General features: G+C 28.8%; 12 protein-coding genes across 25 annotated transcripts in view; 4 read left to right on the top strand and 8 right to left on the bottom strand.

Annotated features, from left to right (window-relative positions):
- Nucleotides 1–8,687: 8,687 nt before the first annotated feature.
- On the bottom strand, nucleotides 8,688–11,572 carry LOC149056386 (uncharacterized). Its single transcript, XM_089227139.1, has 2 exons — nucleotides 8,928–11,572; nucleotides 8,688–8,853 (listed from the first exon to the last, which is right to left on the bottom strand). The coding sequence occupies exons 1-2, from the start codon at nucleotides 9,198–9,200 to the stop codon at nucleotides 8,743–8,745; spliced, it is 384 nt and encodes a 127-aa protein (XP_089083265.1). The 5' UTR covers nucleotides 9,201–11,572; the 3' UTR covers nucleotides 8,688–8,742.
- A 17,178-nt stretch (nucleotides 11,573–28,750) lies between these two features.
- Nucleotides 28,751–31,252, bottom strand: LOC149056385 (uncharacterized). Its single transcript, XM_089227317.1, has one exon. It carries the CDS (start codon nucleotides 29,873–29,875, stop codon nucleotides 28,751–28,753), a length of 1,125 nt encoding a protein of 374 aa, XP_089083443.1. The 5' UTR covers nucleotides 29,876–31,252.
- Nucleotides 31,253–46,151: 14,899 nt separating this feature from the next.
- mask (multiple ankyrin repeats single KH domain) lies at nucleotides 46,152–67,625 on the bottom strand. Of its 7 annotated transcripts, none has more exons than XM_089225155.1 (33): nucleotides 66,910–67,625; nucleotides 63,963–64,140; nucleotides 63,698–63,860; nucleotides 63,492–63,636; nucleotides 62,300–62,447; nucleotides 62,075–62,226; nucleotides 61,865–61,993; nucleotides 61,516–61,801; nucleotides 59,719–60,020; nucleotides 59,121–59,654; nucleotides 58,911–59,036; nucleotides 58,555–58,684; nucleotides 58,182–58,456; nucleotides 57,686–58,067; nucleotides 57,519–57,625; nucleotides 57,356–57,455; nucleotides 56,652–56,939; nucleotides 56,235–56,566; nucleotides 55,967–56,168; nucleotides 55,748–55,902; nucleotides 55,501–55,676; nucleotides 55,177–55,435; nucleotides 54,821–55,112; nucleotides 54,393–54,730; nucleotides 54,032–54,333; nucleotides 53,677–53,946; nucleotides 53,477–53,603; nucleotides 53,309–53,414; nucleotides 53,170–53,247; nucleotides 50,397–50,809; nucleotides 49,358–50,323; nucleotides 47,027–47,287; nucleotides 46,152–46,540 (listed from the first exon to the last, which is right to left on the bottom strand). In XM_089225155.1, exons 1-32 carry the CDS (start codon nucleotides 67,135–67,137, stop codon nucleotides 47,036–47,038), a joined length of 7,941 nt encoding a protein of 2,646 aa, XP_089081281.1. In that variant the 5' UTR covers nucleotides 67,138–67,625; the 3' UTR covers nucleotides 46,152–46,540; nucleotides 47,027–47,035. The 7 variants fall into 7 exon arrangements, with proteins under 7 accessions (XP_089081281.1, XP_015377766.1, XP_015377731.1 ...); XM_015522280.2 differs by having other exon boundaries at nucleotides 53,677–53,949; nucleotides 56,766–56,939; nucleotides 66,910–67,623; XM_015522245.2 differs by having other exon boundaries at nucleotides 53,677–53,949; nucleotides 57,519–57,613; nucleotides 66,910–67,623.
- Nucleotides 67,626–69,627: 2,002 nt separating this feature from the next.
- LOC107171735 (transmembrane protein 135-like) lies at nucleotides 69,628–74,200 on the bottom strand. 3 transcript variants are annotated; one of them, XM_015521994.2, is made up of 9 exons: nucleotides 73,882–74,200; nucleotides 73,584–73,815; nucleotides 73,377–73,507; nucleotides 72,932–73,058; nucleotides 72,641–72,795; nucleotides 70,502–70,712; nucleotides 70,269–70,436; nucleotides 70,059–70,199; nucleotides 69,628–69,983 (listed from the first exon to the last, which is right to left on the bottom strand). In XM_015521994.2, the coding sequence occupies exons 2-9, from the start codon at nucleotides 73,731–73,733 to the stop codon at nucleotides 69,702–69,704; spliced, it is 1,365 nt and encodes a 454-aa protein (XP_015377480.1). In that variant the 5' UTR covers nucleotides 73,734–73,815; nucleotides 73,882–74,200; the 3' UTR covers nucleotides 69,628–69,701. The 3 variants fall into 3 exon arrangements, with proteins under 3 accessions (XP_015377480.1, XP_015377493.1, XP_015377486.1); XM_015522007.2 differs by having other exon boundaries at nucleotides 73,911–74,200; XM_015522000.2 differs by having other exon boundaries at nucleotides 73,584–73,881; nucleotides 73,960–74,199.
- Nucleotides 74,201–75,914: 1,714 nt separating this feature from the next.
- Nucleotides 75,915–77,667, bottom strand: LOC107172242 (stress-associated endoplasmic reticulum protein 2). Its single transcript, XM_015522533.2, has 3 exons — nucleotides 77,254–77,667; nucleotides 77,068–77,140; nucleotides 75,915–76,150 (listed from the first exon to the last, which is right to left on the bottom strand). The coding sequence occupies exons 1-3, from the start codon at nucleotides 77,335–77,337 to the stop codon at nucleotides 76,113–76,115; spliced, it is 195 nt and encodes a 64-aa protein (XP_015378019.1). The 5' UTR covers nucleotides 77,338–77,667; the 3' UTR covers nucleotides 75,915–76,112.
- A 161-nt stretch (nucleotides 77,668–77,828) lies between these two features.
- Nucleotides 77,829–79,861, top strand: LOC107172253 (MTOR-associated protein MEAK7). The gene has a single exon (XM_015522544.2). The coding sequence runs from the start codon at nucleotides 78,380–78,382 to the stop codon at nucleotides 79,604–79,606; it is 1,227 nt and encodes a 408-aa protein (XP_015378030.1). The 5' UTR covers nucleotides 77,829–78,379; the 3' UTR covers nucleotides 79,607–79,861.
- Nucleotides 79,862–81,800: 1,939 nt separating this feature from the next.
- LOC107171878 (uncharacterized) lies at nucleotides 81,801–82,908 on the bottom strand. Its single transcript, XM_015522138.2, has 3 exons — nucleotides 82,410–82,908; nucleotides 82,181–82,325; nucleotides 81,801–82,110 (listed from the first exon to the last, which is right to left on the bottom strand). Exons 1-3 carry the CDS (start codon nucleotides 82,469–82,471, stop codon nucleotides 81,988–81,990), a joined length of 330 nt encoding a protein of 109 aa, XP_015377624.1. The 5' UTR covers nucleotides 82,472–82,908; the 3' UTR covers nucleotides 81,801–81,987.
- A 1,608-nt stretch (nucleotides 82,909–84,516) lies between these two features.
- Nucleotides 84,517–88,716, top strand: sloth1 (sloth 1). The gene is made up of 2 exons (XM_015522160.2): nucleotides 84,517–84,819; nucleotides 84,909–88,716. The coding sequence occupies exons 1-2, from the start codon at nucleotides 84,752–84,754 to the stop codon at nucleotides 85,051–85,053; spliced, it is 213 nt and encodes a 70-aa protein (XP_015377646.1). The 5' UTR covers nucleotides 84,517–84,751; the 3' UTR covers nucleotides 85,054–88,716.
- Nucleotides 87,309–102,707, bottom strand: bsk (mitogen-activated protein kinase dJNK). Of its 3 annotated transcripts, none has more exons than XM_015522387.2 (8): nucleotides 102,461–102,707; nucleotides 92,282–92,546; nucleotides 89,646–89,775; nucleotides 89,386–89,583; nucleotides 89,180–89,314; nucleotides 88,952–89,081; nucleotides 88,709–88,867; nucleotides 87,309–88,538 (listed from the first exon to the last, which is right to left on the bottom strand). In XM_015522387.2, the coding sequence occupies exons 2-8, from the start codon at nucleotides 92,422–92,424 to the stop codon at nucleotides 88,267–88,269; spliced, it is 1,167 nt and encodes a 388-aa protein (XP_015377873.1). In that variant the 5' UTR covers nucleotides 92,425–92,546; nucleotides 102,461–102,707; the 3' UTR covers nucleotides 87,309–88,266. The 3 variants fall into 3 exon arrangements, with proteins under 3 accessions (XP_015377873.1, XP_015377866.1, XP_015377859.1); XM_015522380.2 differs by lacking the exon at nucleotides 102,461–102,707 and adding an exon at nucleotides 89,834–90,063 and having other exon boundaries at nucleotides 92,282–92,422; XM_015522373.2 differs by lacking the exon at nucleotides 102,461–102,707 and adding an exon at nucleotides 89,834–90,026 and having other exon boundaries at nucleotides 92,282–92,422.
- A 4,923-nt stretch (nucleotides 102,708–107,630) lies between these two features.
- BicC (protein bicaudal C) lies at nucleotides 107,631–126,805 on the bottom strand. Of its 2 annotated transcripts, XM_089225489.1 has the most exons (15): nucleotides 126,525–126,805; nucleotides 124,497–124,540; nucleotides 124,343–124,412; nucleotides 113,674–113,753; nucleotides 113,382–113,594; nucleotides 112,766–113,011; nucleotides 111,904–112,122; nucleotides 111,669–111,837; nucleotides 111,107–111,469; nucleotides 109,923–109,991; nucleotides 109,727–109,816; nucleotides 109,557–109,666; nucleotides 109,306–109,489; nucleotides 109,111–109,230; nucleotides 107,633–108,332 (listed from the first exon to the last, which is right to left on the bottom strand). In XM_089225489.1, the coding sequence occupies exons 1-15, from the start codon at nucleotides 126,763–126,765 to the stop codon at nucleotides 108,226–108,228; spliced, it is 2,325 nt and encodes a 774-aa protein (XP_089081615.1). In that variant the 5' UTR covers nucleotides 126,766–126,805; the 3' UTR covers nucleotides 107,633–108,225. The 2 variants fall into 2 exon arrangements, with proteins under 2 accessions (XP_089081616.1, XP_089081615.1); XM_089225490.1 differs by lacking the exon at nucleotides 109,923–109,991 and having other exon boundaries at nucleotides 107,631–108,332.
- On the top strand, nucleotides 114,951–118,440 carry LOC149056384 (uncharacterized). The gene is made up of 3 exons (XM_089225491.1): nucleotides 114,951–115,431; nucleotides 115,500–115,698; nucleotides 117,742–118,440. Exons 1-3 carry the CDS (start codon nucleotides 115,292–115,294, stop codon nucleotides 118,378–118,380), a joined length of 978 nt encoding a protein of 325 aa, XP_089081617.1. The 5' UTR covers nucleotides 114,951–115,291; the 3' UTR covers nucleotides 118,381–118,440.
- An 11,057-nt stretch (nucleotides 126,806–137,862) lies between the features above and the next one.
- Pten (phosphatase and tensin-like protein) overlaps nucleotides 137,863–144,179 on the top strand; it is a 6,719-nt gene continuing 402 nt past the window's right edge. The window contains exons 1-10 of one of the 3 annotated variants that reach the window (XM_015522523.2): nucleotides 137,863–138,079; nucleotides 138,173–138,367; nucleotides 139,402–139,534; nucleotides 139,595–139,769; nucleotides 140,071–140,178; nucleotides 141,170–141,314; nucleotides 141,397–141,581; nucleotides 142,170–142,333; nucleotides 142,552–142,790; nucleotides 143,246–144,179. The exon at nucleotides 143,246–144,179 is cut by the window's right edge and continues 402 nt beyond it. In XM_015522523.2, coding sequence (XP_015378009.1) covers nucleotides 138,217–138,367; nucleotides 139,402–139,534; nucleotides 139,595–139,769; nucleotides 140,071–140,178; nucleotides 141,170–141,314; nucleotides 141,397–141,581; nucleotides 142,170–142,333; nucleotides 142,552–142,790; nucleotides 143,246–143,265 — 1,320 coding nt within the window. In that variant the 5' untranslated portion in view covers nucleotides 137,863–138,079; nucleotides 138,173–138,216 and the 3' untranslated portion in view covers nucleotides 143,266–144,179. Of the gene's footprint in view, nucleotides 138,080–138,172; nucleotides 138,368–139,401; nucleotides 139,535–139,594; nucleotides 139,770–140,070; nucleotides 140,179–141,169; nucleotides 141,315–141,396; nucleotides 141,582–142,169; nucleotides 142,334–142,551; nucleotides 142,791–143,115 lie in introns of all 3 variants that reach the window. The other 2 variants (XM_015522518.2, XM_089225488.1) reach the window with 2 other exon arrangements.

Raw genomic sequence — 144,179 nt, 5'->3', positions numbered from 1 at the left:
ATGTGGGTGTGGTGTTTGGCCTCAGCCACAAACGTGTTTTGAGGTCAAGCATCAGCGCGAATGTCACTATACAGCAGCGTTTCTTAAACTTTTTTATCCGTGGAACCCTTTTTGATGTCCACTTTTATCGTGGAATCATAAGCGTGTCTACGGTGGCAGCCTAGCGCCTATAGGGTGCCTGGGCTGCTCCTGCAATATCGAAAGGCGCCGGTCGGTACACCAATGTTTTTTTTTTTTTTTTTTTTTAATAACAAAATCAAGTCCTCGGCTTCTAAGGCCATTGGACGAATCCAATGTATTACATCTAGTGGTTTACAATTTTTATCTAGAAAAAAAAATGTCATGCATTGTTTATTTTGTTCTTATAATATTATATTGCATTGTCAATATTTATTGATACAGAACAAATGTGTAAACAAAATAATAATAAAATACCAATTGTAAGAAATAGAAAAATTTCAAAAAAGAGAGATGATTTGCAGTGTTCTACATCACAACATATGTATCTTACAAAGAGTGAATAAATGAAAGTATCTGTTGTTTTTCCATTATTATAGATGTGTTATTATCTGGAACCGATGATAGATTTAAACAAGAAACATCTCATTTAATAACTGTGATTGGACAGTTAATTAATTTAGAGTTGAATTGCAACTCTTCTTGACTTCTTGTGTATAAATACTAAACAATTTGCTAAATATTCAAACAAAATCTTTTTGTGGATATTAAGCTTTTTAAAAAATATTGAGGACACACCCAAAGGAACATCATCAGATTATGTATATAATAAGTGGCTTGATTGGTTAGCAATAGAAGGGAGATCCGATACTTTCAAGACATTTTATAACTGTGAACTGTCTAACATATTTGTGGTTATACCTGTGACCAGTTGTGGATGTGAAAGAAGTTTTACAAAAATGTCAACAGTCAAAACCAAATTAAGAATCACAATGACACAATAAACTCTATATATACCCTATGGGGTATTAGGGCATTTTTCGGTTCATTTAGGTGGCGCCGGTCATTAGTTAGGCTGCCACTGCGGATGAAGTCTAGTCACGCCTATGCGTGGAATCCCTACTTCTTTTTAGGTTTTTAGTTTTTTTTAGGATTATTTGCAAATAAATTATAATATTAAGTTGAAGTATATATTATTGAATATATAGAGTTAGCTGATAGATTATTCCATATGGCTTATACATTATTATTTAATATACAAGTATTATTTTCCATAATGGATATTTTAAAGTAATTTTCTTGAACATTTAAAAAAAATTACTTAAGCTTCGCGGAACCCCAAGGTTCCGCGGAATACAGTTTAAAAAACGCTGCTATAATACTGCAGAGTTTTGATGGTAAAAAGATTTATCTATAAGTATATAGTTTATTTTTTAAAATTCAATATGCTAATGGTAATTAATTTGGAACGTAATAAACTATAATACATTTTTTTAAATATGATTTTTGAGAATTTGCTAATATATGAGTATATTTTTTAAATTATTTACTTATCATATAATATTAATAATTTTTGTCTTACGTTTAATTAGCATAATTTTTTTTTTTTTTTTGGATCTTTCTGAAACACCGCGCGTGTATAGTTCCCGAGATTTAGTATAAAATCTTCATTCCGCATGTACACGTGTTCTACCCGATCGCACCCTCACCTACGATTAAAAACCTATACTGATATAATCTTTACTATAATAATGATTAATGACCATAGATAATAATGATAATTAAAAAACAAAATGAAGGTACACGATTTCGGCATATTAATATTTATTGGCATAATATTGTAAATAAAGCTAACAACACAAACTCTATAGTTAGGAGTATGTGGATGGTTTTTGCCACGCCCTTTTTTCAACCTATGTGACTCCTGTAGCTGCCAGCTGCCGCTCTTATAAATATCTGCAGATGTATTTTTACATACAATTGTCTTATAACAATTAAATCAAACTAATGCAAAGCAATGAAAGGTGCTAGAGTTCTATAGAACCTCCCTTGGCCTGTGCAGTTCATCTGTTTTTTTTTTTTTTTTTGGTAATAGAAAACATACTATTTATTATCATTTTTATATTTAATAAATGTGTGAAATAATAATAATAATCAACAATAGTCATATCATAGCAACCAAGCAACTCCTATAAAATAATTCTAGATCACACTCCTGAAGACGATTTACGATTATGCATAATATTATAATATAAAGCTGTAGGTAACGTGATAAGATACACCGTGGTTGTCTACACCATTTACTTTACAAAATATCATAAATATATACGTGTTATAATGTCGTTATTATAATCATAATAATTTCGTAAACACGAACACTTGTTCCACGGCGCAGGAGGTACATTTACCTAATATAGTAATATCTATACTTCGCACCATTAAGTTATCGTGTCGTTTGAATTTTCACGCAGTTTACAGTTGTTATATAATTATGCTTAATATATATGATATATTGATATATATATATATATATATATATATATATATTATACAGGGTGATTCATCAAGCATGCTCATCCCTCTTTTATAAACATCGCAATTCTTGTGACTTTAAGTCACTACTTAAGGAATTTCCTGGGGAAAATTCCTGGTTTTCAAATAAAAATTTCTTATTTTACAACAAATTATTTAGAGGTAATTTTTTGTAGCTAACGTGTCAACATCAACATTTGAACGAGTAGTTTTTAAAGATTGTTTGGAAAACACCGCGCGTTGCAATGATTTGAAAGTTTTAATCATTAATATTGATCTATAAATGTTTATAAATTAGAATTTATAAAAATGAACCGGCGAGTACTTACTTATTATAAATACTCTAGATACAAAGTTACGTATTATATTTCCTATTCTTGTACAACTTTATTTAAACATTATTAACCGTTTAAATTTTGAATTTGGTACCTATATCAAAATTTAAAAAAACATAAAACCATTAAATAATTCACAATAAAAAAGGTTTGCATTTTTTTTTTTTTAAATGCCCTAGAGCTTTATTATTTAAACGACCCAAAAGTCTTTATAAATATGTTTGACAGTTATACATACTATTTTACACACTAGATATAAATTACATATGTTTGCATTTGAAAAACAAAAGTTTATGTAACTATATAACCAACATGAGACTGCATATATTATAAGCAAGTACCACGTATGACAAATAACAACAAATATTTTGGTCTCATATAAAAAAAATATAATATGTAAACAGTATTTCGAAATTCAGAAAATCATTGTCTGAATAAATTTATTTTTAAATGAAAAATGGGGGTAAACAGGGTTGGCATCCTGTATCTATAAATACATTATACAATCGCCACCCTGATAAACATAATATCCTAAGGTTATTTTTTATTATTATATCGTTCAATGCTTATAAACGCCGAAAGGTGAGTCAGAATGTCAGATAATGTACAGAGAAGAGGGAGCAAAAACCAAGTAATTGTTCCACCGTTTTAAATAACTATATAGGTATGTTTACTGTACAAATTATATAACATATATATACAGTCATTCTTGTCAGTAACTTTTTATAATTATTATTTACACACAACACGGTACCTACTACCAGTACTACCTACATACTTTTTTTAATTTATATTGGTCGGTGTGTAACTACGTGTAGAAAAAATTAGATTGTACCTACGCTACGCTATTTTGTAGCCGAGTATTACCTATACTTATATATACATTATATATTAATACTCAATTATACACGGTATTAACAAGCGTAAGTAAATTTAAATGATCATAAAAACCAAAAAAATGCATCATAAATTCATAACGATATGAATATAATATGATATTCCTTCAATTATGATACATATACGCAATACACCTATTATATGGATATACAATGTAGCTAAATGTGCATTTCAAAAAATTCTGTTTCAAAATTGTCTCAATAAAATTGCTTTTACGATTTTGTCTAATTTATAATATTTTTATACTGAAAAAAAATACCAAGGAAAAAAGAACAATTTTTAAAAATTTGAAATATATTATAATAATCGATTATGAAAATTAAAATATTACGGGGTATCAATAGAATGGAAAATGTACCTACAACAAAATACCGGATGATTCACCAAGTATATGTTCACCACCTTTTTTTTTTAATAACTTCATTATTAAAAAGCTAATTTTTGGAATCTTTAAATATTATATTATATATTACGGCCTAACGGCCTAAAAGTGCGATTAAAATTTACATAAAATTAAAGAATACAATAAATGATGTCAACAGTTATTAAAATTAACAGTCTATATAAAACTTAAAGAATAAAACATTTCAAAGACATAATAATAATTAACAAAACAAATAAAAAATATAATTTAATTATAGCTAAATAAAGTAAAAGGGTGTAAAGTAAGGGTGCTCATTAGCCTGCAGACGCATCCTCCGATCAATTGGATTATTCTTGATGAAAAAGAATGACAAACGGATACCGTGACCTAGAGAAACGAGCAGGAACTCTTAAGTTAACTCGGGATATTAAATATACTCAAAAACCAAATTTTCAAATTCTTAAATTTTTTTGTACCACTTAAGGAGTGTGGCGATACAAACTTTTGTTTTTCAAATAACCCCTCCTTTTTTATTCTAAATTATTTAAGGGATAATTATTTTGAGAATTTTGATGTATTGAAATCAAAATTCTAATGAATAGTTTTTGAGCTATTTAACTTTCCATACTTTTAATATTACTATATTTTAGTGTTTAAAATAATTTGATATCAATAATCATTTTTGTGATAATCAATTTATATATTTTTAAAAAATTTTCTTTTTTGGTTGTTCTTATTTTCCGAAGTCTTTTTTACCGATTACCGAATAAATAATATGCAATGTCCATTTTAACAAAAAAACTTTTTTAACACTTCCATGGCTCCATGGCTCCATCCACCGAATTAATAAAACACTTTTGTCCACTGAATTATATAAATATATTATATGTTATAAATCGTAATTCATAAAATTTCCTAAAAAATTATTTAAAAACTAGATGTTGATCCACCAGTTTTCTTCGTTTATTGTCTACAAGAATGATTTAGCATTGAATTAAAATTTAACTACTCGTCTGTGGCCAACAAAGCACTCTCAAAATAGTCAAAATTAATTTTGAAGGTATAAAGTAAGTTCTCCATTAAAAAAAAAAAAACTATTTCGTAATTATATTATACAACAGCATCACACAAATATTAAACATACACAATAAATAAGGTGTAGCTGGTGTAGGTTATATGTCAATAATTGTGCCAATTTTTCTAGACTAGGTACCTGATAGCTATTAGGTGCCTGACAGACTATAAGTATCTATCTTTTCCGTGAATGAATTTATCAAAAATTAAATTGGCGTCAGGAAAATATTATAATGAAAATATTTATTGAACAGAATTAAATTTTCAAACTAATTTGAAAAAAAAATTATTTTGAAATATAATATGTTAATAATTTCAAGTGTATATAAGTTCTAAATTGTCTTAGACTCATAGTTAAATAGATAAAATTAAAAAGTGAAAATTAACGTTGAAAAAAATTAATTTAAAATCTTAAATATTACTTGAAAAGAATATACATTCATAATATTCATATCCCTAATTAATTGTTAAATTGTTACAATACCTATTATCTTCAGTTTTGTTATTTATACTTATTATTTTGTATGTTATTTACTTTTTGAATCACTATTTTTTATTATTTTTCATATGATATAAATATATAAGCTTAGATATGTATCAAAACTTAAAAAAGTATCGTTAATTTTTCACCTTTTACATTAAATTTACCTACAACTGCATTATAACATTGCTGTTATTTCGGACGCAATTTATGCATAACATTCTTTTTTAACCTGCCATTTCTGGTGCAATTTACCTACTTATACACTAGGTTATATAACATACTACTATACTAGCATACTACTTAGTGTGCCTACTTTAATGTGTATCATATGCCATGTGTATAATAATATAACAAATAACAATAACCGACAATACCTATGATGAAAAGTTATGAAGTTTACATATTGCATACGGTATGCCATTGATATACCATTTTGAAAAATTTAACTTTTACTGAGAATCATCTTTAAGTTTTTCAATGATTTGACAATAATCCAAGTAATATTTAATTTATATTTCTACGTATTTTGGAAATATAATCTAAAAGTTCCTACTTGTTTACTTAGTTAAGTAAATATACTATTATGGTTAGCCATAAATATGTTATAAAATATATAAAACTACATTAAAATGAATTATTCCGATTACAGTGTTATTGTGTTACTTATTGACTTATTGTGCATGTACAGTGTACGTTGCATAATAAATGTATTATGTATTTTATTGATTATTTTTAAAATTATTACTACGACAAGGCAGGTATTTTATAATATTATACAAGCAAGCCAGAAGGAATATCCCATCACACATTGCCACCGCATATTTGTTCCCATCAATTATTTTTTCTTTAATGTCTGAATCTAGCAAATATAATTTATTTGATAGATGGTTGCATTTTTTCATATGTTTTAGTCCCTACCACCTATCTATATCATAAGTTATTTTTGTTAGTTAAAAAAATTGTTAGTTAATCTTTTTTAAAATATATAGCCAATAGCTATTAGCCATATAGGATAAATTTAATTTATTGTATTAGTATTATTGTTAACGTTATAATAATGTATTTAATATTATACGAATTCCTAAATAACAAAGTCGTTTAAACGTTTACTGGTATGTATATAAATATTCATATTTCGTATGAAAATTAATTATTTAATTTTTAACTATTTACAAAGATAAAGTCTAATTTATTTTTAATAATACAAAATAATAATAATAATTTAGCTATTATATCTCTATATATGAAAGAAAAATAATTTTTTCAATTTTAACCAAAATAATTTATTTAATTAAAAACAACATCCATATTACGAGTTAGATGAAAACTAGAATATTAAGTAAAGGTACTACCTTAAGGTTACATTTCTACATTAATTAATAAATATAACAGTATCACTTACTTGATACAAATTCGTATGGAATTAGCTTTTGACTTTTTTTTTATTTTCATTAAAAAATATTTTGAATATAATAATAATAAAAATAATACATTTTGCAACAAAAAGTATAAAATTATAGAGAAAAATATGAATAATCATAAACAGATGGTTGTAAAACTTATGAATGTCCGCCAGTTAAATATAATTTATTGATTTATGAGTACATATATAATATATATTGTCATATTAATATGTTGTTGGATGGTACATCGTACATTGCCTAATAGCCATATAGGCTATTATATAGACTAGTATGTATAAGGCACATAATTATTATAAAATATTGAATTATATGGTACATTGCATATTAGTTGTTCATATACGTAACTACGTAAGATATAATGAAAATGTAAAATACTAAAATGTACTAATCACTGTATGTTACTTAACATTATTATAAATTTCCTACGTATTTTAAATATTATATAATTAAATATACCTATAGATGCAATTTAAGTTAAAAATAAATATATATAGGTATATAGATATATAAATAATAAATGTATTAATTTTGGCTACTTACGTCAGATCTAAATAACAAAAACCAATGAAGCTAAAATAGTTTAAGTTGACAACGTTTCAATTTTTATTCTATTTTTTTTTTTTTTACATATTAATTTTACACTTCACTAGCTACAGGAGGTCAACGGTCTGGTACAAATGTACAATATTAGAATTGATGATGACGGTTGGTTGGTATTAGTTAATACATATACATGTTATATTTTATAATATAAGTATATAACTAAAGCATTTACATTATAATATAATAGATACAATAAATGTTAATACAGTAAATTACTCGAATAATCATTAGTAATAATTCTGAATGTGACGACAGTTTCATCTGATATATTCTCATATATTCAAACTTTATAGGCATATATATATAATGTATTATGAATCTTTGAACATGCTCAATACCTTTTAATATTGTAGAAGTTTTCAAGCCCATGTTATATGTTATCTTTGTCTTATATACATATCAGTATAATATCCAACATGGCTAAGTTGCTAACAATCTAACATAATAATTTTGCATTCACCTATTCCAACTTTGAGTTGTTATAAGATTTGACATATTATATAGAGTTAACTTATTGCCAAACTTAAATACGTACAAATACCAGCTAGTTTTCTAGTTCCTAGTATTTTTACAATATTTGAATATTTAATCAAATTACGAGTGTTTATAGATTTGAATATTTAACACATTTATAACTTGCGTTTAAAATTAAAATATCGTATAAACCCAAAAAGTGAACATAGATAATGTTTTTATCTTTAAAACCCGTCATTAGTGACGCTAATTTTTTGACATCGTTAGTGACGTGCGTAACTGTTGTGTTGCTTTATTGATAATCATTTATTCTTTATATGATTCTAACAAATGATATAACACAAAATACTGAAATTTTGAAATTTTTAGGTACTGAAATATCCCATCAACTTGTAAACAATTTGTAAATTTGTTTAAAAAAAAAAACATAATATTAATACATGTTTTGAAAAAAAATAAATTAAATTGTTATCAACTTGTTAAACATTTTTATTGTGTAATTCTAAATCTATACTTATAACAAAAAAATATAATACCACCATTATAACTTGTAAGAAACTTAAAAACAAAGTTATTTTTTAAAATATTTTCGTTCAATTATTCAGAAAAAGAGTTGTCCATATTACGTTCTTCTTGTGCGTGCGCATGCTTCACAAATATGAATTGTGCGCTCTTACAAATAAAACTTGAGTATGATGTACATCTAATCTAAAAAAAGTGAGCAACACATTGTTTACTATAAAAACTTATAAAAAATAAATAAATAACTACAATAAATTTACCTTTGTAAACCGAGTTTTCCTCGATTGACAAAAGTGGCATTTTGTACGAGTAGTGTCAGTAGCATCATTGTTCTTTTCAACGTTTGGTTTAAATTCAACAAATTTCATAATATTTTGTCTATGGGAAAACGATAACCCTGGAATGTTTAGACGGTTTATCATATGATTTTTGGTGAGTTCTTTTCCTAATGTTTTGAGAAACAGTCTAGAAGAAATTAATTGATTTGTATTTTCACGAAAAATAATCTGTCCATTTATTCCTGCAATATTCATAAGGGCGAAAAAAATTTTCAAGGACCACCTGCAGTTTATCCTTGAAACAGAATACTCTCCTTTTAGTTCATCTACGACATCAACGCCCCCTTTTGTTGAGTTGTAGTATGTTATAACTTCGGGTTTTTTTTCTGCACCTGAACTTTCATCAATCAACTTGATTGAATCAAGCCATTGTCATGCATTGTCGATATCATGATTACATTTTTGTTTTTTTGTGGTGCATATGATAATAAGAGTATATTTCTTCCATAACCAAATATAGTTGAATTTAAACTTTGTTTTTTGGTATCTAAAAACATTGCGGAATTTCACGTTTATTTTTTCTTTTAGTACCTACGATTGTCAATTTATGGTTTTCAAGTAAATCAGTGGATAATGGTATCGAATTATACCAATTGACCATTGTTATATTGCGCCTAGTTTTTGATATGGGTGCAATCATTCGTTTTACTATGCTAGCTGAACTATTGTAACATTTGTATGGTCCATCCGGTTGAGTGCCCACGTATACTTCCATGTTTGATGTATAAAATGACTTAGAGTCAACTAAAGCTTGTATTTTTATTCCGTACTTGTTGAGTTTGATTGGTATGTATTGGCGAAATCTAACATCGACCTCTGAATCTTTCCAGCATCTCGTCAATTGTGCAGTTTTCTCCAACAGTGTAACATTCTAGACACCGTTTCACAAATCCATCAAATATTACACGAATTAGTGCTAATTTATCTATTGATTTTCTGTCATTTCGTGTTTCTATGTCGTAAAATCGTAATGCTCGAAGTAGAATATAAAATCGTTGTTCAGACATAACAGATCGAAAATATTCTGGTGCAAACCCATCATTACACCATAAATCTTTTAGATTTAGATGGTTACTGCGTAAAAATCCAGCAAGATATATAAAAGACCAAAAAGCGCGTCGATTTCGTCTTTGTCAGTATCTGGTATGATATTTTCTACGTATTTTATGTAAATATTTGTTTGTATATACTACTATTATTTTCATTTATTACGGAACCGGGAAAAAACAACTTCCAACAGTCTATCACACTAACAGCATGTTTCGCTATTGGATTTACACATGAACGCTGAGTAATATTATATTATGAGTTAGTTTTTTGGTATTCTTGGCCAGTCGATTTTTTAGCCATTTAGTTTTGTTGTCTTTGCACAAATAAAAATCAGTTTCAGATGTAGCAACATTATTATCATCAGTATCGTATGGATCATCAACATTTTCTAAATCACTCACAACTTCGTGGTCACTACTTCCTAGTATGGTCCAGATGTTCAATAAAGTCAGAGTCGGCGACGGAATCATCACTATCACTCAAAAAATTATATCGTCGTCAAATTCTTGTAACCAAGCATTTACTTCGTTTTTATTAGCCATTTGTACGACCGAAATCGAAATAACTCGGATAAATGAATAATAATTCAAAATAATAATGTATAACTTCCATCACATGACAAAAATAAAAATAAGTACGGAGAAAAATAAATACACTAACCGTGACGTGCGAGCCCGACGCTAACAAATACTGTCGACATTGGAGTCATTGGACTATTCAATAACGAAAATCGCTTAAAATAATAGCCCAATTACCGGGTTCTACCGATTGTAAATCCAAAATTTAGGATGCCCAACAATTACTGTGTACTTATACCTTTTTTGAAAAAAATTTCATTGCATGTGACCAGATCCCCGCAATCACCCATAATTATAGTTGTACACTTTGGCAGTGGCATACTGGAAATTGTTATTTTATTATTTATTTTTTGGACTGTGTATACTGTCCAAAATGTTATTCATAGAACATAAAATATCCTTATTTTTGGTAGGCGGATCTTAAATTTTATTCTCGCTTAAATTTTAAAAATTGTTCAGCACGCCACTCTACACACCATATATTTATCATGTGTTCGTGTCATCGAAATACTATAAACTGCAGTCAATAACAATAACACAAGTACAGTAAAGTACCTATTGGATATTATATGGCTATGATTTGACACGATAACATTGTTGTTCGTATTAAATTATACAACAAAATATAATACGTCGTATTATTATTATAATTTCGGAACAATAACGATATTATTATATTTTCGCGAGAGGATATACGACGTGGCCGTTTCGTACACGACGACATTCGAACGACGTCATCGCGGACGACGGTGCCTGCGAGTTATAACTGATAATAATATTAAAATGAATCACTGTTATTATCAACGTTAATTCCCGCGTCCGGGTATTCGAGTTGTCCCGTCGCGACGAAAAATGTGTTTCCCGTGCGTAATAGCCGGCTGGTCCCGACGTCATTCGACGCGACACGGCCGAATGCGTCGGTCGTTTGAGTACAGTGATCTTGGTTTGGTGGGAGGATTGGAGGTGGTTTGTCGTTGCGTGGAGAAAGGGGGGGGGACGCCAGCGCTTAAGTTCGCTTTTTAGTCCACGGAGTCCGCCTCACGTAGTCGCTCACTGCTTTGCGCATGGTTCTGGCGCGGTGCAGGTTGCAATCGTTTCGTACTCCGTCGAGAGCGCTCGTTCACACTCCACGCGCAAGCGACACACGCTGCACGCTGCACACGCCGCGCAATCAGTATCCGCGTAGTGGGCGCGACGATCGTTCGTCGATTATGATATAAAATATTGTCAAATTACACGGACGTCGTTGCACTATCGCGTGGTCGGCGACATCACCGCTATTGATAGGGTGCGCCAAAAAAGAGTCGGACGACGACGACTGTAACCCACGCAGACAACCCTTGCGGTGTCGGCACCCCGCCGTCGGATGTGCGACCGGAAGTAGTGCCGACCGTCGTAGCAGTGCCAGTCGTCCTCCGACGACGCTCGGACTGTTGCAGGCGCAGTCTTCCAAAAGCCGATTGCAGCCCGACGCCAGTCATCTGCACCACAACCACCACCGCCGACATCAGTTGCAGCGACCGTCGCCACTGGTGTGTCGCCGCCGTTTGATGCCCAGACCCGTGTTCCCTGTCGTCCGGCTACCGTACGACCAACCGGAAAGAGTGACGCGCGTCTTGGACGCGGTCAGACGCGAGCTCAGAGCGTCTCCACGACGGCAATCGGCCGCGGCCACCATCGTCGCCGGAAACGAGGAGAAAACGGGTTGCGACCGACCGGTGCAGCCGCCGGACATCGTCGCGATGACCGCTCGGGTACAACAACAGCTCGCCGCACGGGAACCCGAAAAAACAACCGACCCGGACACGGATGCCGGAACTGCGGCCGTCGAACAGGTGACGGTTGGCGTACGGGACTGCACGTTGACGCCCAAAGCGAGGCCCGAAATCATGGTGACCAATAACCTGCAGGACAATGACGACAGGCAGTGGCCGGCCCAGTCAGCGGCCGGCGGCGGCCCGTACTTGCTTGTACCACCCGTTAACATCACCGCCGAGATAAGCAGACCGCCGCTGACGTCGTTCCAACATCAGTACCATCATACCACCACATCGTAAACATCGCGGCACCTCTCTCAAAGGTGTCTTTGAGTATTCGCTATTTTATAACATTCATTACGTGCATATTGATTGATTGGTATTTGGTATTACCTGCAGCTAAATGCAATATTACGTTAAAGTATTAATAGTATTACCTACTATAGCAAAATCATATTTCTCTTCTATGGAAAATTACATTTTTTTATTACAATTGTCTGGCCGGGTCTCATAAATAATTACGTAGGTATATATGAACAAATTTGTCAATTATATATTAATTGATAATTGAAAATCACCTTTATTGTGTTTACGATTTACAAAATAATTTCGTTTTGAAATACATAATTTTTGGAAAACAATTATTATATTATATTTATAATATATATCTTCATCCGGGTTTATTCACCACGCTTGTTTAGTAAATATGATTTTGCACTTGTTATTTAATTTCAAACAAAAAGTAACATAAAAACATCAATATTCAATGTACACCATATAATTATATTGTAGTTACTATAAGAGTTGTGAACGAGTATGAATATGTCCAACATATACCCCTTGCTCAAATACACCCACGCTCTCTTATTTATATCTAAATATATTAAATATTATAACGTAAGTTATAACAAATCATGCTGATAAGTGTTAGATACTTATATATCGTATTTCCATTATTATTGTTATTGTTGTTTTTGTTATTATTATTATTACTTTAATATTGTTGTCTTAAATTTGTATATAAAATGCACTATAATAAATATAAACTGTGTAATTTACTAATGTATAATATATTATATAGCCTATATATGTGAGTGTACACTGTACATACTAATATAATATATTTTAAAACCAGTTATATTTTTAATTTTTTTAAACTGTTCATACCTAATATAAATATATATATATATAATATAGCGGCATAGCCATGAGGTCATTAGGGTGTTGGAAATTCTTTTCTTTTTTTCTCTCTTTCTGTGGTCTATAAAAGTTACTACAAATATAATTAAGTATAATATGATGTGTATATAGAGTCTATACTATAGACGTATACATGAGCCGAAACTTAAAATAAAACTTCGACACCATTATGACAGTATGTTTAACTTATTTATGGAAGACCCTAGTTATATACACCACTTATAGAGTATGTATAATGTATCTCAACAAAAACACTACGTCAACTCCGTGTAAAAAAACGCCAAGTAAAAAAAAAAAAATATATAAATGCAATAAAATGTGTGATATAAGGTGGAATCTAAGTAAATAGTTTAATGAATAAAATGTATGTATAAATAATTAATTCAAATTTAATAAAAATTGGTTATTTATATTAATTTATAATATGAATTATTTTAACTCAAATTGATCCAATTTTGGTTTACTTAGCCGGAAACAATTTATTTATTGTAATGGTGCTTTCATTATTTATTACATAAACTATTAGTACTTGGCTATACATTTTTTAGACTGAATCTTCCGGCCAAGTAAACCAAAATTGGATCAATTTGAGTTAAAATAATTCATATTATAAATTAATATAAATAACCAATTTTTATTAAATTTGAATTAATTATTTATACATACATTTTATTCATTAAACTATTTACTTAGATTCCACCTTATATCACACATTTTATTGCATTTATATATTTTTTTTTTTTTACTTGGCGTTTTTTTACACGGAGTTGACGTAGTGTTTTTGTTGAGATATCATTAGTTTTTATTAGGGTCAAGATATTTTTTATTTTTTTTTCCATTATTATGATGTAATGTCTTATTTATAATTTTTTTAAGATGTTTAAACATATCGTTCTGTACAAAACTACATTTTGTTTCCTATACTTCAGCACCCATTTTAATACTCTATCTGCAGTACACCTACCTTGAACCAGAGGCATTTTTAATTTACCAATTGATCTATTGGTACATTTTTCAATATTTAATAAAATGGAAATAACTGTTTGGATTTTGGATTCTTTCTTTTTAGTGGTACTTCATGTACCGTGTTAATACTGCACTGTTTAATAGTAGTACTATTATAACTTTCAACTACGATTTTAGATTGAGTAGACTCCTGATATTTTTTTTCCTCATATCTCGCGCCTTTTGGAGTTAAGTTACCATTTTTAATGTAGACACAATTCGACACAAATATGAAGACAGTCACAATAAAGTATTATAAATTATAATAAAGACTGTTATAATAATAATTATTATTATAACGACTATATATTATTTAACAATAAAATGCTCAATGGAAAATGATAGATAGTCGATACGGTTAGGTTTGGTGATACCACGTGCATTGAATAATAATATTATGGACACGAGACAATAACGCCGACAACAAGCTCGTACGCAGGACGCGAGAGTGCGAGACGAAAGAACGAAATTTCAAATTACGAAAACAGAATGCACCGATACCGATAACTGATAAGCGATTGTGGACCATGTTCGCGTGTTAGTATGTTGTATGTGTCTAGCGGTGGGGGGAAGCAATAGTAGTGGGAGACACACGCCGCCGTCGCAAGAATCCTCTCACTCGTCCCGTCAACATGACGCGTTTAATACGGCAGCCGGCGGCGAAAGTAATATAAAATGATCACTTAAATATCCACAGTTTTTTGATCATAACTAAAATACTATTCAACTGATTCTATTTAAAATTATAAAAGCACGTAGCCTATGATTTTCTCGATCGATTGATATCTCATTCTAACTATTTGGTTCATTTATTAGACCTACAGCCTTTAATAAAGAATACCAAAATATTAACACGTATTAAATGGGAATGTTTAGGTTTCTGTATATATACACGGTCGAGTGCTTCGCCTTCCTTTTTTTTTTACTTAGCTCGCGACACTACCGTGTCGCTGGATATTATAATAAGTATTATACCTCTAATTTTCTCAAGCAATTTGAGATTTTGAGCTGAACAATGAATGTATCGATTTTACAATGATGATGTGTGTGTTTTTTAGTGTGTAACGATAAGTAATTGAAATAGTGTTTCCATTTTCAACTTCAGTAGCTTATCAGTTTACTCTATACAGTACCTCCCCCCCCCCCCGGAGTTTTGTGAAGTTTCAAATTATGTATATTTGAAATTAATTTGGTGGTAAGACGTGAGAACAAAGTTTTAATTTAAGTGTATTTAAATAGTTCAAAAATATGTTGGTATATACTCGTATCGGTTTAGAATGCCTTTAGATATATTAAATTTTATTGATTAGATTGGCGACGACGTCACAACGATGAATTAATGTTGGCTAAGATAGAATCAGGATCCTAATTGCGGAAGTTTATCATTTTCTCTTTCTTGACCTCTGGGTATAATATATGCGTGGCATTCGGTGAAAATAGGTATATTTAAAGTTGTTACGAACGCTAAAGGAAGTGCATATATATAGGAGCATCCTTTTTTGCCATATTAAGAAACAGCGCTGCATGAGTGTGATATTTTTGTGTTGCCAATTTTGATTCAGCTTTATGATTATTAACTTAAACTTTCTGGAAAACTTGAAGAGAAAATACCAATGGTTAAAACTTTATTTTATTTTATGAAATTTAGTGGAATGAGAGTATGAGTCATGAGATGAAACAATGGTCACTTAACTGTGCATTGTGCATAACGCATATTATTAGTGTTACTTCGAGCGTGATGATATTTGACAAAGGAACATTTCGTCGCGTTCGTATATTAAATTATTTTAGTGATGGGAAATTATGAATTGTTTAATTTGAAGTTATTATTCAGGAAGAACAAATTATGAGGCATTTTATATTCAATGTTTAAACTTGAATAAAACTTGTCTCGTGACTTTGATGAATATTGTCAACATTTAAAATTCAATACATTTTTATAAGTATAAAAAATAATTGGGCTCAATGTCTTTTCGACTATCAATCGAATATTTCAAATGTATATGATTAATATATTGAGAATACTTATGTAATTATAGTGATCATTTCAACTATCTATACAGTTGGATATTAGTTTTTGAATTACAATAAAATAACAAAATCCATTCTAACTTCCAAGTATAGTGATCTGATTTTTTAAATTATTTTACCGGTATATAGAACCGTAGAAGTTTACAATTGTTTCTGCAAATGCTTCTCTCTCTGTATGGTTGTAGACGTGTTGTTAGTGCCACGTTAAGCTATGTTGTCACCAGTGGCGTACGCATGATTTTCAATGAGGGGGGGGGGGTGCTTGAAAATAAATAATTACCGACTGTCAACACCCGTTAAATTCATAACCGATGTATTATGTGTACTATTATGTTGGATATTGTTATATATTGTATGTATTGAACTTTCTTTAAGGGGGTCGCAGCAGACGAATTTTTCAAGCGTTTTAGACCAATAAGCGGTAGTAAATTACACATACTTTGGAATGTCCGATTTTAATTTTTTATACATGTATGAACTCTTTGACAAAATATCTAGGTTATTTAGGAAGTCGATTTTCAATTTTCAATTTTAAAAGACCTTAAAATAACGATTTTTTTTTCAAAAATTCCATGAAATAATTACGTTACATTTGTATTTATTTTTGGCACATCTAATTTTAAATCGAAAAAGTGATTCCTAAAGAGCATAGTCTAGAAGTTTATAAATTCAACCATTTTTTCAAAATTACAATCGGCCTTCAGGAAGTATGTTTAATTTACTACCGCTTTTAGTAGTTTTTATAGCATTGCAAACATGAATATTATATTTCACTTTTCGTAAAGTAATGACATGTTCCTGCGCGTGCGAGAGTTTATTTCTGCGGCGGCTCGCGGCTGCCGACCGGCCGTCATAGATTCTCGGAAGTCGGAAACAATTAGCCGATAAAGATTATTGGATAGGTATAGAACATTACTAATGGGCGACAATAATAATTATATTTTTCCAAATTTAATACAACCCACATATATTTAAATTTCAAGGAAATACAAAGTATAATAACACTATCAATATTTCCGTTATGTAAATTACGATCTAGATTATGTTAGAAACCTTGTAATTTCAAATAATAATAAAGTTTTTAAAAAATATTTTATAAGAACATTTTTAAATAAGTGCATGTTAAATTTTATTAATTTTTTATTGTATTTATTTTAATAATTTGTGATGTATAAACTATAAATTAAATTATAATTTACCTAACGAAAATATTTATATTTAAAAAATTTTTAAAAAATCAGCCTTTTGACTTAAATAAGTGTTTTAACCATATAAATTTTTCTGAAAATCAAATTTACATATTGGCTATATTGAATATTTCGAGAAAAAAAATGTATCAATTTTTAAGTTTTTTATTTTTTTATATGGTTTTAGAATTAATTGATTTAGTAAATGAACGTGAGTTTCCTTTTCCTATCGGGGATGGTTTTTAACACTACTTTTTTAAATAATTGTATTTGTATAAAAATGTTAAGCAATGTAATAGTTAATAACTATGAAATAACAAAGTTCTCTTGTGTAGTATAATGTAATTGTACATTTTTGCGAATTGCAGCGAAAGCCGAGTAGTTAGTAGGTAATATAATAGTAAAAGACACGGTTTAAGATATACTATATATATAATATATACTAATATATAATAATAATAATATAATACTAATATATAATATATACGATATATCTTAAACCGTGGTAAAAGATAACGCGCGCAATTGAACATGATATATTGCCATTTTAATTAGGTATACGTAGTTCTGGGAATTCGTAATACTGTCGACGACCGAATGTCCGTGGCACGCGATAATGGATTACACACACTAATGTTCATTTACTACTCACACATAGACATAGCCAAAATGTTCATGTTATGTGAATTGCCTAAATATTACTCCTTAAAACATGATACGCTGGAGCCCCCTTAACAATAAACGATGAGGGCCGGAGTGGAAGTAATGCGAAAGAACTCCCCACCTCGGTCCTCGATACCATGAAAATAAAAGGTTTAACAGGAGTTAACCTGGTTAACTCAGGCATCGGAAAAACGATGCTTGGTCGCTTGGATAGGCGGATAGTGTTGCTAACATCAGTTCAATTGTTATCATAGATTATAGATTTATATGGACTGTGGCATGGCTAAAGATAGTATCTTTAATCATGACTACTGACTATGGAATGTATAAAAATATTACCTATGAACCTTAGGAGTTTAGCTAGTTTAGGCTTATATTATATTGTTCCAATAACAGTTGAAAAATAAAAGAAATACATAGGTAGTCACAACCTTATTTTTATAAGCATTCAAAGTTTGAATTTTGACAAAATACGTAAAAATCACGAAAATTCGTAAATTATTTTAAGCTAGAAATGTATAAAACATTTTCTTTTCAGATCTAAGATTTTAAAATTTAATACAAGATTTCTTATAAGTTTGTCAACCTTTATCACAAAATAAATATCCACCAGAAAGTCAAATTAAGTTTTTATGAGGGTTTGAAATTTAAATTTCTACAACACTGGATTTTCTTATTTTGGTGTAACTCTAATACAAATGACCGCACTTGACATTTTAATTGAATGTTTATATAGGCATTTCCTATATTTGATAAGATTTTCAAAATATTTTGATTAGTTTTGAGCTGTTTACTGACATTTTAAGTTTACAACTTTTTTAATTTTTTTTTTCTATTAATTAATGTCAATAAAATTTCATCAGTTGCATCAAAAAGCTTGAAAATGTAATACAAGGCTTCCAACATATTTTGACAATAGTAGTTGAAAAATATTAAAAATACAGGCACGATTTTTTTTTTTTATAAGCATTTAAAGTTCAAATTTTTACTAAATACGTGAAAATTACGACAATGTTCAAATCATCTTAGATAGAAATTCATAAAAATGTTTCTTTTTAAATCTATGATTTGAAAATTTAACTCAAGATTCCTTATAAGTTTGTCTATCTTAAAAAAAAAAAATGTCTACCGGAAAGTCAAATATTTTAATAAGTATTAAATAGTAATAATAATCTATAATATATTCTAGTCCCTATATAGACTGCAGATAAACCGTCTCCGGTCAGAATCGTTTTACGTATACAATGACGTATTGTCATTGGATTTAAATTTAATTCCATCCATTACAGTAATCCACTTGTAACCTATACTGTACAGCAGAGCGATATCCACTTTTTCGCTTATTTAACCATTAAAATGGTTAACCGCTAACGAGGTCCAGCCACTCAGCGTCTAGGACAAAATCCCGCCAGCAATATTCCGACGGACGAAATCCCGCCGCCTAAATCGCGTTCGGACAAAATATCCCGTCGGACGGCATCCCGATCGAACGAAATACCGCAAAAAGATCATTAAATCGTTGGTGGTTTCTCTCTACCGTATAGGAAACCTCTATACACTAGTCACTAATAAATTATTACCTTTAGCACTTTTTACAAATTCCATATTAAAACTTAAAACTTATGACGAGAGACACCGAGACACGTGCGACGTGAAATGCGTGTGTGTTTGTACTGTATACTAGTATACTGATATATTAATTTGATGTTACGAATGTCATATCTATCTATATATATAAAACGTGAATCCCTATATATATCGCTCTAAGCAACCCATGGAAGAATTACGTTTTTCTTCCATGGGTTTCTTAAGACCGGCCAATCGCGTTACTTCCTCGCGGCGGCGGCCGAGCTATCACGATTTTTCAGTTATCGTATCACTCATCAGTCACAGAAATCGTGTTTTAGATTTTTCGAAACGTTTTACGCTCATTTTTTCGACTTTTTACTCGATTTTTCTGCTTTTACGCCCTTTTCCGTCGCCTTTTTTTACGTTTAATTCAAGTGCGTTTCTTTTAAAATCGGTTTTCACTCGAAAACGCGGCCGACTTTCGTTTTTATCGTTTTTTTTTTTCGATCTTTTTCGTCTTTAAGACCACCGACTGCTCTTTTTTCGCGTAGTATACTTATTTTCGAACCCGTAGACGTGCGGTACCTACCTATTGTACTGATAATAATAAATATTATACTGTTTTTGATTGATTCAATAAATATTGTTTTAAATACGTTTAATTCTGTCTTTTGTCCGTTCGAAATCCTTATTTTAAGCTCATGTCGACGGTGTTTGAGTGTTCCTACTTTTTTTAAATTATTACAAAAACGGCTACTCGGTTAGTAGCCAAATATTTAACACAGCACATAAAAGGTGCGACTACATGTGATATAATAATATGTAATATTTATTTACACTTTTGTTCGTCGACGGCTCAAAGAACGTAATCATATGATGCTACGTATAAGGTGTTTAATATTAATTGCTGTCGATAGGTGTTATGAGTAGTCTACGACGGTGGTTAATCGACAACCGTAGTATCTGTGTATATGTAATCTCTTTAGGGTTTTTATGTTTAAATTGGTTAAATAACTACTCGGTTATACCATGAAAAGAATATTTTGGTGGTAATGTTAATAATTTAGTAAAAGTGAGTATGTACTGCTACGGATGCATTATTAAATATCATTACTTATAGGCAATGTAGTTTTTATTCATTTGTGGTAATTAAATAGTTACTAAATTACACCAGTAGTAGAATATTTTTTGGTAATAATATGGACAGTTTTATTTATCAACGGCTGTATGAATGTCATTCATGGGACGGATAAAACATTAAATATTATTGTTGATAAATAATTTAGGTTCTATGAGTAGTCTATACATTTGTGATAATCAAATACCTACCCAAATTTACCAGAAAAAGCATATTTTGGTAATTATATTAACGCTTTGGTTCATCGCCGGCTCTATTATTGTCAGTGTGTTATTAAATATTACTGTTTATAGGTAAGTTAGCTACTGTGAAAAGCCTATTGTTTTTAAATATTTGATAGATTTAAATAACACTTTAGTTCATTGACGGTGTTAGTTATGAAATGGATACAGTATTAAATTATGCTATTGTTGGGCAAGGTAGATTCTATAAGTAGGTAATCTATATTGGTTAGGTAAATTATTTAACCAAGCCCACAAATGTACACCAATGTAATATAATAGTATAGTCACAAAACAGTTCGTTGACAACATTAAATGTTATTTGTATTAAATAGTATAATACACAGGTACATGCATATAATGTTAAACTTCCTTAATTTGACAAATTGTGTAAAAATCGTTAGAATTAGAATAAATTAATAAGCAAATTTAGTTAAACCAACTTCAATAGTTTGATTTTAATAAAATTACTCAAACATAGACTATCAAAATAAATTATTAAATATGTGATAGATCTAAATAACACTTTAGTTCATTGACGGTGTTAGTTATGAAAGTCTACATGTACTGAAATGGATACAGTATTAAATTATGCTATTTATGGGCAAGGTAGATTCTATAAGTAGGTAATCTATATTGGTTATGTTAATTATTTAACCAAGCCCACAAATGTACACCAATGTAATATAATAGTATAGTCACAAAACAGTTTATTGACAAAATGAAATGTTATTTTTATTAAATAGTATACATACATGCATATTATGTTAAACTCCCTTATTTTGATAAATTGTGTAAAAATCATTAGAATTAGAATAAATTAATAAGCAAATTTAGTTAAACGGACTTCAATAGTTTGATTTTAATAAAATTATTCAAACATAGACTATCAAAATAAATAAAAAATAATATATTGATATTACACTACATTTAGAAGTAACGACTAATTGTAAATTATTTAACATTTACCTAGAACTTAATTATTTAGCCGTGTATATGTATTTTTAAAATATACACAATGATTTTGTATATATTACAATATGTTTTGATTTTATTTTATACCTAACAAAAAAGAAATTGCTGTGTATTCACATGACTTCTTGATTAATTTTGTTAGTTACAATATGCAATAAAATAATGGTAGGTTAACTAAATGTTATGACTAAACAGTGAATAGAAACATAACTTAGTACAATATATGAACAGAATCATAGATGGATATACTATACCGAAATAGTATAAACACATCGATTAAAAACAAACATACCTACTATATTATAAGGTTAACTGACACATAATTAACACGTTTGAACGTTTTTAGTATTAATCGCCGCTAAATAAAAACGGTTTAAATGCTAAAGTTTTTCCACATTGCAGTATCTCGGTAGGATGTCTCAGTAGGTTAGGCGTTAGGCATTAGATGTTAGGGTATAGGGTTCGATCCCGGCGGCGGAGAATAATAAATTTGACAGATTTTTCTCCGACTTCTTAAGGAAAGAAGAAGTTCTAATGATAACAAAATTAATTGATTTAATTTGTTTGATCTTTTTTTTGTATTTTTTTTAATTTACCGATGTCCTAATGTTTTTTTCGTTTTTTTTTTTTTTTTTCATAATTTTCCAATGTTCTAATGATCATAATTTGTCACTCGAATTACTGTTGCATATTATACTTACAATAAATACTTGAATACTAGGTAGTCCGTGTTTTTAGTCTGTTATATTTAATAACTACGCGTGATCTATTTATTGATATCAATGATATCGATAAAAGTGTTTTTGAAAATACTGTGGTCTCTGGATATCGCTTAGTACCGTTAATCACTTCGCATCTTATATCTACGCGTACATCGTATTATTTATTAATTAATTAATAATAATAAAATTGTTAGTTGTAGGACTAGCTAAGTTATTGCGGTGGCTCATTTAAATAACATAGCCACCTGAGATCTTTTGCATTTTTTTCGAATTTTATTTAATTATTTTTTGTTATATTATTACTTAGTTCTTTTTTTAGTGAAGGTTGCTCCACCATCACTGAAAACCAATTAGAGCTATATGCCTAAATGTATTTGGATTTGGACAACGACGATAAATGATAATTGATGTGTACCTAACCATTTACGATCCGTCTTCCATAATAAACCGTTTTCAAGAAAAAAAAAACCATTTAATTAAGCTATGTGTGTGTATACTGTATAGTATACAAAATAGTATATAGTAGTATATTGACACGGTGCGTCAAACTTTTGACGTACCATGTACGGAAATAATTTCATAATACATAGTTTTGTACAATTAAGAAATGTTTATTGAAATTTACAATAAATAAAATAATAAATAAGTAACATGATATATCCGGGCCGCAGGGCTAGCTTAAAGAAGCGGACCACAGCGGGCGGTATCAGGCCTGTAGAGGCGCGATATACTTTTACAGATTGGAAATCTGTTTACAAATAAAAAGTATATGATATTGAATGGGTAATATTGAATTATACACGGACTTTAATAAGTCGTGATTCAATATCAACCGGTAGTGAAACCTATGTAGGTGCACTATAATTGTTGATGGCTCTGAAAAGAGCCTTTTTAAGTGAGCCGACTATGAACAAACCCGCGTATGAAGCCGCTGGAATTTGTTCATAGAAGACTTATTGGCGTTGGCCAATCCGCAATTGCGCTGGATAATTGTAGCCTTGGGGCGAGTGCCTTCGCTGTCGACTGCCGCACGTAGAACGTAGAATCGTCGGTTGTCACCTCGTTTTGACGAGTAACTTCGCTGCCGTAAGTAGAATCGTCGGTGGCCGCTTCGTTTTGTCGAGTGTCTTCACTGCCGTCGGTATGATCGTCGATTGCCGCCTCGTTTTGACGAGTAGCTTCGCTGCCGCAGGTAGAATCGTCTGTGGCCGCCTCGTTTTGTCGAGTGTCTTCGCTGCCGTCGGTATGATCGTCGATTGCCGCCTCGTTTTGACGAGTGTCTTCGCTGCCGTCGGTAAGATCGTCGATTGCCGCCCCGTTTTGACGAGTGTCTTCGCTGCCGTTGGTAAGGTGTTGACGATAGTATTGTTGGCGGAAGAATGAATGTTGCTCTACTACTGTGATCGGTATATATACTATTTCCCGTACCGACTCGTAAACCACCGGTGTGCCGCCGTGCGTAACTGTGTTTGCCGTCGGTACGGTTTGCCTCGCTATTTGGTCAATTTTGGAGTTTTAATTATTATGATGGTATATTTTATTTCGTCACGATCTCCTCTTTCTATAGCCATATTTGTTGGGAATGTACAACGCCTAGAAGGGTTTCAAATTCGCCCCTCAATCTTTGTGGCATTGTATTTTGTAAATTCTGTTTTGTGATTGGTGGTCCTGAAAAGGACCGTTTTATATGTTGGTAATATACTAGGCTCCGTTACAACTCCCCCCCCAGATTTGTCACCGGGGAATTGGAATGAACTGATGACAAATTTGTTGAACCGTGGATTATACGCCTACGGATTGAAGCCTTGTATAACGCCCGTCGAATCGCATTTCTTGATAAATTCCAGAGAGGAGTATCCTCATCCGGAGATGATATTATTTTTTGGTGCTGGATTATATCGTTGAAGGTTGTTAGTAATGTGATCCATTGCTTGTGATATGCTAATATTCTTCTCAAATGGGATATATTTGTGCAACGTTTTTTCAGTTACAAATCTCCAATCCCAAGGTTGGTTCCAGTGCGTTTCAGCAATGTTTCTGGCCTGATTTACATTGCTTACCCATTTACTTATGTAGTCTGTCTTCTGTCTGTCTGCTTCCTTCTTATTTACAGTTAAACTTGATGTTTGAATTTTAGTCGCCGTTATTAATGCTAATCCATTAAAATTTTCTTTGTTTTCTTTTAATTGTTTTAACAGTTGTTTTCTTTTTTCTGCTGCTTCTTGTTTAGCCTTTTCACGTTCTGCATTTATTGGTGCCATTTTTGAAACTGATGAGTATAACTTTGTCGACCGTTCTTATATATTTAATTGTATGTTAAATGCTTTCCGCTGATTTGTCAAAGCTGTCATACCTCTCATTGGCTTCTTATGATAAGTTTTTTTGTATTTAATCGATGTTTTGTTTGTCCATACCGTAGTATGGGCGAACTTCAGATACGTTGACAAGTTCTTCCCGCTCTGAGTCAATATTTCTTACGGCTAGTGTATTCTGACTTACTATTCTGGTTACAATGAATGGTCCATCGAATATGTGGAATAATTTTTTTATCTCTTTGTTTTGTGCATTAGATAAGTCGTGATTTTTTATCAAAACATGTTGTCCTATCTCATATTTAACATTTTTTTTATTTTTTTGTTTTGATTCGAGTTTTTCTGCCTTTTTTTTTAATTCTGGACGCTACCATTTGTACTATTTCTTCTTTTTTTTTATCTTTATTCTCTTGTTCGGGAAAGTTTATTATTTCTTCTAATGGTTGTTTCGGTATTTCTCCCTTAATTATTTCCCATGGAGTCATTTCTGTTACTTCCGATCGTACTTTATTCATCCACTCTTCTATTTTCTCTAAGTAATTCGGCCATTTTGTGTGTTGGTCATAACAATAAGTTCTTAGCAACCTACCTATCTCTCGGTTATACCTTTCCACCGGGTTCGATTGTGGGTGATACTTGGTAGAATGTTTTATTATAATATTTAACTCATGGAGTTTCGTTTTCCATAATTTTCCCGTAAATTGGGTACCGTTGTCTGTAAGTATTGACTGAGGTTTACCCGTTTTGGGTATATAGTCAAATTCAAGTCTGTTTATTATCGCTTTTGCGGACGCCCTTTTTAGTGCATATAATCTTATGAACTTTGAAAATGTGTCTAATATCGCTAGAATGTAATGAGTTCCTCCTCGGCCAGTCGGGAGTGGTCCCATTAAATCAATTGATACAGTTTCAAATGGTGCCTTTGGTTTGTGAGATTTTGTTGGTCCGCTTGATTGGTAATTAATGGGTTTACTTCTTTGGCAGCTGTCGCAATTCCTTACAATTAAGGCTGCAATTTTGTGCATATTTTTGAATATGCATATTCCTTTTAATGCATGGTACGTTTTGTACCTTCCTGGATGACCCATAATTTCATGTGTTTCTTGTGTTAATCTGTTTGCTATTTGTCCTGGTATAACTACTCGCCAATTATTTTCAGTTTTGCCTTTTACAAATACTATGTTTTCATTTAGTTTCATATATTCGTTTTTTGCATTAATTATTCTTTTTAGTTTTATGTCAGACTGTTGCAACTTGGCTAAATTTTCAATCAATTTCCTTAACTCCACGCTGTATTCTGCTTTTTTGATTTTATTAATTGATATGCTTACTTCTTCTCGTTCTTCGGTAATCCTTGGATAACGAGTAAGTGTGTCTGCCACTATGTTGTCTTTTCCCGGGATGTACTGTATTTCCAGATCATATTCTTGCAGAGCTAGCGTCCATCTGGTCAGTCTTCCGTTAGTTAGTCTGCAACTCTTCATAAACGTAAGCGCATGATGATCTGTTTGTATAATAGTTTTATGGCCTACAATGTACTGTCGAAATTTGTTACAACAATATACCAAAGCTAACGCTTCAATTTCGGTTGTTGTATATCTTGTTTCAGGTGATTTTAGTGTTCTGCTTGCGTAACCTAATGTTGCCCTTTCATTGTTATCTAGTATTTGGTATAATTCTCCGCCTATGGCTACATTTGACGCATCTGTATTTATATATAATGGTTTTGAGAAATCAGGAAACATTATTATCACGTCATTCAAAAATGCCTTTTTTGATTCTTCAAACGCTCGTTGGTGTTTTTCTTCCCATTTCCACTTCACGTTATTTCTTGTCAATTCAATTAATGGCTCGATTATGTGTGCGAACTTATTTACATATTTTCTGTAAAAATTTAAAAATCCTAAATAACTTTGTATTTCTTTCTTTTTGCTTGGTGTTTTAAAATCTTGAATCGTTTTTATTTTGTCAGTGTCCATTTTTATTCCTTCCGTTGAAATTATGTGCCCTAAGAATGATACTTGTTTTCTGAAGAATTGACATTTGTCAATGTTGATGGTAACATTGTATTTTTCAAATCTTTCGAGAACCATTTTTATGTGTTCGTAGTGACTACTCTCGTTTTCCGATGTAATTAATATGTCATCTACATAAATTGTTACAAAGGATTGTAATAACGGGCCTAATACAATGTCCATGCTTTTTTGAAACTCTGACCCACTTATATTGAGTCCAAATGGCAAACGTTTGAATGAATAATTTCTGCCATTTATGAGAAATGAACATGGATCCATGCTTTTTTCTGCAAGCTTTACTTGCCAATATCCGCTTCGGAGGTCCAACGTGCTAATGCATTTTATTTTTTCAAATTTCGAGAATATTGTTTCTATTGTCATAGGACATTCTCGGTCTGGAATAATTTGTTCATTAATTTTTCGGGCGTCCAAGCATAATCGTACGTCACCATTTTTTTTAAAAACTGGCACAATTGGTACCGAATATGGTGATCTTGATTGTTTGATGATGCCCATATCCAACATTCGTTTAACTTCTTTTTCGACTGCTTCACGTTTCGTGATCGGAATAGGATATGGTCTTTGATTAACTGGTTTGTCGTCTTTTAATCTTATTACACATTCATACCCTTTTATTTCACCAGGGATATTCCGAAATACACTATGATATTGTTGTACTAATTTATCTAATTTATCTTGAATGTGGTCAGGTAGTGTATTGAATTGTATTTGGTTTAATGGTTCCGTGATTGGCTGTGTGCATATTGCTCGTAAATGCATGGGTTGCTTTGTTTCTTTTTTCGAAAATGGTATATCATACATATTGTTGTTTATTTTTATTGTCAACTGTCTTTTTTCATAATCGATTAATGATTTATTTGTTTCCAGAAAATCACTGCCTATAATACCTTTTTCATTCAAATTGTTTATTACAATGAATGGTGTCTGTATTTGTTCATTTCCTATTTCTATTGGTAACAAAATTTGCTTAGTTACTTTTGTTGGTTTGTTGCCCATCGCATTATGTATACTAAGTCCAGTTAATGGTATTACTGGTATCTTTGAGTCATCTTGTATTATATCATTGTAGTATTCCTCCGATATTGCACATATTTCGGCTCCTGAATCGATTAACATGTCATACTCTCGATTGTTTATAGATGTTTTTATGTATGGACAACCCAATTGTTGTGTTTTGGTAAATGCCACGTCAAAGTCTTCATCTCTTGTTAAATCTTCTGATTTTAATAAATTTAATGACTTGTCTGGTGGGTGCTTTTTCTTCATTGTTGTCTTTGTAATGTCTTTTAGATCAAGGGTGTTTATGACTGAGGTTGATCCATTTCCACAGTCCCCTGTTCCCAGTTTTTTGTCCTATCAATATCTTCAATCGTCTCCTCCCTGTCGCTAATTATGTGGTCAGCATCGAGTTCTGGTTGATCCATGGTTAATTGTCTGATGTTGGGATTACGGTTACCTCCATAGTGCTGTACCGATCTCTGCGTGTATGGTTTGTGTACATCTGAAGTATGTTTATAATTTTGGTTGTTTGTCGGGTATGTTGTTCTATTGTATGTGTTGTTTTGCCTGGTATTTATCTGTTTAGTTGGGTTTTCATTATATTTAACTGGTTCCTCTTCTTGATTTATGTTATTTTCCAACTCACCTAATTTTTCCCAAATTGGTAAAAATTTTTTTTCCTTTGTCGTTTGTATGTACGCCTGAATGGCTATTGGAAAATGTTTCGTGATCAAATTAATTGCTTGTTCTTCATTCATTTTGGGTGAATCAAGGTGTTTCAACTCCGCCATCCAATGGTGAAAATGTTCTTGGAAGTCCTTTTTAATCGGTTTTTTTCCCGCTTCCGTGCATTTTATAAAGATATCCCATTGATGGTTTTCGGAAAAGAAATGCTTGAGGAACAATTCATTGAACGTTACTTCGTCTAGTGATGCGTCTTTGATCATTGTGTACCATTTTGCTGCTTTTCCACGAAGGTTATTTTCTATGACTATCATTTTTTCTTTTCTGATGGTGATTTGTTTGTGTTTTAAGTATGTATGTATTTCCTTCAGAAATTGTTTTGGATGTTCCGTCTTGCTCTCTCCACTAAAAGTTGGGGCTATAATATCCACCGTTGACTTATTGCTGGTGTTCATAAATACGCCATCATTTTTTGTAGTCTGCAGTGTGGTTACATTGGTCTGTAGATTCTGGATATCTTTTTCCTGTCGTGCTGTTGTTACTAATATTTTGGTATCCGTATCATTAATAAGTTGTCTTAATGCATCATACTGATTTTCCATAGTCTCTAGTTTTTTCTGCAGTTGTTGCACAGTATCTTCCAGTATTTCTATCTTCTCCTCTAATTTTTGCGTCTTTTCTAATATTTGTGTGTCTCCTCCAGACGTGCCCTGGTTACGTTTCTGTCTTTGGTTTGGACTCATTATGATGAATATTAACTATTTGTTGTATTCCTAATTTTACTGAGTGTTACCGGGTATATGTTTCCACCGTACCGATTAGTAAACTTGCTTCTTGAATAGTCGTTCTGGCAATTTATGGGTATATGTTTCAGCCGTACCGACTAGTAAACTTGCTTCTTGAATAGTCGTTCTGATTGGTGAAGATTTCGAGTCACGGGTTGGGCGCCAGCTGACACGGTGCGTCAAACTTTTGACGTACCATGTACGGAAATAATTTCATAATACATAGTTTTGTACAATTAAGAAATGTTTATTGAAATTTACAATAAATAAAATAATAAATAAGTAACATGATATATCCGGGCCGCAGGGCTAGCTTAAAGAAGCGGACCACAGCGGGCGGTATCAGGCCTGTAGAGGCGCGATATACTTTTACAGATTGGAAATCTGTTTACAAATAAAAAGTATATGATATTGAATGGGTAATATTGAATTATACACGGACTTTAATAAGTCGTGATTCAATATCAACCGGTAGTGAAACCTATGTAGGTGCACTATAATTGTTGATGGCTCTGAAAAGAGCCTTTTTAAGTGAGCCGACTATGAACAAACCCGCGTATGAAGCCGCTGGAATTTGTTCATAGAAGACTTATTGGCGTTGGCCAATCCGCAATTGCGCTGGATAATTGTAGCCTTGGGGCGAGTGCCTTCGCTGTCGACTGCCGCACGTAGAACGTAGAATCGTCGGTTGTCACCTCGTTTTGACGAGTAACTTCGCTGCCGTAAGTAGAATCGTCGGTGGCCGCTTCGTTTTGTCGAGTGTCTTCACTGCCGTCGGTATGATCGTCGATTGCCGCCTCGTTTTGACGAGTAGCTTCGCTGCCGCAGGTAGAATCGTCTGTGGCCGCCTCGTTTTGTCGAGTGTCTTCGCTGCCGTCGGTATGATCGTCGATTGCCGCCTCGTTTTGACGAGTGTCTTCGCTGCCGTCGGTAAGATCGTCGATTGCCGCCCCGTTTTGACGAGTGTCTTCGCTGCCGTTGGTAAGGTGTTGACGATAGTATTGTTGGCGGAAGAATGAATGTTGCTCTACTACTGTGATCGGTATATATACTATTTCCCGTACCGACTCGTAAACCACCGGTGTGCCGCCGTGCGTAACTGTGTTTGCCGTCGGTACGGTTTGCCTCGCTATTTGGTCAATTTTGGAGTTTTAATTATTATGATGGTATATTTTATTTCGTCACGATCTCCTCTTTCTATAGCCATATTTGTTGGGAATGTACAACGCCTAGAAGGGTTTCAAATTCGCCCCTCAATCTTTGTGGCATTGTATTTTGTAAATTCTGTTTTGTGATTGGTGGTCCTGAAAAGGACCGTTTTATATGTTGGTAATATACTAGGCTCCGTTACAATATAATATAAAATAAGCCATTGGTTACACTAAATAAATTCCAATTCCTTAAAACATACAATATGTTGTCTTCAGTATTATTCAATAACCTATAGGCTACACAACTTCCAGCAGTAATTTGTTCAAACTTATGATGACATATATAATTGTAATATAAGTAGGTTCGATTATATAGGTATATAAAAAAAATTTACTATATAGGAACACCTTGAAGAAAAACACATATATAAAAGGAATATCTTTTATATTACTCATTTCATCAATGCAAATGTAACAGAAACACAATAAAATAGATCATCATTGTATTAATACTTATTACTAATTTGTGACTAAACCATAGGTACTCTGTTAATCATGAGAATTTCTACACGGCATGCACACCATTTTATTTGTGATATTCATTAATTTCTTAATTCACTTAATACTTTATTATTATTCATCGTGAATTTCTATTGCGAATTGCGTGTTATTTATAAAATTGACTGTCTATATGATCAAATGCTATTGGTTTATCAGATTAAATACGTTTATATGCGTTTTGTTATTCATATATTTTTCGTGAACAAAATAGATATATATCTACTACCAAAGTAGCGCAGTTTTATTTATTGCCGTGGAACAGAGGGTCTGCAATCCACCGCAGGTGGATTGCCTACCTGATAAGCTGCTGCACATATGTTAATCGATATTCACTTGGGGAGATTAACTTGCTAGACACCAAAACATGGATTTCAAATTGAAGATTTTTTACATACGAAAAAGCATCGGACATGCGACGAGAGGCCGTATAATTCAATGGCTGGTATATAATATATATATATGTGTGTGTGTGTATGGTTTACGTTACTTCTCTGTGTATGATAAAATTTGCTTAGGGTTTATCATGGCGAATACAATCATGTGTGCTCTAAAATGTTTATAATAATATATTATGCGTGTACAGAATAGGTTTATACTACCAAAGTAGCCGAATTTCATGTATTGCCGCGGAACAGAGGGTCTGCAATCCACCGCAGGTGGATTGCCTACCTGACAAGCTGCTGCACATATGTTAATCGATATTCACTTGAGGAGATTAACTTGCTAGACACTGAAACATTGATTTCAAATTGACGATTTTTTACATACGAAAAAGCATCGGACATGCGACGGGGGGCCGTATTATTCAATGGCCGATTTGCATAGGCCATAGGTGATGTGAGAATATATCTAGACACTCAAACTCGAAATTCAAACATTCCCGCCTTCGTAACGAGTTCGCCAAGCATTATCAGAAATCCTTATCACCTCCTCAAATTTTTGTTTTTAAACAGGAACAATTTTTATATGTAAAACTACGACGACATTGTCGTCACTAGCCTCCACCGCCCACTTCAGCGAGTCTCACCTATCCCCCGAGTTTCAGGACAGCGAGTTTCCGACAGCAGCTAGTCTTATAATATAAAACGTGAATCCCTATATATATCGCTCTAAGCAACCCATGGAAGAATTACGTTTTTCTTCCATGGGTTTCTTAAGACCGGCCAATCGCGTTACTTCCTCGCGGCGGCGGCCGAGCTATCACGATTTTTCGGTTATCGTATCACTCATCAGTCACAGACATCGTGTTTTAGATTTTTCGAAACGTTTTACGCTTATTTTTTTTCGACTTTTTACTCGATTTTTCTGCTTTTACGCCCTTTTCCGTCGCCTTTTTTTTACGTTTAATTCAAGCGCGTTTCTTTTAAAATCGAAAACGCGGCCGACTTTCGTTTTTATCGTTTTTTTTTTTCGTCTTTAAGACCGCCGACTGCTCTTTTTTTCGCGTAGTATACTCATTTTCGAACCCGTAGACGTGCGGTACCTACCTATTGTACTGATAATAATAAATATTATACTGTTTTTGTTTGATTCAATAAATATTGTTTTAAATACGTTTAATTCTGTCTTTTGTCTGTTCGAAATCCTTATTTTAAGCTCATGTCGACGGTGTTTGAGTGTTCCTACTTTTTATAAATTATTACAAAAACGGCTACTCGGTTAGTAGCCAAATATTTAACACAGCACATAAAAGGTGCGACTACATGTGATATAATAATATGTAATATTTATTTACACTTTTGTTCGTCGACGGCTCAAAGAACGTAATCATATGATGCTACGGATAAGGTGTTTAATATTAATTGCTGTCGATAGGTGTAATGAGTAGTATACGACGGTGGTTAATCGACAACCGTAGTATCTGTGTATATGTAATCTCTTTAGGGTTTTTATGATTAAATTGATTAAATAACTACTCGGTTATACCATGAAAAGAATATTTTGGTGGTAATGTTAATAATTTAGTAAAAGTGAGTATGTACTGCTACGGATGCATTATTAAATATCATTACTTATAGGCAATGTAGTTTTTATTCATTTGTGGTAATTAAATAGTTACTAAATTACACCAGTAGTAATAATATGGACAGTTTTATTTATTAACGGCTGTATGAATGTCATTCATGGGACGGATAAAACATTAAATATTATTGTTGATAAATAATTTAGGTTCTATGAGTAGTCTATACATTTGTGATAATCAAATACCTACCCAAATTTACCAGAAAAAGCATATTTTGGTAATTATATTAACGCTTTGGTTCATCGCCGGCTCTATTATTGTCAGTGTGTTATTAAATATTACTGTTTATAGGTAAGTTAGCTACTGTGAAAAGCCTATTGTTTTTAAATATTTGATAGATTTAAATAACACTTTAGTTCATTGACGGTGTTAGTTATGAAAGTCTATATGTACTGAAATGGATACGGTATTAAATTATGCTATTGTTGGGCAAGGTAGATTCTATAAGTAGGTAATCTATATTGGTTAGGTTAGTTATTTAACCAAGCCCACAAATGTACACCAATGTAATATAATAGTATAGTCACAAAACAGTTCGTTGACAACATTAAATGTTATTTGTATTAAATAGTATAATACACAGGTACATGCATATAATGTTAAACTTCCTTAATTTGACAAATTGTGTAAAAATCGTTGGAATTGGAATAAATTAATAAGCAAATTTAGTTAAACCAACTTCAATAGTTTGATTTTAATAAAATTACTCAAACATAGACTATCAAAATAAATTATTAAATATGTGATAGATCTAAATAACACTTTAGTTCATTGACGGTGTTAGTTATGAAAGTCTATATGTACTGAAATGCATACAGTATTAAATTATGCTAATGATGGGCAAGGTAGATTCTATAAGTAGGTAATCTATATTGGTTAGGTTAATTATTTAACCAAGCCTACAAATGTACATCAATGTAATATAATAGTATAGTCACAAAACAGTTTGTTGACAAAATGAAATGTTATTTTTATTAAATAGTATACATACATGCATATTATGTTAAACTCCCTTATTTTGATAAATTGTGTAAAAATCATTAGAATTAGAATAAATTAATAAGCAAATTTAGTTAAACGGACTTCAATAGTTTGATTTTAATAAAATTATTTAAACATAGACTATCAAAATAAATAAAAAATAATATATTGATATTACACTACATTTAGAAGTAACGACTAATTGTAAATTATTTAAAATTTACCTAGAACTTAATTATTTAGCCGTGTATATGTATTTTTAAAATATACACAATGATTTTGTATATTTTACAATATGTTTTGATTTTATTTTATACCTAACAAAAAAGAAATTGCTGTGTATTCACATGACTTCTTGATTAATTTTGTTACTTACAATATGCAATAAAATAATGGTAGGTTAACTAAATGTTATGACTAAACAGTGAATAGAAACATAACTTAGTACAATATGAACAGAATCATAGATGGATATACTATACCGAAATAGTATAAACACATCGATTAAAAACAAACATACCTACTATATTATAAGGTTAACTGACACATAATTCACACGTTTAAACGTTTTTAGTATTAATCGCCGCTAAATTAAAACGGTTTAAATGCTAAAGTTTTTCCACAATCCAGTATCTCGGTAGGATGTCCCAGTAGATTAGGCGTTAGGCATTAGATGTTAGGGTATAGGGTTCGATCCCGGCGGCGTAGAATAATAAATTTGACAGATTTTTCTCCGACCGCTTAAGGAAAGAAAGGAGTTCTAATGATAACAATTAATTGATTTAATTTGTTTGATCTTTTTTTTGTATTTTTTTTAATTTACCGATGTCCTAATGTTTTTTTCGTTTTTTTTTTCATAATTTTCCAATGTTCTAATGATCATAATTTGTCACTCGAATTACTGTTGCATATTATACCTACAACAAATACTTGAATACTAGGTAGTCCGTGTTTTTAGTCTGTTATATTTAATAACTAATAAACTATTTAATAACGCGTGATCTATTTATTGATATCAATGATATCGATAAAAGTGTTTTTGAAAATACTGTGGTCTCTGGATATCGCTTAGTACCGTTAATCATTTCGCATCTTATATCTACGCGTACATCGTATTATTTATTAATTAATTAATAATAATAAAATTGTTAGTTGTAGGACTAGCTAAGTTATTGCGGTGGCTCATTTAAATAACATAGCCACCTGAGAACTTTTGCATTTTTTTCGAATTTTATTTAATTATTTTTTGTTATATTATTACTTAGTTCTTTTTTTAGTGAAGGTTGCTCCACCATCACTGAAAACCAATTAGAGCTATATGCCTAAATGTATTTGGATATCCCACAACGACGTTAAATGATAATTGATGGGTACCTAACCATTTACGATCCGTCTTCCATAATAAACCGTTTTCAAGAAAAAAAAAACCATTTAATTAAGCTATGTGTGTGTATACTGTATAGTATACAAAATAGTATATAGTAGTATATAATATAAAATAAGCCATTGGTTACACTAAATAAATTCCAATTCCTTAAAACATACAATATGTTGTCTTCAGTATTATTCAATAACCTATAGGCTACACAACTACCAGCAGTAATTTGTTCGAACTTATGATGACGTATATAATTTTAATATAAGTTAGGTTCGATTATATAGGTATATAAAAAAAATTTACTATATAGGAACACCTTGAAGAAAAACACATATATAAAAGGAATATCTTTTATATTACTCATTTCATCAATGCAAATGTAACAGAAACACATTAAAATAAATCATCATTGTATTAATACTTATTACTAATTTGTGACTAAACCATAGGTACTCTGTTAATCATAAGAATTTCTACACGGCATGCACACCATTTTATTTGGGATATTCATTAATTTCTTACTTCACTTAATACTTTATTATTATTCATCGTGAATTTCTATTGCGAATTGCGTGTTATTTATAAAATTGACTGTCTATATGATCAAATGCTATTGGTTTATCAGATTAAATACGTTTATATGCGTTTTGTTATTCATATATTTTTCGTGAACAAAATAGATATATATCTACTACCAAAGTAGCGCAGTTTTATTTATTGCCGTGGAACAGAGGGTCTGCAATCCACCGCAGGTGGATTGCCTACCTGATAAGCTGCTGCACATATGTTAATCGATATTCACTTGGGGAGATTAACTTGCTAGACACCAAAACATGGATTTCAAATTGAAGATTTTTTACATACGAAAAAGCATCGGACATGCGACGAGAGGCCGTATAATTCAATGGCTGGTATATAATATATATATATGTGTGTGTGTGTATGGTTTACGTTACTTCTCTGTGTATGATAAAATTTGCTTAGGGTTTATCATGGCGAATACAATCATGTGTGCTCTAAAATGTTTATAATAATATATTATGCGTGTACAGAATAGGTTTATACTACCAAAGTAGCCGAATTTCATGTATTGCCGCGGAACAGAGGGTCTACCTGACAAGCTGCTGCATATATGTTAATCGATATTCACTTGAGGAGATTAACTTGCTAGACACTGAAACATTGATTTCAAATTGACGATTATTTACATACGAAAAAGCATCGGACATGCGACGGGAGGCCGTATTATTCAATGGCCGATTTGCATAGGCCATAGGTGATGTGAGAATATATCTAGACACTCAAACTCGAAATTCAAACATTCCCGCCTTCGTAACGCGTTCGCCAAGCATTATCAGAAATCCTTATCACCTCCTCAAATTTTTGTTTTTAAACAGGAACAATTTTTATATGTAAAACTACGACGACATTGTCGTCACTAGCCTCCACCGCCCACTTCAGCGAGTCTCACCTATCCCCCGAGTTTCAGGACAGCGAGTTTCCGACAGCAGCTAGTACTAATATAATATCGTAAATTCGGAGATAAAGTACGATTATAATAGATCGTTCACGCGCGTCAGTTAATTGCGTATATTATATATATGTAAGCGGAAATATGTATAATAATTAATATTGGTATTTTATAAAATGTCTAGGAATTCTATATAACACCAACTACAGCTGGCAATCTATAAAATTTTTTAAATTACCGAAGCATTATATGAAATGCCAAACAATGTATAGGTAATATATTAAATCCATATTATCAGTACCTATTGATATTTGACAATGTACCTTCACCTAATATAAATCCATTAGTAATCTGTAATATCGATAAATTTAATGAAGTAGAATTCCGACTGCTGACAGATAACGCGATGACTTTGTCACCGTAGTTAACAAAAAAAAAAGAGCCACGTGACTATTGGTTACTTAAAAAATATGATGTTTTGGTCGTTAATAATAATAGTAAACTAATTTATCCTGTTAAAAATAATAACAATATTTTACATTATACAACAGAAAGTGATGTTTTTGATGTGTTACATGATGCTCACCAATAGCATTGAGTATAGATTATATATATTATATAGTATTTATACTCAATACCAATAGTTAGGACATGGAGGACGAGACAGAATGTTGTATGAGCTCAATAGTAAGTTGAGTTAAGTAACAGATGTAAGTGTTTAAAAAATAAAATTCATTGCAATTCAAAATATCATCCTAATTTACGGTGTTGCAATAAATAAATTTAACCAATTTTTATTAACTTAAACATATGAACTACCTATATATATATACATATATATTTTTTTTTGTTATAATAGAATCCTATTATTAACATTTATTTTGTCTTTTATCTTAACGAAGTTTAAAATAAATTTAAAAAAGTATATTGTATTTATTCCTAATAAGTACCTACGTTCTACATAGATTTTTGTATTTTATAGAATAATATAATAGTAATAATAATTAATAACTGCATGTTAGTACACTACCCATACAATTTACAAATTATCTTTTTTATTTTTCATTTTTATGCGTTATATTCTGTAATATTAAATTGATACCTACTTTGTAATAAATATTTTTTTGTAAGCTAATAAAATTAATAATTGTCTTTATTATTTAGAAGGAAATTTATTTTTTTGGATTATTTCACTATTCTACAGATTAGGTACCAATTTGTTGTTTGTCATTTTATGAAATGCCTAGTTATTATACAGAATATTTAGGAAATGTGTGTAAAAAAAAATGTATTATACACTTTTTTAAAAACCACCCGGTATTATATAGAATTCCTAGGCATTTTATATATTAAATATATTATACACATTGCCGCTAACATAAATATCTATATGGCTATCATAGGCGTGCACATGGGGTATGCCGGGTCCCCGGTATGGCATCCCCTGCAGTCTACTCAGATAGCTTGTTTTATGTTTTTACTTTTAATAGTGAAAACTATCAATATTATCATAATTTTTATCAGAAACGTATCAGAGAGTTTTGTAGTTATGTATTTCATTTTTTTAGAAAAAATTCTGATTTATGTTTTTTTTTAAGAGAGTTAAAAATTGAGTTATTTTGGATTATATTGGCATCTCCTGCGAATAAAGTCTGCGCACGCCTATGATTGCTATACCTACCGTATACGGATTTCCTAATTATCGTTCAAGCGATAAGCGATAACGCATTACCAGTTCCACATATATATATTATAATATACTTTTATAAATAACAATAATAACCAATACAGATCAGCAGTAGACAACTTTTGAAATAGTTTAACGAATTACGTTATAATTAATTTACGTACAATACGTTTTTTGTGGGATTTTACCCTGCGGGATTTTGTCCAGACTTGATTTTGGTGGCGGTATTTCGTCCGGCGGGATTTTGTCCGAATACCAGCCATCACTCATAACTCATTCCCTAAAATAATTTGTATAAATAATATTTATGTAGTTTAATGTTTATTTAGATATTCTTTGTGATTTTGGTTAGTCTTTACAATTTTAACTTATGAAATAAAATTGTGATTGTATATTTTCGGTATAATATGCTTTGATAATTAAAATATAATAAGTTGTATGAGGAAGCTTGTAATACATTTATTTAATATTTGTATTAAACGGTTTTCCGCGTGCGAATAAGAACAACTTACAATAATAATCAAGAAACAAAATGTATCCATAACAAATGTATCTTATCCATTCATTGTGTTTAAATTTAATTTCTACTACTCCATTAATCGTAACTGTAGCTTCCGGGGCGGCATTTTCTACACGAAACAGTTATTACAAAATATAATATCTAATATATGTGGGTATGTTGCGAGGTTGCGAGGTTCTTCTGTACAAAAAAAATAATATTCTAAGTAGTTGTTTTTAAATAATATCACTATCTATACTCATACTCAATGTGACAATGTCTCACAGGGATGGATACAGGGGGACCTAGGGGACAGACATATTATTTCTCAAATTGTTTTTATAATTATACATAATATAATATAAATATATATATATGTATAGGTTAGGTATATATATATCTGATAATATAAGAATATAACTAATATATAATATATTAAACAAGGCGGATATATATATACAATACACACCACAAATTAAAATATTTTAATTTGTGATGCACATTCATATTACACTTTGATTTGTACGTATCATCACAGAATAGTTACTTAGTACTTATTACCTTAGGTTATGATAGCGGATAGGCCATTTTTATCCTACCGGAAAATTTTAAAAAGGGGCCCCACATGAATAAGAATTTAATAATACATGATATTAAAGGGCCCCATTGCCGAAATACGAAGGGGGGCCCACTGGGAAATTCCCGGTTGCCCGGTAGGCCTATCTGCCCATGTCTTAGGTACTTTTTTGTGTTTACTATGTGATTCATTGTTTCATAGGGAAGTTTATAGTTATAAGTTTATAGTTTCATAGGGTAAGTAAACATTGACCAAATAATTGATAGATTTGGAAAAAGCAACAATGTAAAAAAACGTTTAGATTTTATTATTTAATATATAACATTTATAAATTAATAAATAATCATTAATTTATTTATTACATTGATTACCTAATACCTACCTACTATTATAACAACATATTTAAATTATAAAATATAAAGTACCTATAAAAAAATCGTAGGCCCCCAGATTTTCTCTCCGGATCCGTGCCCGATGTCTCAATGATAATATTAAAATTAAGATGATAATCTGGAAGTATCATTATTTGTAAGCAAACTATACTGCAGTCTACAACTTAAATTGCCAGATCTAATGCTGGCCGCTGGGTAAAAGGCTGAGTGGTTCTATCCCGGGCTAAACAGTTTTTGCAATGTTCCGCACTTTTGTAAGACGGAGACCACACATGCAGGTATCACGTCCTCATAATAATTTAAATGTCTCTACGACTATATTACGGCATACGCGTAATACGTCATCACTCATCGTTGATTGCATCTAGAAGCCAGTTATACTTAACATTATAATAATATTATATACTTTGGCCTTTATTATATAAACGTATTATACTGCAGCTCGAACCTTGAAACATTTGTTTTGTTATGTAAATTATATTTTACACGATAATCATCATTGCGTGTGGTGAAAAGTAACGTATGTAAGTAGTAAAGTAGGTACTTATTGTTTGTAATTATTTTCATTTATTTGTTCGTAAAGCAATGAAATATTTTGCAGGTGACTGTTGAGTTACATTATAATATGTGCTAATGTGCTACCAACAGTGGCGTATTTATGGGGGGGGGGGGAGTTCCACCCCCCCCCCAAAAAAAAAAAAGAATTATTGAATGCATCTGGAGACCTTAAATTTTAAATATTTAAATATTATAATAATAATTATATTTATAAATTATTGTATTATGATATGACACCCCCCCCCCCCCCAATCAAAAATTGTAAATACGCCACTGGCTACCAATAATGTCAACGAATTAATAATTAATATACGCATCGACTCAGTGGCGTAACCAGGAATTGTGTATGGGGGGGGGGGGGGGGTCTAAGTCTCACAAAAAAATACAAATACAATATTTTTTTTTTATTTACACTATTAACTATTTACAATTATATGCATAGGTATACATTTATTTATTTATTTATTATTTATTTATTGTTGTATTCAATTATTGTTATGGCAGAAAATGTATATGTAATCTTGATAAAATTCTGAGGTCGACACAGTCAATGCCTCAATGGGGAGGGCTATAGCCCTCTTAACCCCCCCTGGCTACGCCACTGCGCATCGTCACTAATGCATTACACCTTATAAATACCGCAATACTGCAGTGGCGTCATTTAAGGAGGGGTAGGGTGGGCATTTGTCCTTCCCTTATCATTAACGGGCCGCTGTCCGGCCGGATATGGGCCGCGAGTTCGCTAAAATTAAAATTAAAAATTATTTCATTCACTAGTAGATTTAAATCAAGCTGTTGACACGTTTGGTGCTATGAAGACTAGAAGATAGGTACCTAGTTAATGATTAGTATCTATAATCACTAATAAGTAACACTTTAAGAGAACACTACACCCGCATATGTTGTCTCCGTCTTACAAGTGCGTAACATGGCAAATTTTATGCTCAGCAGAACACGTTTAGCTCAGTTAGTTCAAAATTTAGAGTAAATTGACTTCTTACAAAAATTAAAGGTAACATTATTATCGAGGGCTTTTCGTAGGCTTTTTATTATAATTTAATTTAAAAGTGAGTTATGTGTATTTTAAAATTGTAAATTGTTTGTATATCTTAAAATACACATAACTCATTTTAAAATTAAAATACAATAAAAAGCCTACGAGAAGCCCTCGATAATAATGTTACCTTTAATTTGTGTAAGAGCTGATCAAAACTTTTGTCCTTCTTTAAAAAATTGAAATGATGTCACTACATACTGTCCTAGTTACATAATTTTGTTTATCTTCGTAATTTCTACGAATTCTTTTACAAATTTGGCAAAAATATGGACATTATGGGTAAAACTAAATTGAACTACGTGATTAAGTTTGTCTCCTTTCAGAAATAAATATTGATAGATAATTTCAAATGTAACAAAAAAATCTAATAATGTTTATGCTAATGATATGCTACCATGTGTCCAGTAGTTACAACAACAGCTGAGCGGTAATTTCATAAATTAAAATTAATAAAAATTACCTAATAACTTAATTGAATCAACGAGGAAAATAACAGATTTATATTATATTTATTTAATATCAATTTAACGTGAAACTGTAGACAAAATAATCGATACATTTTGAAATCAAGGAAAATTAATTTTTTAAATAGGTTTTTTTATGTGTAAACTGAGTTAAAATCTAACATATTTATTACAATGACATACTCGACAATTATATGTATATATTATGTACCGCAGATGGTTGTATTCACTTGTCTACCTTTTTTTATAAATATAGATAAAACAAATTTCTTTGGGTCGAAAACCTTAGAAATTTAATTTAAGGCTCCTCATAACTCATAAGTTGTTAATCGTTATAATAGCAGTTGAAAATATTAAAGATATATAGGCACGGCTTTTTTTTCATAAGAATTTTTTTTTTATTTTATTTTTTATTGAAGATAAAATTGTATTTACAATCTATTCATACAGTGTATAATAAGTAAGTGTGGTGACTTAAAAAGAAAAAGAAAAAAAATAACATTAATTACAGAAAAGGAAGGCTCCCAGCAGTGCCACCTGACAAGAAATCATTTTCATAAGTATTTAAAGTTTAAATCTTGACAAATTTCATAAAAATCTCGATATCGGGAAAAATATGTTGTATTTAAAATGTATAAAATGTTCCATTTTTATAGCTCAAGATTGAAAATTTTAACAATGTTTCTCATAAGTATTTTATACTTTACAACTTTGAGAAATAACGATGAACAATGAATTTGGCTTTTTTACATAATAATATAGGTAAAAAAAAATGTTTTTAAAGTTCTTTAAATGAAGTATAAATTAGTTTACTGCGTATAATGATAATATTAAAAAACTGAATGTTAAGGTATATGGGGTTGGAAGAGACAAAGCCCCCACGACCTGACGTTTATCTAAAAAATTAATCCATCCTTCGCGCTAGGTATATAGAACAAAATCAAAACTAAGCCATTGAAACTGACACAATGAGATGAACCATAGTTTATTGGACAACCACAGATCTATGAAATAAAAGAAAAGAAAAATTAAAACATCTTTGCAAGGAATATAAGTAGGGTAAACCAAACTTTTTAATTGACAGTACTATTTTTTTTAGAATCTACTGATTATCATTTTACATTTCAACTTATATTTCATTGTATAGTATTATATTGCAATGGCGCATTTGAGTAGTTTTAATTTTATTTTCAGAAAAAACTGTACAATATTACAATCTATATTATATTATATAACATAATGAGTAGATGTGCGTTAAGAGAGACAAACATGAATTACATAATTTGGAGAAAGAAGCCACCCACTGATGACACTTTCAACTAATATAATATCATGAATTCATGTTATATTGTTATTTGCGGGCATTCCGCAGCCAGCATTTACCGACTGGAATTGAACATAATATATAATAAAATAATGACTGCCCCCCAACTGGCATAAAACAATTTTTGTCAAATGGTTAGTGGATAAACGCATGTTTTTTAGCGCATACTTGACGTCTCCCCCATCTCCAGGTTTTTCCTTAGTATGCTTTCATTTCAGTGGCGTAATTACGGATGGGGGATTTGGGTGTCGTATCCCCCCCCCCATGACCTTTAATTTTAAGACTGATTAACTACATTCACCTATGTACTTCTTTATCTAATAATATTTTTTTTTTTTTTTTTTTTATATACATGTATATATTGAAATCAAATACCTCGGCGAATTAATATTATTATAAATAGCCTATATTTTATACTTAATAGAAATAATACAAAAAAAAACAAATCCTTTATGCTAGTTGTACATAAATACTTCGTACCTAGTTCGTTTTAAATGCAGCCACGCAAGTTTATAAGTATCACTATTGTAATAATATGTTTTGTGTAAGTTTTGAGTTTGTTTATGCATTAGTGGTACAAAAATAAACCACCGAGCAGTAAAGTATTATTTTATCGTGGATCGACGACGATCGAAAGACTATTGTCATATCTGTCCCATCTTATCCTATCCTAATATTTTTCCGTAGTCCTATTGAACTAAAAATAACTTATCGATTTGTACACTTAATCGAAATTTATTCCACATGTCTCATGTGTACATAAAAATATATTGCTCTGAATTTTGAAAGGTGCTTATAATAAATACTTTTTAATTTTTTTTATGGGGGGGGGGGGGGTATAGATAAAATATTTTATCCCCCCCCCCCATAAACATGGCCAAATTACGCCACTGACTCATTTTAAAATCTGGAAAGTGAATATATAACTACATCCCTGCATAGTATGGTTTGATACATATGGAGGAGCATTTATTAATTTTCTTAAGGTCATATTTTGAAAAGCTTGTATTTTATGTAGATTGGACTTGATAGCATTTTCCCATTGCTGAGGAGTGGAGTCTGAATATCCATATATTCCGCATGGGTTTTAATATGGTTTTGTACATGAGGATTTTAATATTAATGGTGCCAATGGTGGTGACTTTGTTAGGAACAATAGGTACTAATTAAATGTTTAATCACACGTAGTCGATTATTTAGGGGTAGCCTTTTTTCACGTATGTGTTTAGCACAAGTTAAGGGTCGATCAAGTGTTAGACCAAGGTATTTTACCGTGGGTGAGAGTAAAACTAAGAAGTAACTTTAATTGTTTATGAGTACAAAATCTATTGTTTAAATGGTTACGTATTAATAAAACTAAATAAACATTAATTTACCTCCACTGAGTATCATAACTTAAATTATATTTTTCTGTGTCTCTAAAATGCATTTGGAAGTTTCTTTTAAAAATGTACTAAAAATATAATTGTAAACAATTTTGTTTAAAGTGCCACAGTTTCAGTATTTATCAAATAGTTTCCGATAATACACACGTTGGCAGATTTACTCAAAACAATTTATCATTGTTGCGGATATTTTGGATTGTCTTAAATATTCTATAATAATAAATGGTAAGAAAAAAATGTTTAATTAAATCGATTTTGAAACGCAGTAAACAAAAAACATTTTAATTTAACATTACTTTTTAGCATAATTATTTCTAGTCAAATCCTAGAAGGATAATAATTATAAGAAGAGGAAAAACAACAAATATTTTAAGGTATAACCGGAGTAAGAAAAGTGAGGGATGACGCCCCAATCTGTTATTCGAACCCACCGTTGTAGACATTGGTTCTCAAATTGTATTGTCACATTGGCTGTTACGTGTCGTGGTGGCCTTGGCATTGGAATGATTTTAATAACCCTTTAAAAAAAATTCTGCTTGGCGTATGTCGCCCAATTGGCGGGTAGTTATTATTTTTTGCTCCCGACTACAAAAGTCAAATATTACATTATGTATTCCAATATTATTTTTTAAATATATTAATAATTATAAATGTAATTTTTTTTTTTTAAGCTATTTAAAATAACAAATTGTTAAAATATAAATTTGAACAATTAAAAACACATAATTCGATAGTATATAAATAATTATATTTTTTCATCCGTACATTTCATATGAATGCAATATTTTTATAATAATATAACAATTTCTTTAACAGAATAGATATTAAAGAAACCCTAAGCCGTAGTAGTAAAAGTGTAATAACATATCGCTAAAAAAAGTTTTAAAAAAAGACGAAGTACTTGTAATATATATTTTGAATGTAAAAAATAACGTGAAAAAAGACATTTTTGTTCCAAAAATGAAACCATACAAAATAATGCATTATAATTTGTTATTTTTAATAATTGTTTGCATTCTTCTTTACTTTAAGACCAGAGACCATATTCAGATTTTAAATTAGAGAAACAAAAATATGTCTGTGTTCCAGCTATTTAGGCAGTATGATTTTGAATCCTGTAAAAAAAAAAAATAAAACAATTTTAATACAATCAATACGACAATACTCTAATAGATTTTAACCAGATTTTTGAGGGAAAAAGAAAATTAGCTGGTGTAACTTTATGTATTAAGAATAAATGCATTTTGTAGATTAAATATTCATTGTTAATTATTACTTAAACAATGAGCATTAATTATGTACTACAAAGGATAACAGCTAAGTTTGAAAACCAAAGAACATAAGTTCTAAGCATAATTATCGTATCATGATAGTTGATAGTTTAGACAATAGACATTACAATATTGTTTATGCTTTTATGTTGACTTAATAAACTATTAAATTCTAAAAAGTTTTTATTAAAATTACCAACAGTAATTAGTCTAATACTCCAATCTATGAAAGCTTAATCAATCTTAACAATACACACCTTAGTCGTTATTAATAGCAGTACAAATTTAAAACAAATTTCACTTGAATACATAAAAGTAATAATTACTTACGCCGTGTAATTAAAAAATGAACGGAAATGGTGTGTTCATAGGAGCTTGCTGCTGAGACTGTTGTTGGGCTTGCTGTTGTTGACTTCTAGATTGGTCCCATTCTAATTTTGGATCAAAAGCCATTTGGCCAGGACCATGATGATTTGATGCTAAAAGGTGATGGGACTGTTGTTCCAAGTGACCATTCGCCGCAAACAATGGCATTGTTTGCATCATGGCAGTATGGTGATTCATATTAGCACTCGTTAGATGTTCAGTGGACTAAGGAAATGTATACAGTTATAGTATAGTTTATGTTAAGAGGACGCCACACCCACATATGTTGTCTCTATCCTACAAATGTACAAAATAGCAAAAACTGTTTTGTGTGAAATAGAACTACTCAAGCTATAATAGTAGTAAGACTTCAAAATTATATACAATAAAGCCGAGAACACTATCTGTGAAATAACTTTTATTTTTTTGATATTGAAAATGTTCTTATTGTTACAAAATTCATTATTTTTGTGTTTTTCAAAATTGAATAACTTTTTTTCCATAGATATTTCAAAACTTAAAACGATATTTCACAGCCAAAGTTCTTCTACTTATTTGGTGAACATTTGTTTTTTTAGTTATTACTGTAGTATTCTCTATTTTTCCCACACTAAACAGTTTTTGTCATGTTTTACATTTGTAAGACAGAGACAACTCATGTGGGTATATTAATAGCTATTACCACAAAAATCAAGCAGTGACCTTGTTGATAGTGACATGATGCAAGGGGTAAAAATAATTGTATTAATTTTTAAAATAAGCTTTATGTTCATAGATAAATTATAAAATAACTGTGCATGTGTGGACAAAAATGGGGTGAAACATAAAAGAAAAAATTAATTTTTTATTTTCCAATAAAATTTAACATAAAAATTACTAATATTATTAATCAATTTTCATGATACAAGTGTAGCAAGTGTTGTTTATAGCATTATGTCATCAAGGTGTTGTTTATTTTCAACAATTGGTCGTAATTGAATGGTTTAAATTTTTACAGTTATCTCTTTAATGTTTTCAAGCGCACAAATGCAATATATACATTAGGCCAATTTGAAACTCGGCATGATAATATATACTACTTTTCCAATGTCATCACCAACTATGGTAAAGAATAGACTTCAATATTAGAGCATTTAACAATTTTTTTTAGATACAAACCTTACAAAAAATATTTTGGAAACAAAAATTGTTTATCCACTATCCAGTCCAATAATTTATTTATGTGAAAAATTAAAAATAGTATATAATATTTATCATTTTTCAAGATTATTAAATTATTAAAAAATGAATAAGGTCTGATAAATTACATCCAATCATAATAATAACTATTATATGTTCTGTAACCAATGAAAGCCATATAAATATACATTTCATAATTTAATTTATTATTCATGTAAAGAAAATATTTGTATAATAAAGACAAATCGAAATTACAGTCTTATTGAGGTTTTATTAAATCATGGAAAGTTATGAAATATTCCGTAGTGCCTATTTATCATTAATGTTGTCATAATACAAATAGGAGAGAACGTAACACCCTCATGTGTTGTCTCAGTCTTATGAATGCATAACATAGCAAATTTTACACTCAGCAGATCACATCTAGCTACATTAAAAATTACAGTGAATTGACTTCTAATAAAATTTAAAGGTAAGAGTATTATTTAGACGACTTTATGAGGTTTTATATAACATATTTTAATTTTGAAGTTGTAAATATTTTAAAATTGTAAATGTTTAGAACATCTTAGAATACTTATAACTTATTTAACAATTAAAATATAGTAAAAAATGAAGTCATCTAAATAATACTCTTACCTTTAACTTGATTAGAAGTCAATTCACTGTAATTTTTAATGTAGCTAGATGTGATCTGCTGAGCATAAAATTTGCCAGGTTATGTACTTGTAAGATGGAGATAACACATGCAGGAATCATGTCCTCATAATAAGTAATTAGTCATAATTAATTAATGATAGCACATAGAAATTGCAAGTTTGATGTATGCACCCCTTAGATATTAAAAAATCTAAGTTTTAAGTTTCAAGAAGATTGGTTTATAAGTTAAAGAGAATATCACAATAATAAATTAAATCATATTGTACCCAATTAATATGGGTATTGGCAATTATATGTATGTATACATTTACCAACATAAGGCATATATTTTTTAAATTATTTAAATATTTATTAAATATTTCTAGTCACTGCTCAGTTTTTGTAGCTTCAACTGAAGTTAAAATACATAATGAACAATGTTTTGTACTTATTTATTTCTGAGTTATTTGTATTTACCTGGTAGGTATCAAATAAATTATGTTCATCCATCATAGGTCTTGGTCCAAGAGGAAAATTAACAGGTGGTGGAGGAGGGGTACGGAAAAGGTCGTGATGAGCCCAATGCATTTTCATGTCTGACCAATTTGCATGTTGTTGCGGATGAGGATTTTCTCCAATTAGATTTTGTTTCCATGCTCGTTCTGTACCAATTGGTTTAGGAGGAGCTTTTCGTTCATCAAGATTAGGTGACATATTTGGTGGACTAGCAGTTGCTTCCATTCCTGCAAACATTTCTGCATTGCCATTAACTGGATGTAAAGCAGGTCGTCCAAATGGAGGAGGAGGTTGATTAATAAAATGAGTCCAACGATTAGGATTGTTGGGTGCAACTCTTAAGTTTGGTAATTGTTGATGAAACTTTTGTTGAAATGGCATTACATTGGGTACCATAGGTGGTTGAAGGAAATTTTGTGGTACTTGATTATTGTAGACTTGTTGAGGTTGAACCATGTTTTGATTAGATTTAATAGTAGCAAAGTCTGGTGCTCGTGGGTTTAATCTTGAACGTTCAACATTTATTTGTGCTGATTGATGAGTTTGATCAGAGATGTATGGATGTTGGGATTGTGAATGGTAAGGTTCTGGTTGAGGTTGTTGAACAGCAGGTTGGATGCCTGTATTATTGTTGTATTGTGTCACAGGAGAACTCATAGGAGGTGTTGTGGTACGACTACCGTTTGTGCTTCCAGTATTTCCTCCTCCAGTTTTGGTAGATATTGGAGATGATAGGCCAGCTCCTCGATAACCCGGTGCTTTAGATGCATCAGCCATAGGTGTTTCAGTTTCCAAATATTTTTTAGGTTGACCAATTGTTCCGATTGATGGAGTAACAGCTGGAATATGATTACCTCCAGTAAAAGTAACACTTGGTTTTTGTCCTCCACACTCCCCATCTCTACCCCACATTGTTTGAACAGATATCTAAAATATGTAATAATGCAAATTAATACTTACATTCATAACAAAAAAGTGTGTCATATATGAATAAATATACCTTAGAAAATGAATCAAATAATGAATACTCTGAAGCGTCCACGACTTGAGGTTTAATTTGTGGTTGAGGTGGTAATGGAGCTTTGCTCACCATCGGTGACACAATAGCAACTGGATGGTGAGTAACAGATGTTGATTCTTGTTGTGGTTTAGGTTGAGCGAGAGGTAATGCATTGGTAGATTTGGTCACAACAGTCATTGCAGGAGTTGATACATTTTCTGTTGTAATAGGTGTTACAGAAACAGTAACCGTAGCAGTAGTTGATGGAGTTACAGAAACAGATTGAACAACTTTAGAAGGAACTGGAGGTTGAGGTTGTTGTGAAGGTTTAGATACTGAATCTGAAGAAGATATTATGGCATTTGTATAGGACATTGTTGGTTTGACAGTGCTTGTGGTTATCTTCTTTTCGCCTATAAGAAAATAATATTCTATATTTAAAGAAATTTAATTTACAGATATATAATGCATTTTTTCTTAAAACATTCAAATCTATAGCTAGTTCAAAATTAAATGATAAATTAAAAATCATGAAAAACACAAAATTAGATTCAATCTTTTTTTAACTTTCATGTTATTTAATCATGAAAACATAATTTAAAAAAAAAAATGAATAAAAATCCAGTGACAGGGGCTAAGGAAAACCTGATGAATATATTAGATGATAAGGGAAAAAATAACGCTAAAAGAATAATACCATCTACTATTACAGTGACTTTGTAGGGGCATTAAAAATCTAACTTATATTTTATTTATCGTTTATTTTAATGTTTACAAGTACTTAACAACACATAGAAAATATTAGAAAATACAATTAAAAAAAAGCGGGTAAGTGGATGTTGCTCTGATGTACATTAGGTGGTGGGGTGGATCTCTGACTAGGGTAGGTTAGATTTGAATGCAATGATAAGTATCATTGTATATGAAAATGATTCTGAACAGAGATGATTTGTCAGTCTAGGATATATTATATTTAAATATTGTCATATATTTTGAAACAAATATTTTATTTTTCAATTGAATTTTGAACTACAAAATAATTTGCAAATATTCATGGTTTTGACAAATTTTTGTCAATATTTGAAATTCAAATGATAATACAAATTTAAATTGAATTTCCGGTGGACATTTTTTTTTGTGATAAAGATTGACAAATTTGTAAGGAATCTTGTATTAAATTTTCAAATATTAGATATAAAAGGAAAATTTTTTATGAATTTCTAGCATACAATTATTTGCGAATTTTTTTTGTGATTTTTACATATTATGTCAAAATTCAAACTTTGAATGCTTTTAAAAAAAGGTATGCAAATATATTTCTTTTATTTTGCAACTGCTATTGTAAAAATATGTTAGGAGTCTTGTATTAAATTTTCAAATCTTAGAATTAAAAAGAAAAGTTTTTATGAATTTCTATCTAAGATAATTTGAACACTGCCGTAATTTTTACATATTTAGTCAAAATTTGAACTTTAAATGCTTATAAAAAAAATTGTGACTATGTATTCCTTTTATTTTTCAATTGCTATTGTAAAAATATATTATGAGCCTTGTATTAAATTTTTAAATCTTAGATATAAAAGGAACATTTTTTATGAATTTCTAGCATAAAATAATTTACAAATTTTCGTGATTTTTACATAAAATGTTGTCAAAATTCAAACTTTGAATGCTTAAAAAAAAAATTGTGACTATGTATTCCTTTTATTTTGCAACTGCTATTGTAAAAATATTTTAGGAGCTTGTATTAAATTTTCAAATATTAGAATTAAAACGAAAACTTTTATGAATTTCTATCTAAGATAATTTGAACATTGCCGTAATTTTTACGTATTTAGTCAAAATTTGAACTTTAAATGCTTATAAAAAAAAATTGTGCCTATGTATTTTTAATATTTTTACAATGTGTTAGAAGTCTTGTATTAAATTTTCAAGCTTTTGTACCGAACACATACAATTTTATCAATATTTATAGAAAAAAAAAACTAAAAAAGTTGAAAAATTAAAATGTCAGTTAACAGCTCAAAACAAATCTAAATATTTTGAAAATTTTATCAAATAAAGAAAATGCCTTTTTTAACATTCAGTGAAAATTTCAAGTATCTGTGGTCATTTGTTTTAGAGCTACACCAAAATAAAGAAATTGCTAAAAGTGAAATTCCAATATTGTAAAAATTTAAATTTCAAATGCTCATAAAAATTTAATTTGAATTTCCGGTGGACTTTTTATTTGTGATAAAGATTGAAAAACTTTTAAGGAATCTTGAATTAAATTTTCAAATCTTAGATTTAAAAAGAAAATTTTAAAAGTTTTTCTCGATTATTTAGAAAAGTATTAAGGAAAAAATGTCAAAGTCAGCTATCTCGTATTTTTATATATCTGTGGTTTTAACATAACAATGCTTCACTACAATGGTAATTTTGATGTTTATCAAGTAGAATCATACTATTGAAATTTGATTAATACAAAGGGGAGTTTCATTAATTCAAATTTAATTTAATTAATGGACAATCAATATAATAACTATTCTTTATGAGAATTAAAGAGATATTAAATTATTAAATAACCTCTTGTAACAAAATTATTCAGAACTAATGGATTTTAGAATTGTTAAGGATAGGTATTAGGTAAACTAAAATATATGATGGTATATACATTATATGTTTAACTATTAAATTTTAGTAAGGAGATTTCCGTCTAATAGGGGCTCTGCCTATAAGGACATGTTTCAATGTACTAGCTTTCATTTATTAATACGTAAATGTATATTACCTGCAGCTACAGCAGCAACAGTAGGTCGAGGACCATTGACAGTGATGGTAGGCTTAATGGTCATAGAAGCAACAATCGCTAAAAAGAATCAAAATTTGAGCTTATTAATTTGTTTCTATTATTCACTATTCAAACTTACATGGTGCAGATGTGAGTTTAGAAGTAGTTACAACTGATATTGGTTGACTAACGACAAGTTTTAGTGGTAATGCGGCAGCTGCTGCTGTTTTGGCTTTAGCGTTATTCTTAAAACAAAATAAAATAATTCTAAATAACTATTTTGATGTAATTATATAAACTTAATTACCACTGATTTATCCCAAGCACTAGTAACTTTAGGATTTTTTGCAATAACACTCATAATATTAACTTCTGGATCTTTTATTAGCATAGCAATTAAATCATGAGCTTGTTTTGTAACATCTGTCGATCCCCTATACAAAATATTTAAAATTAATGTTAAATATAAAATTTATTGACATTTAATATTAAGATTGTTTTACTAACTTTATAGTAATTATTCTTTCTCCCTGTCCTTTACTTTGATTATCCACCTCAATTAATGCTCCAGTTGAAGCTCTTATGGCATTTATATTACTTCCACCACGTCCAATTACACGACTAATTGCATTTAATGGCACAGACACTTTTTTACTCCTGTAAGGCGATGCAAGGTACCGAGTTCGAACCACTTCTTTCCATCCTTCTTCACGTCCACGGGTTTGCTTCACAGGACTAACGTTAGAAGTTTTTGCACCAACATGAATATATTCTTCACTTCTAGAAAATAATACAACAAATTATTAAGGCTAATATATATATATATATATATATACAGAATTAAATTTGTTGAATATCATACGGATGTTTTTTATGCTTAACAAGAAAGTTTTCACTTCCTGTAGCTTCAAAATCTTCTCGAGCAGCTGGATTCTGTGTTGATTCAAAAACCATATTATTGACTACTTTGTTGTTTCCTTTGTAATTATTTAATTTTACAGATTCTTTACGAGTGGTATTAGTGACATTGTTATTTGACTGTTGAACTTTAGTTTTTAGTTGTGCATTTTTAGTAACTGCTTGAGGTATAATTTCAGTTTTGGTGGGAGGTACTGCAGTAGTAGCAATTTTACTTTGAGTTGAACTGACTTGATTTTTCTTTTCCTAAACATAAAATCATCATTAAATTGTTGTAATTTTTTTCAATATTCTTAAATACCAACCTTATTTGATTTAGTTTGAGAAGAATTTACTTTAGCTGTGTTTGTTTGAGTAGCAGCTGAATTTGTAGTTAATTTAGAATTTGTTGTGGATGTAGTGGGTTTGACTTCTACACAAACTTCTTTACTTTTTTTCTTTTTTTCTTTTTTATTGGAAGATGCGATTTGAGTTTGGGCTAATCGAGCTGCAGCATTTTTAGCATCTGTACTACTACAACTCCCTTGGCTGTTGGCATCAATACCACTATCACCCTCTTCAACATCTCCTGACATCACACTGCTTAGCACAGTAACTTTTCCTTTCTTTTTTAAATCAACTTTTTTTTTCATTTCAACCAATACTATAAAAATACAAATTTCAAAATATATAATCTGCTACAAATTCAATAATTATGAATTATGAATTTACTATTTATTGTTATTTATAATACCTGTAACAGGTACTTCTTCTTCTTCATCTTCTTCTTCCTCTTCTTCATCAATTTCTTGTTCATCATTTTTTTCTTCTGTTTCTTCTTCCAATTTTTTACCACTTTTGGCTTGTTTCTTCTTTTTCTTTTTCATTTTTCGACGAGCAGCAGAAGCTTTTTTTAATTCTTCTTTAGTCTTTTCCATATCAAGTTCTTCAAGCAATATAGAAGCATTTTTATTGGCTCTAGCTGCTTGCTGGTCTTTAGATATCCGAATAGCAATCATGCAGTCATGACATTTATCAATAGACTCCTAAAAATAATATTGAGATAATAAAATTTTAAATATCATAAAAAAATAATTAAAAATTACATACTTTATCACTCAATGTAGTAAGAAATCGTGTCATTTCTTGATCACTTGGGAACTGTGATACATGGTTAACCATCCATCTTACTACTTTAACATGGCCTTTGCGAAATGCAGCCATTAAACAGGTAACTTTTCTATTATCTTGGGAATCTATGTTGGCACCAACTTTATAGAGTAATTCAATTACACCTAAATGACCACCATTGGCAGCCAACCACAAAGGGGAATTTCCTTTTTTATTTTTTACCTCCACATGTGCATTTCTATAACAATTCAAATTAAATATAAAAATTTACTTGTTTAGTTGAAAGTTAATATTGTTACATACTTCTCTAGTAGTAGTTCAACAAATCGTACATGACCCTTATCTGCTGCTATTGTGAGAGCAGTATCACGAGAAGATGGCACTGGATTAGCATTTACATCAGCTCCTTTATCAATTAACACTCTACCAACTTCAACATAGCCACCACTAGCTGCTTCCATCAAAGGTGTTAATCCAGTCTGAACAGAAAATATTTTTGTTAATTAAATTAACAAAAAAGATAAAAAATTAAATAAATAGCCATATTTACTTTAGCTCTATGTTCTACGTTGGCTTTTCGATCTAATAACAAAGAGACTACTTCGTGCCTGCCTTGAAAACACGCTAATGTGAGTGCAGTATTACGGTTTGTTTCAATTTGAGCATTTATATCACTGCCCATGTCTAATAGTAACTTGACAGCAGCTAAAAAAAGTTTGATATTTAATATATATAAGCAATATATTTGTAGAATATTATATGTACTAACCTGTATGTCCATTCATAGCAGCTAACATTAAAGGAGAAATTCCCAACTTGGAACCAGTTCGAGAATTTATTTCTGCTCCATTACTCAATAATAATTTAATTATGTTAACATAACCACCAGAAGCTGCTAAACTCAAAGGGGTATAATCTGAAACATTCCTATGCTCTTTGTTTGCTCCTCTTTGAAGCAATAAATCACAAACCTAAAATGAGTTAAATTTTAGTTGAATAAATCTTAAAATATCATTTAAATAAGTATTTTTTTTTACCTCATAACGGCCACCAGAACAAGCTAAAGAGAGTGGTGTATCTTTTGTTCGTTCAGACTGTGCTTCCATATTAGCTACATTACTCAGGAGAATTTCAACAATTTTATCAAAACCTCCCGTAGCAGCTAATATCAATGGTGTAAATCCTTTCTTATCCCTATGTTCTATGTTCGCACCTCGGACTAATAAAAGTTTAACTAATTCTTCATGCCCACCAGCACAAGCAACTGTTAAAGCTGTATCGTGGTTGCTCTCTGTTTGTGAATCCACATTGATGCCATATGATATGTCAGCATCACTGCCATATGATTCTCCAGTAGTAGTGGAGAATTCTGTAAATATAAAATTTAATAATTAGTTTAATCTATAAATTATGTTATCAAATAATTGCAACAATATTCTCAGTTATTCTCTTACTGGAGCTAGCGACATCCGATTGGGCAACAGAATTTGATGCTGGGGTGTTATTTGATCCAGGTTGGGGGGCTGAACTTGGTGGCTGGGGCCGAACTTGATAGCGCGCCTTTTTACCTTTATTTGTAGTAGTCGTCGTAGCAGTAGTTGTTGAAGTAGTTGTCGCAGAACGCTTATTCGATGTCACTGACTCTGATGGTGTTTGAGTAGCGGCAGCCACTTGAGTAGGAACACAGTTGATCAACGTAGGTATTGTTGTAGTAGTAGGTTGTTGCTGAGATGCTGATTCATCTACAATTATTTTTAAGTTTTAGTATTTGTGTTTATACTACATTTCAGAATAACAAATTTTATTTATTATTAATTTTCTTAAAATTTTTTACAGAAGTATTTCAATAAATTAAAACTCGAGTTATATTTTACTTGAAACTTTAGTCAATTTTATTTTATTGAATGTAAGTAAATATTGTTTTAAAAATATTTAATACCATGATTTACTCTAATTAAATGTATATAAAAGTAGTAAAAGACCAAAAGTCTAACTTATAATAAAAGTACAGATTTAAATAATCTCATAAACTAATCTTAATACAACAAAACAAATCAAACAACCTTTAAATGATTATTATTCTATATTCATTTATTTTTCTAAAAACTGTTAAAATTATAGATGTGAAAACTAATTAAAAAATATGAATAACTCTCACCTAAACTAAGCTGGGACACTGCACCAGCAAAATTAGCTATATCCATTGATGATAAATTTTTAATTCTAAAATCAATTGATGTTTGATTTTGAACATAGTTCTGAAACAAAAATATATAAATATTGAGATAAAATCAAATAATATTAAATTTAAAATACTTTACTTTGAACGATTGAGAAGAAAAAGTACTGCTTAATCCAGAATCTGAAGAATTGATATTGCAACGATGGTTCTGAATTTCTTTTTGAAGTCGTTCATCTATATTTGGTACTTTAAAGTTTAAATTATGAATGATAAAGTGTATAATATGAGGTATTTATTATTACTTACAATTTGATATATCTTCAAGCGTGAGAGGGGAATCCCTAACTAAATTTTCTAGAAGTTCTGCATCAATACAATTTAATGCTTTAAAGTCAATTCGTGTATTAAGATCACCAGGTAATGGCAACAAACCAGTTGTACCATGAGGTAAACTGTCATGTAAAGCTCCAGACAGTGGCAGTAAATTCTTCACCATATTATCTGGAATTTGTAGGTCTTTACGTACTTTTAATAGGTGTTCACTCATCAGAGAACTAATCATTAATTCTTTAAGGTTGGCATGCCCACCATCATTAGCTTCTCGTTTAGCAGTTTGCTCTTCACAAAATTTAATCATACGAGCTGCTAATTCTTTATCACAGCCATCACCTGAATGCCTTTCAATAAACTAAAATGTTCAAATTAAATACATGGTTAATATAAAATATAAGGAGTTACTACATGGTTAATTTAATTTAAATAGCAAAACATTAATTTAATCAAATAAATCAAAAATTCATACTTCAGCTTTAAATTGTGGTTTCATTGCTGCAACTCCCGCCATAACACCTCTAGCGTAATTGGCATCTAATGTTGCTTGAGTTGCTTCATTAACACCTGTCATTCCTGCGAGTGGCTGGGCAGGTTTCTTTTTAAATTTGGCTTTAATTTTAGGTCTATCACTAATGGCAGTTGTTTGAACTACATCAGAACTAGCAGACACAGGTTGGCTAGGATTATTTTTTGATGCATCTCCTGCTTTATTTGAACCTATGGATGTGTTACTTGCTGACGATTCTGTATTAAAATATTTTTAATTTAAAAATAATTTAGATTATTGTAAATAGATTTTGAAAAATATGTAATATCACAACAGTTTTAAAATTGTTAATTACCAGAATTTGAACCATTAGATGAAGTACTAGAATCTAAAACACCAGGTGATGATGCGGATAACGGAGGAGGTGTTGTCATCAATGTTACCATTGAAAGACTTCCATTTTCTTTTAGCTCTTGTTCGACTCTCTGTAAAAATATATAAATAGGTTATATGAATTAATCAAAATATAATAGTGTAATAATATTCCTCTGATTATATTTTGAAATATTTTTCAATAAATGCTTAAAAAAGGCTAATCTATATATTCTTCTTATTATATTAAATTTTTACATACAATTTTAATTTATCAAGCGTTTAATTTTCTCTCAACAACTACTACTGAAATAAAAATGATTTTTTCTATATTCTTACTTTAAGATCTTCAGCTATTTGTTGCCTTTTATATAATTGTTGCTCAATTGCAGCTGTATTAATAAGTGGTTTGGAAGTAGGAGCATTAGCTTTGACATTATTTTCTTTAGGTAATTGAATTTTAAACTAAAGATTTTCAAAAAATAGTTATTTTTGATAGTTTAAACTGTAAATAGAAATAAATCCTATTAATAAGCTAGAAAAATTTACCTGAACATCACTAAATGAACTATTGGGTGTATTAAGTTGTGCTTTTCTTATCATAGCTTTTTGTATGCAAGAATTTGCATTATGTTTGGCATTAGGTCCATAACTTTCTACTATTCTACCAGCGATTGCATGAGCTTTAGACATAACCTGCACTTCAGATAATGCAGATTCATCTACAACTGGTACATCTTCGGCAGGAGTGGTTGGTACAGGTGATACAGGAGGTGTTAACATAACTGAATGTGGATAATCTAATAACAATTTAACAACATTGGTATGGCCACCCTTAGCGGCTTCTATAACCATGGTTGAGTTGTCTTTTAGTTTATGGAAAGGATCAGCTGAATGAGCGAGCAAAAGTTCAACAACTGAAAGGTGACCTCCGGCACAAGCAAGTGACAAAGGTGTATGGTCATTATTGGCAGTGACTTTATTTATATCAGCAGCTTTAGATATTAGGAATTGAACAGTACATAAGTGACCAGCTCTGCATGCTTTCATTAAAGGCGTACGACCACCTTCAGATTCGTGTTCCTGATAAAAATTATAATAATATAAATATGATTAAAATTATGGGTAAATATTAAAAAATACTCACAAGATTAGCACCAAACTGAAGTAACAAATCAGCAACATCTGTATGACCATTTTCACATGCATAGGTCAGTGCTGTATCAGCTGATGTAGTTTGAGCATGAACATCTGCACCACATTCTAAAAGGTATCGAACCAAGTCTATATGTCCTTCTTGAGCTGCTTCCATAAGGGGTGTTGATGCACCAAGCTCCAAAATTGCACCATTTTTTATAAGGAAATCTGCAACATCTAAAAATCCTCCACAACATGCCAAGGTCAAAGCAGTCTCTTGAGTCTCTTCAGTCTGTGCATTAATATTTGCTCCTACATAACAAACTCTCAATTAATAATTTTTTAAACAAGAACAATGTAATGTATTATAAGTTAGTCTTAGAAACTATATATAATTACAAACTAATTTAAAACTTGGTAACATTGTATGATAAAATTTGTTTAAATAAAACTTCTAAGGTGCTCCCTCTCTCTCAGTAATACAAACTCCATAAGACTACAAAACAACAGGTCTTAAAAAATTATTTATGTTAAGAGGACGCTACTACCACAGGTGCTGTATCTGTCTAACAAACGTACAATGTTTCAAAAATTGTTTGTGTGGTAAACTTCACGGTGTATTTATATTGCACAATTACCAAAATTCCACATTGCAAAGGAAAGAACTTTGTCTGTGACGTAGCCTTTTTATTTTACAATAAAATTCTTCCTTGTGTATTGTGAAATTTTGGTGATTTTGCAATAAATACAGAAGGAGTAAAGTTGTTGTGCCAAAACAGTTTTTGCTATATTGTATGTTTATAGGCTGGATACAACACATGTGGCTGTACCACCCAATTAACCGATAAACAAATTTGTTATCAGTTTTTGGGTAATTTGAATATACTAAATCATAATATACTAATACATACATACTAGTATTCATAGGCATTCGTGTTATTATCAAATTTAGGTTTCCCTAACAATATATATTTGAAAATCGTTTATTGTTGTGTGCAATATCGGAAAAAACTTTTAGTTAATAATATCTCTATGAATATAATTGATAAAATAATGTCTAGTTAGTAGTAAACAAATTGTATTTGAAAATTATCATACAACATTACATCACTTTGGTATAAATTGCTTGGGATGTAATTAAAATGTAAATAAAAGACGATCATCAATATATTTTGTCTATTGATACAAACATTTCTGAAAAAAACGTTGTTTGTCATTGAACAAATATATACAAGTACATTTATACTAAATTCATTTTACTTAAAATGTTGTAACAACAAAATTTTTTTACGTTGCTTTCCATTACAAACTTGTTTGAGATTTTAACTGTACACATAGATTACTAACAGAATGAATATTTAACCAATCAACAGAACAATTTAATATTACAACAATGTGATTCCCAAAATGTATTCAAGTATCTTAAACCAAAAAATTGTGAGTACCAAGGATACTAAAAAACCAAAACAATACATTTAAGTTAAGGGCATACATTGGGGTATTGAGGACAGAAAAAACAGTTTGTAGTATCCAATTAACAACAGAGTACTGATACAGTCTTGTGTTAATATTTTACCTATATCAATCTTAAATCATAGAATATCTTAGCCAAGTTATGAAAAATTGCATTTTATCAAAAAGGACATATGTATATAAATGTAATATATATATTTGTTGATTGTTACTTTCTGCAGTTATTTATTATTATTGATATTTTTCATCACTATATATTGGTTAATTAATTTATAAAGAAAATATTTAAGGTTATTAATTATATCAACTAGAATTCAAAAATGTGTACTACTACCTTTACTCAACAATACAGACACCATATCTTCATGACCTTCTCGAGCAGCTTCCATGAGAGGAGTATAGCCTTCATCATTAACTTCTTCAATATTGGCCCCACGGTCGATCAACAATAATGCAAGCTCCACATGACCACCACATGCAGCTAAAGTGAGTGGTGACTCAAAACTATCAGTTGGCATATTAACTTGAGCACCAGAATCTAATAGAAGTCTTGCAACCTCTACATGACCATCCATTGATGCCTCCATCAAAGCAGTATGCATTTCATCTGTCTTATGTTCCTACAACAAATAAATAAATAAATAAATATACAATCATGTATCATGAAAATGATTTGAAATTACTTGATCAGCTCCAGCAGCTAACAGAAAACGGACCATTTCTAAATGGCCTTTATAACATGCTAATGTTAAAGCACTTTCTTTAAATTCATTGGAATGAGTATTTATACCAGCTCCATGTTCGAGTAGAATCTATTTGATGACATTTTAGTAGATAATTATAATAAAAATATTTAATCATGTAATAATTAATATTTTAGAAGGAACTCATACTTTAGCCACTGGAACATGCCCAGCACTTGCTGCTTCCATGAGAGGTGTATGACCATTTTCATTATGATCTTCAACATTAGCTCCATAATTTAAAAGTTCTTTTACAGTATCAACATGGCCTCCAGCACATGCATACATTAATGGTGTATTCCCTGTAAAATAAACATATTTAAAATTAATACAATAACAGCATATAAATACTTGATTAGAATCTATAATACTAACCTGTGGATGATAAAGCGTTCACAACAGCTCCATGAGCAAGTAATAGCCTAACAATCTCTACAAATCCAGAAGACGCTGCTTCCATAAGTGGTGTACAATCTCCTTTAATACCCCGATCTTCAACATTGGCTTGCATTGCTAATAAGACCTAAAATATTATCACAATTTTTCACTTGGTCAGCATCTATATTATATGAAAGTATATAATACTAGCTGATCACCGTTCACATTGTTGCCCGTTAAAAATATGATTTATATATGATTCAAAATTTGTGTTTAATTCATTGTTTAATAGCTGGCTAGTCATGTTTAATACTTCCCACGGATTTAACTTATCTCCATTAAAGTTTTTTAACACAGTCATATAAAATACATAACTAAAATTAAATTCAATCATAATATTTTCTTGCATTTTTAGCTTTGTAAAGGTGATACAATTTTTTTAATTGGTACCTTAATACAAATTGCTAATTTCTTATTCATAATTACTAATTTGTATAACCAATAGTAACTTTATAAATTATAATAAACAAAAATATATTTACATTTATAATTATATAATTATATCAATTATTTCTATAAAAATATTAAAGGCCACTTATCAAGATAAAATATAGCCTATGAGACAGTTTACCTTTCTTTTAAACTCTTTTGCTTAAATATTTAAAAAGATTTTAAATCAGTAAAGTAGTTCCGAACAAGAAACCGAACAAATAGACAGTTAATCTTCTTTGTAACTCTTTTGACTTTTGTAGGGGTGGAATTTAAAAAAATCCTTTATTAGAGGTTTTTTACATCATAAAATTGAAACTAATGACTTACGTTCATACTCATAGCTTCAGTGGTTTTGGCTAGGTGATATTTTTCATTTTTAGCCTATTTAACCTATGTATGTTTCATTATTATTATTTTGAAAAGTATATCTTAATTATCTTTGTTATATTCTGATAATTGTTGAGCTATCATAGTTACAGAAGTTAATAATAATAAAAAAAAACATGTAAGAGCTGAATTTAAAAAAATATATATAGCCTATAACACTCACAAATAATGTAGCTTTCTGTTCATAAAAGAATTTAAAAAATTGGTTCAGTAGATCCAGAGCTTACCCCCTACAGCCTCATAAACTTTACCTCTTTAATAAAGAGTCTTTATTATAGTAATAAGAATAGAATTAAAATAAAACACTAACCTGGGCTAATTCGTAATAACCTGCTGAGCAGGCAAGGGACAACAAACTTTCTCCCTCTTCAGAAGTCTCGTGAACTGATCGACCTTCTGTTAACAGTTTACGAACAGCTCCAACGTCACCATCATGACATGCTTCGACCAGGGTCCTGAAATTTGATTTGATAATTTTTCGGCTTGTACTAACTGTGGCCATAATATCCAACATACTTATTATCATTTTTGGTTTCTGCTCTCATCCGTGTCAAAGCTGCTGCCGCCTCGTCTAAAGCACAAGAAACACTATTGGTTAATTTTCGCAGCACTTCAGGGTCTGTGGTGGACTCAATTGGAACGCCCAGTTTAGTCAGACCTAAACCGCATACGTTTGCACCTGTTAGTTCATTCAAAATAAATCATAGTTTTTTTGTTTTTTTGTTTTTTGTTTTTTAAGGAGAAGCCTAATATTCCCTTAATTTTTTTAAAAATTACTTACTTGGCCTAAGCATAGATCCTGCTGCTTGAAGAAGTGCTTCTAATTGGCGATGGGTGTCAGGATCTCCTTCTATACTTTGTTCGGTATCTGTATCATCTGCTGCTATTAGAAAGGTTGAATTTAAATGGTTATTAGGATCTCGACAAATTTTTTCTTGATTTATACCAAACCTACCAACCTATAACACAAATTAAAAGTTGATATAAATGAATTGCATAAATATTTTAAAACAGAGTTAATATTTATAAATTAGAATAAATCCAAGTAAAAAATTAATCTTAATAGAAGGATTAAAAAATATAGCATGTATATTTATTATAACACCTAATTAAATAAAAATTACCAATTAAAACATTAATATTGAAGCAATTAATTATTAATATTATTTACTTATTGTATAAATTAGTTAAGTAGGTATACTGAACCAGTTTAATCTTATGTTGTCATGTTGATTGTTTAACGTGCAATATTATTATTTTATCTTCGATTTTTTTAATAATAAAAAAATAAATAGGTACCTAACTGAATTGATGAGAAAATAAAAATTCACATTAAATTAATTATAAAATATGGAAATATATAATTTATTTACCTACTAGTACGTGATTATTGAATGGTAACAAATTATTTAATTCCACATCTATCTTTAACACAATCTTAAATAGGAAATTTAGGAACAAAAAAAAAATAAAATAACATAAAGGAACATTACCTAAATATTTATATTATAACAATATTTAAAAACTCATAACTTAAAATTTAAAGTTTTAATCAAGGTAGAAAAAACAGTAAGATTTTAAATTTCGCCAATAGAACTCTGGTACCTAACTAATTTACAATAAAAATAATTGATAAAGGTTTGTACCTATGTTTGATATTAAATTAAATTGAATTAAATAATAATTATTATTAATGAATTAAAAATTAGTCAATTCATGTATCTACTCAGTTATTTATTTATTTTTTTTTTTTGGTTAATCCAACGTTATCTTATTTTTTTTTAATCAAACTTGTGATGAATATAGTTTAATTAATGTAGGTATATTTTAAATTATTAACCTACTTATTTGGACGAAAAAATATGAATGATAAATATTAGTCACAAATTAGAATCTAGATATGTACATTTATTATATTTTAAGACTTATCATTTGATAAATTACAAACATGACACTAAACTTTATTGTCATGTAAAATAATTTGATAAATGTCAGTATTGCTTCAAAATTGTTCCACAATATTTATGTAGGGATATGTTTCAAGACTTTATCAATATGACTATACCAAGTCAAGTGACATATAAAGAATTAATGCCTATTAATACCGTTTGAACTTAAATAATAATTCTAATGACATAAACTGATAAGAACAAAATATAATTTAAGTTATCTTTAAATGATAAATATTGATTTAGAGTAAATCAAACAACTAGTGCTAACAAAATCAGAACAGGAGAATTAGAAATATAAATTAATTGTATATATATTATATAAGATTGACAAGTAGAGACTAGAGAATGAAATAATGTCAGGTACTAGATCCAAACTGTGGGGGGAGGGGTACATTACAAAAAATTATTTTTTTTGAGTCAAATTTAGAATGAGAAAAAATTAACGCCCATTAAGTCTTTGGCATATTATACACTACAATAGGATTTGTATTAGACCCTTGTATCAAAATATCATAATTATTAATTACCATACAATAAACTGCAAAATGTTAAGTTGACATTTGTAGTCGAAAAGATTTGTAAAAACCTATCACGGTTCAATAAAACACACACACACTATGAGGATCAAAATGATATGGCGACAACTACACGACGTCGGTTTCGGAACACTCGTCGATTGTGCAGAAAACCACCGACAAAAACATGTCAGTCGCGCAATAATTCTCTGACAGAGACACGCAAACAAGCCCACACGACTGCACTAGAACGTGGTGACGTACAAGCGGAATCGCAAAGAACAATACGGCGCGGGAGTGGAAGCGGTGTCAGTGGTGGCGGTGGCGGTGGCAGTGGTGAGCGGCGGCGGCAGCGGTATGCGCCGCGTACATTATAAAATCTCGATGCGATTGACCCCGGGCTGGAGGAAAACAAAATAATGAGAATACTAATAGTGGGCAAAAAAAACAACACCGGCCACCGATAGAGGAGTACTCCATACAAGTCATAATAATATCATCACAATCGTAGTTATTAGTTACTAGTTATTATCATTATCATTGATGTACGTACACAGTCAATAGCATAATACGTACAACGCCATTGTTATCGGTTGGAGAGACCGGGGAGTATAGGGAAAACTGAAAACAGACCGGGCTAAACAGCAATAATAACAATAGTAGGCATATTGTGGCGGATAGAATATGCGTTACCATCATTATTATAGATTTAGACGCATAGTCATGTTTCAATTGACGAGAGGAAATAATTTTGAAATAAGGTAGTCTAGTTGACTCGTAGTACGTCGTACAATACATATATAATTTTTTTTTAGGTTAGGTTGTCATGCACACACTTCTCCCCTCCCCCTTCAATAGGCCAAGACTGGGCGGAAACCAGTTGTGACAAAGGGTGCCCCACGGCAGCGGAATGTTGGGGGGGATCGAATTTTCATGAAAACCCCCGAAAGGTCACGGTGACGTCACTTCGCACTAAAAACCGAAATTATAGTTGTGTTACTCACGGAACCGTCGAAGAGGAGAGCGGCGGGGATGACGAAACCGATCGAGAAAAATTAAAACTCAAAAATATACTACATGTCTATCGCGATTCTAATACTACACGTTTTATTCGTTCCCGTACGTCGGAGGCAAAAGAACTTAATTTACAATTTTATCATTATCACTACAGTATGAGATATTACATTAAATTTATACTAAAAAGTAAAAATAATGTGTATGTATACGATTCGCGCTGTATATTATTATAATATATGCGTACTTCTGATAATTCTCCTTCGGAACCGGACGACCCGGACAAGTACATTTGATGATCAGGTTCGTCGTACTCGTCGTCTTGGTATTCCGACTCGGAGACGGACTGCAATCTTTTGTCGATGCAATTGTTGTCCGAGGGCTGGACGGGCGTCGGGGGCGTGAACGAGGGGCCGGCTGACGACGGTGCAGCCGTGGCGTTTCCGCCGCTCGATGTCGTGGGTATTTGTTCCATGACGACGACGTTTATCCGGCTCCCTTTGGTGGAAGGCCGACGGTCGCCTTTTTTCTTTAATTTACCGATTTTTGCGCGGGCGGTCTCAGGCACGGCACACGATACCGTAGACGACGCACACTAACCAACTACTAGTTACTACTCTATCAATTACGACGACACGACTGCGAAGCGGTGCACCAGTGCACCACGACTCGCGCGGCGATGACCCGTGCGCGACCGCGATATCAATGATCCATCACGCGCAACACAGTCGTGGTGGTATCACGGGTTGTCCGATAGTGAACAAAATGTGATATTATTTTTACGGCAACTGGGCCGGGGCCGAATATTATAACGTCGGCGGCACGAGATTCTTGCGGAATGAACGGTGTGGCCGGACGAGCGTGCGTACAGTCGTTTTGTCGAGGGGTTTACTGGCGATTATTTCGTATCGGCGTTTTTTCACGACGAATTATCAAAAACGAGTGCGGGATTGCGGAAAAATAGTTCGCCATGTCTACGACAGCGCCCCCCTCCTCGACCAGAAATTTACTACTACTGCTGTTTCTCCTGTTACTATTATAGTGTTACTACTATATTACTACTACTATTACTACTATTACTACTAAATACTACTACTACTACTATTACTATACTACAACTACTAATACTACTAGTTACTACTTCCACTGTATCGAAATACGTCGTTTTTTGTGCACGTTTGTAGCTCTATCTATATGACAATAAAATTATCACCGTCGTTATGGAAGGAACATAATGGTAGGAATTATTCTGTTATTATTAATTAATTAATTTGTTGTTAATATTATTATTATTCTGTTTCTGTCCCTGCATTTCAGCTACTACACTACTACATACTTAAAATATGCTTGTCCATCATTCACTTATCCCAATTGTTTTTCCTCCAAGAGTCTAGACATTTGATTCTTAGAATTCAGAATTCGCTCGTCTTCATTGATTTGATTTTGATTCATTCATTAACAGTTACTGACTTACTGTGTTTCGTTTCGTTCTCATTCCACTTTTCCGAACCAAATGTGTGAATTAATTTTTCAAGTCTAGTGTATCATAAATTAGCCCGTATTACGTTTAGTCAAATCGTGGCCCGTATGATATTATTAAAATTCCATCATAACTTAATTTTTATTAATAATATTATTCATTACTAATTTTATACCACCCATTAATTTTTGATGATTCATTATCATTTATATATCACAGTGGCAAAAACTCAAACTACTTAAATTGTAGGACTGACGATTGACGACTTCCTCATTAATGTTTAAGCCGCAATAACGCCATTAACACAATCAGTTTTACTGAATATGCTGTACATTCTTAATATGGTCAGTACAGATCAGTGTCAATAACCTATTCTTTCATAATTTTACTACAGTATTATTTTATACAATTGAATATCAAATTATCAATACAGAAGAAATGTAATTTCTCATTATCCACTTCATTACAACAATAATATTATTATCGGTGAGCAGACTAACAACTTGATATCTGATTATGTTTCCATACTATGAGGTCAATAATTACACAAAGACAGTGGCTTAATTAGGAACTTGGTTTGGGTGGTAAGGGTATTATATGTTTTAGCAATATCTGTAAGCTTCATACAGTACCAATTATAAGAGGTCAGCAGTAAAATACAAATTTTGGGGAGGATCCCCCTTAATTACACCCCTGCTCTAGGATTGTTAATATGTTTACCTCAATATGTTCAAGAATAAGGAGCACTATTTATAATATTGTTTGTGTGATGGCAACTTTATGTACATTGCATTTAGTTTTTTTTTTTTTTTTTTATCAATTATCCCGCGGCAACTTAGGCCATTGGGAAGGGGGTGGTACTGTAGGTTTATGGAGCGGTAAGGTGTGTTACACGTGGGTGAGTTTTGGCAGAATTTTTATTGGGGCACCCGTAGGATTCTGCCATGCCCCGGAGTGGGGGATGGTGGCACTTGTTCTACGGACACCGTGACTTGCCCGGAGAAAAATGTCGAGGATCCACAGCCACAGCCGACGCGTTAGACCGCTCGGCTACCTCGTCCCCCCCATTTAGTTTTGTTACATTACTATAACTTACATACAAATTATAAACATTAAAACATTAATACTCTATAATAAATGTAGACAAATTATAATTTACAAGGCACTTGGGTCACATAGAAATGGAAAAAAATTCAAAAAATAAGTATGATTAAAGTATGGAACAATAATCAGTTACATTTTGGATTTCATATTTACTATGTTTATTGAACATGATTTAATATTTTTATAGGTGATCATTACTGACCAAAAATATGTAATCAATGAACATTAAAACTATGTTCAAACACAATACTGCTTATTTATAAAGATCCTATTTAAATTAATAAAAAAACTGGCTTAATAAATTGCAAATATACAAAAATAAATATTTAAAAAACAAAATTATTTCCCATAAAAAAGTATAACAAACAACATTAACAACACTTTAAAAATCTACCATACTATATTATGTACACCATTAACCGTACATATTACGTCCTCAATTAAATAACAAATGTTTAAAATTTAAAAACTTGTAATGGAACTGGCTTATATTTTTTTAATACTCTTTCAAGAGATTCGCTTGATTTGAGACCAAACGTATCTAAACAATGTCGATCAATTAATCCAATAGATCCTCCAGATACAGACTGTAGGAATTTCCAATATGATGGTCTAAGGTTATGTGGTTCAAGTATAGCAGCATGAAATAAAATAGCAGTAGAAAAACAATGAAAGAATATATTTGCTTGTGGTAAATCAGGAAACAGCCCGTCGCTAGAACCTTTAATATACATTATCTGAAAACAAAATATAGTTGAGTAATTAAGACAATCTATACTGTATTTAATTATAATAATTTGATAATACAGTACCTGTAATGTTTTCAACATAACATATAAAGCAATAGTGTTATTACGATACAAACAAAATGTAAGACTTGCCAATGATCCAGCAGGAATACAAATATATTTTGAATCTTTACCTAGTAATCTTCTCATTACACATGATACAATCTAAAATATAATAAAACAAATTTAAAAATAACATACTATTAATATCAATCTTATTACAAATATAGCTACTCTATAAATGGAAGAAAATCCTCCAAGAAATGCTCCTAAACTAAATGTATCTGGGGATATCATTAGTTTTAATATATAACTCGGTTTCCGTAAAATTCTATTGGCTTGTAACAAGGACTTCAAACTTAATTGTAGAGTATAGCCAACTAAAAATAATCTTGTTCCTGACTAAAATTTAAAAAAAATGTGTATAGTTAACCATTAATAATTTTAAGTATAAATGTTTTACTCACACTAAGAATGTAATGTAAACAACCATAAGCATGTGGACATACATCACTGGTCCATATTGTTTTTAATTCACTGTCTATAGTACAGTAAGCTTGACGTATATCGGTAATTGCTTGTCGAATAGTATCTTGATTTGATTTCCCCAACTGAGGAGATTGAGGAGATAACAATGGTTTAGTATAACCATTTTCTTCAGAAGGACCAACAACAAACCTTTAAGATAAATGCAATTAATTATGTACCTATTATATATTATTCCGAATAAAATAATATTGCCAATCACTCAAATAATTGATACACTTAAGTTGTTTTAATATTTATTTATGATTGTTATGCTTCTGATAAAATATGTTATTTTTAATACTGCATATTATAACGCTGTAGTTGTTTTACATAACAAATTAAAAATACCAATCGCCCTGCTAAAAAAATTATTTAAGTAAGTCAGTATGATTTTATATGATTCTATTTAATTATATCTAATGTTATATTACTATATTATGTATAAAATTAAAAAAAAAAAAAATATTTGGATTATAAGTGATCTGCAACAAACTTTATAAATAATATCAATTTTATTTATGGACCTAACGCTGTCTAATCATCAAGATTATGCATTAAATTTGAAGTGAAAAAATTTAAGCCATAGACATCAACAAAATAATAGGGAGATTTTTTTTAAGTTTTGAAACTTTCTTTGAAAATTTTCCTCCTCTAAATACTTATCAATGGTCCTATGGTTTATGAAATTACCCACTTATCTTTAACTGCCCCAGTTGATCACCACAATGTAACCACCTATTATCCATTTATAGTTCCCCCAACATCCTTTTTAACACCAAAAAATTCTTTCAAACCAACAAAAAAATATCATAGATTATATATAATCTTTTTTATAACTATATAGGCTTTTAAACTTAAATTAAAGATTTTTTTTTATAAACAACTTATTATTATAATTATTTATCTTCTTTTTAATACCTAACAGTCAATACAAAATATTAAACAAAATTTAAAGGCAATCATTAATAATAAGTTGCTCTAACGATATTTAATTGACACCATAGGAATAATGAGATATTATTTAAAAAAATTAAAATTCTTTTTCTTCAAGATTTTAGAACATCATTTTGCTAAGCCCATGTCATTCTAATTGAGAACCACTGTAATATAATATAAAGTTCTAACCAGTTTTTAGTTATTCTCTATTTAAAATACCCAGAAGTAACAGTATACACAGTATAAGTATCCTATGAAATTTTTTTCACCGGGGTATTCAATATTTTATTGTATATATTGGTTTAATGAAAAATCTTAAATACATATGGTTAAACAATTGATGCTGTGTTCTAATTTGAATACGAATAAGTGACAATATAATTTATTAATATTTTTTTATATTTATGATTGAATTCTAATTAATACATGATAATTAAATGGTTATTGTTAATAATTATGTTATTTAATTTATACTAAAAAATGCGAACACTTAATGAAATAGGTTAATTTAGAATTTATTAATGGAAACCTAATTTTAAAATTGTTTATTTAGAGGATATCAGCACACTTTATTTTTCATCTCTGCGGCATACGTAATATAAAAAATTTGCATTCAGCAAAACCAATTATGTGTTGTTAGGTATAGTATTAAAATGAATTGACCAATTATTATCAAACTTAATTTTACGATCATCTGTGCTTGAACATTGACTTTTTACAATATTTCAATTTTAAAGCGAGATATGAGCATTTTTAAAATGTAATATTTTAAATATTCATAACTTGAAAATGTAAATATAGTAAAAAGCAAATGTAAAAACACAGAAAATGTTTGACAGTAAGTTAATCAGTTAGCTTTAACACTGAATCTAAAATCCAACAGAAAGCTGGTTCTGCTAAACATAAATTTGCTATGTTGCATAATATGTCAGAGTAAAAAAAATAGTGAGCTGACCGCCTTTGATTTATGCACATTTTTCACACAACTAATAAACTTAAACTTTTAAAAGCACTATACACATGGAGTTAAATATTGATTCAATCAACTCGCTACTTTAAATTAGTTCATTCTTGAGGAAAACTATATACCAGTATATCAAATCATTTTTAATTTCATAAATTAAAAAAAAAATCGTATTTACCTTAAAAGGGAATATATTGAATCTGTTTTATTATGCTGTCCTCTAAAAATATAAAGCAGTAGTGTAATCGATGACCCAAAAATAAACAAATCTCCATAAGGAATCGGTTTTATAATGCCTCTATTAACCATCATATTATAGAATGTTTCTGAGGCCTTAAAATAGAATATTACTTTTATATACATTTGGATTCATCCAACCATTATAATTTAAATAAAAATTATAATCTAATATATATTTATCGTGTGATGAACTTGGGTGTCAAACATAAAAGTAATGAAAATTACTTACAACATTTGTTACATAGAGACTTAGTAATCCTCGTCTGGATGGCCTTTCAATTAATATAGCAACTAGACTGGATAGAAAACATGGAAGAAATGCTACAGTCAGCACATTATATTTCCCAAATAATCTTCTGAAATTATATAATATTAACAGACAATAAACATTAAATACTACTTTGTATATGTTTTATTTAAAAAATAATCATTATTATTAGAAAAAAAATGTAATAATTATGAATTTCATTAGATTAAATTACAGATAGACTGATAGCAACATTAGGCAATCATAAAATTCACCAAATAGCTGTAATATCTATAAGACTCCAAATATGTATTACTTAGACATAATATCAAGTACAATATACAATGCATTTTAAATATGTTCATCATAAACTTGTGCAAATGATCTGTCATATAATTATATAGTTTCTTATAGTAGTAGTACCTACCTTAGTAAGCACACAGCAGATGAAAAACCAAATGCATGGCACGACAGGAAAGCAGTTGACTGTAAAATACTTAACAGGGTTCGTTTAAGTTCCTTCTTGGTCGGCTTTCGACCTTTCATCAGTAATGTCAACTGCCAAATATAATAAATAAATTAGGCACACATGTGTAGTTTAAAAATGAACAGTTATATAAATTTAATACAATACCATATAAGTGGTAACGTAAATTCGAAACGATGCTTGGATTGAATGAATGAGTACACCAGCACTTGCATCGCAACATGAAGACACCCACGGGTGCATGAATTCATGACAAGATGTATCTATTGATTTTAATATTTTACTAGCCACTGCCATAATGGAATGAAACAGCTATTAGAGTACAATTGTTTGTATGATTGAAAAATACAACTCGACAAAGTTGCAAACCGACTTTCAACTTGCGACAATAAATTATTTTAAGTTAAAATTTAAATCAAAAATATTTGTATAAATTGAAAACAACCTGTAATATATATTTGAACAGTTACTCACTAATCACTTCAATAATATTAGTCAAAACGCATAATAACGAATTCATTACATTTTAATGTCGAATACACTGAATAGTGAATACTGATCGACTGATCTTTGACCTGAACGTCTTGTATATCCCGTCGTGATTCTGAAATATGAATTTCTTAAAAGTTTCCTACTTTCTCGAATTCTTATCTCCGTACCTCTTATCTATGTCAAACATGATAATATCTTGATAAAGATAAACATTTTTACCAGAAGTCCAGAACCACGCAGCCTGCAATAGCTGCTGGTCTGGCAAGCATAAGTCCGATAATATTAAAAAACAGGTATTTAATATTATTTATATAGGATGTCTTTTCTAGTGATGGGAACAATCGAGTGATTTCAATAATCGAGAAGTTATAACAATCGAGAGATTCACTCGAAAAAACCTCTCGGTCAATTAAGTATTTCTGTGCTTACTGCTTAGAAAAATTATCATCTTCTAAGGCCATGCGTGAGACTAGGATACATATTAACTATTACAATTAATATATGTCTACGCTATGATGTATAAAAAAATATATACATTAATACAATAATACATTATAATATAATATTATAGTTCTATGATACTAGTCGGTAATTTTTATTTTTACTTCACAATCGAAAAGGATATAAATGATAAGGTATGATAGTAAATTCGTAACTTTTCAACAACTGTCAGATCTCTTTCAGTATGCACGTGCCACGTGACGTAGGCGTTGCGTATGGTAAATGGTAATATTGGTTATCATAGACCTTATGGCTTATATACAACCTGTGGAAGTGCCGGAGCCCGGAGGTGGATGTCCTGTCCTGTGGTACTATATTGTTTGATTACTAGATTATGGAATATAAATTTAATTTCTAATTATATAAATCCCAATAGTATTCAATAATTATGAAACGGCCACTAATTATTGTCGCCCTAGTGGAAATTTTCTAGCTTGTGGCTACATGCCTGGTCGTAAATATTTTAATTTTTAATCTGATAAGTGTTTCATTTATCGCCATTCCGTAGACTTCAGTATTATTCATTTTTCATACACATTTTTTTTTTAAATTATCAGTGAAAATTTCTAAATATTCATACATATTTTGAATGTTTCTTTTTTTCAGCTGAGTGAAATAATAAAAATTCCAATCCCAATTGTATTAGCTGAAATTTTGAAGGATAGGGTTTGAATTCAAAAAAAAATCTTGATCGTAATTATATTATGTATTTAAACTGTTTTGATTTTATTTTTAAGTAACCTTTACTGATGGCATGTTAGCAAGTGAGCTACTCACAATGCCGTAGTCGTAACTTGAGGCATTTTACTGCAAAGCTAAGGCAAATTTAAATAATTAAATTAAAAAAGAAACCATTTAAAACATAATTAAAAAACTGAGAGATAATTGTCTAACTATAAAAAGAATATAAAATGATCATAAAATATATTTAGTTATAGATCGACTAAGTATTTGAGGTTAGAATTATACATATTCTATGATTTATAAATTTAATAGATCCATAACAGTGACTTATTCAATGACAAAGTACACTTGCCACCAACTGCACGGTAGAACAGTTTCATAATTGCTCATTTTTTAATTTGAAGACACCAAAATTAGTTGTATTAAAATATTGATTTTATAATTTACAAACTGTTATGATAATTTTGATTTAAGGGTTCACAAATGTATTCAATGTAATATAAGCTGATTACATGCCTGTCGGTTACAAACAGCTATAAATTATAGTGTGAAATTTTTTATACAACTAAAAACCAAATTTTAGGAGTTAATTTAACATATCCATTTAGTTTTAATTTATTAAATATATATATATATATATACAAGTGTTTCAATTAGCATTAATAAAAAAATATAATTAATAATGTATGAAGAAATTGAGGTTTGCTGTTATAACAATAGCAGTTTTCATTTCACAATAGGAATTTTGAAGTATAAAATGCATGATATAATATAATATGTTTAAAGAAAAAAATATTGGTATCAATAATTATTAATGTTTCATTCAAAAAAACAAACAAACAAATTATTATGTAAGAATAAATTTATAATAAAGAAAATAATTATGTACCTGACAACAAAATAACACAATTTAAAAAAAAATAAAATAAGGGGAATAACATTTTGAGATGCAAGAATGTTGATGAAAATATGAATTTTAGAAGCCTAGAGATTTGGTATTCATGCACTTCTTATGCTTTGGATGAGTTGAAAGATAACTGAAAAATAAATAAACACAAATTACTATGTTTTATCAATAGCACATTTTAATACAAAATATATTATATAATTATTTAATCGGTTTCAAAATAAATTTTAGGCTTATTGTATTTTTAAAATTAAAAAAATATATAAGTTCAAATAACTAATTAAATATAAATAAATAAAAGAAAACTATAAAATAAAGAATTATTATATGATACATTCAACTTTTTGACTACTAAAGTCAAATATGACAATAGTACCTGAAAGTAAGGAATTTAAAATTCAGCATTTATTGTAGAGTTTTTACTTTATACAAATTGTGTTCTGTTTTACTTGTAAATAAGATGGATGTCAATGGATTTTAGTTAGCCAATAAAATTACTATACTACTTCAAACAAATACAATTTAATTAGGCGGTTTCATAAGATGTTGGAAAAAAAATTTTAATTCTACTTTTATTATTTTAACGCTTGTAATAGATATTCCTAAATTTAATAATTAGTAATACTCAAATAACATCAGGTACCTAATCTTGATTAGTTAAATAATTCAATTCAAAATCAAAATTATAAATATTTATTCCTATTTACAAGTAGCTTTACTATCTTAATACTAATTATAGCAATAATTGTACCATAGTAATTACATTAGTATTTGCTTCCTTAAAACTTTAAATATTTCAATAAATTATGAATTGTTTCCATCTTTGTAATAAAGTAAATATATGCTTACACAGGCAAAACACCTGTGTAGTCCAAAAACAAGAAGTAAGAACGTGACTACACAACAGACCATAAATATTTTTGTTCAATTAGTTACTATCATAATATTAATATTATGTATGGTCCCTATGCTGCACACTTTTAATATCTAGCTCATATATTATTATCTAGACAAACAAAACATTAAAATGTCAAAATAACAACGTACCTGATCCACATACAACAAATAAAAATAATGCCAGCAGCCATGGACTAACAGGTGTTTTATTTTTCTCAGATTTCTGAAAAAATAAGAAATAAATCAACTGAATGGTGATGACTGATTTGGGACGGAATGAAAACAAAACCCAAATATGTATTCTGTTTTGGGATGGAAGAGTTGAAAAACACTGACCGTCGATTTGGGTACGTTGCCTCGCTGGGTAATGTTTTTGCTGGCCTTCTCGTTGGCAATCCTCATCCTCTGTTTAGGTGCCATTATACAAGTGTCGAACGATCGGCGGATGTAGGTGAATGGAAAATATACGTGAATACGTGGCAACGACAACAGACACGATACGAGAGCAAATAACAGTAGAGCACTAGAGTACAGTCGACGTGCACGGAGTACAGAACACTGACGTCATAGAATACAGAAATTGACGTGTTGTAAATAGCGGTGGTCGGTGGCGGAGTAAAATAGTGAATGTGGAATAAGAACAGTTAACAGTTACAAGTGTTACAACGCTTCTGACTGTCGATTGCTCGATTGACCGTGTTTTACAAACTTTGTATGCTCTATGCCGCGTAACTCGTATGGTGGCCGGTGGGTGGCTGTCAGTTTCAGTCGTTTCAGACGTGGTGCGGTCCGCGTTGGCATGTCGTTATCACACACGATTTGTTGCAACTTGTTTATAAGACGCAGACCAGACCAGTCCAATCTCTTTTCTATGAGTCCAGTACTCCAGTGGTGACGTGGGCAGATAATAGGGTCAGCCTAGCCAACTTTACAGTGAAACGATAACAATAACACGGAAAAATGATAGTGGAGTAGTGGACAAAACATTATTATTATGTTGTTCTAAATAATAAAATAATCTCAATTGACTGTGATGATCACAGCATTCACAAGATCGATGCTCATAAAAGATAATAATCGTATATTGTGACGACAGATTGGCACAATTATAATACTCATGATTGTGACACCTTGTCTAATTTAAAATTTGACGACGATAGTTGATAATTAAATTCCTTCATCTAGTTCATCTCAATATCTCCAGTTCTCTCTTGGACCGGGACTACGGGAGTCATGTATTGTGAAGTGCGTCGATCGTATAACAGCAGTCAATTTATTGTTTCGTCGTTTTAATTGTAAATGATAATATTTTTTTGTTAATCGTTCAATTAAATACTTAATACATAAAAAACTTGATTAGAATTCTATGCATAAAAATTATTCAAAATGAATTATTCTGTAATTGTTTTATAATTTTTACATTCAGCCGCAATTTTTTTTGTTGATTTTTTTAAATTCTAAAATGGGAGGCAAAGGATCCAAACATGATCGTGTTATAGATCCATTAACCTTCGACGAAAATGATGCTATCGATAAATTGATGAACTTCAAAGAAATTATTTCTTTGGATGAACTGTTTCACAGGTGGAATTCATACTTAACACTTAACATGAAAAGTCATATTAAACACTTGTTTGCAACCAATAAACCTTGTCGACAACGTGTGGTGCATGTCTACCGATGTTTAGCAACTTGTGAGATGTATCATGAATCTTACCTAAAAATTATGTCAATTGTACTTGCGAAATCAAATATTGAACGGTATACAGTTGATCTTTTAGAAACTATAAATCTTTGTTTAAAAGATACCGATGAGTATGCCTACTGGATCAGAATAGGAGCTAAATCACATGCCATTCTTCAACTTTCATCTCAGTTATCTAAAGACGGTTTGACGGGTGATATTGCTGCATGGGTGCGAGGCAATACTCTTCTTGGACTATTGCATAGAGCTCTAATTACTACACTCTACTCAGTGCCACGTAAACTGGATTTACTTCCAGCTATTAATGTAAATCAAAAATACATACAGTCGTTCAAAACTATTTTAGATCTTGGATGGATAATGTTCATAAAACATAGTTTACCAGCTGACTGTCAAGATAGTTGGAGATTATTGTTTTCAACTACTTCACACGGCGAGAGCTTCCAATCACTCTGTGCATCCATACTTGACCAAGGAAATACAATTTTAATTTTAAAAGATAATTCCGGTAATATATTTGGAGGATACGCTTCACAGTCATGGCTATTGAAACCTAAATTTTACGGAGATTCCAGTTGTTTTGTCTTTTCATTATATCCAAATCTGAAAATATGTGCTTCTTCTGGATTTAATGATAATTTTATGTATATGAATAATGGTCAACATACACTACCAAATGGCATAGGAATGGGAGGTCAATTTGGCTATTGGGGATTATGGATAGATTCAGAGTATGGCATTGGCAAGAGTAGTCCTTCATGTTCAACATTTAATGATTTTTCAATGCTATCAGCTAACAAAGATTTCACAATTGATTCGTTAGAAATATGGTGTGTTAAAGAAAAACCAAAACTAGAAGATGAAGAGGAAGAAAGAAAACTTACTTCAGATAGAGATGATTGGGATATGAATCTATTGGAAATGGCTGGACGTGCAAAATACTCTGATGGATTAAGAGATGAAGATGAATTTTTAAATGAGTAAATTTCAATGACCAATGTTCAATTATTTTATTAGTTTAACTTGACTCAAATGAAAATGATTTTTTGTCAATAAATTGCTTTGTCATAAATCATAATAAATATCTGATGTTGGATTATTATTTTATTTTATTTTTATTTATTTTTTGTTTAGCTTGTGGTATTAATTTTTAACCATAAATACATATTTCTAAAATAACATTAAATAAGTCTGATTTTTTTAATTTAATAAATAATAAAAGCTTATTAACATTTTTAAGGTTTGTTTGTTTTTGTGTGTATTGTTTCTCTATTTATACTCGTATATATATATATATATTTTATGCTAAAATAGTAAAATAATAAAATGATTTATGGAACATGAACAATAACAGTTATAAGGAAACTAAGCTAACTAATATTATTCGAAGAATATAAATTTATTCCTACTAATTTTTTTTAAACATTTTGTCTAGCCCCTATCTTATAGGTAACTTACTATATAATATAAATGCACTGGTTTATTGAGATGAACATTTTTTTTTTTTGCAATTCCTAAAAAATAATTTGTTATAGATTTTATACAAAATTCTAGAAGATAAATTTTTATCATAAAATCATTAAAATTTGCTTCAATAAATTCTTACTTTCCTATTGAAATCATGAAATGGTACACAATTTATGTCATTACACATTTGTATCAACCAGAATTACTTAACTTAGTTAAGTTAGTCTAGATGATTTATCTAGATAATGCCCAACACTGCTTAACTACTTATCAAGAATAGAATATTAATATTTATTAATTTATAAACATTTTAGATGATTAAAATTACAGAACGAATTTATTCAAAAATAGAAGACATTTTTATTTTTACTTAACCTTCAGCAAAGCAAATTACTTGGTATTTTAGTTACCAATGACACCAACCCAATTTAGAACATGGTGTAACAGATGCAGTATGCCCCACACTGTGACATTGTATATTATTTTATAGCTAGAAGCAGTGGCGTGGCGAACTTAATTAAGTTATAAGGCAGTTATATTGTCAGACCCACCAAATACAAAAAACATTAAAAATTTTATTTAAGATAAAATATATTTATTCATTTGAATAATAATACTTTTTTTAACACATCAGATGATTTTTGAGGACACCCACCACCCCTCAAACTGAGGCACGTGCCTCAAATTTAGTCCTTCGTCACGCCACTGGCTAGAAGTATAAAATATGCCTACTATATATGTAGTTGCTATCGTTGCTGATGTAGTTTAAAGCTGACTTTTTAAGAAATTTCTAAAATTAACAGTTTAAATACATTTAGTACATATTGTGTCTGTTTCAGGCACATAGTACTTACTGTCAAAATTATTTTTTAATAATCTACTAAAGATTTCCTAAATTACACAGTGACATAGAATAAAAAAATATGTGATAGATTATAAGCTATGTTATGTTACTACATTATGAATTTTTTTATACACCACTATTAATTCTTAATTCACCAAGCTTAAAAACTTAAAAACAACTCATTTAAATGTTGTTTGAGATATGATAACATTTACAAAATTAATCTTGAATTGAAAATAAAATATGAAAAATTTTCATTAAAAAAAAAATAAGTTAGCGTTACCACTTTTTTCCTACAACAGCAGACCAAAAGGCACTTATATTTCATAAAAATATATTTATTTAACTTGACAATTACAGTCTGAATTTGAATGAATAAAGAATAAAATAATGGTGTCACACTTGGCAAAATAACCTGTTCACAGTACACACTAATTAATCACAAAACATTCATGGTCAGCAAAGGAAATACAGAATGTAGATGGTAATTTGAACAAAAATATTCCTCTTTCCTACAAAACAGTTACTGAAAATAAAAGACAGAGAAAAAAATAAAAATATTAAATTGACTAAAAATTTTAAAATATAATAGTATTATACTCAATCCTATGATTTAAAAAATCTATCAAAAAGTGGTTATTTAACTAGTGGCAAACCAATATAAAAATTCTTATTCAAACTTAATTTAAAATTTAAAAAAATTCATAAATTCAAAATATTAGTAATGTTTGAAAATGATAATATAAAATTGTTAGTAAATAATTATTCTTAACATTAAATTTAGCTTTTTTCATTAAATAATGATTCTAATGTAATACTTGATCAAAATTGTTCAACTTTCATATTTAATTTGATAAAACTATATAATAATTAGTAAAAATTGTGTTTATTTTTATTTAAAAATAAGGATTATACACCAGATAAGGTTAAATAAAAATATAAACATTTATATTTGAATGTATAAGAATATAGTTTTACTAAGACAAAATATTTGTGTAAATTCTTAATTCTAGTTTAATAATCATAAAAAAAAAATAGGTAAGTACGTAGTTGTTTATGGTTTTTTTGTTATCTTGTCCAATTCAACTTTAGCTTTATTGATTTCATCAAAGTTTTTTTCTATTTCAGCTTTTCGAAATTCAATATCCTTTTTAATTTTGTCTACCTGTTGCCGTTGCTATTTAAAAAATGCATTTTGTTCAATTAAATAAAATTGAAATTATCAGAAGAATGTACACTAAACTTACCTGTATGTAAAAATATTCTTCTTCGTTAGCAGCTTCACGTTCACCCATAGCACCACCTGCTTCTCGAATAGAACCTCCACCACCTCCGCCTTTTCCAGCGCCACTACCCAAATTACCCAAACCATCATTTTTGTACCTGTTGAAACTGAACAAAAAAGAATAATAAATAGCCGATAAAAAGAAATCAGATAATCGAATAGCAATAATGAAAATCTGAAAAGAATCTCACCTCATTGCGATTGAATTTATGGAACAGAGCGGTTTTGATGCCTTCGCCAAGTAAATGTTCATTGCAAGTTGTAACGGTCTAAGATATTAGATTATTTTGTATAAGGCGTTTAAATGTAGACTTTCAACTATCAACGACAATATTGCGTCGAAGCATGTACGTAATACAACAATAAATAAATCTAAACTCTAGATAATATATTATGTAGTTAAATATTGTTCAGCACATAAATTATTTAGTGATGAACTGAGGTTGTCGAAATTATATTTAAGAGTTAAGACTAATATATTTAAATTATAACACAAGTACACAACGAGTAGGGTCTGAGATTCACGAATGCATTGCGCAATATGACGCGCCAGTGCACCACACTACCACAAAACTACAGCAGGATGAACAGTCACTGCAATCTCGATTTACAAGTTTACTAACGGGAAAACAAAAATAAATGCACTAATCCAAAATACCATTATGCTATAAATATAGTATGTTTTTCTTTGTGATATAATATTACAATAACTGCAACCAGGCCTACGACACTCTCCCAAATCCCAATGTGAATTGAAAAAAGTGGGGACATGGCCTTGAGCTCATGGGTACTGCCATTTTGTTAGTTATGAGAATCAGCTGACGGCTCATATCAGATATTTCAATAATTGATAGTTGATACTTGATACCATTATGATAACACAGAAATTTTATTAATTCCATAATTATTAATTTATTATTTATTATTAATTATTATGCTTTAATAAATTATATTATATCGTCAAACATGTTTTTTTTCATTTTTGTGCCTGTGTGCAATGTTTTATAATAATATAATATTATAGTAATGGAACAAAACGATGCAGCACACGTCATAACCATGATTGTTTTAATTATTATTTATAATTATAATTACTAACAATAATTAAAACAAAAAAAATTACTGAACGTGTTTAGCGAAAAATTATAAGTTAAATGTTGTAGTAAAGCCGTAGCCCTAACGTCATAACCATGATTGTTTTAATTATTATTTATAATTATAATTACTAACAATAATTAAAACAAAAAAAATTACTGAACGTGTTTAGCGAAAAATTATAAGTTAAATGTTGTAGTAAAGCCGTAGCCCGTAAGCCGTTTAGTCAAAAACGTAAACAAACAACAAACCGTTTATCTCAAAAAAAAAATCGTTCATAACAACACTTCTAAACCACCAGGTAATCATTTACAACTTCAACACTAAACCACCAGAGATCGACCACCAAGCAGGTGGGGATTGCAGAGTGTCGCTTCTATATTGTTCTGTGCTGCAACTGTGCCCAGACAGTCGCAGGCCTGCCAACAGTGCTAACAAACCACCAAATTTAAACAATAATATAATATATCGCCCGCCTTTCACACTCATCAGTATATAAAAAATTAAAAACCATTATATATAATCATTTATGTTGAGAAAAATTTGAAATGGATATAATAAAATTATAGGTAGAGCACTAGAGCCACCGATTAAGATAAACTTATAGTCTACAACAGAAAAGTAATTACTATTTGATCTTAGACTATTATAGTAAAAGGAAAAAAATCCCCGTTAATAAAATCATACGAAAAAACATGATTGTACGTATTACATTTATTACAACATATAATAATTATATGTTACAGGTATATAGGTATATTTTACAAGTTACAAGTTGCAAAAAAATTTACAACATTGATGGTAGGGAAAAAAGTCTTGGGGCTAAAAAGTCTGTATTCTAAATATAATATCTAATAATTATATAGTCATATAATAAGTAACTACTAAATACAAAACTGATAAAACAAAAATAATAGCTAATAATTAAAAAATTATAAAAAAAAATATCTCATTAAATCTTAGTTCAAAATATTATTAAAAAAATATAAATATCTATACCATTAAGTTTTAGATGTCAGAAAAGAAAAAAAAATTACATAATTATAAAAATCCTAGTTGTATTATCGCTGTAACTTAATATTTTGCGCTATAGCTTTTAAAAAATCTTCAAATATAATATAATATATACTAATTTATTATACATATATACATGACCCATAATCTCATTTATTATCATAACGTATATTATCAGTTTTTGTGCGAAGATAATAAAATACAGCTTTGTAAATTTAGTTTTTATTTTTTATTTTTTTATTTTAATTTAGTTTTTATATTCAAAATGCTACCTCTCGGGCTCTCATAACCCTCAATACTTACTATTATACTGTACGTTTAAGGGGTTATACTATTTTTCGGCACAATGACCGAATTTTAAGACCAACATTGTACGATGTAAACTCGAATCGATAGATTACTTCTTTAAAGAAAACAAACAGTAATGAGCATCATTAATTCGATTCGTAGATTTTTATTCCATTTGCCTGGCAAACGTTTTGGATATTACAGGTATACTAATTATTTTTGTTCGTAATGTTCGTATTAATAAAAAATATTTATTAATTGAGATTTGTATATTCTGTTGTTTTTTTTTTTAGAGCTATTCCGATATTCGTCATTGCTGGTGCTGGTTTAGAATATTTGATGATAACTTGGCGTCCGTTTGGTGTAAATTTTTATGAAGTTTATAAACGTAAACAAGCCAAAGAAATAGCTGCAAATAGATTAAAAGAAGAACACTAATGTCTGGAAATATATCAATTGCTGCTTATGTGAAATTTTCACTAATGGCTATAATCTCCATGATGTTTGGATCACAACTAGTTCATAACCAATATAAGCCATTGGATGATTTAGAAGATTATGTCGAAAAAGAAATAGAAAAACTTAAAACTGCTGATGAATCAAAAGTATTATGAATTGGCAGATCATTTAGTTAAGACATTTTTTAATTATTATTTACTAATGATTATAGAAAATAATAACTAATAAAAATATAAAAAAAAATTGATGTTTTTAATTCCAAAAATAGTTTCCACAATTTAAGTATTCAATAATTTTCTTCAACTACTTACAATATTCTACAAGATATATTATAGTTTGTTTACTCTAATATTTTTAGTAACTTTACATTGTTTGAATTGTTTCATCATTTTGAAAACAATTACAGACAAACAGACAATCGTAAATTTTAGATTGTTTCAACATTCTACAAGGAGTATTTAGTCACCACTTAGTATTTGTGAAATTGTTTTAAACGATAACCTCAGGTTAGGCCATTTGGATTATATTTTTTCAGTGTGAAAAACTTAATTTAACTTACAGGATAGATATTATATGAAATTGTTACTTAATAGAGGTTTTCTGTGTTATTTAGATGTTGAATCCATACATTTTATAGTTAAGCCTTTAGAAGACGTCTCAATCATATGTTTGTATCTATCATAAAAGCTTACAACTGCAAATTTTAGTTTCAATCATATTTAATCGACCTCTAATAAAAGTTAAATGTTGTATTATTTTTTTGGCCATACACAGCATATGCTTTTGATATTAATATTATTTTTAGATTAAAATAATTTTTAATATGTACAGTTTCAAATATGTCATAACTTACTTAAAAATAATAAAGTCGATAAAAGCCTATGTGTGGTTCTAAATAATAAGTTTACTTTTATAATGTGTCAATTTAATAAATAAATGAATAAATTCACTTTAATATCAAAACCATACTATTGAAACTGTAAAACATAAATGCAAACATAAATTTTATAAATTTTACTTGTGTAAGATGGATACAATACAAGAGAGTCCTCTTCAGGGGCAGATCCTAGAGTGCTGTGGCTTTTACATAATCCATTTATTTCTTAAAAAAAATTTAGCTTTCCCTCCCTTATTTCAGGCTTTTGGATTTGCACAATGCACCTGATAGTCTTTAAAACGTAATATATAATCTAGAAACCATTTTAAAAATAATCATCAAATAAAATATTATTGTAGTACTCACATCTATTATTATTATACCATAGTTAAGATGATACAGAACTACTCCAATAAACCTCTTTTCAAATCAGTAGAGGATTTGATTGGGGACCGGTCCAATGTGTGATCTACCAATAAAATATGGCTGGTCCAATGTATAACTAACTATAATTTTGCTTGTTATATTCATACTGCAAAAATATTTTTTAAATCTGATAAAAAAATCACCAAATATTTTAGTTTGTATTGGGTGGTATAATTGCCACCATTCTTCTTTAAGTTAGCTGTCTAATAATAGTGGAGATGTACCTTCTACTTTTATATTATACTTGGACTTGACTAACTTTCACAACGACTCTATTGTTTGAGTATGAGCTCTAGTATTAGATCCACAACATTTTCAGTATGATATACAGTTTGATGAATAAATCCGTGGTTCTTCAGAGAACTATATGCTCGCCACTGATCGCTTTAAATCTTTATACCAATTTCTACCTCGCTTTCTATTATTAGTTTAAGCGTTTTTCGATTCCTTTTTTCTACAATGAAAAATCGACCTTTAGTATTGTTGTCTTTATTACACCACAAACCAAATACCCACACCGCTGTATTCTATTTCCATAATTTTGTTGGTTATTTTCTACGGGGGTTTCATTTTCATAATTTGAAGTTTCTTCAGTATCTTCATGTGGTCGTGGGTTGTAATTATCTCGTTGTGAGCGATCGTGATTATATTTTCGTTAAAATATAGGTATCTGTTATCGGTAGATCACACGTTGTACCTACAACGCTTTTTCACAGATAGCCGTTTATCTGTAGATCACACATTGGACCGGTCCCTTTGATTGACTTCTAAGGAGGGGGAATATCTTTTTGAACTAAAGATACTATTTTTAATTTAACATTATGAAGTACTATACAGGTTTCTAAAATAAATTATTATTTATAGGTTGTTTACATTGTTTAGGAGGACATGGGTTCTATTACTTTTAATAATCAAATAAATAACAAGTATATAATCTATTTATTTTTTTATTATTTTTTTTTTCATTATAAATAATATTTAATTATTATTATTTTTGATATTCATACAAATATCGTAGCTCATGATTGTATGAGCAATACAATACAAAGGTATTTATAGTTTTACAGTATTTAATAAGCCTAGTTCTAAAAAAAGGCTTAACATCCCAACAGTTTAAATCTACCCTTACAGACCTAAAAATGCAGTTTCAAACTGTGCGTGTAAAATTAAATATGACAAAAATCCAAATTCAACTAATTTTAAAAGATGATGGATAAACAATTGACTAAATTAAAGTATATGCAATGAATGTAACAAATAAATTAAAATTATCTGCTTTTATCAAAACATAGAATTGTACTTAAAATAGATTTAGTAAAACAATGGATAATAAGTTTATATTGAGATCAATGCTTTTACCAATCAAAAAACAGAAAAACATATTATATAACTACATTACATGTTACATTCTGACACAAATTGATCTGCAAGGGTGAGAATAGTCAAGATTACATTATTTATACTATATATAATTATTTTTTAATTTACTTATGTATAAACCTTAATTTACAGATTAATAGGGATGCCCTTATATATATATTTATATAAATTTACATAGAGCTTAATATTATTTGAACATTCTAATAAGAGAAAAAAAAAAAACTCACAACCGTTAATATCTAATTTGTTTTATCTTGAATATTTTTCTCATAAGAAAATTTCTGTAAAAAAAAATTCCAAAATGTGGATAGTTTTCCCAAATTTTACTTATAAAGTACAGCTATAGTTACATAATGATTTCATTTTTGTAGAAATTTCGTCCATTTTAAAAGGAATTAAAAATTTAAGTTACTTTCAAATTATGGAAGACTATACCTACAATTTTATTAATACTATACTTATGACACAGTTGTCAGACATTGGACGGAGGTAAACTGTGCCAGTGGAGTCTATCGGATTGGTTGTGGTTCATTAGCAGAAGCTGCTGCTGCAGTAGTTGGATCATACTCCATAACTTCTTGATAGATAAGCTCTTTCCATTGATCAACAGTATGTTCACGTTCATCTACTGAATGGTCCCATGGTCCTGGTGCTGGTGCATTTACTTCACTTTCATCATACCAAACATTTATATATGGATGTAGCAATGCGTCATCCACAGATATACGCTTTTCTGGATCAATAACTAGCATTCGAGACAAAAGGTCACGTGCTTGGCTTGCTATATACAACAGATTAGTATCCGTTAAATTTAATTTTGAAATTATTAAGCAAATAAAATATTGGATGTAAATTAGAATTAACTATTTCAAACTTCAAAAATAATACGTATTTTGTAAATTTTTATGCAATTAATGAACTATTAGTATATTATAAAAATAAAAATATTACCTTTTAATTTATTATGTTCAGAAGAATCTGATGGAAATAGTACATCAGGGAATAATCGATCAAATGAATAACCTGGATAACGAGGTCTATTTTCAACATAATTTCTAACTGTGGGTTGTAACCTTCTCATAAATTCTTGTGATGGTGTGCCCAATTGTTCTATAGTTTAAATGAATATTTAAGTTATATAATTAATAGTATAAATAATGTTTAAATTTTGCTGATGAAAATATTTTAACTTACCTATAATTTTATTCCATTGATCTATATGATCTGTTCCAGGAAACAATACGCCACCTCTTATCATCTCACCCATAATACAACCTACTGACCATATGTCAACATTTTCCTTATAGCCCATGCCTAAAATTACCTAAAATATTAGGTAATATAATATTAGTTATATAATAACAATTATATTAATATTACTTATTTTATGGTTGAAAATAAAATACAATATATAATATTTACCTCTGGGGCACGGTAGTATCTAGTAACGACATACGGAGTCATCATAAATGTAGTTCCAGCTGTTCGAGCTAATCCAAAATCCAAAATCTTTAATGTGCAGTCAGATTTAACAACAATATTACTAGGTTTAAGGTCCTAAAATAATAACATATTACTAGAATTCAAATTATTAATAACAATTTGTACTAAATATTTAGAATACAAACTCTATGAATAATTCCTGCTGAATGTAAATGTTTAATGCCACATAACATTTGATATAAAAGATATGACATTCGTTCATGATCAAGATCCATTTGGATCACCTGGCATAGATTAGCATCCATTAGTTCCATAACCAAATACACATCTTGAAAATCATCTAATGTCCTTTGTGGCGTGAAGGCATTTAGCAAACCAATAATCTAGTGATTAAAAATATTTTATACTTATATATCCTATTGTTTACTTAATTTATGATGCATACATTTTTATGATTTACTAATTTCATAAGTTTGAACTCCCTATATGCTCTTTTTGCATGTGTTACATTTTGAAATGGTCTGGATAGTTTTTTGATAGCAACGCTTTGTTGAGTAATAGTGTCCATGGCCGCACTAAAATAAATTAAAAGTAAGGTAAATCATATACTACAAAAAATGTATTAGTACTTACACCACCATGCCTTGGGCACCTAAACCTTTGGGAACAAGATCAACATATCGTCTGGGAACTGAAAATTCAGTATCACCAAATACTAAAGTGTAGAACATATCAGCTAATTCAGTCATAGTGTCAGGTTTACTTTGAGGTCTTTGGACAAACCTTGATTGTGTTCCAAGCATTTTGTGGACAACCTCAAATTCAACTTTACCAAACACAAAAACAAACAAAAAATAGTGCAACTACAGAAAAAAAAATGTTTATAAAATAACATTATAATAATACATTCATGCTATTCATGCTTTCAAAAAAAAAAAAAAATGCCTGAAAAAATAATTTTAAATAGACACTAACTACAATATCTTACTTAAAATACAGCGCAAAATAAGTAATATATTTAATCACAATATCAGCTAAATTAAAATGTTTATAAAACATTTTAACTTAACATTGATTAAATTAAGAATAAATCTAATAGAGTATCAAAATAATAAATAACCATTTTATGTATTAAATATTTTAAAAACAATTTAAATACATTATAAAATTGAATATACAGGGTGATTCTTTTATCAAACAACACTCATTATTTCAATTTTTTTTTTTTCAAAATTTTAGAAACATCTTGTTCTAGAACTATATATTTTTTAAATATTTTCACCCTTATATTAATCAGGTTAACCATTATAAACTTTTGATTTTCAAATGACAACCAATACTTAAAATTTCATAAACTAAAAAGGCTATTTTTTCAATGAATTTTCCCATTTAAATTTTCATTTTTTGTGTTAATCCGTTTACAAGATATATCCTCCCAAAGTTGGGTGGTGTTTGTGTATTATAGGTGTATGTTAGGTGGTATTTACACACAAACACCATATAAGTGTTGTTTGATAAAAGAATCACCCTGTATTTTATTTTATTTTTGACCAAAAGGATGCTACACAGGCATTTTTTGTCACCGTCTTACATATGTACAACATGGGAAATATCATGTTCACAATAATATATTTTATCTTGTAATTTCTAATATTAAGTAAATTCACCTATTATAAAATTTAAATGTTAGAATATGGTCTAGGGGGATTCTTAGAGAATTTTATTGATATTATTTTTAAGTAAATTATTGCCATTTTTAAATTTTAAAATGATCATAATTTACTTAAAAATAATAATACCAACAAAATCATCTAAAAATCCCTATATAATATTCTAATATTTGAATTTTATAAAAAGTATATTCACTTTTATATTCGAAATTACAAGGTAAAATGTAATATAGTGAATATACAATTTTTCATGTTGTATGTTGTAAGAGAAAGACAACAAATGCCTGTGTGGTGTTCTCTTAAGAATATACAACTACTTAAGTCCAATTGATTATATTTATATTTAATATATATTCAATTTGTATTCATATAAATATTTATACTTTGTAATGTAAATAAAATGTAATTTTTTTGTTTTAAACATAGAAATTAGGAATACTAAATAAAATACAGCCATAGGTGTAATTTGGGGGGGGGGGGGCAATAGAGAGGGCCACTGCCCCTTATGATTCTTAACTGTGTAAGAAATAGTATTATTTTACTTATAGATATAAAAATTCCCTCCCAAGGGATTTATCCCAAATTACGCCTATGAATACAACAGTTACTAATGTAATAAAAATTATATTTTATGAACTGTGCAAGTAAAAATATATTTGTAAACTGTAAACATAATACATAGGAGTCTATCAAATATTAAAGAAAAACTAATGAATAATAATTAATAAAACATATTTACTACACCAGTGGTCTTCAACTTTTTTGGACTTGCGACCCACTTTTTTAAGCCTATATTTTTTTCGACCCACGTAAGCTTTGTAAAAAATCTAAAATTGCCTTATGCTTTGCAGTAGTACTATTAAAACTGAATAAATAAAAATTAAATTTTAGTAAGTAGAATATTTAATTATTACTAGATAGAATCCATAGATAGAATTCATATGAAAATATAAAATAATATAAAAATATGATACAAAAGATTGAATGTAAACTCTTTCCTTGAGTTAATAAATTCTACCTTAGATCAATTTGACTAAGCGTTTTCAGTTTCAAGTCTATTTCTTTTGGACATTTTCAAATTTACCAAAGTATAATAGGACTCTAACGATAACAATGTATATTAATTCTATAAATAACACAATTTATTTGTAAATTCTTATCTCAATATTGTAGAATTCTACCAGTGTAATATCAAACATTATACTATTATACATTGAGATTATAATACTATTTTTTATTTTTTTTTTTTTACCTTATATAATTTTAAAAATAAAATTTATCGCGACCCAATTTTAAAGCTTACGCGACTCAAAAATGGGTTGTGACCCACCGATTGAATACCACTGTACTACACAATATAAAAATAACATGCAATACATATTTGATAATTTAACTAGAATAGTATGCTTACCAAACTATGCCTTGTGCTCCAGATCCAATTGGTTTTAAATTTTGATATCGTTTCAAAATAGTGAACTTTGTATCGCCCACCTCCACTGTAAAGAAAATGGAGGAGGACACTCTAGATGTCATCCTAGGGTTAATATGAGGCATACGACCGAAGTTTTGTTCTTAGAAGCCAAATTGATCAGAAATACAATTCACACAATATACGTAATATGGTTTATACTTGAGGTAATTGAAATTTATTCACTTATTTAAATAAATTTTAAGACCTGTAACCAAAAAAAATGTATAAAAATAAATATATTACCTACCTGACATATTTTTTTAAAGTTTTTTCTAAAATTTTATGGCCGAAAAAATTAATTTGTGTAACTATACAAAATAGAGAAGAATGGGCCTCTTTTCTTAAATCTTAAAGGAAGAGATAAAGTTATCATGACCCAAGCCAGATTACACCACACGCATCTTACCCACTTCTTCCTCATCACCGGTTATTTGGTGGCACATGCAAGGAAACCTCTCAATCAACAACTACATTGTTACCATATGTCCAAAATATGCCAAAGCATGGAAAATATTTATCAACCTAACTTCTCTCAACAAAAAAAAGACAAAAGCAATCTACAAATTTATAAATTCTTCTTCTTATGGTTAAAAAGTTTTTCAAAACCATTCCATCTCACACCTTCATTCTTCCCTTTCAATTGCTTTTTCTTTCCAATGCGTGCCTCCACCTAGCAAATTCTTTTTGATTTATCTTCCCATCTTGTCTTCCAAATAATCTTTTCCCGTGCAAAAAAGGAAACAAATAGCTTATGCAAAAAGTATGTATTTATTTTTATTATAACTCGCTGAACCTCTTATTAATTATAATTTATAAGATAAAAAGGCAATTATTATAACAAATGACCCATTTTCATATGACGCTCATTATTTAAAAAAGAAAGAACTTTTTTGAACAAAGAATTTTTATCTAGTTTGTTTTTAATTATTACAAAACAAAATTTTTTTTAAATATTTTTACTTTATTTAATGTCAGAGCATAGAATGTTGAGGACTAAAGGGGCTATGCCCCTCCTAAGTCCATGTATGAGAACTGGAATCATTTTTTATTTAAAAAAGCTATAGCCCCCCTCCCATATAAATTCATCATGCTAAGCCTATGCATCACACATAATTTCACATTCAAATTACGATATACTAAAATCAAATTTAGGAAAAGTATTTTATGAGTTTTATATATTATAAGTTTTGATTAGCAAAGTAGTGGACCAACATTTAATAGGGTACTACTACCTGTGTACTATTACTCCATTTTGCTCTTCTAAACTTTAAATACATATAATTCTTAAACTATTGTCAAAATACGATTTTAATATAATGAAAAATATTGTTAATAAGAATATGAAATATTTTTAACTCACTTCTGACAGTATGTTGTCATTAAATAACATAAAAAAAAAGATAAAAAAATATAAATTTTTTTTTTTAATTATTGCTTTATGACTTCTTGAAACCATATGAAAAAAATATTCTCAAAAACATAAACACTTGAAAATAATTGTGTTTTACGTTAAAAGGATTAACCGGTGCATATTAATTAGTAAACGCCTTCCTTTTTATTTCTTACCAATCCATTAAATGTTATTACTTGACTAGATATTAACTATTTGGCATATTGTTCTGTTATCTGTGATATTTTTATAATATGCTGTAAGACTATGCATCGTTACATTGCTACATTGGTATGAAATATATTCAAGTGAGATAAGCTTTATTTAACACATGTTATTCTAAATAAATTAGGTATAAGATATTCAATTAGAGTTCAAATTATAACTTATAAACAATTTTTAACTTTTAAATATACTCAAAATACGCAATAATTCATTTAGGTGATTTGTTGAATCTGTTTTTTATGATTTTACGCGTTAATAAATTTTTCACTTTAGTCGTAAAATATTAAAATAATTATTTAACGAATTATAACAAGATATTATTTATTAATTTGTATTACTAACTGTTACTTTTAAGGTATCTGATACTTTCTAATTAATTACAGAGAAAATCGAAAAAATTATATTTTTCAAGTTCCAAGATAGAATTTTCTATATAAGTATTAAGGGTTGTATGTAAAATTTTAGAAACATTCTGCTCCCGGAAACAGGTTCATTGCCAATATACATATATAAGCAACCTTTAAATTGTATAATCAAGAAATGCAAAAATTAAATACAGGGTTATAAATCAAGATAGGTAGTATATACATAGACTTTTACGTAATAAGTATAATATATTTCATACATCGTTACAAAATATTATAATTGTATCTAAAGATTTATTTATAATTCAATACGAAAATATTGATTTATAAATAAATTACAACATACAAAGTAAATTCACTGAACAACAGCTAAAAGCGCTATATATAAATATATATAAATACAGGCTAAAAATATCGCGTAGGAGTATGGTTATGGTTAGGGTGTGACTACTGTACGCATTTGTATACACACAACAGAAAGGATCAATACAAAGTCAGAACATGGCTCCTCCCATCAATTTCCAGGCATTAAGAGCCTTATTACATTTTCATTACTTTATTACCATCAAGAAATTAATACTGTAGTTATTTTGATTATGGGGTAGTAAAAAATTAATTGAAAATTAATTTTAATTTGTTTTGAATTGTTCGATTCAATAACGGTAATGTTTCGTTATAAATATATTTTAATCTAATAATAATTAAAGGATTATTTACTTATAGACGGTCAATATTTTATTAAGGTTATTAGATATTGGTTGTATATTACCTTAAAAAGGAATATAAGTTCAAATTTTCCATGATGACATATGTGTCTTGTCCCAAAAACTTCTAAGGTATCTAAATAACCAAAATTATCTCAATTTTTATAAATAGAATACAATAAAATGTTCAAGGTCAAATGTTACAACTCATAAGTGTAAAATTAAGAGATAAAATATATATAGCGATTAATGATTATGGAGAAAATTGAAATTCGAATTTATGCGGTCGCTACCTTAATCGTATATAGTATCGTATATACTATATGATAGAGTCAGACTTTTAATCGCCGCCGTTTTTCTTCACAATTATATATTTTATTTTAAATAAGCAAAATTACTACGAAAAATACTTTAAAAAGTAAATTATAAGCGGGAATCTTCAAAACAGTGAAACCAATATTCTGTATTATGGAAATTAAACATTCAAGCTGGAAGTGGTGGTTAATATCTAAGTATTAACAAAGAAATTTCAATGATTAAATCTAACCTAATTTATAATTTATACTTATGTAAATTTGAGATTAAATTGAAGTTTTTTATATTGCAAAAAAATCGAAAAATGGAGTGTATTACTAATTGTATCATAGAACAATATTTTTATTTTTTTAATCTAATGGAAGCCTTTGGTATATTAATGTAAGCGTTTCATGTATCATATTATCATGGGGTAGGTCACTGTAATGCATCAGTTATATTCGAATTCAATGATAAATAATTACCTTCGAATATGATTTCAAGCTACAAAAACACACCGTTGTCTAAATTTATAAGAATTTTACTATATATTTATATTGCTTCTAGAAATTTATGTTTCTGTAATAATTATTAGACTAGCCGATACTAGTTCTATGAACTCATTTTCGACAAAAACAATGCATATATTACATAACAATTTTAATAATATTATAGTCATTAAATATATAAGTTAATACCGGCAAAATAGTGTGATAGGATCGTGATATAAATAGTTAAAAATTAGTCTAAATATTATGAAAATTTAATCAAACATACAAAAAAATAATACATGTCTTGGAAAAGTTTCAATTTTAACACTAAATAACTATATTTTTATGTTTTTCGTTTAAACTCTAGACCAAATTTAATTATGATAAACTTAACGCTTACAAACAAAATTATTGCAATGTAATTTAAATATTTTTAAATTTCTATACAAACAACTTATGATGAACTTTATATTAAATTTTCAAACCTTTACAATAAAAAACTCTATTATTAACATAAATAGGAAAAAAACGAAAAAGTATAAAAATTTGAATAAGGTATTAACCATTAACCTAGTTTGTCAAGAAAAATCAAATATATGCTTAGGTTAGAATTGATGGTGAAATATTCATTTTTTGAAATTCAAAGAAAAAAACAAAATGTATTTAATCAGAAAATAGTGGTTATGGGAATATTCCAGCTTTCCACTGTTTCCAACTAATTATTTAAATAAGGACTAGGATAACATTTGTCTCTTCAAACTATCATCTATAAATCCAAATTAAACTTTCTAAGTTGAAAATATTAAGCTCAAATGCTTATTTTCACACTGTAAAACCACTACTCTAATACTAATCCTCAAGAGTGATAATGGTTGTTTATTTTTTTATTTATGATTAAAATATTCTATTTCTATTTCTAGGAAAAGTAAAGAATACATTTTAAATTGATAAGAAAATACATCATTCAAATGTTTAAAAATGTATTTTTCCAACTTTCAATAAAAAAAAATATTTAAGGGGATTTGATACCGTTATTAATTGACTGTCTTTGTTAATGCACGAGCGACATAGGATTTTAGACATGTTCTTTGCCAAACATACCAATTGATATAATGTAACGATAAGAATTCTAAAAACGGATTTGAATTTTTTGTCAAGACTACTTGATTTGGACTTTTGCACATTTTCGATATTGTCACTTAAATTCTTAAAAAATGTTGAAAAAAATTGTAAATAAGATTTTCATTTTTAAATTTTTGGAGAAGTTTAAATAAAAAATGTGGGAAAATCGATTTTAAGCAGACTTTACGAAAAATTCAAATCTGTTTTTAGAATTTTTATCTGATCACTATATCCATCAACCATTGGTACGTTTGGCAAAGAACATGGTTAAAATCCTATGACGCGCATGTGTTAGACAAAGACAGAAACCCACGGTATCGAATCCCCGCTATAGACTGAAGTCTGATTGAAACGGAAAATAAAATTAATCTTTGTTATTTTCTTTAGCTAGAGAAATAAAAATAAAATATATCATACTCTTATTAGGTATTCTTTTTAATTTCTTAAGCACCTTTTATTTCTCGTGTATTATTTATAATAGCAACATTATTTTTATTTCTGAATCATATATATATATCCCCAACAAAAACATAACAGTGAAAAAAGGCCAAGTTCCAAACTCCCTCCCAAAAAAGTCGGCCTATCAAAGTAGTGAAATCTACATTGTGGCCAAGTCTGCTATTTTTTTAAATTCATAACCTCAATGCACTCCTACATTAAAGAGCAACACTTCTCTTTTATTTGTATTGTTTAAGACTTGGTCAGTTTCTGAATGAGGAATAAACTAGACTTGGCCGCAATGTAGATACCACTACTTACTATGATTCGCTGTCTTTTTTGAAAAGAAATCTAAACCTTTTACTTTTTTCTGAATCTTCTTCTCCCCATCACCCTCTAAGTCATAAGTGAGCACATTCGATAATGATGTTTTATTCCTCATTAAGAAACTGACCAAGTGTTAAACAATACAAATAAAAGAGAAGTGTTGCTCTTTAATGTAGGAGTGCATTGAGGTTATGAATTAAAAACTAGCAGACTTGGCCACAATGTAGATTTCACTACTTTGATAGGCCGACTTTTTTGGGAGGGAGTTTGGAACTTGGCCTTTTTTCGCAGTTATGTTTTTGTTGGGGATATCATTTATTTTTGCGGGCTTCAGCGTCGTAAGAGTAATTTGTCATCAATGTTTTTTGTGACGTTATCACGTAAAATTATCGTTCGCAAACCGACGAATATTATTAAAATATTCTGTATTTGTATGAGTATATCATACTTTGTATTTGAATAAAAAAAATGTACGAAAACATGATTATGTTTTATAAATATATATACATATAAGTCAACTACAAACAATTTCTTATTACCAAATTGTAACGCTGTTTGAAAGTAAACGTTTATGCGTTTAAGCGCGCCACTTCATACGTTTAGAAATACACACTTTGGAGAAGCATTCATTTAGAAAAAAATGCAATTTTTAGGATTTTCCCTTTAGTTACACTGTAAAATCTACCTTTGTGCCAAATTTCACGTTTCTATCTATACGGGAAGTGTCTCATAATTATTTTGATGATCAGTGAGTGAGTGAGTCAGTAACAATATTGCAAATTTTGAAATGACACAATATTAAGGGCTCATTTTCTTACAGCTTCCTAAGCTACTAGATGTTAATCTGTGTTTTAAATTTCAAAAATTTATCTTAAGAGGAAACAGAGATATATGGGTTAGAAAAAAAGGGCGAATTGGTTCGTGTAAAGATACACTGGCATTGCTGTAACTTGGCCTGGCGCACTGCCGTGCGCTCAGATAAGAACACTGGTTTTCCAATTTTCATAAGGTGCCAAAATTCTAAAATAATTTAACTTATAGGCAAAACCAAAAAATCAAGAATACTTGTTTAAGAGGATGTCAACGCACTATATGTTTTCTCTTGCTGGCCCAAAAACAACATAGACAAAACGCAGAATCATTTTTCTGTTTTTTAAGTAATCTTAGAGTAAAATTACTCATTACAAAAAAATATAGAGAATAATATTTTTGAGGGAGTGACATATCAATATTATGTTTTTTTGTTCTTGATTTTGTATTAAACTTTCAAAGTAAACAAAAAAATATTGTACATTTAAATAAAGTTTAATTGTTTTGAGACAATATTTAGACTAATCAACATCATCTTAAAGAATTTTATATACATATTTACAGTTTAAAGTAAACAAATTAAACCTTGTATGTTGAATACAATTAAGCAGCAATACATTTTTTACACATAATAAATAATAATGAATTAAAAATGTAAAAAGAAAAGTTTTACAATATAATTATTTAAATTTTTTATAAAATTTAAAAAGTATTTTGCCTAATTTTGGTTAATTTTCATAAATTTGCTTTCAATGTTTTAATATTTTATTTTTTCTTATTTATGTTTTATATTTAATTGTGCTACATCATTAAGGCATGTGTTTGCAGAATTGCCAACCAGAAAAATGATTTTAAATACCAAAGAGCAGAAAAATTCTCGGTTGAACATTGTGAAAAATGTTACGGTTAACATCATTTTAATTAATTCAATCGCTTATGTCAATCGTTATCAAATTCATAATGTAAATACAATCGTTTTTTCACAAAATCAATTGCATATGACACTGAGTTTATATTTAACTTTTTTTTTTAGTTTTATCCCTTCAAAATCAGATAAATTTTTATTTATGTCACTTTGAAATTTGGTATGCAGATAGTAAATAATAATGTATAATAGCTTTATATTATTTAGCTGACATTGTTGTGTTCCTGTTCCTAACCTAACCTGACCCCTTTCAGTGGCATACTTATTAGGGAATATGGGGGATAGATTCCTCTTGGTTATTTTTTGGTCTCTTATTTATGAATTATTTATAATATTGCATAATTTTCAGTACTAAAAATAAACATAAAAAAACTACCAGTTCTAAGGTTTTTTAATGAAAGAAAAAAAAAATGTTAATTTGAACAAAAGTCAGTTCTATCTGTTTCACCTTGTATACTTATAATATAAAATGTACATAATATGGATTATAATATGTACCGGTAGTAATGTTTATATTAATTATACACTTTAATATTAATTTATTAAAAAATAGGTATAAATAGTGTATCTACCATAAAAGTATTGACTTGATAGTTAGTTCTTTATCTAGTAGTAATTTTAATAAAAGCATATGCCTTTTTTTTATTTGGCAAATAGTATAATATGATAGCTGTGACTGCTCTAATGGACTACCACGTGTATCAGACATATAATACATGTTTTATTGTCTTATATGTCTATAGTGTGTATCCACTAATTTTTATACCAGGCTAATCTGTGAGTTTATTGCATATTCTAATTTAAAATCACAGTTACAGTAGACAACAGGAAAAACCAGACTAATATAATATAGGTACTATCCGTGTTTAAAACATAAAATATGATCAAGAAAAACCTTGATAGGTGGATCACCCTTATATTGTTATTCCATATAAATGAACCCTACTTCTCCCTCCAAAAAATTCTCTCAAGGAATATTGTTTTTTAAAATATATGTCTTACTGTCTTAGTCTTTCATTTTTAAATGCATTTGTGTGAAAATAACTTTTACTTACTGGCAATTTTAAAGTAAATGTTATAAGTCACAGGATGACATTAAATTTACTGATATTGTATCCAGAAATTGTACGTACAAAATTATCAATTTCAACCAGTCATTTTTAACATTAGAGGAAATTTGGACTTCAATAAGAATTTGAAGGTAGTAAATAATATTATTATAAAGTGCTCCGTATAAGTTAATTGATATTTTAATATTAAAGCAAGTTTTTATCATTTCAAATAGTAGAAAAAATAAATATTTTAAAATGTTAATATCTAACATTTTAACGCCTAAAAAAAAATTATAATATTCTTACCTTTAAATTTGATAATGGATCAATTCACTTTAATGTCAAAAATCACCATAAATTTAATGTAATCATATAACATACAGACACTAACAACAACCATATTTATAAGACATAAACAACACATTCACCATATTTTAAAAGTACTAACATATTAGTTTAAAGTTTCAAATACTTATATAGTTTATTACTTTAGTCAATTGATTAATGAATTCAATAAATAAAAATAAATAACTTACCTATTATTTATACTAATAAAACACCTGAGTACATTATACTTTATAATAAGTAACATTGTATTGCATGAATATAATCTGTACAACACTTTAAATAAAGTATCAATATTATCAACTACCTAATAATTTATAATCATAAAACCTAACTATAAAAACATTAACTTCTTCATTTTAAATGTCTAACACTTTTAGATTACATCAAATCAACATAATAATTTTCAAAACAATGATTAGCCATCTAATATATTTAAAGTTAAATATATTCCAGTTGCAATAAGCTTCAAACACAATATTAACAGCAATTTCTTTGTAATATTGAATTTATTGTCTTTATTAGTGTTGATAGTGGAATACAGCACTTAATACTTCCATACAAAATATATAGAATTCAAAAAATATTCTACTAAGTTAATTAATTTTATTTATCAACCATAATAAAGTAAATATGATGATTAAAGTAAGACAAAGATTTTTATAGTTTATTAAAGCCAATTTAATTGAACAATATTTTCCATATTTTACTTTAACCTGACTACATATTCAGATAAAAAGATTATTCCTACTGATCCATTGGCAAAACCAGGATATTTTCAAAGGAGATGCAAATAATTAACAACCAAACAAACTGAATATATTAATTAAGCTTTTAATTCAGTAGTATTTTAATTATGTCGATAATACCGGTAAATTTAAAAAGGAGTTACAATAGTTCACACATTCAGATTCTGATTTGCTTAGATTTATAAAAACAATTTAGATTGCCTCGTCTATATTGGGAAGAGTCGAGTTTGTGTTTTCTTTTGTTGTCCTATGGAAACCCAGCTTAAAAAATAAGTATCTATAATCTAAATGAAATATTATAAACTTAGAAATAGTAACTACATTTTTTTCATTGATTTTAAATACAAGATCGACATGGGATGGAATATTAATGAATATAATGTTGATAATTGTATAGAACAAAAATTATCATAATAAATTTGTAAATAAATAAAACGTTTAACTATTATTTGGGTAGTAGCGAGGGTAGTAGCATAACAAACACAATTAAATTTCAAAAGAAGGCATCACACTTTGTCCACAGGAATATGACTTAGTTTAATACTGTACCTAACAATACTTTGTCAAAAGCTTTATTAATAATGACATAATCCATGACTATATTAATAACATCCCAAATAACTAATTATAAACAAAAACCTCTGTCAGTAGAGGTAACATTTTAGTAATTACAATTTATGAATAAGTTATTTCCCATTTAATATTATGTCAAGTACTTATTTTGTTCTCAACACTAAAATAATATATATATATTTTAAAGTAGTTTCATGGTTTAATTGAAGGAATATAATTTGGTAATATACTAGATAAGTAAATAAAATTAATATTGAAACTAGGAATAAACAAATATATACCTATTAATTATAAATAAATAATTAATACCTCAAATGTTGATTAATTCACAACTTCCAAACCGTAATGATTGATGGTGGTTACTGATAAGAGTACTATACAAAAACGCCTTTTATAAAAGGTAATAATTAATAAATTGTTAATTCACTAATTGAAACATTAATTATTGTGGTAGAATTTAGAATATACAAAAACTATTCTAAGGTTTAGGCATAGACACAAATTTTTGGTTTTTTAGCAAAAAAAATATAGAATTTTTCTCAGCAACAATTCATCACCGACTGACCGAAAACACAGATGACCCATCTATATTTCAGTGCCACCAACACAATGTAATTAGGACTTCTTCCATGAACTTTAATATTATTTCAAAAAATTGTATTTTTGTTTCATTTTTTAAACAAAATATTTTCAATTTCATAATATTACTAATAAAAAAATGTTGTAACTACTTTAAGAATAGCAAACGGTGTAAATTCACTTTAGCTTTCCAGCACTTAATTAAAATAGTTGTTCTTAGTTATAATACGTATAATTTCGTTTAAATTTGAACGTTAAGTGTCTGTAATATAATTTTTACATAATATTATATTATAATATACATAATGTCTGTTTTTCGTCAAAATTTGAAATTTATATGCTCATAAAAAAAATCGTACATTTGGATCTTTAGTATTTATCAACAGCCATTTTAACAACTTTTAAAGAACTTTGTATTAAATTTTCAAGCTATTTGACCCAACGAATAAAATGTTATACTGACATATATGTAGATTAAAAAACTGAAAAAATATCTATAAATAGTTTTATTAGTTTTAAACAAGTCAAAATATTTTGAAAATTGTAACATGTATAGATAGTATAGATAATTATGAATTAAATATTTTAGGAAAATTTCAAGTACCTGCGGTCATATGTTCTTAAAAATGCAACGAAATAAAAATATCATTGAATGAGAATGAATTAATTTACGGGTAGATATCTATAATGTCTACAACTTCGTACATTCCTAAAATCTAAATTTTACTTTACTGTAAATATATTTTTTAATTTAGAAAAATCTACGTTGAATTATGTGTTACATTTTCAAATATTAAGATATAGATAAAAACATTTTTATGAATTTCTAACTCAAAATAATTAGCTAATTTTTGCGATATTTACGAATTTTTTCAAAAAGTTCTAACTTCTTGCGCCCATACAGCAGTGGCGTAACTATGGGGTAGCGAGGGGTAGCGGTCGTGACCCCAAACATTTTTATGGGGTGGCAAGAGTATCATTTTGTTACCCCAAAATTATTTATATAATTTAGTAAAAAAAATCCGCGTCAGTGTGTATTTACTATTTATTTATCTTTAAATAGTTATCAAGAAAAAAATACGTTATTTGTGAATTTTCGGGGTACCACACGATTGCGTACGATGTTTCTTTTTGAAAACACGATTGCGTACGTTACACGATTGCGTACGATTTACTGTGCATCGTTGCTAAATTAATGTTTTTATTTTTGATCAGTAAAATTTAAATTTTGGAAAAATGACTTAAGTTATGGTACCACTTAAAAATCTCAATTTTCGATAAATACCTATGTTATAATAATATAGTACACAAAATAAAATAATTAAATGTTAAAATAATATAATAAAAAATAGTTATTCAATAATAATAAAAAAAAAAATTATGGAAGTAACCCCTGTTCTATAAGTTCAAAGCAAATGGCAACAGTGCTTCAAAGCTGCAGACAAAAATCGTACGCAATCGTGTTTTACCGGAATTTTTGTGTTATAAAACTGTATAATAATAGTATAATGATAAGTATAATATAATAATAATATATAAGTATAATGATTATTTTAAAATAATTTAGGAGGAAATTATGCGTATAAGTGGTACTCATCACTCATTATGGTGAAGTATTTAAAAGTGTTCGTTACCCCAAATATTTGCTGTTAGTTACGCCACTGCCCATACAAATTGGTTTAGACTTATACTCAACTTTCTTTTTAATTTCTACTAAAATTTCCAATATTTATGATATAATAACAAACTGTAATAGGTAGTTACATAAAAATCTTTATTTTTTATGAACAATAATAAATTACAAACATTTTTTTTAAATAAATATTTACAAAAATATATACATATATTTAATTACTTTTTAAGTAGGTACTTGATTATTTGAAATAGGTAATAAAAACTTACGAACAACCTTGTATTATATGTTCGTGTTTTTTGACGGAAACAAAAAAATATTTTATTCTCATTATTTAAAAAAAAAAAATAATAGTAAACGAAAATCCCACATGCTTCTATAAATGTCACAACGGGTGTCAAATTATTTCAACAATTGAATAGTGTATTGAACATGGAAATAGCTAAATTCTGTGGAAATTTAATGTATTTAGTATCTAGTATCTACAATTATTTTCTATAGAGTTCAACTAAAAACAAAATTGATTTTTTTTTTTGAAAACCTGTTTTGCGTAAAAATCTCATTATTTTTTTCAAATATTTTATGTTCAAATTTAGACAAATACCTATTTATGGTGATAACAATTTAAAATATTTATCGGAGTCACTCGGCCAAAACAGTTCATCACTTTCAGCTACCATCTAGTTCATCACAGAGATAGAACTACAAAATAAAATATGAACACTGTAAAATAATATATTTTTTTTTTATAGTTGTCAACGTAAATACAACCAGTGGCGTAGTGAGGAACTTGGTGGCCCTAGGGCCATAAGAGACAGAGGCCCCCTTTAACACAGAAATTTAACTATAATACAAGTATAAATTATTCAATAATGATTCATGAGCTAATAATAATTATAAAATATATTTTAATTTTATTATTTATTACATATTAAATGAAAATATATATTTAAATAATTAGTATCAAGTAAATATAAAATGCAAATATAAATAATAACTTAATATAATATGTATGTAGTAGACAACCCGATAGGCGACAACGAACGTGTCGTACAAATCATAATAGATTAAACAAACAGATAATAGAACTGCGGACTGCGAAGCCTACATGATGGTGGCTGGTTTAGAAACAATATTCTTAGAATAGCTTATCTATATAACTAACCGTCCGTTTGAAAAACCAGTGACGTTTATTATTGGATTTCGATAGTAATATACAAGATGTCAAGATAATGAACGTTACCGCCGCGCTGTACATATTTTTTCGTTACATATTTTAGATCAAATTTTTTTCTACGTAAATATAATTTTTAAAAAAAATATTCAGTATTTTTTTTTTATGTAATAATAAAGGTCCTGTGGCCCCCGACTTCGGCACACCTAGGGGGCCCCGGGGCCTAGGCCCCGGCGGCCCCGGTCTAAATACGCCCCTGAATACAACCCAATGTAACTTAAATTTTGTAACCCAAGGTCTATTTCGCCGAGGGTATATTTCGTGTTAATAAAAAAAAAACTTTAAATTTTTTTAAAATTTTAATAATATAATTTGTGAATCCTCAAAACTTTTAAAATATATATTAGGTATATTGTATACACCCAATACGATTTAAAAGTTATATTTATCTTGCAAAAATTAATTCAATCGTATAGCTAATATCTATTATTGTAGTAAATAATATAGCAAATAGCAATAATATACTTAGTGATATAGGTTGACAGACTATTTTCTTATAAAAGTTATAATTATTTTTAGTACAGAATAATTTTACATTATTAAATTAAAATTCAGCACTTACATGACAGAGACCCTTTTAGACACCTACCAAACGTACAGAAGAGTGGTACTTGGGGCGTGATTTCAATTTCTTTTTCAGGTAAGCGAATTTTTAAGCAGGCCAATTTTGATATTATCACCAGGTCATTTATTATATATTATATATATATAGGTAACCTATGCAAACATATTGTTATCTATCATATAGTGGTGGTAGGGGTGATCACTGATGAGAGAGTGGACAGTGCACATTGCACGTGCCACGTATAGAGGCAGTCTGGCAGTGCATAGCAGGACAGCGCGTGGTGAGCGTTTTACAGCTATTGTAGTGTTTTATGGTTCAATATAAGTTAAAGTGTTAAACGTAAGATTACTGAAGTATTTATTGACCTTTTCTAAACCCAATAATTAATTTATAACACTATGTAAATATTTTTTCCTTTCTTTCATAATTCTAATTGAAATTATTTATAACGACAAATACAACTTTTAAATAGTTAACATTTCAAAGAATTAAAAGTTTATAAATTATAATAGTGATTAATGAAACGAGCTTAAGCCATTTCACTATTTTTCGAAAAAAAGGCAAATAAGATATAATGAATAATGAAATACTCTTTAATTCCAGAATTAAAAATCATTCATATAAAATATCAAAATATTTATTATTTTAAAATTTAAATAAGCGGATATCGACAGGTTTTAATGTGTATAAAAACATTTACAGCCTCTTGTGAATCAATATTATACTAGCTTTTTCCTTCTCAACATCTCAACTGCAATAATCATTATTTGATCATTTAATCTTTTGTTACCCATGGTGGTTTGTAATTGTAAATAAGTTTTTACTCTTTTGAGGGATGAAAAAATCTTTCATTTGAAGCAGCGGATATCGGTAGTATTTTCATTATAGGAATCATATCAATTATAATATTGGAGTATTAATGGCGGGCATATTGTTAACGTTTTTTTTAAGTTAGTAGTGCCGTTGCACACCCTGCCTACCCCCAAATGATGTTTGTGAGTGCTACAAATACCATATTCTTTTGTGCCCTTTTTTTTCTTTACTTTATTTCCAAAATTACTAATAGCTCATTAATGGTAAGTTCTAAAAGCCACCTATTCATATTTCGTAATTAATTATATCATAATTCATGATCGTTATTGACTCAACAGATTGCGTTATTACAGTATACTTATAACTGAAAGATAAATTAGTATGATTATTCTCTATTGTGTTGTGTTTGTACAGGGTATTATAGTAATATATATATATATTCTAAGTACATTTCAAAATCCACTAAATATTACGTGAAATTTGTTTATTATATAGGTATTTATAATAATATACAAAAACATATTTTATTTTTATACCAAATAATACACCACTTTTAGATTATAAAAAAAAAATAATAATAATATTTAATAATAATACTTATTTTATATAACAACAAAAAATAATAATAATATAATATAGAACTCAATTTTAACATCATGAAATACAATACAGTGGATACAATAAATGGTTTTGAAAAAATCATAAATCAAAATTCTACCTAAAGTTGTTATAATAAATATGGTTTGTCTATCTAATTTTACCAACGATTGACGATTTTTAAAATTAACAAACATTGTACATAACTATTACATTGATAATCGCATAAAAACATTCAACATTTATTTAGTTTTTAGCAAATAAAATAACATAAAGTTTAGTTCGAGATAAATAAATACACTTTGGAATAATTTTTTTTTAAAATTGGTAGGCTATTGAAACATAAACAAATATATATAGGTAGTAATATAAAAGCCGTGTGAAATGTTTGGTTACAACATATTAATATACTAATTGGGTTGAAGGAAAAATAAAGGGTAATTGTTACTAAAATATTATAAATTCTGTTATGTTTTAAATAAATCTGAAGATAGTTATATAATTATAATATGTTTAGCACCTATATATTTTGAAAAAATTGTTTAAGAGTTTTAAACTTCTAGAGTTTTTAATAATTTAAATTATAATTTATAATTTTTGACAGCAAAAAATTATGTGAAGTTTTGTAACATACAGTTAATATTTTTGTTAATTTACCATGTGTCTGATGGACTATTGTTTGATGCAGGACTTTTTCTTTCTGCACCTGGAGCTGGGCTAATACCAAATAAACCACCAACTGGACACCTTTTATTCAATTCTACAGGCATAAATAAAATAAGTAAAATCATTAAATTATAAAAACTAAAATTTAATAACAGTTATAAAATATTGAAATATTATATACAATGTGTTTTTTGTGTTTTCTAACACACTATATATTTAAAAAAAAAAAATGCAACGGTGTTATATTACAATAGATACATTTAAGAAGACAGTTCAATGTCAATATTACCAATGCCTAACTGTTTTAATAGGCTCATAATTATTGTAAAACTTACTTTTACCATCATAACTTTAGTTTTAATTAATTACATCATTTTAATATAGTACTCCAATTTTTAGTTCCAAAAATGTTTCACATTAAAATAACTTCTATAATAAAAGTAAAAATTATGTTTATTTCGAATTAAAATTAAATTTGAAAAAGGTAAATAAGTTGAATTATAAAAATATTGGATAATATACCTACTTAATAATTATAATTACATTATTTATAATTACATTATAAATTATAAATTATAATATACATTAGGAACTTTAATAAATTATCTTGAAATATATAATATGCAAAACCTCTACTGAACAACCTTTTAAAATAATATTTTATTAAAGTCTGAGATTTCTAAAAACATTCAAATATAGTCTAAAAATGTATTTGGTACAAAATACATATTTATTATGTTTATATAATGCATGCATATAAAAATTGTAGGTCATATATTTTGATAACAAATTTAAAAAATGAAAATATTGTAAACCAACTAATGTTTTTGAAATCAAAGTTTTTAATATATTAGAAAAATATAGTATCTTACCTGCTATAGATAACAATATTTTTCTTCGAGCTCCTAAGGCTGTAACACCAATTTCACGTAGGTCACTTTCTGTCAATGTCTTGAAAGTAGTCCAATCAATTTCGTGGGATTTAAATAAGTCTAAAGTAGGTACATATAAACATTTATACCATATTAAATTATAAACTATGGTTAATAATTGAATAATTAACTTACTTATATATTTATCTAAACCAAGAACTGCCAAATGAGATGGTAAATCAGCAAATGAAGAAGATGTGATTTTAGAAACAGTCGATGTAGGCGTGGAATCAAGATGATTACTCATTTCCATTGATGCCAGTTCAGATATATCATTAATTATTTCAGGTGTAGAGTTACTCCATATATTTAGCTCGTTCTATTAATATAATAATAATAATACTTTAAAATAATCAAATAGTTTAGATAATTAAAAATTAATTTACATCTCGTTGTCCTTTTAAAATAGCTGAAGGACTTGATTGACTAAAACCATAACCGGACCATACAGATGTTGGAACTCTTATTTCCGATCGATTTGGTTTTGTTTGGGACACTAATAAATGTAAACAATGCAAATTATATTTCAATTTTTATAATTTGACTTTAAGTGTACCTTGTGTAGCAGCAACCCGTAAATTATGATAATCATATGTTATCGGCTGTCGTCGAAAACCAGGTGCGCGGTTCTCAAACATTTCTAAATCTAATTAAGAAAATCATTTAATTACTTAAAAAGTTTTGTACATTATTAAGAATTACAATTTTTTTAATATTTAAATAATTATTTTTAAATTTAGAAACAAAAATACCTAATTCATTACACGATGACAACAAACTTTGATTTGGAGAAGTATTTGAGTCTTGAATATAATTAAATGCTAAAATAATTGCAAAATTAAATTAAATTTTTAAATTGTCTATAACAGTGGTACTCAAACTATGAGATGCAGAAGATTATATAATATACTTAGGCCACTGAGAGAGTAAAGAGTGCTACTCATTGGTGCATACTAATGATTGAGCTCGGCGGTTATATACTAAAATTCCTACCACTCTACCACCTAGTCGCAGTGGGAATGTGCAAAAACAGGCAAGGTTTGGTTGCCGTTCATAAGTTTTCTCTAAGTAGTCATAGTATAATATGCAAAATATAGATAAAGCACAGTAGAATCTCATTAATCCAGACCCCATTAGTCCAGACTTAGCTTAATCTGGACAGTTGTCTAATATTACGAAAAATACGGAGTATATGCCGTAGACTAAAATAAACATAATATCTATCACATTTTAACAGAAGAAGAGATTGTTGAAAGCATCATCGCCGCAGAAAACTCTGAAACAGATGAATACAATCAAGATGAAGTAGACAATATTATCAAATCTAAGCCAAAACTTAGTAAAATTTAAGACCATCTAAATATTGTCCTTAAATATGTTGAAGATAAACAACGATGAAAACATATCTGCATATTACGAACATTTGAGACATCTACGTGAATTATTAATATGAGAAATAAATGTGAAAGGAAGGCAACAAAAGATAAGCAGTTTTTTTCAAACCAGTTAATGAAAGTGTACCTTAATATATAATAATTATGATCATATGCATTATGTTGATATGTAAGTTTTTAATATGTAATGTTTTTGCTAGATCTAATATTATGTTACAATATATCATATTAAGTTTATTATTATAGTAATTAGTTTAATATGATATTCTTAAATCTATAATAGGGATATATTTTTTGGTTATTTTGTTTAATCTGGACTTTCATTAAATTGGACAAGCTAAATTACCCATATTAGCCTGGATTAATGAGGTTCTACTGTCATAATGTAATATATTCCAGATGATATTGAGGTTTTGAATATTATATTATAGTAATATTCTAAGTCATAAGTGTTAAACAAATTTTCAGTATTCATGAGTGGTTGTAAAAAAAAAGTTTGAGAACCTCTGGTTTAACATAATACCATAATATACATTATTTACTTGATTTTCCAATGTGATTATTATTAGTTGATAAATTGTCCATTTTTATATCGTTAGCCAACTGTTGTATTCTTGGGCCTAAAACGTTAATCTGAGGAATATTTCCATGGTTGCTTACCAAAGGTAAATTAATTACACTATTTTGGCATGATGTAGAAATTGATCCAGGGAAGTTTGTGAAATTATTAAACCCGCCTAAATTGTTAAAAGATTTATTTGAATATCGATTTCCACTGAAAAATTCTCCATTGGAAACTAAAAATGATGGATTTTCATTTGATACATTATATGTATTTGGTATACTTGGCGATATTATTTCTCCAGTACCACCCAGTAAACACTTCCTACCCTCATAAATGTTACCTATAAAAATAATAGATAATTAAAGTATTTTATGCATTGTACAATATTTAAAATTATGTGTATACAAATTATTAAAACTGCTTCACTTGTTTGCAAAATAAATAATCATTATTTACACAATTTCAATTAGTTATGAGTAATTTTACAAATAAATACATTTTAATAAATAATAAAAAATTATTTTTTACTTAACACTCACCTACAGATCTTTCAAAACCTTTTATTGAAACGGTGTATATATTTTGACTAGCTTTATGTCGAAGCGATATATATATGTCTAAACGTTGCATTACACTGTCAATTTGTTCGTGGGTTAGTACCATTTCGTCTTGTGGAATGTCAAACATAAGAAGTAATGGTAATGATCCCTAATATTAAAATATTTATTCTATTAATATTAATTTAAATTTAGCAAAATATAAAGAAAATATTACAATAAGCATTTGACGGGCTGCGTAGACATTATGTATATGTCCAGTAATGGTAACACTGCTTTTTTTAATGGAAGGTATATTTGGGTCCTTAGCATCCGGAAACAATATTTGGGCTCCAGTTCGACGAGTAATAGCTCTAAGTGTTTCATTACCTGGCCCCATTACTATTTTATGATGTTGAGGAGATATTTCCATGACCATAAGTATTAAAACTTGATTCTAAAATTGTAACAATATTATTATTTTATATTTATTTTATTATTCACATATTGTTCATTGATAACTTAGCAGGAATAATAGTTATTTAATATATAAAAGAATACTGAAATAAATTAATTTAAACTTATCAATTGCTTTTTATCATTGAGTTTTAAACTTTAGTACCACTTTTAAACTTTTTTAACTATGAAAACTTCATCTACATCTACTATATTTTTAATTCAGTATTCAACAATCCATGGCTTCTTAACTGTAATAAAGCATTTTTTTCAAAATACTGTGTTTGAATTCAAAGATTTTTAGATGAGAAAATGTGCAGCTTAAGATTTATAGGTTACACACTGTAACCAGAACACAATGGAGTTTAAAAATAAGAAAATATATCTTTGATAAACCATTTAAATTAATGTATTTAATCAAAAAATTTAAATAACAATAAAACAAATGATAAAAATAACACTACTTTCATACTTTCTAATGACATAAACAATTATCTAAAATTGCACCACAATATAAATTGTATAAGCTTGCGAAAAATTATTTTATCAGCCAAATAATATATATATTTAGTTTGTATAGATAAAATATAATTATATCCTAATATGTACTTTGTTCTCAATTAACATAACATTTAATATCTTACTGCAAGGTTTCCACACATATGAGTTATAAGTTGCATAGTAGCTTCTTTCACTCTCACGACATCCCATTCATGGCCTTTAACCATAACCATAGTCGAATGAAGTTTTGGTCTAGTACGAAACATAACATGAACATTAAAATTTTCTTGAATAGAGCCAATGTATGGGAATTGACTAGATGGATCTTGATAATTTTGAACGGTCCCAATGTTTGGCCAGTCAAAACAAAATATCAATGGAGTCAATTCCTAAAAATAAAAATACATAATACAATTATTACTATTCATAATATTTTTGTAAGACAAACAACATCCTTGTTCTTCTCCTATGACAAAAAATATTTTTAATTTCAAACATTTCCCTACAATTTATATATTTAATTGAAACTTTAACAATTCAAGTACTTGCCAACTTGTTCTAACATAGTTCATAAATATTTTTTTTTATTTATTACCAGTAATACCTACATTGTAAACTATATGGAAAAAATGTCCTAGATTCAATTCATGATGTTTTCATAGTTTCATAGTCATACATTATAATAAAAAATATAGTTGAAACCAAAAGTTTATAATATAATGAATAGATATTATAATTTATAACTCAGTAGGTACTTACTCGGACACGAGCTCTAGCCCGTTCTACAGCACCACAATTGCCAGCAATAGAAACTTGATTGCTTTTTTCCAACAAACTTGTTCTGTTTGAATCAGGAAAATGTATGTGACATCCAGTGTTTTCCATCACTTGTTTAATGGTCAGACCTCCACGACCGATAATATGTGAATGATCAGTGTAACTAAGATCTAGCTTCATTGTCACGCGATTGCTCTGGATGTAATATAATATGATTATTTTTGGATAGTTATTTATTAAATACATTGTCCAAGGTAACAGAAAATATTCTCACTCGATCATCCAATACACTCATCACTTGCATTTTAGCTGCTTTTACATCTTCTGGGAGTCCTGCGATTCGAACATGTGGATCTATAGAAGTATATACAAGTTTTCAAATATTAAATGATGCAAACAAATTATTAACATTTATGATATAGTATTAGGTAAGTGATTTTTTTTCTTAATCAAAGGAAATAAATAGAGTAGGTACCTATAGCCATTTTTATGTATATAATTGCTTTATATTTATGCATTTAAATAAAATTAGTAAATTATATACTATATACCTTTAAATAATAAATCAAAAATGATTCAGAATGAAAAATAATTCATTTTTTAGATTATTAAATGCATACTACATATGCGAACTACATATCCTAGGTATTAAAATAAATCAAAACATGGTATAAAATGTAACAGTGGTCAGTGATCATTCGTTATTTTGAAACAACAGCTTACAGCATAATATACAAGTGGTAAGCAACCTTTTTAGACTCATAAACCACATTCACAAATTAAAGAGTTTGAATTCCTGATATTAATAAAAATTTGATATTCCAAATTATTTACAATTCGTGTTAGTCTGTGCGCCTATAGTTAACACAATGAAAAAAAGAACTATTTAAAATTTTAATGCGAGCCGTATACAATAGCGTTTAGACCCGCGAGCAGGTTGCCGACCATTAGTTCTAAAACAAAATAATTTTTCTACGAAAAATGCAAGTATTGAAATATCAAATATTAAACGAATATTATTTTTATTAATAACTAGAAGCATAACTTATATTTTATTTATGACTATAACGATTAACGACTATTTCTGAGATTTGAATGTTCAATGTACAATAGTAGTAAAATAATTTGCTAAATAAACCAACGTATCATATTAAATTTACACGTATTAATGTTCAGAAAAATACTTTATTTTTGATTATGTTGGGTGTTCATGGTTAACATAGTCAACCTGTATAATAAATAAATAAATAATTACATTTCTATGTAACATCTTCAATAAAAATGTAGTGTTTTAACGTATAAACCATAATACCAATTATCATATTATACCCTCTCTAATTTATTACGTCCACAATTAATGGGATTTCCGGTCAAGTTTTTGTCCGAATTATAATTAGATATAACTAGGCACCTTAACAGTATTTTAAAATTATTTTTAACACAAATTGTGTCTACTTCGAAATTCCTTAAATTCCCTCATCTGCCCCGTAAATCATAATAATATGTAATATTCCCATCCATTGATCCATTATAAAATCAACTTTTAGAAGATAATTATTAACCAACTATTAAAGTAGTTTACTTCTAAAGGCGGGTTCCCACGGCGCGTGGCTCGGCGAGCCACGAGTCAAATTCGCTGGCTTGGTACACTACACGCGTCGTGGGAACGCTCTTGCTCGTCTAGGCGCGGTATAGCTCGGCCAGGCTCGTGTCTATCCGAAAATTGTCGGTCCGATATGTCCGCGCCAAAGGAAACGAGCCGCGCATTTAATCAGCGTTCCAACGAGCTTGCGGTTCGGCGAGCCATTGATAGTTGTACCTATACGTTTTTTGGTGTTTTATTTTGCAATTTGGTGTTTTTTATTTTTTAATCATTATTAATATTTATTATCATGGAATGGTCAAATGATGAGGTAATAGAGTTTTTGCAACTATATGAAGGATATCCACAAATTTGGAACCCACGCCATCCGGGTCATAAAAATAGGAACATAGTTCACGATGCGTGGAAAGAAATAGAAAACAAATTAAGGTTAGATTTAATTTTTGATTTTTTTATAATATTTTTAAATATTGATTTTTGTATATTTGTAATTTTAGTGTCAAAACTGATATTACAGAATTAAAAAAAAAAAAAGATTCTCTTATGGCTACTTATAGAAAACTGTTAAACAAAGTTAAAGCAAGCAAGGGTACTGGGAGTGGTACCAAAGACGTTATTCAGCCTGACTGGTTTGCCTACAATGCAATGTCATTTCTGCATGGGATTTACGTTGCAAAAAAAACAATTTCAACAGAGGTAAGTTTAATTAGTTATATTTTGTTTAATTATATTTTATTATTTGGATAATACACTTCGTAGGCTGCAGTAGCTTCTTCCATCAACCGTTTCATGCAATTGTAAATAATATAGCCCATATTCTTATTGTGCCTCTATTGGTACAGATTGTATATTACTTATAAAAAATATTATTTAATTAATAAATATTTATTTATTATTTTGTATACTTATACTATGATATATTTCAATAATTATATTCTCCTAAGTACGGCCCTGTGCACGTTAAAAATGCCAATGGCCAATGCAGAAAATATAAATATGAATATAAATATAAATAGTAATCATTCACGATGCTCTGTCACCGGTTTAGACATGTAGTAACCGGTGTCGACATGTATTCTACCAACCATGAACCAAATGTTAAATGTTCATAGTTTCTGTGTTATTTTTGTTCATTTAAAGTGTAGGTATTTATGTTTACCATATAGCTGTGAAAAATAAATATGAATGACCCGAAATAAACTACTATATCGTCTATATAATTTTAAAAGCAGAAATGAATAAAAATCTAATCAATAAAATAGTTTCAATGAAATAATTACTAATGTATTTATCATAAATATTTTTAAGTTTTAGTTTGGTTTAAAAAATGAATACTTCTATTAAGTATCTTAATATGTTAAATTTATTTTATTAATGCTGTTTTTATTAGTGTAAATAATAATAATAATATTAAATAAATAACGTAAATACAAATACGTGAATACGTATATTACAAATATGTTATATAAGTAATAATAATTTAATTTTAATTTATTATTTGGCATTTTCTTGCCATTCCACCGTTCCGCTTGTCATAAAATATTCCGCTAACCGATCCCTAACCATTTTTGCTTCAAGGCCAGATTTTCTCGGCACTCTTTGTAATGGAAGCATAGATTTGGTACAATTTTGCTCGGACCTCCAAGAGCCTGGTATTACAATTCCATCATTATTTTCAGTATCGAAAATTCCAGGTGGTGTGTATATGGAATTTGATGATCTGCTTTTCCGTAAGAAGTTATGCAACAATACACAAGTCATTGTTATATCTCTAACTTTTTCTGGATCTAAAAGTATAGGTCCTCTAAATACACGGAATACTGAGGCCATAATTCCAAAAACGTTTTCAACCACTCTACGTGCTCGAGAAAGTCGGTAATTGAAAATTCTTTTGCAATTTCCATCTTCATAGACTCCTGAGTAAGGTTTCATTATGTTCTTACTCAGGGCAAAAGCTTCATCAGTCACAAATACATATGGCAATGAAACATTTGTATTAGGTAGTATTCCTTCTTGTGGTATTAATAATTCATCAGTCTCCAGTTTTTTAAAAAACGACGTGTTCCGAAGTACGCCACCATCACTGATTCTGCCTTGACAGCCGATATCCACATAAGTAAAACTATAATCCGAGTTCACGACAGCCATAAGCACAATACTAAACGTTCCCTTATAATTATAGTATTCAGATCCACTATTTGCAGGGCACTGGATCACTATATGTTTTCCGTCAATAGCCCCGAGGCAGTTGGGGAAATTCCATTTATCGTAAAAATCTGATGCTAAATTTTTCCAACCACTTTCATTGTTTGGTAACTAAAAAAAATAATGATTGATTTTATTTACGTTGCGTTTTTTATTTTAAAATTTTTTTAAACATAACATATTATACTGTTTTTATTATAATCATAATAGTTACATTGACATCTAAATGCAACTGAATTTAATTATTCATATGCGTCCACAATATACCTATAGATATTTATATTTATATACTATTTGTAAAATTAAGACTGTACAATATACCTAAATTAAACGTTTTAAATATAAATACAATTAATTTACTATCTAGTGATCTTTATAGTTGAGTATTGTAATTAATCATTCAAAAATACGTATTTGAAATACATTTTGAATTTTATACTATATTGACATACATAGAATATAATAACATAGATATATGTTTCTCAATTTTATTTTAATAATCAAACAAACCATATATTTTATTATTTTTATCAGTTTGAAAATTTGGTGGATGACGACAACACGACTGAAAATTGTCAATTGTACGACACAACTGAAATCGATGATCCTCAGACTCCGGACTGCAATTTTAAGAGCCTATCTCCGTCATCCAGTAAATTAAGTAAAAAAAGAAAATCAAATGATAAAGTGGAAGTGATTGAGAACAAGATGGACGAGGCATTTACAATTTTAAAACAAATTACACAAACTCCGGCCAAAAATAAGTGTACACTCTTTACCGATTTACTTTGCGCTAAATTAGAATCCTTTAATGAATACAAACAAGACATTGCAATGATGGAGATTGACAATCTTATGTTTCGGTTAAAACATTCAGATAACCAAATGGTACAGCCTCAACCACCCTATAATCAATTTCCAAGTACCAATATCCCGACATATTATCCTCAACAGTTACAACATGATAGTTATTCAACAGCATCATCATCATCATCATCATCTATTCAGCCACTATCATCACCACAGAACATATCTTCTACGCCATCTACATATTATCATCAACATTTTCAACAATTGCAAAAACCAACACCAACAACATTACAACATAGTAATGTAGGAGAAAAAAAAGTGTTGACTGTTGATCAAGATACTAATTTTGGTTCATCCTACTAAAATAAGCATATTATAACATGCAATTTAGTAGGTATGTAGGTACTAAATATTGTTTTTATACATAGAAAATATTAGTTTTTTTTTTATTAAAATGTTTATATTACATTCTGTATTATTATTTATTAATTTTAAATATTATTAAGAAAAAAAGTGTTTTTCAAAGTTTCAAATTTGATTTTATTAATTATTTGTTTTTTTTTTAAATATTATTTTATTAAAAGGTATTATTCTAATAAAAGATATGTTTTAAAATATAAATACTTTACCATGATTTCATTTTTCAACTCCTGATTTAACGCCTTAGAAACGTCTTGAATACACCTGGAAACAGTTTGACTTGAAAACTTGAACAAGTATGACAAGCTCTTAAAGCTATCTCCTGTGGCTAAGAACCTTAAGGTAACAGCTAGCCTTTCCTGAACCGGAATACACTTTCTCATATTTGTATCAGTTTTACATATGGTTGGACCAATTTTTTGAATAAGATATTCAAAGTCTGTGGCAGACATTCTACAGAAGTTTTGAAACTTGTTAGATGGTCCTCGTTTTAAATCTTCTAACAGATCCGTTGCATTGTACCTATATTGTAGTTGTAGTATAATATATTAATAATAATATTAAGTACAACTGTATAGTATAATATAATTTTATTTTTTCATTTAGTATTTTTTATCAAAAACTTGTTAACTATAAGTTTAAAAAAAAAAAAAACTAGCTTGTAATAAATTATAAACTGTTATGTTCTTGTATGTACATTTAAAGTTAAAACTGTTAAAAAAAGGTAGTCAATAAAAACTAAATATAAACAAATTAAACTAAAATTAAATTTATAAAACCTAAAATTAAATATTAATTTACATAAGCATATACTTACCTAGCACGGCTTTTGTAAACTTCATGCATCCAATATCTTCTTTCCTTGCAGGATTTCGTTTTTTCTTTTTCAACTAATTTTTCTTTTAAATAATCACCGCCTACAATTACAATATACGCTGCTGCACAAGCAGCAATTTGCGTGTTATCCAAAGAACGACTCATTTTGAACTGAGACTTTTGGCGTCTAAATAATTTTGTAGGAACTCTGATCGGCTCGGATAAGCTCGTGGCTCGCCAAGTCACGCGCCGTAGGAATGCTGTTGACATTGTAGGCTCGTGATATGCCGAGCATACATGTATGCTCGGTACAACAACCGCGTTGCGCGAAGTTCGCCGAGCCACGCGCCGTGGGAACCCGCCTTAAAAATTTCGAACCAATTAAAATGATTCCTCGGAATAAAAATTAAATATTTCTACTTTGATTGATTGTACCAATTGTATATTATAGGTGCTCTGTGTGTGTTTGTTTTTTCTAATGTACTACTCCCATAGAGTAATATTTATAATTACCCTATGACTACTCCACACCAGCATTCGGCATATTATTATCATACCACATAACAAATATTATAATTTTAGTATTCTATTAAATCATCATCTAAATAGCTATTGCCCATTAGTATCTTCAATTTTGTATGGTTAATGTTGACAGTAGTAACTACTTCAATTACAGTACTACAACTCTAATAATTAAATTTTAATAAACGTGTAAATCGTGAGCAGTATGTAAAATCTAAACATCTAAATATTTAATCAATGATCAATGTTACATTGTCTTTATCAGTTAACATGAACGGTATTGGGTGCTTCTTGTATGGTGCTACGGATGTGGCGGATGTCTTTCAATTGTAAATTGTAATATATTGTAATCGTTGACAGACCGCACACCGCAAAATAGATTTAACTATTGCAGACTTCTATTTTTTTTTCATACACAACCTATTATACATTTCTAGTATTTAGTATTACAATATAAGTGTATGTTACTGTTACTATGTAAGTACCGTTGAGTATTATACTACCAAGCCAGTACATATATTATAGAAATCATGTGTTATCAGTATATTTTACAAAATGTTGAAATATCAATTTGACAGTTTATGTAATTATGTCTTGTAGTTATTATTATAAGCAGTAAATAATATTTTACCCTATAGATATTCAACTTTTTTTTTATTAATTAAAGAAAATTTACAATCTATATACAAGACATTTAACTTAAAGAAAAGATTTATACATAGGTAATAATTTTTTGAATAGTGGATGTTAATGTATGTTAAAATCACAAAATCTTATTATAAGTATGTCTACAAACATTATTATATATTTTTATTTTTTAATTCAATTACAAAACTAAAAATATTTATTTAAATAAAATATTAAATTATGTACCAAATCCAAAGATTTAATATCTTCCCTAGCTGTAGACGATACTGGTGGATGATGGTAGGTAGTACTTTTAAAAAAAAAGATCACGAAACTATCCATAAAATTATTGAATCAATGATCTAGTATTTTGTATTCTTATAATAATATTGATGAATTACTAATTAAAACGTACTTATAAAGGTATAAAGGTAGTAAGTAGAATCTATGAAATGCAAATGTTCAAAACTATTATCTGTCTAGTGTCAACATACATTTTATAACATACCTTGAGTTTTATGAGCCTTATACTCAGTATTTAAAATTTCTATCCACAAAGTATCATCCTTAGTTGACCAAAAGAACGTTTTCTGAGGTTGATAATCTAAAAACTTAAAAGCCTCTTTATTCCGTCTCATATCAGTCAGCAGTTGAAATAAACGAGACATATTGATCATTATATTTGTAATAATAAATACGAGTAGCATCAATAATAAATAATAAAATAAAATATAATGATATAATTAGAATTGAATGTGTAAAACATTTAAGACAAAAAACGCCAACTAATGCAAGTAGGTATTCAACACGAGTGTGTAATCTTGTCAACTTGTTTATGAAATGAATAAAGATAATTACATTTTTTTAACGATATATTTAGTATTTTAGTCGTCGTTTGGTCTAACAGACTTTTAAAAGTAGGGATATCTTGTGAGTGTGATATTTTTAGTAATCAAGTGAATTGAATTGATACGGCGGTCGGGTTATAGTTATATGAAAATAAACATAATCAATAATTATAATTATATAAATACCAATTTCAATTCATGCGTCTCTTTATTTCTTTATCATAGATATCAATAATGACGTTAACAATTTAAACTTTAAAACATAATCAAAAATTGAAAGTAGTTACATTTTTATTTTAAAATTTAATAAAAAGTTGCTCCAAGATTAGGTAATAGCACTAAAAACTTACTAAAATAATAACTATAATGGGTAGTATACTAATGTACTATATAGATATTATATTATATTATTCAATGACTCAACGTAAGTAGTTTTTAATACATGTATATTGTATATCATATACATACAGGTAGGTATGTACAATTAATGATTAGTGAACATTTTTTTTTAGATTTTTATAAATTTAGAAAAATTGAAATAGACTATAAAATAAAATATAATAGTATATAAAAGTTGTTTGTACATTTTAAGTAGGTATGTAATTTTGGAAATTTGGCTATTTTTAATTTATTTTTATTTTAAATTTGTTGTCTTGAATTAAATAATAAACGTCAACTTTAGTGAGTCATATATTCATAAAATATATTTCAATTATTTTATTGTAACTTCAAAATTAATGGTCTATATAGAGACTTAAAATGTTATCACTTATCGACAATTAACGCCTTTGAAAATATTAAAAATACGAAAATTAAGCACATATAAAGAATAAATGGAATTTCAAATGATGTAGTGATTTTTTTTTTTACCAAATGTTTATGTTAGTGATATCTATATACAGTTTAATTTCAAAAATGTTTACCTTTTTTTGAGTTATTTATAGACCACTGAAATTTAAAATTTTTTTTTGAAGTGCTGGTAAAAAAAAATTTTGGACGAACAAAAAAACTTGAAAATTTAATACAAGGTTCCTTATGAGTTGTTTTTATTGTAGCAAAAAAAAAATTAAAAATCGTAATCTACAATTTTTTTCAATAAGCGTTTATAGTTCAAATTTTTACGAAATATGTCGAAAACGCGAAAATTTGCAAGTAATTTTGAAGTTGAAAAATCATAAAATTGTTTACGTTTATAACTAAGGATTAAAAATACAACACTAAGTTTGCTATAAGTTTTCCTTCAAGTAGCTATGGATAAAACTCGAAACATCATTATAGGAACAATTTTAAGTGCGTTTGAATTTTAAATTTTACGAAATAGCTTAACGATAACGATTTCATAAAACGATTTCATAAAACGATTTTAAATATTTGTTATTATTCAAAAAGTATAAGTCGTAGATACTTGAAAATTTTATCAGTTATTTAGATTGGCATTTTATTTACATGATATAATTTTCAAATTTTAAAGTGTCGATAAAATTTTTTTGGACCTATCAAAATACTTGAAAATTTAATACAAAGTTCCTCATAAGTTTTTCTTATAGTGAATAAAAAATTATAAGAATACATAGGCAAATTTTATTTTTATTAGCATTTGAATTTCAAATATTGACAAAAATTCGTCAAAACCATGAATTTTTTTTTTGTGTTTGTCATTACGTTTTGGGGCAGTAAAAATGCTTTGACATTTAACTTATACCTTGTTAAATCAGAAAGTGAATCTAGTTGATACTTTGGAGGATCAATAGTAAAAAATTCTTAATATTTTTCTAAATAATCGAGAAAAACAAACTAAAAATTAAGGGAAAAACAGGAAATTTTTCGTACAATCAGTTTTCGACAAAATCGATTTTGATTTTTGTTGTAACTTTAAAACGAATGACCATTGATACATGAAATGTTCACCGAATGTTTATATAAGTATATTCTATCTACCATGAAATTTAAAAAAAATTTTAACTTAAGTTGAACTATTCATATGTACGAGTATATGCAATTTTCAATCATTATTAGTTTTTTTTAAATTAAAATCGATAAAAATTTATTTTTTGAGTAGAAAATCTTGAAAATTTAATACAAGTCTCTTAAAATATTGTTACAATAGCTGTTGAAAAATAAAATAAATTCATTGTCACAATTTTTTTTTATAAGCATTTCAAAGTTTGAATTTTGACAAAATACGTAAAAATCACAAAAATTCACAAATTATTTTAAGCTAGAAATTCATAAAATATTTTCTTTTTTAAACTAAGATTTAAAAATTTAATATAAGATTCCTTACAAGTTTTTCAATCTTTATCACAAAAAAAATGTCCGGAAATGAAAATTAAATTTTTATTAGCATTTGAATTTCAAATATTGACAAAAATTTGTCAAAACCATGAATATTTGCGATTTATTTTGTAGTTCAAAATTCATAATATCGTTTATATTATTATCTAAGGTTATAAAATTCAACACTTAGTTTACCATAAGTTTTGCTTCAAATAGCTATAGAGAAAATTTGAAGCGTCATTACAAGAAAAATGTTTTGAGCGTTTGAGTTTTAAATTTTTATGAAATCACGTAATGATAACGATTTATCCTCAAACCAGGTATATGTATATCTATAATAATATAAGGTATTTTGAATTATGATAACTACATGCAATGTTTTTGGAAAATTTGATTAACCATGCCTTATGCAAAATGCGTCCTAATTGAAAAATAAAATATTTGTTTCAAAATAGAATATACAACAATATTTAAATATAATATATTATCCTAGACTGAGTACTGACAAATCATCTCCGTTCAGAATCGTTTTTCGTATACAATGATGCCTATCATCTCATTCAAATCTAACCTACCCTAGTCAGAGGTCCGCCCCTAATGTACATCAGAGCAATACCACTTTCCCGATTTTTGTTAATTTAAACATACAAAATAACAAAACATTGCATTATGAATTTAAATAATATGCATAATACATAAAAATTATATAGACTATACTCTATATATTTGATCAGATTGTGTTTATCTTAACTTAAAAAAATCACAATATCAATTAAATGCGGTCTTTACTTATTTAGCTATAGCTAGATACTAACCTTTTTTTGATTTTGCTCCAATTTTCAATCTAGTTGGCCACAAAATGAGTGTTCTCGTATCAGTCATTACCTTAAAAAAGTGAATTTTTATGTTATGTTAACTTTACACTATCAAAAAGTAAAAGTAATCAATACTTCATGAAAAAAAAATTACTTTTTGAAAAAAGTTGACTGCTGTTAATCCGTCCTCACCATCACCTAAAGAATTATGGTTTATACAAATTAGTTAAACATTCATAAGATATTTTTAAATGTCTAAATTATGTCTCAAGGTTTACTCATTATTTTAACTCAATAAATATTAAAATTAAGAAAAATATATTATAGATACAACCTATTATTTGTGAATTATCTAAACCCGTACATAAAATAATAGTTTAAAAATACAATAAAATAATTTGAAATATTTAATTAGTAAAAAATAATTTACTATTGATGATACACTGGTATAATAATATATTATATTATATCATATATAAATAAAAAAAATATATTATTGTTAAATTAAAAAAAAATATATATTATAGTATACAACTACTGAACTACACAAGTATACTGATAAGTTAAGAACATTAAGACAAATAAACCTCGCATCTACTGAATATTAATTATATGACTTCTAATGTCGTAACCAAATAGAAATTAAATTAAGATACTTTTTGTCTATTTTTCATTCATGAAAAATAACTTTTAAAGCGTTCATAAATTGTTACAAATAAATAAATAATTTTTATCGTGCTATTAAACACAATTTTGTATTTATTTAATTGTTGTGTTTGATTTTTTTACAATGCTACAATTTTACATATTTATGAGTCCTTAGATAATATACATAAGTATTCAATAATATAGAGTTACAAACTATGTTTAAATTTTAAATCTCAAAATTGAAGTTATCAATTTAAATATTGATGTAATGATAAAGCAATCACTTTAAGTATAATAATTAGTAAGTGCTATACAAGATTGTACCGAGAGATATTTGTCTATGGTGGTGGCCATAACAATTATTCGAAGTTGCTTAAACTTAGGCCTCAGTGAATATAATATAAATAGCATCCCGCTCTACGAAACAAATTCTTTGAGAGACTATAATTTTATAAAATTAAATTGATATTGTCTCATGCAAAAATTATTGAGATATAATATGTTATAGTATTTAAAAATTAAATTGTATTTAGTCAATGATGTCCCGTTGTTTACATAAATGTATAAATAATGTACATAACGTACCTAAATTTAAGATGTAACTTTTACCTATGTGTTGTTTTCGTCTTACGAACGCACAAGATAAAAAATTCATGTTCAGAAGTTCTAAATGTATTTTTGTGTGATAATCTTTAATAATATCAGAATCAACCTACTGTAAAATTCTATATTAAATGTATTTGCTTCCCGGAGGAATTTTTACAATATTTCATTAAACAAGCGCGTGTGAGTACCTATACTGAGTAACACATATAATAAATGTTCATTCGCTTTAGTTTCGATTGCGTATACCATGCGCCTGCACTCCGACATGTTCTCTCGTGGGACAAAGTTATAGTGTTGATATAAGTGAAAATTTAACAATTATCAAACTTTTAGTAGGTAGGAAAATTATTTGTGTTTAAGCGATGGCTTTTTATTTGATACTTATTTTAATTTTCAAGCAAGATATCAAAGTTTTTAATTCGTGATATTTCTTGATTTTAAAATTAAATTATCGAGAAAAGTCAGTGACGCTTTAGCATAGACAAGTTTGATAATAGGTCAATTCACTATTTCACTCTAATATAAAAACTATCAGAAACAACAGCAACAACTAGTAAACGAAAATTTGTCGTCGTATACGTAACCTATGTTACAAAAAACGCGTGGGTAGCATCCAGTATCCCACTAAATGCTTTTAAAATATAATTAAAATATTTACATTAATACTAGAAAATAGCTTATTAGTATAGGTATGCACTAATTTTTGTTTAATTATCTACATGCATATAAAAATTAAATTAAATTGTTTTATGTTTATTACATCGCTTATAATTTCTGGGTTTTTCCATAGAATATAACTATTATATAACTATTGTGTGTATATATATTGAGTTCCGTGTAACTAAATAATACATAGTTCAAATTTTAATTTATATTCTTATTGGACTTATGTAATACATATATTTATGATTTACTAAAAAATACTTACAGTGCAACATAGCCTCAAGTTTTTTTCTGTCAACTTTGAATCGTTCCTTGGCCAAATCATCGGCTGATTCAAGTCCTAAAGAAGTCGCTAATTGATGCATTTCTTCTCGGCTGTCACTATAACTTCTACCAGATGTTCCTGTACCAGAATCCGATATTTCAGACATTGTATCTGAGCTGGCAGCCGAAGTCATCACGATGGAAGACATCGTGGCCATGCTGTTAGCTGTGCTGTTGGTCATTGTACACTGCTTGAATAACGACGTTTGACTGTTTATTTGAGTAGAATAACCGGGACGTCCAAAATATATGGTATACTATAATATAAAAATCGCATTAGTTTATCTTAAGATAACGACTTAACAGATAATCGAATTTAAACCGTAAGGTAAAGTTACTAAAATAAAATCCATCATAGGTATACCTAATCAATAGATAGAGATGATATATTAAACAAGATGTAGTGGTCTCCAACATTAAATTTCATATCGCAATTTTGGACATTTGATTAAATTATGAGTATTATACCTATACATTATAATCTACACTCCTATTTAGGTGGTTTTTGTCTTTAAACAATTTCCATAGGGTAATTTGCTATATTTTCTATAATATTATTATTTATAATGTATTAAGTAGTATTTAATACGTATAATATCTATTTAGTTACAACATATATCGTTTACAATCATATTACAAATAATAGCCTATAGGTTCTTAAACATCAAATAACATTAATTATTTCAACATTTTTACTTGAATTAAAAAAAAATATTAGTGCTCTGACTTTGAATCAGGTTTTTATTAATGAGAAAATTTAATATAGGTAGAATTACATTTTTATCAATATATTATATATATTTATTTATTATAATATCAGTAGGTCTTTGATAGTTTGATGTATTTTTAATTAGAAATATTACACTAATAAAATAAAACAATAAATTACAAATAAATAATAAAATATCTATTTTTGTTTATAACTCATTTTTGATTATACTTATTACACTATACTACCGTCTACACACTACACCCCACGCTTTTCAGTATTAAATAGGGTATGTTGTATGTAGAAGTCATTATATAATAAATTAATAAATATAAGATTCTACGAGACTTTAAGTACCTGTGCGCCATACTATACGGCTATATTGATATGCTTATATGTCACAACTCACAAGAATGAATTATGATGGACATGGTGGCATGGTAACCATAGGCTCACATATGGGGGGGACTTAGGGGGTATTAATGTACCCCCGATTTCAAAATCAGCGCACCCTTAAATTATGTTTGTGTTTATGTATCAAAAACTTAGTAAGGAGGGGTAATCGCCACGTGCCCACGTCGCCCCCCTCAAATCCGCCACTGATTTATAAGTTAGTATATAGCTGTCTTTAAATTAAATATGCCATTAAATGATTATATAATATTACTATATTATACTAGGTACTTTATACATTTTATCATCATTCATTATATATTATATTATAGTTTAACAAACAACGGGATCAAGAGACTTTATGCCACCGTGTCTATGATATGTGTGCTTTTAAACATTTAGTTTCCACTCCAAGACCTACCCAAGGTGGTTTCACATATCAAATCGACTATCGAGAGATGTTTTAGATTTAATTGTCCAAGCGAATAACTACGCACGATCACCATATTATTACGATGTGCTAGTGCTTTTATGACTATATATAACATTTAAATTATAGAGTTTCTGAGCAACACTGAAATGTCACTTATATTGTTTCTCAACGTGTTTTGTTTACAATTAATAGTTTGTTGTAGACTATCACCGATGATGACTGATTTGTTAGATACTCCAACAGAAGCCTACGACTTTAAATTGCTTACATACGAAAAGGCATATTCGACACGTCACGGCCTAAGCCACTCAATCCGCCATAAGCTGATCGGGTATAGAGTTACACTGTTGATGACAGTGACAATAGGGTTATAACTTATAAAGCGCGATGATGCAATACTCACAAATATAATATAATAACGACGACAATTTCTGTGGACAGACACCAACTTAAACAAATAACTATATATATAATAATAAAATTCAATAGAGTATATAGTGCAGTAATTTTAATTTAGCATATATTTAATAATATTAAACCAACTTATTTTATTATTATGTTGGCTGGAATTAAGTGAACAGATTAAAAACTGTGCTGGCTATCACATATATTTTCATTACCTATTATAACGGAAGTAAATAAATTAGTATGTTTATTTCGTTAAGTGTTTTGTGACTCTCAGTTATTGTAATTTTGTACATAGTTATTAATTATATTTATTTTAAATTTAAACATGAATTTAATATTGTTATTTAATGCTTTCAGAGTCAATTTTTTGTTTAAATAGTTATTTTACGAAAATTTATTTTTATGTTTTCTTATTCAGTTATTGTAGAGAATTGTTTTTCATATACAAGAATATTTATCATAATTCAGATGTATTGCTTTTCCTAAATGTACAACTCAAGCTATATATTATATATTCAAAAAATGTACACTGGATTAAAAATGGTACGCAAATAAAATATAAATTATAAAACTAACATTATAAAGCTTTGCAGGATAAAAGAATAGCAATTAACGGTGATATATAATGATAGTAGTAAGTTATAAGTTTAATTTTATTTATTTATTATTATTAAGGCTTTAAATACATATAGTTTATTAGACTGCAATATTTTTACATATACGAGTACATGCTGTTACATTTAACTAATTTAACTTTTGAAAATTTATTTATTTATTTTTAATTTTAACACTAGTTGCGGAGAGTTATCGTTGATCGTGGACCGTGGTCGTATATATTATACCTATATTCGATGTCAGTTCAGCAATCTTGATGAGATCGATTATTCTGTTTCTTGTCCGGACTTGAATGCTTCTCTTATGGTGAGAAGGTGCTTATAATTTTATATTTGACTGTGTTCGGGCGTTCGGTCTCCTTACATATTAAGTTGGAATGTGTGTCGTGTGAGTCTAGTGTGTCCAATGCGTACTCTGGTAACCATGATTTCCTCATGTCCTGTAAGCTTGATTATCTACTGGATTTGGCCATTTTTTGGTAGATGCGGTTTTATTTATTTGTTTGAGTTTATTGTTATTGTTGTTTTGTTTTTCCCAGTTATAATATTATTAACAGTAATTTACAACAATTAGTTAGAAGTATGGTATAGTATATATTACTTACTAATTTACTATAGATAAAGTTTATACATAGTATAGTAGGTATTAGCTACTATTATCTTATTATTTATTATATTTTTTATTTAATGTATAATCTAAAATACGTACAAGTATAAATATAATACTGCCGTGTTAAATTCAATAGACATCTAATTATTTATAAATATCATATTTATTTATGTATAAAATATATTTATTTTGTAATTATTTTCTCTGGTCTATCGTTATAGTCTTGTAAGATAACGACATCCACGCGTCTTGAATTTAATACGGTACAGGGGATATAGGGAGAATTGCGGTTAGCGAAAAGAAACATTATTAAATCTACAAGTCTTTACATTTATATTAACCTGCATTATTATATCGGTTAAAATAATGTATACCATAATAAATTTCCTACGGTTTCTCAGTGTCTTTCATTATCGTTAGCCGGCAGTTCACTCCCATTCTCCTCTTTGTGGAATAGGCCTACGTAGGGACACCACAATAAAAAAAACGCGCCACTTGCAATACCTCATGTGATATTAAACATGACATAGATTGTCATCGTTTATAAGCTAAGGTGGTGTGGAAATTTGCAATGCATTACTGCAGTCTGCAGTAAATATGCCGAAATTACCAAACTAAATATTTATGGTTTATTTAGAGACTATAATCCTATAATTTATTACATTGTACAGTTATTGTAGTAATTATACATTTCAATACTATACTAATTACTTTTCTTTAATATAATATAATATAATGTTAAATGTAGTCTTATAGTTATAACAGCTACAATATATTGTATATTAGGTACGATATACCTTTCAAATTCAATGTTTAAAAAAATAATTATTATTGGGGTGATGGTCGATGGACGAGGTTAGCCAATAAGTAAAAAGTTTTGACAATTTAAACAATGTTCATTTCTAGAGTTACGTTTATTATTAATTATATTAGGAATAATTATTAATAAGGACTATTATATATAGTTAATGAGAAGATACCTGCTACAAAGAGTTGAAATAGATCGTAAACTCATGGTTGAGCTATGTAGGTATATACGATTATTAATTCGACAAATTACAAATACTTGTAAAAAATTTGATGAATTGAAAAATCTGTTGTAAAAAAATTTAAGACAAAAAAAAATCTATTTTTCGCGAAGACATTTGAAACAATGAAGGAAAAGAAAAATTTTAAATTAACCTTTTTATAGTTATTTTAGATCATTTATTGATTGATTGAAGAATAGCGTATCACAATAATATTATTGTTAGCCATTTGATTTTGATGTCAAGTTTGAAAGTCTAATCACATGATGATATAGATTTAAATTAATTAATTAATAAACGTCCACATTTAAAAGCCTAACTAACTGATGGTTATGATAATAAGAAAAAAATATTCCTAAACTTCTTTAAATTTTACACAAAAAAACTATTAATTTCAATATAACCCAGTTTCGAAATAGTACTCAGAATAAATACATCTACTGATCAGTAGAGCCAAAGTTTAACATTTTAGCTATGACGTCACACCTCTACGTGCAATGTTGACACATACCTATTTCTTATAATTACCTTACAATACATCAAGTATAGTTTTTATGTAATATTATCGACTTTTAGTTCACAATTAACTGTAATAATGTTTAATACAGTAATACAGTAATTATAATAATATATTTATAAAATTACAAAGTTAACTTTCCTACCTACTAAAATTATTTATTACAATTGTCATGAATAAGTATATATTTTGGCGCCACTGCTATTATGCTGATGTGACTACTTAGTTGTTCAGCTAAACGCTTTTTAGTTTTTTTCTTACTTGAAAATAATAAAAGATTATCTTCGGTCTAAGTGGATGTCACAGGATCGATTACTTGCCATATTAAATATTGAACATGAATTTACCAATAAATTATCAAAAAACGATATCATTGAAGACTACATGCAGCGACAAAAAATTTAGATGTACGACCATATTCTGCAAATCAGTGAATAATACAAGCAATAAATATATTTGTATGTAGGTATTTTTAGTTTGCTTTTGTAGTTTTAATTTATTAAAATACTTATGTAAAAATTAAGAATTTAATTAATGATCATTTTTAAAATATTTTAATATTGGGTGAAGGACCATTCACTTTTAGGAGTAAAATATCAATATATTAATTAGGTGGTAAATTTATTTCAGCCCATAGAGGCATAGACAGTAAAAACCGTAATCTTACCCTGTATTCATATAGGCACAAATAGGGGGGGGGGGAGCTTAGAGGATATTATAGCACCCCCAATTTCAAATTAGCACCCTCAAATAATGTTCGTGTTTATGTAACAAAACCTTCTTTCCAAAAAAAAACTAAAATGAAAAAATACATAGCTTAGCACCCTTAGTTTTTTTTTTTTTTTTATTGAAATTGCGCCTATGATGGTGACATGATGTAACTTATATAATTATTATTTTTAAAAGAGGAAGGGACATTTGGCATTTTAAATTGTATAATAGTTGAAAATGTATTAGAACCTATCTATATATTACATACTTATTACATATAGAGGTAACTTTTATAAAGTTATTTAATAAATCCATATCTAACCTTCACTTTAAAGTAAATACTCTAACACCATAAATTGGTAGGTACTTCAGTTTTTTTTTTTAATAACGATTAAAACCGATTTGACGTATGTCGTATAGGTACATGGTAGTAGAAAAGAAAAGGAATTTTCACGCAAAATTGTCTGTAGAAATCAAATGTATAGGATAGCGTTATCTAGTTATTCGATTTTCATTTTTTAATAGGTACTAAAAAAAAAAAATTTAACTTGATTTTAATTTATTTTTAAATTCTAAATACCCAATTTATAAATCTGGTTCTTAGATAAATTTTGATGATAAAAACCATTTGTCTGACTCATGTTCTTTATGTTTTATGATTTTTTAAAATTTTAAAATTTTTTGAAGTAATTCATTAGTTTGAAAAAAATAACTTTTTTAAAAAATATTTAAATTTTAACAAATACCTACCTATTCAAAGATTCTGGTAAAATATCTAAAGATGTTTTTAATTTTATACTATAATTTTTTACGACTGGATCAAATTCGTTTAATGTTCATAATGTAAAGTTTATTTCAACTAACGATCTTTCGGAGTTCTGTAAATATTTAAAAATATGAAATAATTTAAAAATAAATGTTATTTAATTCCACCCCATCCCTAAAAAAATCTTGGGTGTGTCTTTTTAATATATATGTAGCCATTCGATGGTAGTTATTTGGTAGTGGGTTAACTATTAGAAATTAGCCATTAGCCTATTAATAAGTAATATTTGTGACTTATAACTTATAAGTGAAATACATTTTATGTTTTTATCTTTGTCATTTTTTACTTGTCATCTATTTTAGTGCCATTGTTTAACGATTATCGTGTAGACGGAGAACCTAACAAGTAAATTTAACCTTATTAGTTAAAATAACACGTTAGTCCCCCCCCTCCAGTGGTGTCATTTGGGGATGGGCAGGGTAGGCATTTGCCCCTCACCCTTATCATTAGCGTGCCGAATATGGGCCCCAAGCCCGCTATAAATTAACATTTCAAATTATTTCTTTAGCTTCACTAATAAAGATTTAAATCAAGCTGTTGACATGTTTGGTACTATGAAGACTAGAAGATAACCAGTTAATGTCTATTGTCTAGCATCTTACATTCTAACTATCTAAGTAGCACTCTAATGACGCCACTGCCCCCTTCGCTACCATCACCGGTCACCCAACCACCCCATAATAGCCAACTTCTGGGGATGGGCGATACCTAATAAACGTTTAATTTTAAATACGTTTTTAGATAATATTATATTATTATGGAAATTAGATTGTAATACACCATTAAAATGTTATCACGCCAAATTCTAAAATTAACTTGATTGTGCCGTGACCGTGCGTGACCAACACTGGTAGGTAAATAACAACAACCTAGGCGTAAAAACAAGTGCATAAAGTAAATTAGTATAGTTATAAGTTTATGACGTTATATCACCACAACATCAAAACTCTGAGTGCACTATTGTCATATTCGGGGTTCCTCCGCGCAGTAATATAAAGCTGCAGTGTCCAGCTCATTCGAAGAAACGTAAAATCACAAACTTTGGAAGGCTATAACTTTAAAAGTAAGAGCAACAAATTCTGATTGCACCGACGTTCTTAACTCTTCGAATTAAGTTTTAAGTTTCGATGAATAAAAAAAACATCAAATTGGCGATGGGGAACTAAACTGCATTTATACCTAATTCTTATAATTTCTAAGACCGAGCTATCATTATGTAGGTACTATTATAGTACTATAATAGTACTACTTATACTTCATAACTTATGGACTTTGGTAGAATAGCACGTTACGTCTATGGACTACAGTGTCAAAACCTCAAAACTATCTATACTATAAAAATTCATAAATTTATAAACATCGATGATTTATACATAATACCTTTATGGCCGTAATCACTTTACAGTAGATTCAAGATGCAAGATGATCAATCCACCTTAAGTAGATGTTATTAAAAATTAAAATGCACATGCTTCGTGGATGCTCCCCATGTATATAAATTTAGTAAGTGCCATGTTATAACACAGATTATATTATGTACATACAATTTTTTAGATTCGGAATGAAGTGATGAATGTATTGATTTTACAATGATGTGTTTTTTTTTTTTTTTTTTTTTTGTGTCTGTGTACAGCATAACTAGTCGAAATAATGCTTCGATTTCAAACTTTGAGGGTGGTTTCCGATGTAAAATTGAAGATCCTTGGTGCATTATAGAGGTCAAAAGTAAACATTTTCCAACAGTTTTCAAAAAAATCGATATTTTTATATGGTTGTAATTCAAAAACTAATCTTGAAATAAATACTTGAAATTTTCATCAAATGTTAATGTTAGTGATATCTATGTACAGTTTAATTTTCAAAAATTTTCTACTTTTTTGAGTTTTTTTCGACCACTGAAATTTTCGATTTTTTTGAGAATTTTTTTTTGAAGTGTCGGTAAAAAAATGTTGGACGACCAAAAAAACTTGAAAATTTAATATACGGTTCCTTATGAGTTATTATTATTGTAGCAAAAAAAAAAAAATTAAAAATCGTAAGTCACAATTTTTTTTAAAAAGCTAGCGTTTTTCAGTTAAAAATTTTAAGAAATCTGTCGAAAACGCGAAAATTTGCAAGTAATTTTGAAGTTGAAAAATCATAAAATTTTTTGCGTTTATAACTGAAGATTAAAAATACAACACTAAGTTTTCCTTCAAGTAGCTATAGAGAAAACTCGAAGCATCATCATAGGAAAAATTTTAAGTGCGTTTGAATTTTAAATTTTTACGAAATAGCGTAACGATAACGATTTATCCTCAAACGATTTTAAACATTTGTTATTATTCAAAAAGTATAAGTCATAGATACTTGAAAAATTTTACCAGTTATTTAGATTGGCATTTTCTTTACATGATTTAATTTTCAAAATATTTTGATTTTTTTTGAGATATTTATAGACGACTGAAATTTTCAATTTGTCTAAAAATTTTTTTTTGAAGTGTCAATAAAAATTTTTTGGTTATAAAAATACTTGAAAATTTAGTACAAAGTTCGTCATAAGTTATTCTTATAGTGATTAAAAAATTATAAAAATAAAAATAAATAGGCACGATTTTTAATTAAATTAGCATTTGAAGTTCAAATATAGACTTAATACGTAAAAATTACGGCAATTTTCAAATTATCCTAGATTGAAATTCATAAAAGTTTTTCTTTTTAATTCTAAGATTTGAGAATTTAATACAAGGCTCATAATATATTTTTACAATAGCAGTTGAAAAATAAAATAAATTCACATTTTTTTTTTTTACAAGCATTTAAATTTAAATTTTGACAACATACGTAAAAATCACGAAAATTCGCAAATTATTATAAGCTAGAAATTCATAAAAAATTTTCTTTTTAAATCTAAGATTTGAAAATTTAATACAAAATTCCTTACAAATTTGTCAATCTTTATCATAAAAAAAAAATGTCCACCGGAAATTTCAAATTAAATTTTTATTAGCATTTGAATTTCAAATATTGACAAAAATTCGTCAAAACCATGAATATTTGCGAATTATTTTGTAGTTTAAAATTCATAATATTGTTTGTATTTGTATCTAAGGTTATGAAATTTAACACCAAGTTTTCCATAAGTTATGCTTCAAATAGCTATAGAGAAAATTTGAAGTGTCATTATAGGAAAAATGTTTTGAGCGTTCAAGTTTTAAATTTTTATGAAATCGCGTAATGATAATGATTTATCCTCAAACCAGGTATTCGTATATATAAGGTATTATGAATTATGATAACTACGTGATAACTACACTAATTGATTAACCATGCCTTATGCAAAATGCGTCTTAATTGAAAAATAAAATATTTGTTTCAAAATAGAATATATGACAATATTTAAATATAATATATCCTAGACTGACAAATAATCTCCGTTCAGAATCGTTTTTCGAATACAATGATACCTATCATTGCATTCAAATTTAATCCCATCCATTACAGTAACCTACTGTACAGCAGAGCGACATCCACGACTTACCAGCTTTTTTTTATTTTTATTTTAAACATAAGACATTCCTAGCCTAGGCTATCTAAATCTACGGATATTTTGCAGTTTACATAGTAGTTTTAACATTATAACATGATAATATTGATAATTAAAATTAAAATATTTTTAAAGTACACTAAGGGCCAGTTGTACCGTCTACAGTTAAACTTCGATTACGCTTAATCAGCTGATAACAGATATTTAATTGTGCAAATTCGGCCGATTAAACTCCGGTTAACTTTAATCAGAGACGGTACAACTGGCCCTAGCGGTCGAAATCCACGGCCGCGCGCGGTCATTCCGCCTCGTGTGTAAATAAGGCGCGGATGCGGTCGCGGACGCAGTCTCAAAAAGAATCCGCGACCGCGCGCGGCTAAACCGCTCCGTGTGTAACCAGCTTAAGGATAATGTTAACAATAGTGATTTTAAGATTACAATAATATTCTGGTATTTAATATATTTATATAAATATTAGCTTATCTAACTATCATATATGTGATTTAATGTATAGGTTTAATCAGGAATCCGGACAAATGTAATTATAGGGAAATATTGCCTTTGGCAATGAGAGTATTTAGTACTGTGGAGAGTAGGGAGATAAGAGGATTGATTAATGAGCTTAAATTAGATATAAACATGGAACAGGTGTCGGTGAATTTTTCTGTATGGGTGTTTTGTTGTTGTTTGGTGGCTTCTACGCAGTACCGGATCTAGGGGGTGGCGATCCGGGGCCCATGCCCCGGGCGCTTATCATAGAGGGGCGCAAATTTTAAATTTTAAACTCATCATTTTTATGATTTGGTGACTTTTAGGGGCGCTAATATTATGTAGTGCCCCGGGTTGCATAATTTGTAGATCCGGTACTGCTTCTGCGTAAGATTTTGCTGTGGAGTTGTCTTTGTACATACATAAAGCAGTCTCATCATATTCATGTTTAGTATTCTAAATAATTATCATGCACGATGCAAAAAATAAAGATATCATTGTGAGTATTGTGGCCATCGTCTTACTATTCGTATTCTCATGTATATATCATTAAATTACAGTATAGTGCATTGTAGTATTATTCTACTATATTGTATTGTGAGTAGGTAGTGAATGTCTCCCACACTATCAAAATCACAAATAAAAATAAAATAATTGATTATTTTGATTTCCAGTAGTGGCACGAAGGCTATAAAAACGTGTAATAACCAATATTATAGCATAATATGCAATTGCATTATTAACTATTTACTAATTATTAAACTAATTATTTTTAATTTCCAATTTTTGGTGACCGTCTCCGATGACAATATTATCTGAACTGATGAACTGAACTACTGAACTAAATTCTTCAATAAATAAAAAATAATAAATAATAATAATATTTTATAGACTGCGGCAATTGTTTTAGTCTCCATGGTTTCTGTTGGTAACATTGTGCGGTATATGTAATTATTATGTATCTTACAATTGACCAGACTGTTACGGTGTAAGCTTTCCAGTTCTTTGTTTCTTTTTTTTTAATGTTAAAAATGTTATAAGTTTTTATTTTTCATTTCATTTTCTTTTTCCCCTCTTCTGTTGCGTTGTCCTTTTCATCTCTGGAGTGTCCAGTCGTAAATTATCACCCTTATTCATTACACAAATAGACATAATGTTCATCTTATTGATCACTTAAAATGTGTTGTTGATTTATAAACTACCTACATACTTATTCTGGACTTGACTATAAGGTAATGCTGTTTAAATTGTACATCATAATTTGGAATGTGTTGCCGATTTTTATCGAATATTTATATATTCAATACTCTGTTGTTTGTTCACAGTCTAGTAAATACAATGCACATAACTAATCACAAACAGCAGGGCCATGGACGAACAATCTACTGGTCTGGTGCATAGCTCGTCAATCCGCACCAGAATGGCCATTCCTAACATCAAAATGACTAATCCAATTAAAAAACTGGTCAGTAAACAAAGAAAACGTTATACTGAAGATGGGTTCAACCTCGATTTGACTTGTATCCTTTGAATTTTTAATTGATTATCAATAATTATTTGGAAATTAGATGCACTTTCATTGGAGACATATACTTGTTAGAATAATATTGCTTCTTTTTGTACAAAAAGGCTTAGGTGTGTCAAAATAACAATGTTTTTTTATGAAAATTGAAACTTTTGTTGAAATATATAGGGTAGTTAACAATTTTTAATATTAACATCTGTATTACCAAATTATATTTTTATGAATAAGCATTTATTTTAAAATATTTGAATAAATTAACCAAATAACATAATATAATTTTTTAAATATTTTATTCAGAACATATCTATGCTCAAATTAAACTATACTATATACAATATTTTAAAATGCTTATTCAATCAGTTCTATTAGTTTATTCATATAATTTAATCAATTTCTAATATATATTGTAGCTAGACTGTGTTATTTTATAAATTTAATCTACTGCATCAAAACAATTAAAATAATATTAATGTTATGCAAGACTTAACTGTAAAAACTCATTATCTAGGTTTAAAATTATTAGCTTACCTATTTTGAAAAAAAAAATTTTCACTTATTCTGATATAACTAAAAAACAGAATTTTTGAAGAAAATAATGTTTTGCTATTTTTTATTCCAAACATGAATATTTTCCAATGATTTTTGATGTAGTAAATTAGTTATAATCCTACTAAGTATTTGAAGTTATGACTGATGATGAGCAGTGTAGTGTAGTAGTACTGATATATTTCCAAATAAGTATTCTCCAATAGGTACATAATATTATTTTTACTATTCTATTTGCTTTATAAAATCTAAAATTATTATGTTATAGATATATATCTAATTAAAATTTAGTCTCCAGTACAAAAGATGTATGTTACATGATAACAATTTTGTTATCTCTTGTAATTTATCATACTATAATTGAACAACTATTCCGAAAGATTCTTTTTGTTAACATCAAATCAAATCAACAATGTTGGGTAGAAATATATATTTTCTTTCTTTATGGTTTTAGTCAATGTTTTCCTTAATTAATTTGATTAGACATTCAACACAATGTGATAGCAATGGGATTTCCTGCAGAAAATTTAGAAGGTGTAGTCTACCGAAATCATATAGATGATGTAAGCAGACTGCTTGATCAGAAACATCCTAATCATTATAAAATATATAATCTGTAAGTATTAATTTATTAAAAATATAATATTTTAATATTTATTCAATATTATATTTTTAGTTGTTCAGAACGATCTTATGATTCTCGGAAGTTCCACCAGCGTGTGGCTACCTACCCATTTCAAGATCATAACCCACCAAGCATTGAAGTGATCAAACCTTTTTGTGAAGATGTCCATCAATGGCTCGCTGAAGACAGCAGAAATGTAGCTGCTGTACATTGTAAAGCTGGAAAGGTACAAATTTAAATACTGTATTTATTTATTTATTATTGATTTTTGAAGTAAAATTTCTTGAGGTGTGGGTGGAAAAAAAATCAAAAAATGGAACACAATAATTGTTATAGTGACAATTGTTACACCTTTATTGTTTAGTAATAATATTATATTATATAATATATATCATTTTTATTTATAATTTCACTGGCCCCTATACTTATGAAATTAATTTAATTTTTTTAGAGTAAATGTTAGGCTCACCGCTCACTCACTTGTGTTATTTTTTTGATTTGTTAATAAATCTTGTTTTAATTTTAAGGGCCGAACTGGTGTAATGATATGTTGTTATCTAATACATAGTCTACAGTGTTTATCAGCAGAAGAAGCTCTTAATTATTATGGACAAAAGAGAACATTTGATAAAAAGGTTTGACACAAATACTTTTTATACATTTAACTTGAAAATTATATAGAATTTATATATATAAAGTACGATTGTTGAGTAAAACAATTCAAATACTTTATAAATATAATTAGAGTTATTCATATGTTCATAAATATTTTTAATTTCTGATTTCAACCACTAATAAAGTTTATTAGAATTTGAGAACAATAAAAAAGTTCATTTAAGACATCGCGACACACATGTTTGTTAACTCCGTCTTACAAGTGGGTAACATAACAAGGTTACGATCAGCAGACCACTTTTAGCTCCGTTAGTTTAAAAATTAAAGTGGATCGACCTATTATGAAACTTGATGGTAAGAATCTGTTTGTGAATTTTTTACGATTACTTAGTTTTTAAGTGAGTTATGATCATTTTTAATTTATGCTTTTTTATATACGCATAGATTTCTACAAAATTGAAGTATTGTAAAAACCCCACATACAAATACAGATACTGTTCTCAACATCAAGTTTCATAATAGGTTGATTCCTTCTAATTTTTAAACTAACAAAGCTAAAAGTGATCTGCTGAGCGTAAATTTGGTATGTTATGCTTTTCTTTTTTGTTTTGTTTATGGCACCATGTCCAGGTGTAGACCTGAAAGCCTAGTTCAGACATCTATTTGGGAGAATCAATTTGTTATTGGATTTCTGCCATGCCTGGTTGGGAGATGGTGGTCTCTCTTCAGACACTGACTGCCCGAAGAGAGGTGTTGCTTGTGACGGAGTTTCAAATCGGCGACAGTGCGCGTCTCAGCTGACGCCTTAGAGCACTTGACAACTCTGTCCCCGTTATGCTCTTGTAAGGCGGAGACAACAAATGGTTGTGTTGCATTCTCTTAAAACATTGTGTTCTTCAGTGAATTTTAATTTGTGTGATTCAAATTAGTTTTTTGGCAATCAATAAAAGATTCATTCAAATTATTTAATTTTTAAATGTATATGCATCAACATTGTTTTCTTTTTTCTAGGGTGTCACTATTCCCAGTCAAAGGAGATATGTCAACTATTATGCATTGTTAGTTGAAAAAAATTTAAATTACAAGCCTGTTGTATTGACTGTAAAGGAAATAAAATTAGATCCAGTGCCTAATATTTTTAATTCGGGGCAAACATGTATGTATTTTTTGTTGGTATGATTCATAAATATTAATTAATTTTGTTAATATATAACATTAAATTTAAATTCAATTTTTAGGTATTCGTTTAGTGATATCAGAATGGATCAATGGTGATAGTTCAAAAATCAGAAAAGTTTATTCATCTGATGTGCAGGATATGCGGCGTAATGCTTCTGATGTAACAATTCGTTTAACGCAAATGACCCAAGTCCTTGGAGATGTAAAAGTAGAGTGTTACAATAAACATAAAATGAAGAAAAAGGTATGAATTTAAAGTAAAAATTTTGTCTAATATTGACTCAAAATAAAAATTATCTGAATATATTTGTTAATTTTTGTATCATATAGGTAGTATGTGATAGAGATGTAAGCATTATCATTACATTTTGTAGGCAATCGAAAACATTAAATACTGTTTAGATAAGTTATAAAACTGTGTCAATTTATCAGTATATTATGTTAAGATAATATTTTAATTTTCTGAAATATTATTTTAAAACATCTCTTACTTTATAATATAAATATTATAAATTATCATATTTTTTGTTGTTAATTAAATTCAAATATAACTTGTTTAATTATTTCATAATATATGGTATACAAATTTCAAGCTAAACAAGGCTATCATGATCTATCGATATGGAATGTTTTCTATCATACAAATGACTAAAATTTATAATAATTATAATAATTATACATAGGATAAGAAAACATTTGAATTTTTATATTTTCTAATTTAACAAAAATAATGGTATTAAAAAAAGGTCAACCAATCAATAAATTTTAGTCTTAATTCATATTTTTATTTTTTAATAGTTTATATGTTGTGCATTAAATTTTATTGTTTCAGGAAAAACTATTTCATTTCTGGTTTAATACATTTTTCGTTTGTGAACCAGCTGTTACTGAAAATAGTAATAGAGAAAATAAACATTGTGGCCAGCAGGAAAAAACAGTTCATACAAATAGTATGAATGACTCAAATAACTTTCGATTTCCAAATAATCAAATGCGGTAAGCATATAATTTTTTTCTCAGTATGACGTGTATTTAATATTTATAATTTATAAATTTAGAATAGAGTTAAGTATTTGAACATGATATTTATTTTTTTTGAATTTTCAATATACTTTTTAGTAACATGAATTGTTTAGTACTTAAAAGTATTATGAAAAAAATGTATATAAATGTAATATGTAAATGTTTTATAATTTCAAATATTTATGTAATAGTACAAACTCAAATGGTCATGTGGGTGGAAGTGATAATCGCCTGTTGACATTAAACATGAACAAATGGGATTTGGACGGCCATAAAGATAAACAAAATAAACTTTTTAGTGCTGACTTCCATGTAAGTTTATTATTTGAACGTACTGATGTTTCCGAACCAGTTGTTGGTGAAACGCTATCAGAAAGTGAATCCAGTAGTTGCACAACAGCTGAAGAAGAAGAAGATGGATGGGAATCTGGTCAGTGATTTATTCAAAACCTAATTAGCGCAATAATAACAAAAAAAAAAAGGATTAGTAAAATAATAATTTTATTATTCTTTTAAAATATTTCTCAACTAGGCTATCGCTTTAACTCCCTCTCTCAGGAAAATATTAGTATGGTATACACACGAACAAATTGTTGCTTGTGTATCATTTTGTAACTATTATTTTCCCTTGTAAATACTTAACGTTTAAAATGAAAATATTCTTTATATAAAAATCAAATCTGATTTGATTAATTTTTTTACTCTTGTTTGGACGTTTTAGTGAAACGCTATCATCCCTGTTTATTGTTGTGTAGTATTTTTTTTAGAATAATGATTGGTGAAGGCCGCTTTATTCTCTCCCTTAGGCTTTCGTAAACCTGTCGCTTGAGCACAATACACCTGATGGCGTAGATGCAAATGTGATTGTGTTTCCGGTGGTTCTAGGCGAGTCAACGTATCTGTAAGATATTGGGAGTGCCACAAACAGAAGACGAACAACATAAACGTATTTTTATATGTATATGTATATCTATATATGTATATAATAACTGCAAGTTAATGTTTTTTTTTTTTAAGTTAAAAATTTATATAGATTATAACAATTATTATAGTCTGGATTTTAAAAACTCCATAATTAGGCATACACTCGCCTATTTTATTATTTTTATAGTACAAAGAAAATAAAGTTTTAATTCTGATAACTTTATTAAAAATTTATTTTTTATTTTCGTGTTCATCTGTTAATTTTTATTTATATGTCTTTTTTTAAGTCTTCCAATGTTGCCATTGAATAAAATAAAATGGACTTAGGAACAATGTTTTTTTTTTTTAATTTTTTATGTTATAATATTTATTTATATATTAATGATTAGAATATAAACTATTCTGTAAAAGTTATAGCCTATTATTTCATATTTAATAGGATTGTTGCCATGGTTTTACATTTATTTACCAGTATTATAATTTTTTTTCACTCATTAATCTTTAAAACAAATAACAGTACAACACGAGAACAATTTAATATTGTATATTTTGTTGTTATATTTTAATGCATAAAAAGTTTGAACATATAATTTCTATATGATTTGTCATATTGTTTTAATTTTTTCGTATATACATATTATTAAGAAGATAAAAAAATCACATTTTTTATTTGCTTTATTTTTCAAATCGTTTAGTTTTTAATAATTATGGTAATGAATAATGATAAATTCAGATTGTTTTTCACTTATTTATTGGAAGTATATTGGTATATTTTTAGGCAGCAAAAATGTCTATGTCAGCAATTATTAACATAGAATTGTAAACATTTTGAAAATATGTATTGTGATATTTTCTTTTTGGTTTGTGATACTATGTCGATTATGACTTGTATTTT

Source organism: Diuraphis noxia, unplaced genomic scaffold (assembly GCF_037042655.1).
Source record: "Diuraphis noxia isolate RWA-SAM2 unplaced genomic scaffold, SU_Dnox_SAM2 contig0004, whole genome shotgun sequence".
In the NCBI taxonomy this organism is placed as follows: domain Eukaryota; kingdom Metazoa; phylum Arthropoda; class Insecta; order Hemiptera; family Aphididae; genus Diuraphis; species Diuraphis noxia.
The sequence above is the reverse complement of the archived record's forward strand: the minus strand, read 5'-3'. Positions and strand labels throughout refer to the sequence as shown.

What these genes read in the sequence shown, in the direction of transcription:
- LOC149056386 (XM_089227139.1), bottom strand. Translation starts at nt 9,200, where the DNA reads ATGAATATTGCAGGAATAAATGGACAGATTATTTTTCGTGAAAATACA. An exon ending in GGAAAACTCGGTTTACAAAG is followed by an intron (nt 8,854 to 8,927) that starts GTAAATTTATTG and finishes CACTTTTTTTAG; the next exon opens with ATTAGATGTACATCATACTC.
- LOC149056385 (XM_089227317.1), bottom strand. Translation starts at nt 29,875, where the DNA reads ATGAGTCCAAACCAAAGACAGAAACGTAACCAGGGCACGTCTGGAGGA.
- mask (XM_015522239.2), bottom strand. Translation starts at nt 67,137, where the DNA reads ATGGAACAAATACCCACGACATCGAGCGGCGGAAACGCCACGGCTGCA. An exon ending in AGGATCTATGCTTAGGCCAA is followed by an intron (nt 63,861 to 63,962) that starts GTAAGTAATTTT and finishes ATGAACTAACAG; the next exon opens with GTGCAAACGTATGCGGTTTA. An exon ending in TGTTGCTGCTGTAGCTGCAG is followed by an intron (nt 50,810 to 53,169) that starts GTAATATACATT and finishes ATTTTCTTATAG; the next exon opens with GCGAAAAGAAGATAACCACA.
- LOC107171735 (XM_015521994.2), bottom strand. Translation starts at nt 73,733, where the DNA reads ATGGCAGTGGCTAGTAAAATATTAAAATCAATAGATACATCTTGTCAT. An exon ending in TCAATATATTCCCTTTTAAG is followed by an intron (nt 70,713 to 72,640) that starts GTAAATACGATT and finishes TTTATCTTAAAG; the next exon opens with GTTTGTTGTTGGTCCTTCTG. An exon ending in GATTTTCTTCCATTTATAGA is followed by an intron (nt 70,200 to 70,268) that starts GTAGCTATATTT and finishes ATTATATTTTAG; the next exon opens with ATTGTATCATGTGTAATGAG.
- LOC107172242 (XM_015522533.2), bottom strand. Translation starts at nt 77,337, where the DNA reads ATGGCACCTAAACAGAGGATGAGGATTGCCAACGAGAAGGCCAGCAAA. An exon ending in GCAACGTACCCAAATCGACG is followed by an intron (nt 77,141 to 77,253) that starts GTCAGTGTTTTT and finishes TTATTTTTTCAG; the next exon opens with AAATCTGAGAAAAATAAAAC. An exon ending in ATTTGTTGTATGTGGATCAG is followed by an intron (nt 76,151 to 77,067) that starts GTACGTTGTTAT and finishes TTTATTTTTCAG; the next exon opens with TTATCTTTCAACTCATCCAA.
- LOC107172253 (XM_015522544.2), top strand. Translation starts at nt 78,380, where the DNA reads ATGGGAGGCAAAGGATCCAAACATGATCGTGTTATAGATCCATTAACC.
- LOC107171878 (XM_015522138.2), bottom strand. Translation starts at nt 82,471, where the DNA reads ATGAACATTTACTTGGCGAAGGCATCAAAACCGCTCTGTTCCATAAAT. An exon ending in ATAAATTCAATCGCAATGAG is followed by an intron (nt 82,326 to 82,409) that starts GTGAGATTCTTT and finishes TTTTTTGTTCAG; the next exon opens with TTTCAACAGGTACAAAAATG. An exon ending in AAGAATATTTTTACATACAG is followed by an intron (nt 82,111 to 82,180) that starts GTAAGTTTAGTG and finishes TTTTTTAAATAG; the next exon opens with CAACGGCAACAGGTAGACAA.
- sloth1 (XM_015522160.2), top strand. Translation starts at nt 84,752, where the DNA reads ATGAGCATCATTAATTCGATTCGTAGATTTTTATTCCATTTGCCTGGC. An exon ending in AAACGTTTTGGATATTACAG is followed by an intron (nt 84,820 to 84,908) that starts GTATACTAATTA and finishes TTTTTTTTTTAG; the next exon opens with AGCTATTCCGATATTCGTCA.
- bsk (XM_015522380.2), bottom strand. Translation starts at nt 90,003, where the DNA reads ATGCTTGGAACACAATCAAGGTTTGTCCAAAGACCTCAAAGTAAACCT. An exon ending in CAGCAGGAATTATTCATAGA is followed by an intron (nt 89,315 to 89,385) that starts GTTTGTATTCTA and finishes TTATTATTTTAG; the next exon opens with GACCTTAAACCTAGTAATAT. An exon ending in GATACTACCGTGCCCCAGAG is followed by an intron (nt 89,082 to 89,179) that starts GTAAATATTATA and finishes CTAATATTTTAG; the next exon opens with GTAATTTTAGGCATGGGCTA.
- LOC149056384 (XM_089225491.1), top strand. Translation starts at nt 115,292, where the DNA reads ATGGAATGGTCAAATGATGAGGTAATAGAGTTTTTGCAACTATATGAA. An exon ending in GAAATAGAAAACAAATTAAG is followed by an intron (nt 115,432 to 115,499) that starts GTTAGATTTAAT and finishes TTGTAATTTTAG; the next exon opens with TGTCAAAACTGATATTACAG. An exon ending in AAAAAACAATTTCAACAGAG is followed by an intron (nt 115,699 to 117,741) that starts GTAAGTTTAATT and finishes TATTTTTATCAG; the next exon opens with TTTGAAAATTTGGTGGATGA.
- BicC (XM_089225489.1), bottom strand. Translation starts at nt 126,765, where the DNA reads ATGACCAACAGCACAGCTAACAGCATGGCCACGATGTCTTCCATCGTG. An exon ending in TGAGTGTATTGGATGATCGA is followed by an intron (nt 113,595 to 113,673) that starts GTGAGAATATTT and finishes TATTACATCCAG; the next exon opens with AGCAATCGCGTGACAATGAA. An exon ending in AGGTTTTGAAAGATCTGTAG is followed by an intron (nt 111,470 to 111,668) that starts GTGAGTGTTAAG and finishes TTATTTTTATAG; the next exon opens with GTAACATTTATGAGGGTAGG.